This window comes from Marmota flaviventris, chromosome 1 (assembly GCF_047511675.1).
Source record: "Marmota flaviventris isolate mMarFla1 chromosome 1, mMarFla1.hap1, whole genome shotgun sequence".
In the NCBI taxonomy this organism is placed as follows: Eukaryota; Metazoa; Chordata; class Mammalia; order Rodentia; family Sciuridae; genus Marmota; species Marmota flaviventris.
In genome coordinates, this window is record NC_092498.1 from 204,998,020 (window position 1) to 205,137,342 (window position 139,323).

The following is a 139,323-nucleotide window of genomic DNA, read 5'->3' on the forward strand; positions in this document are numbered from 1 at the left end:
AGCTTTGAACTCAGTCTCCACTCGCTCCTGTGGGAAGAGGACCAGCGCAGCCCAGAGATGACCAGATTCCCTTTAAGGACAGGAGGGTTCTATGAGTAGGGAGTGCTGTTTTCCTGAGAGCTGCTGTAATCACCCCTCTGGCCTGGATCGTGAACTTGCTGGCAATCCTCCTGCCTCAGCCTCTTGAGTTGCTGAGATCACAGGCCACGGCACCCTGTCCAAACTGAAATTGTTGCTTTTCAAATGCAATGTGGCCACCTCTCAGGCCTTTCAGGCCACACCCAGATGTGTGACCCGGATCAGGCCACGGGGCTTTGGTGGTAGTGGATCTTGCAACTCCCTGCCCTGGGTTTATTTTGGTCCAGATAGCCGGCTTGGTCAGCACCTCTGGCCTGCCTTTGCCCAGGGCTGTGAAACCAGAGTCCTCTAAGCCTCATGTCCTTGGCCGACAGGTGTCCTGGGATACATCCAGGGCTGGGAACCTGGCCTCTAACCAACTGTCAAAGGTCAAGGTAAGTGGCTGAGGCCTGGCAGCCGGAAGCCCTCATTTTATGTCAGGAATTCCCCTTCTGAAAATCAAAGACCTCCCTGGCTCCCATCTCCCTCCAGGCCCCTGGGTGCTTGTATAATCAGGGTTCACCAGAGAAACAGAACAGATAGGATATGTGGATATTATATTATATATGTTTAGTGAGATTGATTTTAAGCAATTGCCTTATGCAATTGTGGGTCTGATAAGTCTAAAATCCACAGGGCACTTTGTGAGGCTGGTGACTGAAGGAAGGTTTCTTTGTTGTACCCTTAAGAATTCCTTCTTCCCCAAGAAGTTCTATTTTGGTCCCAAAAGGCTTCAGCTAATTAGATAAGGACCACCTGGGGTATCCAGGATAAATTCCTTTACTTCAGGTCACCTGAGAAGCCTTTTGTGATATGTCCCACCCTAAGTGAGAGAACACAGAGGCATATTGACCAGCTACATCTGGGCAGAGAGCACGGCATGTGCAAAGGCCCTGGAGCCAGATGAGGAGCATCAGGGCAGACGTGAGGAGTACCTGTGGGACAGCAGGGAAGATATCAGTAGGGATAAAAGATACAACACCAGCCACAGAATTCACCTTTGCACCAGAGTGATGGGGAGTGACAGCAGGTGTTAGGAGGGGAGAGGACAATAGTTAAGCTCACAAACTACTGCAAGACTTCTAATGGGGTGTTACATCCAGATGTAGGGCAGAGGGATTCAGTCCAAGCAGGAGATGGCAAGGCCTGGACTAAGGGCTGAAGGAAGGTAGGAAGATTTGAAAGGCTCTAGAGTGGGCCAGCCTGGGACGTCTGTCAATTCCTACTTCACGCACTGAGCCCTGAGCCCAGGAGATGCAGGACTCTGGTTTCTCCCAGGCGCTGCCCAGGGTCTGTGAGCTGACCCTGTGCATCTGAGGCCCATGTTCCCCCTGCTCTGTGTGACCACCTGGGAGCTGCTGAGGGACTGCTGCCCTGCTCCCTGCTCCTGGTGGAGACCCCACTCCCTGGTCTGGGCAGACAATTTGGTAGGGACCCTCGGGCTCCGTCTTTCCATTTCTCAAATGTGCCAAGCTCCTCCCCACCCTAACGCCTTTGCTCTGGTGGATCCCTCTGCCTGGAATGCCCTCCCTCCCTCCCTGCTCCTCCGACTCCCTGCTCAGTGGCCGGGCTTCCCCAAACAGCTCTCCCACCTTCCGTCGCAGCCCCTGCTTTACCTGCCATGATCTGCAATGGGTTTCTTTCCTTCTGCGTGTCTCTGGGGTGCGGGGGCCAGGACAGTGGGGTTTTCTTTGCCTCTGGGTAACTGCTGAGTGGTGAATAGGCAGCTGCCTTGCTGTCCCCTCTGGGTCTCGCCTTGAAGCCATGAGTCTGGATTCCTCCCCCGTCACCTGGAGTTTCCCTGCCCCCGCGGAGACACTGGGCCTCTTGCCTTCTTTGGCCTCCAAGTGGTCACCTGGACCATTGACCCTGTAGCCTCCACCTTCATCCCCTTCAGGACACCCCTCATAACAGCCTCCAGGGGTGTCTTTTAAACACCCGATTCTGGCCGCAGGCCTTCCCTGCTCTCACCAGAGTGATGGGGAGTGACAGCAGTGTTAGGATCTCCCTTGGGATCTATGGGTACTGGTATATTCTGTGGCCCATCTTCCCTTTGGACAGCCATTCAGCCTTCTGCCCACTGGGCCTTGTCTTACCTTTTTTCCAAATATTAAGTTCTTCCCTTGCCTGGATTGGCCTCCCACCACCTTTCTCTTTGATGAATTCCTACTCATCCTTCAAAACCCCATTCAAATGGCCCCTTCCTTCAGAAAGTCCTTCCTATCCACCAGAGATAGCTCTCACTCCCCTCTGGGGGTGTTTTTATCTAGTTTTGTCGCCTATGGCCTGGGTTGGGGCTCCTGGCCTTTCCTGAGAAGGACTGACCACGTTTTTATCATTTATTTAACAAAAATACCAGTGCCTGTCTTACCACTGCTGCTGGCAATTGTGCAGTCAGATATTTCCACGTTGGCTGTCGGTTCTGACTGTCAACCATGTGGACACGATATCAGGCCAGCAGCCCTGGAGAGCGGGGTAGGCGCCCTTTCCACCCCGCCGTGCAGGACAGTGTCTGTTTTCTCATATGACAGTTTTTGCATTTCAACCCATATTTGAGAATGTCTGTCGCCCCTTGGGACCCGCTGAGCACTGGTTCAAGGACCCCTGCGGTGCCCAAATCTGCAGATGTTCCAGTCTCCTTTAGAAAATAGCTCAGTATTTGCATAGAAACTGTGCGCTCCTCCAGTGGAATTAAATCATCTCTAGATGACTAATAACACCTGATACAATGTAAACACTGTGTGAATCGTTGTTACCCTGTATTGTTTATGGAATAATGAGAAGGAGAAAAATGTCTAGACATGTTCAAGTTGTTCTGAGGGTTTTTTTGTTTGTTTGTTTCTGCTTTTTTTTTTTCTTTTCTTTTTTTTTCCTTGTTTGGTTTTTATGGTGTTGGGGATGGAACCCAGGGCCTCCAGCATGCTAGGGGCAAGCACTTGACCTTGGAGCCACATCCCAGCCATTGAATATATTTTACCCACAGTGGTTGAATCTGTGGATACAGAATCAACCAGCTGGGCGCAGTGGCCCACAACTGTCATCCCAGCAGCTTAGGGGGCTGAGGCAGGAGGATCGTGAGCTCAAAGCCCTGAGCAACTCAGTGAGACCCTGTCTCTAAATAAAATACAAAATAGGGCTGGGGATGGGGCTCAATGGTCCAGTGCCCCTGAATTCAACCCCGGGTACCATCCCCCAATAAACAGAATCCACGGGTCTGGGGTCGACTTTCTATCTTCCACAGCTGCTGCACTTCCCAAGCGCGTCTCTGTCGTTTTGAGTTGGCTTTAGAGTCCTGCAGCACCCTCTGAAGGAGTCTCCCAATTCTCCTAGGACTTGTGATTCTGGGATTCGGCAACTCTCCCCTAGGGCATGCAAGAAAGCTTAAAGGCCGTCCTGGGTGGAGGACGAGATGTCCTGTTGGCTCCTCCTCCTCCCCTTGGGATGTTCCTTTGACGTCAGCTGCTCTGTTGGGAGAGTGGTGATGGCAGGCCTGGGGCTCTCGCAGGGGCTTGCACCTGAAAGGAGGATCTTGCCCGAGAAGTACCCGGGCACCGTGCTGAGGGCTTCCCAGATGCCCTCTGCATCTTACAGCAAGAGGTCCTTCCTTAAGGCGTCACAGCTGCCCCTTCCCCGAGGCCAGCGTTCACTCCCACACACTCCATCTTAGCGCTGAAGACCCAGGGAGACCCTCTCATGGGATCCCGGTGGCACAATGGTAAGACTGTGTGCTTCCAGGAGCACTAATTCAGCACCTAATGCATACCAGCCTCAAGCCAGCAGCAGACACAGAAATCGCAGGTTCAGGATTTGGGACTTGGTTCTTTAGCTGCAGGTGGGGTGGCTCTTTCTTGCTTCCGGACAGGCGGCCCTGCCCCTCTGGGACCACTTCCTTCTGTCCCCACTGCAGCCCGTGGGAAAGGGAGACTGGAGCATCTGGGAGGGTGGAAGCTGGATCCAGGACTCAGCGTGGGACCCTCGGAGGAAAGGCAGAGCGGTGGCTTCTCCACCTGCTCCAGGGCCTGGGGCCGCCACAGATGGCCCGGGACCCTGGGAAACTGTCCCATGGAAGCTCAGACTAGGTGAGATCTGAGACCCAACCTGTGGGTGAACCCAGGGGAACTGCTCCGCCCGGGTTTCACATTATCATTTTCCCCTAATTAGAAAACTATTGGGCAATTCCCTGATGGAGAATCGAAAAGGCAGAAAAGAAAACAAATGAAAACCACAGCCACGGCCAGCAGCGCCCTGCGCAATCTCCCCTGGCATCTCCAACCACTGCCCTCCGCCATCCCTTCGCCTACATGTCTTAAATATCGTTTTATTTTATTTTTGTTGTTAGCTTAGTAATGTGACTCTATGGGAGAAAAAAGAGTCAACAAGATAAGCAGGAAAAGGGAGTGACCTGTCACCCTCCACACAAGAACTGCTAATCTTTTAGAGAAAAAAAAAAAAAAGAAGAAGAGTTCTTTTTCTTGGTATGCACCTACTTCCAAGTATGGCGGTGCATGCCTGTTGTCCCAGCTATTTGGAAAACTGAGGCAGGAGGATCTCTTGAGCCCAGGACTCGGGGTCAGCACTTGCCTAGCACATTCGAGGCACTGGGTTTGATCCTAAGCACTGCATAAAAATAAATAAAACAAAATAATGGTATTGTATCCATCTACAATTTTTAAAAAATTTAAAAATGACAAAAAAACCTACCACAATTTAATATGTATACTTCTTTCCTCTGCTTACAAAAATATAATAAATATTCCCTTTTCACTTAAATGAAGCATTTTGTAGCTCCTCTTTGGTACAACCAAAGTGTCAGTATTGCTACTCTTGCACTTTGGGACTGTTATTTAGTAAAATAAGGGTTACTTGAATATAAGCACTGCAATACTTTGAGTGTACCTAATAACTGAGACAGCAACAAAGTGACTACTGGGGGAATAGCATATACTGTATGGATACACTGAATAAAGGAATGATTTATGTCCCATCCAGGATGGAGTAGGATGGCTTGAGATTTTATCACACTACTCAGAATGACTATTTGAAACATAAATTTTTTTCTTGGAATCTACTATTTAAAAATTTCAGACCACTGTTGACTGTGGAGAATGAAAACTTGGATAACTGGGGACTAGTATAATGTACTTACTGTGTCCAGGACAATTTTAAAATGTGACGTTGAGCCAGGAGTGTTAATGCACACCTGTAGTTCCAGCTGTTCAGAGGCTAAGTCAGGAGGCTCACTTGAACCCAGCAGTTCAAGACCACCCTGGACAACAGAGTTGAGAGCTTGTCTTTACACACACACACACACACACACCACAAAACCTAATGTTTATACTTCTTTGCTTACAAAAATATGACATGCCTCACACATACACACAGAGCAGCTGCTAATATAGGAGGAAAGGCTGGCAGTCCCACCCAGCAGAGTCCTGTCTGGGACAGTTTAGGATGGGAGACAAAGTTTAGCCTCAGCCTGGAGCCGTGAAGCATGAACAGCTCTGATCCGGTCCTGTCAGAGGTGGGGACTGGGCTAGTACAACCAGCCCTCCATATCCGTGGTTCCAAGCTCATGGATTCAACCAAACTCATATTGAAAATATTTGGGGCTGAGGCTGTAGCTCAGTGGAAAAGCGCTTGCCCCGCATGCATGAGGCACTGAGTTCGATCCTCAGCACCACGTAAAAATACATAAAGATGCTGTGTGTTCATCTACAACTAAAAATATATTTTTAAAAAATATTTATTTTTTAGTTGTAGTTGGACACCATACCCCTATTTCACTTATTTATTTTTATGTGGTGCTGAGGATCGAACCCAGTGTCTTGCACGTGGGAGGCAAGCGCTCTACCGCTGAGCCACAAACCCAGCCCCACTAAAAATATTTTTAAAAAACATTTGGAGGGAGGCTGGGGATGTGGCTCAAGCGGTAGCGCGCTTGCCTGGCATGCATGCGGCCCGGGTTCGATCCTCAGCACCACATACAAACAAAGATGTTGTGTCCGCCGAAAAACTAAATAAATAAATAAATAAATAAATATATTTAAAAAAAAAAAAAACATTTGGAGGGGCTGGGGATGTGGCTCAAACTGTAGCGCGCTCGCCTGGCATGTGCTGGGTTCGATCCTCAACACCACATAAAAATAAAAATAAAGATATTGTGTCCACCTAAAACTAAAAAAAAAAAAAAATTGTAAAAAATTGTGTTTGGGGCTGGGGATGTGGCTCAAGTGGTAGCGCGCTCGCCTGGCATGCGTGGGGCCCGGGTTCGATCCTCAGCACCACATACAAACAAAGATGTTGTGTCTGCCAAATGCTAAAAAATAAATATTATTAAAAAATTGTGTTTGTACAGAACACATAGCCTTTTTTCTTTTCCTTATTCCCTAATCTATATACCAACTGTTTTACATAGCATTAAGTCATTTAGAGATGATCCAAAGTCTATGAGAAAATGAGTTGTTATAAGAACAAACTCAACCCCTGAATGACTCTCTAGCGTTCTTGTTTGGTGATGTGATTTCTCTCCTTCTTTCTCCCTCCCTCTTGTACACTTCCACCATCTGCTGAGGTCCTCACTGGAGTTAAGCTGATGCCAGAACCATGCCGTTACATCTCTAGAGCTGGAAGCCAAACAAATTTATTTTCTTTATAATGTTAGACCAATTCAGGTTTTTCATTATAGTAATGAAAAATGGACTAATGAAAATCACAACAATAGAAGCTGTTTTCCAGGCATTGGGCAGGTTTTCTGGGACCGAATCCCACAAAGCTTTGAGAATTAAGGCTCAGAGTAAGAGCAGACTTTCTCCCCAGGATTGGATTTCTGTATATGGTGTGAGGTAAGGATCAAGTTGGTTTTATCCCATGTGGATATCCAGTTGTTCCAGAACTGAAAAAGCCTATCTTTGCTGGGCCTCACCCAGGTAACCAGAGACAGATCAGGGATTCCAACTCGTGTCCATCTGACCCAATCAGGAACAGTCTCCAGGTCTCCTGTGAGCTGTCCTTAGGGTCAGCTAAACAAGCTTTGCTCCATCAGCAAACTGGAGTACTTTTTAAGGTCACAAGCATTTACCAAAGGAAGCAGGGTGGAGAGATTCGGGCCAGCTCCCCTGTGCTTCCTTCCTACAGGGACAGTGAAGTGTCCCCTCCTGCCTTCTGCCCCCCCTGACCTCACCTTGTTGTATTTTTTCCTCTTCCTGCCCTCTTCCCAGAAGCCATGGGTACACTGCCCATGCAGAACACCTCCACTAAGGGGAAGTTCAGGATCGTGCTCAAGGCCAGCACCTTGACAACCGCCAGTCATTCCAAGCAGAACTGCCCCAACATGAGGTCCATGCTTCAATCCCTGCCTGCCACCAAGGGTCAGGATCGCAGGGTGTGGCCAGGCCCCCAGCCACCCTCAAACTCGCCCAGTTAACCCAAATCTCTGAAATGAGAGAGAGGCTCTGTGAAGCAGGAAATTCAGGAATCTCACTAGATTCCTCCCTAAACCTCCAGAACATTTTCTCACTTGACCAACTTCTCGTGCCCCAACCACCACGCAGACAGGCCATCTTTCCAGGAGGCTGTCCCAGGTCGTTCTTGGCCTCCCCGATACCACTCTCCCATAGTGCTTTCTCCCTATGGCAACCCCAGGGAGCATTCCAGAATTTAAAATTCCAGCTAAATTCAAAATGGGCCTGTGGCTCCCATCATCCTCTAAGATATTCTGACCCTATCTTCTTGCAGCCCTGAGGCCCCCTCATTCCCCTGTTGCATACCTACCACCTCTCCATTTTTTTCAAATACACACAGTTCCTTCCCACCTCAGGGCCTTGGTACATGCTGTTCCCTCTTCCTAGGATGTGCTTCCGCCAGATCTGTGTGTGCCTGCTCTTTTGGATCTCAGCTCAAGTATCCCCTCCCAGTGTCTCCACCCATCCCAGAGACAGTAGCCTCCCAGCCATGTCACTCAGGCCAACCCAGTTTCCTGTTTGATTTCCTTCTGCGTTCAAATTGCCCTTCACCTTCTGCTTGTTTATATGTACAGCTGGTCCTCTGGATTGTGGGCTCCATATCTGTGGATTCAGTCAACCGTGGTTCAAAAACCTGGGGAAAAAATTGTGTCTATACTGAAGGTGTACTAACTTTTTTTTTCTTTTCATTATTTCATAAACAATTGAAGAGAAGAAGGCAGTTTGGGCCTCAGGACCCTCTTTATTCCCATTAAAGGAGCACCCACCAGACCCTGAGCCTCACAGTGGCCTTAGATGGGGAAATTGAGGCAGAGAGAAGGGAGCTGAGGCTGGGGTCTCCAGAGCCATGCCCTGGTCTCAGGTGGACCTCCCTGGAATGGACAGAGGAGGTGCTGGGGAGGTGAGGCTCCAGGAGGTGGTTTTGCCACCGAGCAAGGAGGGGTCCCTCTGAGGCCAGGCAGGCCAGGCTGGCTCTGCACCCTACAGGACAACAGCAAAGGGGCCACTCGCTCCTCTTCTGAAAGCTTCCAAGCGCCAGGCACAGCTGGCCCGTTTTCTCATGCATCAACACACAGAACCAATCAATGTGCTTTCAGGGTCATGCCTTCTCCCTCCCTTGTTCACGGCCCCATCTTTGGTCAGAGGGCCTCTTAGGATCTGCTCTGGAGACCTTCACCATGACCTTATTTTCTGGTCCCACCAGATGCCTGCGGCTTGTCTGGCCTGTGTCCCGCTCGGTCTTGGGATTGGCTGTTTCTCCAGAATCCCTCGACCCTTTTGTGGGACACGGCACCTAGAGACCTTAGCTGGAGTTAGGGGTGCTCTCCAGGTCCTTTGTAGTTCTGGAGCTGGAGCCTGGAACCCAGGGCCTCATGCACAGTAGGCAAGTCTCCACCCAGAGCCTCCCTCCAGCCCCAGGCCTCCTCCCTGGACAGAGAGAGGATGTGCCTTTCCTTTCTGAGAGATGATACATTATATGTTAGACCAATATTGCCAATTTCCTTATTTAGGATCCCAGGATTTTATTTAACTGCATTGCCTTTATGCTTGGACTTCTTTCCTCTAACACTAAAATCTGGGTTCCTAACAACATTAACATTATTTTATTTTCTTTATGCAAAAATACATAGAATAATTTCAGACTGGTAATGCCAGCAATTATAGCTAACACTATGATTGTCAAAAACAGCTTAAGATTTGCAATTCTTATGCACAACCAGACGAATGAGAAGTTATACTCCATCTATGTATGATGTGTCAAAATGCATTCTATTGTCGTTTAAAACTAGAACAAATTTTTTAAAAATTAAAAAAAAAGATCTGCAATTCTTTTTTTGCCTTGGGGTATATCCTACCAGGGAATATGTGGATAGTGTGCTCAATATACTGTGCTTCAGCCAGGAGCAGTGGCACACACCTGTTATTCCAGCAACTGGGGAGGCTGAGGCAGGAGGATCACAAGTTCAAGGTCAGTCTGGGTACTTAGTGAGACCCTGTCTCAAAACATAAAAAGGGCTGGGGATGTAGCCCAGTGGGAGAGCACCCTTGGGTTCAGTCTCAGCACTGAAAAAAACCTACTGTGTTTTAAAGTCATTCAAAATAATTCCTATTTGTGTGGTTGAGCTGTCAACTCCAAATCACAACCGTCGGCTCATTTTCATTTCAAGTTTCTCTGGTTCTCTCTTTCTTTCCTTCTCCTCCTTTAATTTGGTTTTGGTTTCAGAGTCATGTTGACAAAAATAAGATAAACTCAAAGACATCCAGCCTCCATAAGCCTGTTCCTTTTATCCTGTTTCTTTTTTTTTTTTTTTCCTCTTAAATTTTGAAGTTCATTCTTCCATTTTAAATATAAGCAAGGAGGGACTGGGTGCAGCTCGGTGGTAGAGCACTTGCCAAGCATGCATAGAGCCCTGGGTTCCCATCGCTGCCCTGCTGGAAAAAAAACAAAGTGAGAAAGACACAAGCAGATAAAAATACATTCATATTCTCCCTTAGATGAGGGACAGCCTATACCATGCGCTTTTCTCTAACCTGAAGTTCACTCTGATGCTAACGTGCTTATTGGTTTTGGTTCTGGGGATTGCACCCAGGTGCGTTCTACCACTGAGCTCCATCCTCATCCCTTTTTATTGTTTAAAGTTTCCCAGGCTGGCCTCAAACGTGTGATCCTCCTGCCTCAGCCTCCTGAGTAGCAGAGATTACCCATGTGTGCCACCACACCCAGCGTGATGCTGAGGACTCTAAACATAGACTGGAATTTATCAACATGGTATTATTCTGTTTGGGCTAAGCAAGGAAAAAAAGAAAGAAAGAAACCCAGAAGGTAGTAGACCATTTTGCTAGTACCAGTTATTTCAGGGCATTGGTTTTATTTTTTAAATTTCATCCACTTGATAGATATTTATGGAGATATTTATGGTACACTCAGGGTGTACTCACTGTCACCCGGGGCAAGAACAGTATCTGAATTTAGTTTTCTGTGCCAATGTTTTTAAATTTACCAGTGAATACCAGGAGCAAATAAATAAGTAATAAAAATTCATTGAGGGAATGAAATGCTTCTGCCCGGGATCTGTTTAGATCATCTACATTATGCACGCCTGTGTTTCCTGAAACTGTTTTCATAGTGAACACTCATTACTCTGGCAACCAGGAATGGCTATAGCTGGGGCAGGGGCTCAGGGGTAGAGATCTTGCCTGGAACATGCGAGGCTCCAGGGCTGGGTTCCATCCTTGGCACCATGACGTCAGAGAAGAAAACTTGTAAAGCTGCGTCCATTAGAGAATGCATGCCCTGCACGTATGTCCATGCCCCTCCCCATGCCCCGTCAGCGCCATCTGCCTTCACACCTCCATTCTGGTTCCTCCAGCCCCAGCTCCCCTCAGCCTCTCCCCAGGCCTGGGACCCACAGAGCCCAGCTCAGGGGGCCTAGTGCAGGGCTGGGCTCCTGGTCAATGTGTATTAAGATGGGACGTATTGATTTCCAGGAGGGGAAACAGGCTCAGAGAGGTCAAGTGACCTGTCCAGTGTCACATAGCGACACACAGCTCTCTGCCCTTGCTGCCCCCTGGAGTGGACTCAGGCTAAGTCCAGATTCCTTTCCTGGGACCTTTTTGCTGGGCTTACAAGACACTGCATCCCCCCAATCCCGGAGACATATTCAATTCCTCCATGGGCCACACCAGAAATTACTCCACTTCCTGGCACCCAGCTCACACTGGTTCTGTTGGGCCTCCAAGCAGCCTAGACCTCAGGCCTGGTCCTCAAGGAGTCCCTAGTCTGGAGGCAGAGCCAGACTCCGTGTTTACTCTTACCACCATGGGTTCAGGCCTGGGCTGCACAGGAACTGCAAGAGCCTAGAGGGCTTCCTGGAGGAGGGGCCATGAGCTGGGCTTGAAGAATGAGTGGGAGGAGGCTGGACAGAGTGGAAAGGCAGCCGAGTGGACACGCAGATGTGGATGATGTGGGCTTGTGTGGGTGGATGGAGAGGAAGGAGAATGGTGGAGCAGCATGGAGGAATGGGAGCTGGGGGAGGGGAGGGGAGGAGATGGGTAGATGGTGGACAGAAGACACAGTGATGGTTGGGAGTGAGGGAAGGGCTGGTGGGGAGATGGCTGACTGGGTGGATAGATGGATGGGATGGATATATGGATGGATGGATAGGATGGATGGGTGGATAGGATGGATGGATGGGATGGATTAATGGATGGAGGATGGATTAATGGATGGATGGATGGATGGATAGGATGGATAAATGGATAGGATGGATGGATGGATGGATAGGATGGATGGATGGATGGATAGGATGGATGGATGGATAGGATGGATGGATGAATGGGATGGATGGATGGATGGATGGATGGATGGGATGGATGGATGGATGGATGGATGGATAGGATGGATGGATGGATGGATGGGATGGATGGATGGATAGGATGGAAGGATGGATGGATGGGATGGATGGATGGATGGATGGCTAGGATGGATGGATGGATGAATGGGATGGATGGATGGATGGATGGATAGGATGGATGGATGGATGGATGGATGGATGGATGGATAGATGGATGGATGGATAAGATGGATGGATGGATAAGATGGATGGATGGATGGATAGATGGATGGATGGATAAGATGGATGGATGGATGGATGGATAGGATGGATGGATGGATGGATGGATAGGATGGATGGATGGATGGGATGGATGGATGGATAGGATGGATGGATGGATGGATGGATGGATGGATAGGATGGATGGATGGATGGATGGATGGATAGGATGGATGGATGGATGGATGGATGGATAGATGGATGGATGGATAGGATGGATGGATGGATGATGGATAGGATGGATAGATGAATAGATGGATGAATGGATAGGATGGATGGATGGATGGATAGGATGGATGGATGGATGGATGGGATGGATGGATGGATAGATGGCTAGGATGGATGGATGGATAGGATGGATGGATGAATGGGATGGATGGATGGATAGATAGATAGGATGGATGGATGGATAGGATGGATGGATGGATGGATAGATGGATGGATGGATAAGATGGATGGATGGATAGGATGGATGGATAGATGGATGGATGGATAGATGGATGGATGGATAGGATGGATGGATGGATGGATGGATGGATGGATGGATGGATGGATAGGATGGATGGATGAATAGATGGATGAATGGACAGGATGGAGGGATGGATGGATAGGATGGATGGATGGATAGGATGGATGGATGGATAGGATGGATGGATAGGATGGATGGATGGATAGATGGATGGATGGATAGGATGGATGGATGGATGGATAGATGGATGGATGGATAGGATGGATAGATGGATGGATGGATAGGATGGATGGATAGATAGGATAGATGGATAGGATGGATGGATGGATGGATGGATGGATGGATGGATAGGATGGATGGATGGATAGATAGAAGGATGGATGGATAGGATGGATGGATGGATAGATAGATGGATGGATGGATAGGATGGATGGATGAATGGGATGGATAATGGATGGATAGATGGACAGATGGGGGATGTGTGAGTGAACAAACAAGAGGTGGATTGGAAGGGTGGGGCTTGGACTACCATGTTTTCTAAGCATGCTGGCTACCCCCAGAGAGCCCCGTATAGACAGCCTCCATGGTGGGGGCTCCAGCATCCCCGTGCATGGCAGCCCATCTCCAGCCTGCCCTCCACGGGGCTTTCCCAGGGCGCCTCCTCCTGCCAGACTCCAGACTCCTGCTCTTTATTCAGGGTCTGGTGCTGCTCCACACCATGGAGTCCCACGCCGGCAGGTACCACAGCTGCCAGGGGGCGGAGGTCTTCAGCAGGTATGACTTGGAAGTCACTGTGACCAGTTACACTGTGTGACATGGACTCCAGCATCACCATGGTGTCCCAGCTGCTCTCTGAAAGGTGCCCCCAATCCATACCACCCTGAATGTGCCCAATCTCATCTGAATGAGCCCCTACAGGTGTGGCCGCTCTCCTGGGTCGATACGCCTGCGTTTACCCACGCGTTCCTCACTCACACGTGCAGCCAGGTCCCCAGGAAGGCCCCACCTCCCTGCACCCCAAGGATGCTAACTGCTGACTCCTTAGCACTCGCCACCTGGATTTCCACTCTCCCTACTTCTGCGCATCACCTCCTTTGGCGTTGCCCCTAGAACAGCAGTGCCCCCAAGAGACCCCTGAGGGCTCAGCCTAGCACCAGCTCAGAAGAACCCCAAAACCTGAAGAACCACAGATACGATGGGATGGTGGAGCAGATGGCTAGGGGTACTGACGCCCCTTCCCTAACTCTGGCCTTTTGATTCCTATTTACTTTGGGATTTATTTATTTAACAGAGTTAAGGGATTTTGAGAAGTGGGGCCCAATTTTTTTTTTTTTTGGAGCTGCTGAGGATGGAGTCCAGGGCCCTCACACATGCTAGGCTAGTGCTCGCACTGAGCTACATCCCCAGCCCTTTTTATATGATTTTATTTTGAGGCGGGATCTCACTAAGTTGCTGAGGCCGGTCTTGAACTTGTGATCCTCCTGCCTCAACCTTCTAAGTGGCCAGGATTGCAGGTGTGGGCCACCATGCCCAGCTTACATGTAACCCTTCTGGTCCTTCCTGTAGGGGTCCTCCCTCCCCAGCCTGCGTCCCCTGTGAGGGGTGGAGGATCTCCCTGCTTCCGGAAGCAGATGTTTCCCTCCCATTGGTGCCTGGGATCTCAGTGATAAGACCCGGAGCCGGCTGTCAGGGCCTTGTGAGGGAGAGGAAGGCAGGACAGGACAGGAAGGGGTTATTGAGATGAGCTTCCTCCCCAAGGCCCTGGGAGGGATATGAGCTCTGAGCCTGTGGCCATCCCTAGAAAAATAATGAAAGTGATAATAACAATGCTGCGTGTTTCTCAGGCATGGTCCTGGGCTCGCCTCCCTATGCAGTAGCCGGTGAGAGCTGCGTTAGATTCACCAGCCTCCGTCTATCATTATGTGGCTGCCTGGTCAATCTTATCTAATGATGGAAAAGCCGATCATGCCCCTCTCCTGCTAAACAGCCTTCTGTGGCTCCCCAGTACTCTGACTCCAAAGCCCACATTCCTCACTGGGGCTCACAAGGCTCCTCATGCCCAAGCCTGAGAACCAATCTGCCCACGCACCTCTGACTCTCTCCCTCACTCTGCTCCAGCTACACCCACTCAAGGCTGCTCCAAGGGGCTTGAGCGCATTCTCCCTTAGGACCTTTCCCCTAAATCAGCTCCTCCTCAGGGTGGCCTTCAACAACCATTCTAGAATTGGTCTGTGGTTTTACCTGATTTTCCTCCTCACAAGATGCTGTCGGAAATTATCCTACGTAGCCAGACACAGTGACCCACGCCTGTCATCCCAGCAACTCAGGAGGCTGAGGCAGGAAGATTGCAAGTTCAAGGCCAGCCTCAGCAACTTAGTGAGATCCTGTGTCGAAAAATAAATAAATAAAAAGAGCTGGGGGTGTGGTTCGGGAAGAGTGAGGCCCTGGATTCCATCCCTAGAACCACACACACCCACACCCACACTCAGCAGAGGAGGTTAAAGCACAGGCCAAAAGGCAGATTACGGGGGCCCAGCCTTGGCCTTGAGCTGCCACAGTGATTGTCTTCCTTCCAGGTTTCCCTCTGAGCACCCCCACACTGGACAAAGGTGTGGCCCCTGAGAGGCCTGGCTTGGCCTGGCCTCCAAGAAGACTCCATTCTGGGGAAGAGGCAAAGTCAGGCTCAGACCCCTTGCCCCCCACCACCCCCTGCTTCCTGAGGTGCCAGAGCTGGTGGAGTTGGCAGGGGAGCTAGGAAGGCTTCCTGGAGGAGGGGGTCTCCGAGTTGGCGCTCTAGGCCATAGGTGGGGCCCGACCCACAGGCAGGAAGGAGGCTGAGCCTCCGTGAGGCTCATGGAAGGTGTTGGGGCAGGGGAAAGAGCAGTGTGGCTGGGGGGAGGCTTCCCTGGTGAGGGGGCTGTGCTGGCATCCCAGGGGACACAGCCAGGCTGCTGGCCACCAATCAGGACAGTGCCAAGGACCAGGAGCGGCCTCCTCTGGCACACCGAGAGAGGAGGCTGTGGTGTCTGAGTCACGCGCTGCTGGGAGAACATTCGGCGCCCAGAGGCCCCGCGTGGGCTGTCACCAAGCAGGAACACGGCCCCCGGAGCCCCTCCATGCCGCCTTCCCCGCGGCCTCCCGCTCTCTGTTCCCCAGCTGTTCCCTGAAGGCCACAGAAGGAGCGTGGGATGTGGGGGGGGCAAGTGGCGAGGAGGCTGGAGGCTGGAGGGAGGCTGCTCCACCAGCACCCGGGAGCTTCCAGGTCGGGGGGCCTCCCTGGCGAGGGCCCAGAGGATCCCGGGGTTACCTGCGTCTAAGGACTGTTCAGGATGGGGAAACCAGGGCTCAGAGAAAGCTGGGTCGGTCTCCGTTCTCCCCGGGTACAGACACCTCGTCGTAGTTCCCTTTTAAGAGCCGAATCCCTGCCCAGGCCTGGTGGTAGGAAGCCGAATGTGCTCCTCCCTCCCCGGCTCCAAACTCTCCCATGGCTCCCCAGCACCTTCAGAACTAAACCCAGACCTCACCACAAAGCCCTGCTGAGCTCCTGTGACCCCCACCGCGGGTCTCAGCAACCTCCCCACCCTTATTCCGCCCTGGTCACCCCAGCCTTCCCAGTGCTCTTCCAACAGGCCCAGTTTGTCCCCACCTCAGGGCCTTTGCAGATGCTTCTGTCCAGAGCACTCTTTGTGAATGATGACACAAAGAAGTGGCCAGTGGGAACGGGGACGGGAACCCAGGTCCACCTGAAGCCCCAGCCCCGCTCTTGCCAGCGGTGCTAAGTTCAAAAGAAACGTTTAGGCCAATGGGCTGTGGCGCTGACCGATTCTCAGCAAGTCCAGAGCCCACGGCCACTGGCCGGGTGCCAAAGACCCTCAGGCCTTCCACCCAAGCCCCTCTGCTCAGAGAGCACCGAGGCCACCACAACCCAAGGCCGTGGCGTCCCTGCTGATGTGTCCGCAATTTCTCCGCCCCACTTTCTGCCCTCCACGCGGGTGGATGTTGGAGCCTTCAAGGACAATGAATCCAAAAATAATCGGGCGACCTACCTCCCAAAAATGGGGCAGCCCCGCCCAGCCACCTGGCACCCAGGAGGTAATTAGTGCATGTGGCAAACTAGGGTAATTAGCTCTGCGGGAACTGAACCTGGGATCCAGCTTTAGGGGGCTTCAGCACCCACCGCCTCCTCACACCCCCAACCCACCTTGGTCCTGGGACATTAAGTCCACAACCCAGTTCCAGACCCCACCATCTAACCCCACCCTGGCTCCGTGCTTCCCGGAGCTGCTCATTGAATGAATTACGTTTGGTCTTGGGCAGAATTAAGTTCTGAATTGAAGGCAGGGTCTCCCCTAAGAAATGTGACATCACCAAATTCCCCTTCCCCAGGGCCCCCATGTGTCCACCCTGTATACCAAGGGACACTCAGGCTGGGGGAGTGAGAGGTGGACACAGAGACTGCCAACCATGGAGTTAGGCTGAGTTAGAAGGGAAAGGGACGGGAGAGGGTCTAGAGGAAGAGGAGGGAGGGCTTCCTGAGATGGGGGCATTGGTAGCAGGATTTTGAGGGATGAATAGGAGTTGGTCTGTAGACTGGCCCAACTAGCTATGGCTACGGGACTGGGGGTTGGTTGAAGGGGCACACAAGGGGATGGAAGCTATCAATTTCAAGGATGTAATGCAGGTTGGACCCATTTCTGTCCTACAGAACTCATGCCTTGTTGGGACCCTTCAACCCCTGAAAATGAAAATCTTAAGAATTTCATTCAGGGCTGGGCGTGGTGGCACACATCTGTAATCCCAGTGGCTTGGAAGGCTGATGCAGGAGGATCTCAAGTTCAAAGCCAGGAATTCAGCGAGGCACTAAGCAACTCAGTGAGACCCTGTCTGTAAATAAAATATAAAATAGGGCTGGGGATGTGGCTCAGTGGTCCAGTGCCCCTGAGTTTAATTCCCAGTACCAAAATAATAATAATAATAATAATAATAATAATAATAATAATAATAATAATAATTTGGTCCAGGATCAAAACCATATATCACCAATGTTTATAACAGCAAGCATTTATTAAGCACCTAAGGTCATGCTCTCTTTACATAAGAATTCATTGGATCTTTACTGTAAACCTCAGAATTGGGCACCACATATAATGCCCAATTTATAAGTGGGGAAACTGAGGCACACAGAGAGGAAAGTGACTTCAGAGTTGCACTGCTAGTAAGAGGCAAGGCTGGCTCGTGTGACTCTGGAGGCCATGGAGGTCCAAGGCTGGGGCCTAGGGATACCCACTTTCTGAAAGCACCTATGGACACTGCTGCCGGCTAGGCTTGCTCTAGGTGCTGGGACTGAACGTGTAAGAAGTGAAGTAATCAGGTCCGAGGTGGTGGCTGAGGCCCACACCAGGAGGCTGGACACACAGCTTTGGGGAAGAGTGACTGGACCTCTCCTACTCTATTGGGTAGGAACCCTCGGGAAAGGAGAGGCAATTTAGCTTTGGTCCAGCGACTGAGTCAGATTTAACCAGGCAGAGACAGAGCTGGCTAAGTAGCTGCCACTGCAGATGCAGCTTCACTAGTGCCGAGTGAGCTGTCCTGGTCCTTTCTTGGTCCCTCCTATAATACGAAGGTCATTCCCTGGCACCACTCCTGCGCCCCCAGCTGTCACATCTAGTCAGCTGCCTTCAGGTGGTGACCACTGCCTGCCCTTTAAGGACATTCCCATTCCTGGAAGAGAGGCCTCAAGTCCCAGGCAGAAGAGGGCTTAGTCTGAGCTCTGGGCAGCCCCCTACCTGTCTACACCCAGGGGACAGATACTGCCTGGACATTCCCTGCCCTTCCCCTCCACCTCCAGCCCTGCGACCATCAGCCCGTTCTTCAGGCTAGGAAGCTGAGGGCTACACTGAGGAAGCTACTCCCTCAGCTTGCACTTGGCTGAGACAGCTTCAGGTCGAGTTTGCTCCAGGCCAGCCCTGTCCTTACACCTCCCAGAGGCCTGAGAGGGGGGGTGTCCAGGGAAGCAACTCAACTCTGCACTCTCTCTCACATTCTTGTTTCTGCCCACATAAGGAGCAAAGTCTGCCTGGGCCCCTTGCCCAACCACCCCCCTAGAATAGCCACATGGCCCCAGCTCTGCAGCCAGCCCAGTCCTTGGCAAACTGTGAGCAGTTTCCAGACAACTTGGCCTTTCCAGCACCTATCCCAGATACTTATTTTTTTTTTTTAAATATTTTGTTGGTAATAAGAAAAAGTCACTCTCTGAACAGAACAGACGGTATTTTCTTTGTTCCCCACAATGTTCAGGCATTTCATGGCTTCAGGCCTGAGAACGAAGCCAAATCCTTTGCTTCCGCACATGCCTCATGGAGTCAGAAGCAGCTGAGGAAACTGAGGCACAGAGATGGACAGCTGCCCCTGTGCTCAGCGAAGCTGGGGACCAGGATGGGCAGCCCTAGAGAAGGACCCAGCCTGGTCCCGACCCGTATCATAAACAGGTAACAGACCTCGTGGCCTCAGAAAGGAAGGAAGACACAGGTCAAAATCCCTCCAAGCCCTGGGACTTCAGAGGCTTCCTGGAGAAGGCAGGAGCGGAGCTGGAAGGACAGAGGAACAGATGCTCGCAGAGAGGGCATTCTGGGTGGAAGGATCTGCAAAGGCCCGGAGGGAGGAGAACTCAGATCGTGGCTTGGGAGTAAGTCTCCAAAGACAAATGACCTGGAATTCACCTACAAGTAATTGGAAGGTAGCTACCAGCTCAGGGACGTGACTCACGCTGGGAGGAAATGGAAATAAAAGACGAGGGGAGAGAGGACAAGCGCAGAGGTCTCTTAGATGAAAAGCAACAACCTCTGAGGAAGTCAGGAAATTTAAGGGTGAGGCTCCGAGCTCTGGGGAACCGCAGACCTTGGTCCCAAAGGGCCAAAGGGAAGTTTCCAGAGAAAGAGCAGCAACAGGATTCACAAGTGGGGCCCTCTGGGGGGCTCAGGACTGAGGAGGCAGGTCTTGCTTAAGTTCTAGAAGGACAGTCTCCTGGCGAGTGTGGCAAGAGAGAGCTCCCTGTGCTAAACACAGCCTTAGGGGGTCCCCAGGATCCGGGAGCTGGACACCCCCAGCACTTGGCTTCTGGGAACCTCTAACAACATATAACCTTAATAATGATTCAACCATTCTTTTCTTTTTGGGGCTGGATGACAGGATTTCTGTTACTCAGACTGCCCTCCAACCTGGCTCAGCCTCTCCAGTAGCTGGAACTAACTACATTTTATTATTTATTTATTTATTTTTGCTGAGGAGGGATTCCAGGACCTCCCCTACTAGGCAAGGGCTCTACCACTGAGTCATACCCCCAGATCCTTTGATGGCATTTTTTGGGGAGAAGGATACAGGGGATGGAACTCAGGGGCACTCGACCACTGAGCCACACCCCCAGCCCTATTTTGCATTTTATTTAGAGACAGGGTCTCATTGAGTTGCCTAGCACCTCGCTTTTGCAGAGGCTGGCTTTGAACTCGCGATTTTCCTGCCTCAGCTTCCTGAGCGGCTGGGATTACAGCTGTGCGCCACCGCAACGGACCATCGCTGACATTTTTTACTGGTGTCTTGAGGAAGAAAGAGGGAGACGGATACCCCCAATCAGGGCTGGGAGGGAGGACAGATAGAACAGTTTCTCTCTTGGTCCTACTTCCAGCCATCTCCCGGCCTAGGTCTCCAGTTTCCTGGCAACACCCATTGAGCTCTATGGTATGCAGATCGTGGGAATGATTACTGCACCCCTCCATCCTCCCCAACTCCACTGGTGGGGGAAGGACCTGACCCCCATCACTGTTTGAAGGGGATGATACCGGGCAAGAGGGCAGAGGCAGCAAAAACCAGGACTGACCCTTAGAAGCCTGTAGGAGAGTGAGGTCACATCTCTGTCTGATCAACTCTGTCCACCTGCTTCCTGTGCCTCCTCCAGTCTGGGTCTCTGCCTCATCCCGGATGTCCGTCCCTCTGTCTCTGTGTCCCCAGCTCCTCCTCCTCCTCCCATCCCCTGGTCCTCCCCTCTTCGCTGCTGCTTTTCCTCGGTCCCGGGGGTCCCCTTGCCCTCCACACCCCGGCCCTCCCTCTCCCTCCTCCCTCTCCTGCCCGCCGCCGAGGGCCGGCAGGGGGCGCAGCGGGGCGGCCTCGGCGGCCCCGGGAGGCGGGGCGGGCCGCGTCCGCGTCGGGACCGGCCGCGATGGGACCGGAGGCGGCGCGGGCGGCGGCGGCGGCGGCGCAGACAAAGGCGCGGGCGGTGCCGAGGGCGGCGCGGAGGGCGCGGGCCGGGGAACCAGGGAGTGAGCGGGGCGCCCGGCAGCGCCGAGTCAGCGCCGCCACGGGGGCCGCACCCGACGCGCGCCCGGACACTGGCGGGCGCCGACCCAGCAGGGTGAGCCCGGCCGGCCATCCTGCGCCGGGAGCGCAGGGGCCGCCAAGCCCCAGGGCCGGGGAGAGGGTGCGGGGGACCCCGAAGTTCTGGGCTCGGGGCCCGGGGGTGGCACGAGGAGCTCTGAAGTTCCAGGGCTGGGGGAATCACCGGGGTCCCGAAGTTCCGGAGTCGGAGTCGGGGAGGGGACAGAGCGAGCGGTTCCAAAATTTCTGGCCCCGGCATTGAAGAAATCAGCCAACGGGTCCCCGAAGTCCCGGACCTGGGCTGGGAGAGCGGCGCAGAGGGGGTTCTCGAAGTTCCAGTCCAGGGACTGGAGGGTTGGCAGGGTCCCCTGGAGTTCTGGAGTCGAGATCAGTGCCAGTGTCTCCAAAGTTCCGGACCCTGGGTTGCCGGAGGTAGCGCGGGGCGAGGGAGGGAGGACCCCAAAGTTTCGGACCTGGGTTGGAGGAGGCAGAAGTGATGTCCCCAAAGTTCTGGAACCGGAGTCAAGGCAGCGTTGCGTGGATCGGGGAAGTTCCAGGGTCTGGGCGGCGCATTACGAAGTTGGGGCGCATACGGGGTGCCCTCCTGACGCGGGTGGGACTGGATTCTGAATGAATATCAGGCCTCTGGATTGGGGCGCTTGGGATGAGGTCTCGCCCCCAGCCCGATTGGGGGTTCTTGGGCTCTGCGAGGTGTTGGACCCCCCTTGGGGAACCCCGCGGCCGGCGGCGTCCTAGGCGCATGACTAGTTGGTGAGTAACTTTTCCCAAACGCTGCGAGTCACGGCAGGAGCCGCCGGGCCGGAAGGGCCTGGTGTTCCGGGGACCCCTTCAATCCTCAGCCCCTGTCAGTCTCAGGACCCGCCCCCAACCCAGGCCTTAGCTGCCGCTCCTCCCCCACCTAGGGGCTCCGGTTTCAGACCCTGTGACCGGGATAGCAGCTGCCCAGGACAGGATGGGGGGGCATTCCCCCCCTCTGACCTCGGAGGCGCCGGGCTGGGGGCCGCCCCTCCCCCTCCTGGAGTCCTACTTCTCCAACCCCCTATTGGATCCCCTGCAGATCCCTGGGATGTAGGTTTGGGGATGCCTGAGGACCAGGAAGTCTCCTCCCATCAGCATTGCTGGCTTCCTGGGACAGTGGCTATTGGAACCAACTGGGAGGCTGTGGAGCCCCCTTCTCCCAATCTTGAATGTGCTGGAAAGTACTGAGCAGAGTTATCCTTGGCCTTGCCACCCAGCCCGAGGGTGGAGAGGCTTCAATGGGGAGCCCAGTAACCAGAATGATGAGAAGTTTATATTACATGTTAGGGGCCCACCTGTCTTCTCCGGAGCTGCCTCCTGCCCAGAATGTTGTGGGGCTTTCCCCAAATGGAGAATGATGGGGTCCTTTCTCTCTGGTACCTCCTGATTGTCATGCCTTTTTGATTAAAGTTCTATAAATGGTACACCTGGTGGTGTCCTGAGATTGGACCTGTTGGCCTTCTCAGCCTGACCTGAGAAGACACTCACAGGACCCCTCTGTCCCCAGGGGCCAAGCCAGCCACTCTTGCCACCCCTCTGGCTGCTCCTTAGAGCCCACCCAGCCCAGCCTGACCAATGTCCACAGCCAGGTAAGCTCCCACCTACCTTACCCAGCCCTGAGCTCCTTGGAGGTGCTTGTCCCCCACTGAGTCCCCTCTCCCCATTTAGGGAGCAGCCAATCTTCAGTACACGGGCACACGTGTTCCAGATTGACCCGGCCACCAAGAGGAACTGGATCCCTGCGGGCAAGCATGCACTTACTGTCTCCTATTTCTACGATGCCACTCGCAATGTCTACCGCATCATCAGCATTGGGGGCGCTAAGGTCGGCAGGGTCTGGGTGGGGTATAGGCACTAGAGCCCCAGGAGATAGGCCTGGGTCTGGTCACTGCCTTGCTGGGTGCTCTGGGAAACAAGAAACCCTGGCCCTTTCTCGGCTCCCATCTCTTCCTCCTGAAATGGCTCAGAGCAGTGACTTCTGAAGCCCTAAGACAAAATGGTGCTCATTCATCCAGGAATTCATGTGCATTGTCATCAGGCCCTTCAACCTTGATCTCTGAATCCCCACAGGCCATCATCAACAGTACTGTTACCCCCAACATGACCTTCACCAAAACCTCCCAGAAGTTTGGGCAGTGGGCAGACAGTCGTGCCAACACAGTCTACGGCCTTGGCTTTGCCTCTGAACAGCATCTGACTCAGGTAGGTGGCATGGGGGGAACAGAGGGGAGAGATGGGCCTGGGCCTAAGTCTTCACCTGGTCTCACTAGGGGACAGTGCACAGGACCTGGCCTCTGTCTACTCAGTGGCAGAATGGGTACACAGAGCCAGGCACAGTGTTGCACACCTGTAATCCCAGCAGCTCAGGAGACTGAGACAGGGGGATTGCAAGTTCAAAGCTAGCCTCAGCAACTTAGCAAGGCCCTGTCGCAAAATAAAATATAAAAAGGGGCTGGAGATGTGGCTCAGTGGTTAAGCGCCTCTAGGTTCAATCCTGGAAACAACAACAACAAAAAAGAATGGGCACACAGAATTAGACAGGCAGGTGGCACATGCCAGTAATCCTGGTTACTGGGGAGGCTGAGGCAGCAGGATCACAAATTTGAGGCCAGCGTCAGCAACTTGGTGTGAGCCTGTCTCAAAACTTAAAAAAAAAAATAAAGAAGGCTGGGGATGTAGCTTAGTGGTGGGGCACCCTGGGTTCATTCCCTAGTTCTGGGGGGGAAGACGAGCAATAAGCCCCTTCTAGTTCCCTGGTTTGAATCCCGGTTCTGCTGGCCACTTGCTTCAATTTTAGGTACACCCTTGCCCTCAGGTCATCGCCCTGGTGCCTGGACTAGGGGTCCTTCCCCAATTTCCCAGCAGTACTCAGCTGTTACCTCCCTTTTTCAGGATATTTTCTGTATCCATTGTTCTTTTTTTTTCTTTTTTCTTTTTATGATTAATACTTCCTGTACCCTGAAGATTTTCTCTGTTTTATTCTAGAAGTATTATAATGTTCTTTTCAAGGTTAGGTCTTGAGTTAATTTCTGTGGGTGATGCAAGGTAGGGCCTGAGGTTCATTTTATCCCCACATGAATATTGAGTTATTTTTAGGCATTTTGTTGTTGTTGTTGTTATTGTTTGTGCTAGGGGATGGAACCCAGGGAGCTGCTTTTTTGTTTGTTGGTTGGTTGGTACCGGGATTGCTTAAGCACTGAAACACACCCCAAGCTCTTTTTATATTTTATTTAGAGACTGGGTCTTGCTAAGTTGCTTAGGGCTAAATTGCTGAGGTTGGCTTTGAACTTTCAATCCTCCTGCCTCAGCCTCCCAAGCCTCTGGGATTATAGGCATGCACCAACTTGCCCTGCTCAGGGGTCTGTTTTTGAAAAGATAATTTTCCCCCAGTGAATTACACTGAATACCTTTGCACGAATCTAGTGGTGTGACTGTAAATAATTTTTTTAAAAAGTTTTTGTTTGGAGGTATTGGGGATTGAACCCAGGGACTTGCTCATGCTAAGCAGGTGCTCTACCACTGAGCCACACCCAGACCCTAAACATTTTTATTGATTGATTGATTGAGATGGGGGTCTGCCTGTGTTGCCCAGGCTGGCCTCAAACTCCTGGCCTCAAACTCTTGTCTCAGCCTCCCAGGAAGCTAGGAATACAGGGCATGCCACCACACCTGGCTTAAAAAAAAAAAAAAAAAAAGGTTTAAACAAAGGGAACTTATTTTAAAATTAAAACAAAACAAACAAAAACACTTTCTTTTTTTTTTTTTAAGAGAGTGAGAGAGAGAGAATTTTTTAATATTTATTTTTTAGTTTTCAGCAGACACAACATCTTTGTTTGTATGTGGTACTGAGGATCGAACCTGGGCCGCACGCATGCCAGGCGAGCGCGCTACCGCTTGAGCCACATCCCCAGCCCCACAAAAACACTTTCTATCTTAACTGGAGAACCAGTATTAATTGCCAGAGCTAGGTGGTAAATGTAAACGCTTGGCTTAATGAAAACTGGAAGCAGGTAATTACTCTTTGACTGTCGATGCCTCTCAGGGGCTCCAAGTGCAAGACCTCCTCTCTCTGTTATAAAGGAATGTTAACAGGTGTTAAAGAAAGGTCAGCACCAGCCAGAGGCTCTCCTTGTTGAGATAAGCCTGACAGAGAGGAAAAAGGAATCCCTTTCTTAATGTCTCTCAGTGTACTTACTGCCACCTCCGGGAACATCCCTCCCACCAGGGTACCCATTCTGCTCAAGGGGACATCATTTTCCAACCTGCCCCTTTTGGTTTGTGAGATAAGGGGGTATGCACAGTTCCTAAGTTCCCTTCCAAGGTAACAATGCTGGCAGTGGGTGGGAGTGACCTGGTGGGAGGCTGGAGAGGGGCTAGAGAGTTTGTTCACCTCTGCTTTCCACCCCCCAGTTTGCTGAGAAGTTCCAGGAAGTGAAGGAAGCAGCAAGGTTGGCTCGGGAGAAATCTCAGGATGGAGGGGAGCTTACCAGCCCCGCCCTGGGGCTTGCCTCCCACCAGGTGAGCATTCCCTGCCCCTCCTCCTAGCATCTCTGCATCAGCCATGCACTGTGTGGTACCTAGGAGAAAATGCTCACAGATGACCTAACAGTAGACCTGAGGCATGGACCGTGGAGGCAGGACTTGGGCCATGGAGCACATCCTAGGAGGTTTAGCTTGGCTTGGGCTCAAAATCAGCTCAGATGACAGAATTAATTGAAGACTGGAAGTTTAAAAAGCTAAGGGGGGTGCGCAGAACAGCGATCTGTCTGTGGGCACTACCCCCATTCATTTATTTTCAGTGTAATTTATTGAGCACCTGCCGTGTGCCAGACCCGGGGCTGGGTACAGGGGTGACAGAAATGAGAAAGTTGCTGTCTCTGACCTCAAGGCTGCAGGCTCAGGCAGTGAGATTGCTCCCAAGATGCAAATTCCGCCTGGGGAGGGCTTCCTGCGCCTTTCTTAACAGTGTGTTGAAATTCTGTCCCAGGGAAGAGCAGTGCTCAAGGGAACAGCTTGGAGCAATTAGATTCTGGGCAGCGTTTAGCTTTGCAGATTGTGTATCAGGTTTTCAGGGGTTGGGGAAAGCCCAGCCGAGCAAGGTGGGAGGCTCGGAAGTCCAGTCCAGGGGTCATGGGGAGCCGTAGAGGGTGGGTGAGGACGGGAGGGATGCGCCTGGATGCCAGTACTGGGAAGGACCTACCGGGGTCCGCAGGTCAATTCAGATTCTCTGACCCCAGTCATGACCACAGGGACTTCCGCCCTGACATCAACTATGACTTTCTAAGCCGTTCTTGACTGAAGCCACCACTCACCGTCACCCCGCTTTCATCCTCACCCGCAGGTGCCCCCCAGCCCCCTCGTCAGCGCCAATGGCCCAGGCGAAGAGAAACTGTTCCGCAGCCAGAGCGCGGACGCCCCGGGCCCCACCGAGCGGGAGCGGCTCAAGAAGATGCTGTCGGAGGGGTGAGGGGCGGGGCCTAGGGAGAGGGCGGGGCGAGGTGGGCGGGGCAGGGAGGAGGCGCTCGGGCTGTGGATCCGAGATCCGGGAGGGGGAGGAGGCTGACCCAGATCCCACCCGATCCGGAGCCGGACCACGCCTCCCTAGGGCTGGCTCCACCCCCCTCTCATCCGTTCTGGAGTCCTTCCTCCCTCATTCACGCCTCCTTACCCCGTTCTGGCCACGCCCCAGTGGGATGCTTCAAGTCTCCCATTCAGAGGACGTCCTGGGACTAATGTCACGTGTCTGTTTTGACCCGGTCAGGGACAGAACTAAGCCTGCCCCGCGCTGCCCAATTCCCTAGCTCGGCGCTATTTGGGCCCCGCCCCGCTCCAGCCTAGCCCCGCCCCCAGCCTGAGGCTTATCTACCCCTCGTGCTGACCCCGGTTTCTCCACAGCTCGGTGGGCGAGGTGCAGTGGGAGGCCGAGTTCTTTGCGCTGCAGGACAGCAACAATAAACTGGCAGGCGCCCTGCGAGAGGCAAACGCCGCTGCAGCGCAGTGGAGGCAGCAGCTGGAGGCCCAGCGTGCAGAGGCCGAGCGGCTGCGGCAGCGGGTGAGGGCACTCTTCCCTCCCAGAGACACTGTCTGGCTCTGGCAACAGCAGAGGGGTTCCCAGGATGGCCGAATGACTTCAGCAGATCATTCCGGAGCTCAATTTCTTGCTCTGTAAAATGGGTCTTGAGACTGAAAGCCTCAGAGGGTCGGTCATGCTCTAAAGTCCAAACTACCCGGAGGAGGGGTGGTACCACCTACCAAGAATGAGTAGGAGGCAGATTCTCCAGGGGCCTGGGGAGCAATGGGACAGCACACGCTGGGGTGTTGTGCTGAGCTTCCTGTGGGTGTAGGTGGCTGAGTTGGAGGCCCAGGCAGCTGCAGAGACAGCTCCTGTCGTGGAGAAGGAGGTGCCCAGTCAGTCACTGGAGCAGCTGGAAGCCCTGGTGCAAACAAAGGACCAGGTGAGCACCAAGTGTGGTCCCTGAGCCCTGCCTTCCATCAGCTTCCCCTGTGGATCCAGGACCCCCAGAACAGACCCTGGGAACCCTTCTCCCCTAGGAGATCCAGACGCTGAAGAATCAGACTGGTGGTCCTCGAGAGACCCCGGATGCCACAGAGCGGGAGGAGACCCAACAGAAGGTGCAGGTGTGTGGGGGTGCCAGGGTGTGGGGTGACGGAGAATGGGTATCCAACCCCTGGATAGGACAGGCTTGGGGTCTATGTCCCTGGGCCTTAATTTCGTCATTTGTAAGTGGATCAGGACCATATCCACCTAACGTCATGAAGAATTAGGAAGACTAGACCCACAGAATTCCTGACACTTAGTAGGTGCTTTATAAACAACAGTAATTAGTAGTTTCATATCTGTCCTTCACTCAAAGAGCACTTTCTCAGTCCTTGCTAATTCCATTGCTTAACCCCATCAAATCTTCAAAATGTTCTGGCCTGAGAACACAGAGACTGCATTTGAACCCAGGTCTGGCAGGCTTAGCTTTCACTGGAGTCTTCGAGAAATGTTCATGGGGTACTTCCTATGTGCCCAATACATGGAGATATTAAAGGGGCTGGTGCCTCCCAAAGATTCCTGGAGAGAAAAGTTGGGGAAGTGATCCCTATCATCTTCTGGGCACACGGCATGTGCAAAGGCCCTGAGGTGTGAAGAAAGCCAGAGTGTTTAAAGAACTGCAAGGCTCGAGAGGCTGAGTGGGAATGAGCAAGGAAAGGAGAGCCCCAGCACACCCCTAGGGATGTGCATTTATTTCCAGTGTCGTGAGAGTCATAGGAGGGCTTTAAGTGGAGGAGAACCACAACTGGTTCTATGATGCTCAAGATGGCTGGGGACAGGGAGTGCTGGGCAGAGCAGATGTACCGAGAGGCGGCTGTGAGACAAACAGGTCCCAGCCCAGCGCCCTCAGATGCTGGGTACCCAGTCAGGGCTGATGACCCTTGAGACTTGTTGAGGTCCCCAACTCTGCTACCCTGTCCCCACAGGACCTGGAGACACGCAACGCAGAGCTGGAGCACCAACTGCGGGCCACGGAGCGCAGCCTGGAAGAGGCCCGGGCCGAGCGGGAGCGGGCGCGGGCTGAGGTGGGCCGGGCCGCACAGCTGCTGGACGTCAGGCTGTTTGAGCTGAGCGAACTCAGAGAAGGCCTGGCCCGCCTGGCGGAGGCTGCGCCCTGAGCAGAGCTGGGTCTCAGGGGCTGGTTCTACCTAAAGGATCCCCGCGTGGGGTGAGGCTGGGGCTCAGGCGGCACAGGCGGGCCTGTTTGCCCTGGCAGGGACCAGGGAGCCTGACTCGGCCTGGCCACGGCCACTCACAGCATGGGGCCCGTTTTTGAGCTTTTCATCGTGTAGAATTTCTAGAACCCAGGGGCATGTGCTGGTGCCCAGATTACATTTCTAAGTGTGACTGTGCATGTGTGGTGTGTAGGCACCAGACCCGTCGCGCCGCCCCCCCCCCCTTTACCTGCCTCCTCCAGGATGGATCCTGGCTGCCCTGCATCCCTGTGGTGATCCCAAAGCCCTCTTGCAGGTGGGAGGCATGTCCAGGTCACATGTCCTGGAGCCTGCTCTGCCTGGCACCTCTGCCTGAGTCCCCTTGGGCTTAGCCATATTGTTTGGCCAACTGGTGTCTATATAGGGGATTGAACCCAGTGGGGCTTTACCACCGAGCTACATCCCCAGTCCTTTTTAAAGTTTTTTACTTTATGACTGGGTCTTACTAAGATGCTGAGGCTAGCTTCAAGCTTGCGATCCTCCTGCCTCAGCCTCTTCCTCCTGCCTCAGCCTCTTGAGTTGCTGAGATTATAGGTGTGCACCAACTTAGGCCTTAGGTGGCCCCTGGTTAAATCTCCCTCACTCTGGCCACAACCCCCAGATGTGGGCAGTCAGGGAAAATCCTAGAATACAGCTGTGCTCACTAGGCACAAGGTGATCACACCAAAATCTCCTGGCTAGATTTGAAATGGTGCAGTTGCTAAGCCCATGTGCTCAGTTAGCAAACTGAGGACCAAAGAAGGGGCTTCACAGACCCAAGGTCAAGTGTCTGGAATGGCTGGGCCTGCCGGAGGGGTTGAAGAACTGGGGTAGGTGCAACAAGTTTTGAGAGAGGCAGGCAGAAGCATCCCATCTGTCCTGCCCTCATTTCTAAGTCAGGCTGAGAAAAGCTGAAAGACCCATTTATTGAGTGCCACCTATCCACAGAATGCTGTGCCCGGGGGCACCTGTGCCACAGTGCGGAGTTTGTGGAGCAGGGTTCCGCCTCAGTCAGTGTTCCTTCCTCCTCTGCAGCCTGACTCCTGGCCAGGGCCCTGGGAAAGGGCCAGCTGGGGCTTCCGGACAAAGGAGTGGGGACTGCATGATGTAGGTGTCCATGGCTTCCACTGAGGGGCACTGGAAAGGCTTGAGGGGAGTCCCTCAGACCCTCAGCTCAATATGCAGTCCCAGACTGGACAGGAGGGGCCATGGTGAACTCAGGCCGGGCCCTGGGTCGGTGCTGGGGCTGTGTGGGACCCAGGCTGGGCCCGGGGTGGACGTCCCCTGCGGCCAGCCCTGCTGGCCTTCTGTTGCTGGAGTGTGTGTTCCACCTTCTCCTTGAAGCGCCGGTTCTTCTGCTTGATCTTGGCCAGCTCCGCCTTGCGCTTCGCCTCCAGGTCAGGGTCCTGGCATGGGGAGGACCAGCAAGTGGCTGAGCTGGATGTCCCCCACCTGGGGACCCTCGTCACCACCTGCCAGCCTGGCACTCACCTTCCCCTCCAGGATCAGTTGCTTCCGCTTGTTGATCTCCTTCTTTTCATCAAAGTGGGCCGCCTCCAGTTTCTAGTGGGGGGGGGAGAGATGGTCACAGCTTCCGTCTTGAAGGGGACAGCCAGGCCTGAAGTGCAGGCAGCCCCACCCGACACTCACGATCTCACACTCCCTCCGCACGACGTTGACCTGTGTGAGGATCTGCAGCACCTTGGCCTCCTCCACCGACAGTTCCTCCAGCTGCTTCTCTGTGGGGACAGCGGACAGGGAGGTAGTGAGTTCCCTGGGAGAAGGGGCACACAAGCTACCCAGGGTTGTGTCAGGTACAGACACAACAGATACTGGTGTCAGCAACACTATGACCTGGAATACAGTGGCCCTCTGTATGTCACATTCTGCATCTGCAGATCCAACCAGTTGTGGGTGGAAAATATTCAGAAAAAAGAAAACTGCACAGACAACTTCTTTCTGTGGTGCTGGTGATGAAGCCCAGGGCCGTGCACATGCTCAGCAAGCGCTCTACCACTGGGCTACACCCCCAGCCCAGACTATTCCTTGTCTTTAGTCCCTAAATAATACAGGCCAACAACCACTTCCACAGCAACCGCATTGCACTAAGTACTCCAGGTCACCTAGTGACAACATGAAGTCTGCGGGAGTAAGGGTGGTGACCCCTAGGGCAGGCTAGGACAACTGAACTGCGTGTACCAGGTGGGGAGGGTCTAGCAAACACTGCACCACTTTCTAGACGGGACTGGAGCATCTGTGCATTCTGGTATCCATGGGGGTCCAGGAACTAAACCTCTCCCACAGAAACCAAGGGACAATTGGATTCATTTCTTGGACACAATGTCCTTTCAAGTCAAAGATGGGTGTGACAGTAGACATCTACAGGATCGCTGAGATCTAGTAGTTCATGGCTGGTCTGGGCAACATGGGATCTCACAGGGAGCTCAGGCTGTATGTCAGATATTAGCCCTGATGTTCCTCAGCCTGGATCTCTACACTCTGGGCAACATGGGATCTCACTACAAATTAAAAAAAAAAAAAAAAAAAAAAAGTGAAGGCTTCTGACTTTGAGGACGGTGTGCACAGCACCTGGAGACGCTGCAGCCAGTGGTTCTGCTCAGGCCACGGTAAACCACAGCGAGGGGCTCAGCAGGCCCAGGCCTGCCACAGTGGGTGGTCCCTGGTCTCAGGGACCATCTCCACACTCCGCTCTGAGAAACTAAAGTCCACTCCCACTAGACATGGTGTCAGCAGACAACGGTCCTGTGGGGAGCTTCTTTTGACAATGGCAAAAGCAACATGTGGGCTGCTCACAGGGGGACGCACAGGTGACCTGCTCTGGAAGCAGCCTGCAGGGGTAGATGGGGCAGACAGTGCCACCCAAAGGTGCCCGAGTCCCTGCCCCACTCACTGATTTGTTCCTCAATGGCGTGTACCAGGTGGATGTCATATTGTGTCACCAGCGTGATGGCCTGTCCCTGCCGCCCTGTGGGGACATACCTCGGTTATAGGACGAGGAACCAACAAAGGCAGGTCCTGACGGCCAGACACCTCTGGGCTCCCCTTGCAAGGTGCAGAATAAGGGCTCCGTGGGGAAAGGACCAGCTCAGAGCACGGGGGCTCGCCCTGTGCTGGGCCTGTGTAGAGGGTGGGACTGTCCTAGGGGAGCCTCCAGACACCGGAGAGAGGTGGTTCTCCTGCCAGCCTGGCCTTACATGAGGGCAGGTGACATGGCTGCCAGGGAACTCAGGCTGTTATGTCAGATATTAGCCCTGAGGAGCCTCAGCCTGGATCTCTACACTCCAGTTTCTGCTTCCAGTATCTAGGATGGTGACTAGAGCTGAACTGGTGGCTGGTAAGGTCCATCACCCTCACAACAGCCTGAAACAGGCACCACCGTTCTCGTTACCCACCATCTGATGAGACAGTGGGACCCAAGCAGTGGATGCAACCTGCTCCAGGCCACAGGTCACCCCAGGAATCCTACCCCAGCTCCAGGAGTGAGAATCTCATGAACACGGTGCCCCTCCAGGACAGGGCTGGGAGGCAGACACTGGGTGTCTCCTTGGCCCTTCAGCCAGGGTCACTCGGGAGGGCTGACCTTAGAGACCAGACCTTGAGGGCAGCGTCCTACCTGCCAGGGCTCTCCATCTACTTGCTACTGGGTCCCAAACGGTAGCCCTGACATGAAAGGGCCCTTGAGTGAGGCCACACAAATGGCAGGGACTAAGGCAGTATGTACCTTTGCTGGTGCCTTTTTTTTTTTTTTTTTTGTGGTGGTGGGTTAGAATCCAGACCTCACGTCTGCAAGGCAAGAGCTCTACCACCAAGTCACGCCCAGAACCTGCCTTTGCTTTTGAAGATGGCTCTAACCTACTGCCTCTGACCCGTGGGCTCTAGCTCACCTACATCCCACTAGCATACGATTTTGGCTCCTCGGCATCTGGGGCGGCTAGGGGGACGGTGTCCATAGGCTGCCCACCTTGTCTGCTAACCCTGCCCACCTGCTCACCTGCACGGGCTGTCCGTCCGACTCGGTGGATGTAGATCTTGGGAAGTCCAGGGGTGTTGTGGTTGATGACCACCTGCACTGTGGGGATGTCCAGGCCCCTGTAGGCACAGGCCAGTCACACCCACCGTCCCAAGTGGGGAAACTGAGGCTTAAACCCCTGACAGGGTTACTCATGACCAAGACTAGGCTCCCTGTCCCTCCTTGGGGCCTTGGCTGCCACTGGAGAGGAAATACCCTGGGCAGGGGGTGAAGCATGGACCTGGGTGCTACTCACCGAGAAGCCACATCTGTGGCAATCAGGATCCGGTATATGCTGGATTTGAACTTCGCCAGAGCAGCAAAACGTTCTTTCTACACAGTGTTGGGGAGAAATTTGTGAGTGGGTTGGGGAGGGCTTGTATGTGAGGACCAGCGACAGGGTAGAAACCAGGTCAGCTCCTACCCTCAGGGGGCTCACAGCCAGTAAGGGTGGTGACCCCTACTGAACAATGGGAGAGACATGAGGCCAGGGAAAGAAGGCAGCAGGAAGTGGGTTCTGGGCAGAGAGCATGGGCAAAGGCTGGAGGCTGGAGGTGTCCTGGGGCTGGGCAGGGAGGTGCAGCCACTGAGTCCCGCACCTGTTTCATCATGGAGTGTAGAGCCACTGTGGGGAAGCTGAACTTTCGCAGCATCATACACAGGATTTGGCAGGTCCTGGTGGGAAAGATGTGACTGTCAGCTCCTCCTGCTCTGGGTCCTGGGACGGTGATCCCGCCCCAACCCACCCAGAGACACCAAGCAAGGTAACCCTGTGCCACTCAGAAATGAGAAAAAATACAGGGGCCTAGAGATCCCGCCTGCCTGCCAGACTCTCTGCTGACCCTTCCCTGGGCCTGAAGTGATAACTGGCCTGGAGAGTTAGGGGTGCGGCTCACGGCAGAGTCCATACCTCGGACTGCACACACGCACACACACACTGTGCCCTGGGACTGCTGCTCATTTCTGAACAAGCGGACTCCTGTTCTTTCGGTAAGGACCACAAGGGCTGGGAAACTAGAAACTGAGCCACTGTCACAGAAGGGCATAGACTCCCCAAGGGGAGCTGATAGAGGGTAACAGCTAAAAGATGGATGGAAAGAAACCACTGGTGTCTGGGCTGGTGTAGCTCAGAGGTGGTGCCCATGCTTATCCACGGGGGCCTGAGCTCAGTCTCTAGCACTTGCCGACCTCACAGAAAGTGATCTCATCCCGTGAGCTGCTGGGTACTGCTGTGCCCAACGGTCACTCTGTATCCAAACTTTTCTCTTGGGAGCCAGTTCATCTGGACTGTTCTGAGTCCTGTTCTTCTAGCCCACGCTGGAATAGCCCACAGCCTCTTGATCATGCTCCAAATAGCTCAAAGGAGGAGCCAGTGTGAAGTGCCCATAAGAGACTATGCCGGCACATTAGGTAGGCCTCAGTTAACTGTCACAGCTTCCCATCAGAGGGTCTGGAAGCCTAGTGACACTCTCGGCCATAACAACTAGGCTGCTGAGATAGCTCTGCAGGGTTTCCTGAGCCTTCCATCCAAGATGGGGCTGAGCCCCTCTCCCAAAAAACCTCCGGTCTGAGCTAAGGCAGGGAGAGACCAGCCTGGCTGTGTGCCCCAAGCCTGTGACTCTGGGCCACCTCTAAGGAAGGGCTGTGGCAGGGAGGCAGGCCTCGCCCCGACACTCACTTGCATGTGTTGGTGAAGATGATGATGGACCAGTCCTCATGCTCGTCCTGGAAGGTCTGGATCAGGTGCACCAGGTATGCATCCTTGACCTTCTCAGGCACCAGCAGGTAGCGCTGGTCTAGCTGCTCCACAGTGCGCACCCTGGGGACAGAGGCCACCAGTTTCCCCTTCTGTCCAATGGGGCTGCTGCCCGCCTGCCTCCAACCTCGCCTGCCCAACAGTGGCCACGGACTCACGGGGCCTGTGCCTCCCAGAAGAAGGGCTGGTTGGTGGCGAGGCCTTGCAACTCCTTGAGCGTGTCTGTCAGCGTGGCGCTGAAGAGCAGAGTCTGCCTGCGGGCGGGTACGGCTGCCAGGATGGTTTCCAGGTCCACCGTGAAGTCGGTGCAGCCCTGCTCCAACAGCCGGTCTGCCTCGTCCATCACCTGCAGTGTCCGTGGGGCAGGAGGTGGAAATGGGGTCCAGGTGCTGGCTGTGGCCCCAGGCCTGTCCTTCCTGTCCTTCCCCAGCCTGCCTCTCCCGAGGTGTGGACACAAGCTCTGAGGCTCTCTCCTCTAGGCCTCAGCACGAGGGCACCTCCTCAGTCAGATCTTGCCCTCCTCATCCTCACTAGTACTGGCTTCTCTCTTTTTGGTCCCTGAGTGGCCTTGTCACTATTTCTAGCACTTTACTAAACGATCCATGTGACCCTCGTTTCCCAGATAGATGGAACAGTGCTCCTGACTCCATCCCATGCCCAGAGGATCCAAAATCAGTGAGCACAGCTGGGGCAGCTCACCAAGAAGCGAATTTTCTTTATGTGGAAGGTGTTAGAGCTGCGGAGGTGGTCAGCCAGGCGTCCTGGAGTGGCAATGACCACATGTGGTTTCCGAGAGAGTTCCAGTGCCTGGGTCACCATGTCTGGGGGTGGAGGGTGATAGGTGAGGCTGGGCAGAAGATCTGTAGCTGTGGGGCTCCCATGCCCAGAACCCACCAGCCCCAGTACCCATGCCACCGACGATGATGCAGTCTTTCAGACCCAGGGGCTTCCCCAGCACCCGGAACTGCTCTGCAATCTGGTAGGCCAGCTCCCTGTGGGCAGGAAGGGGCCAGACTGGGTCAGGCAGTTCTGTGCCTCTCATTCCCAACACCGTCCCCAGAATTCCTCCCTGAGCCCCTGGCTTCCTGTCTCTCCCTCTACTGTTTATACACAAAGGCTCTGAGGCTGAGTACTAGAGCCTGTTGTGGGCTCATCCCAGAACATCCCATGATGATCCCCCTGCCAGTCCAACCTAAAATGGCTTTGGCATCTCCCCCTCCGCAAAACTTACACCTTCTCCTGTGTCCTTTTCTCAGTAATGTTGGCCAACACTACTCAGTTGCCCAGTCAGAGACCCAACCAGTAGCCTCCTCTCCTCTGGGCCAGTCAGTCTTCAGGGCCTATGTCTGCCAGCCCTTGCTCTGCTCAGGCCTTTTCCTGAGCAGAAAAGGCCACTTCCTGGCCTCTTTCCTTGCTCATTCCTGTTTACACACCCTCAGAATCAATTCTAACCCCCTGCTTAACATTTAAGGCTTTCTCAAGCTGGTTCTAACACGCCCAGCTCCTAGAACCCTTTGTGCTCCCTGTTTCTCTCATACTTCTGCATGCAGGGCCCTCTGCCTAGGATGCTTTTCTATTCATTTAGCTGTATTGATTGCGGGCAGCTCCCATTTGGCCAGTACTTGCCCTGGTCAAGCTCTATGCTGAGAACTTTTCATAAACTCCTGGTTTATAAAACCTGTTCTGTTGAATTCTGTAGCACTCATAATTTTTGTCCCATGGGCAAAGTGCAGCTCAGAGAAGTAAAGGCACTTGTCCAAGAGAACACAGGTGGTTAACTCACATGCAAGGGGCTTGTTGGGAGGCTCACCTGGTGGGTGTCAGGACAAGGCAGAAAATGCCATAAGGATCCTCAGACAGCTTCTGCAAGATGGGCAAGACAAATGCTGCCGTCTTGCCACTTCCTGTCTTGGCACAACCTAAGCAGTCCCGACCTGCACAGAGGGCAAAGCAATATAAACACACTCCAGGTGAACACAGCTAGTCCCTTGGGCACATCTGGCATAGTCCAGAAGGGCTAATGTATGTTTGGTCATTTATTTAACAGGGCTAGGGATTGAACCCAGGGCCTTGTGCATGCCAATCAAGTGCTCTACCACTGAGTCCCCCCAACAATGGCTAACACTTAATGATCAGTCTCTCTGCACCCACTATGCCTTTTCCACTAGGCAACTGACAAATCTTAGCGAAGAGAGACTGCTATTGTCGCTATCTAATAGAAGAGGAAACTGAATCTCAGAGCCTTACCCAGGACATACAACTGGTAAGTAGCAGGCTTAACCGGAACCTATATCCCACTGGCCCAAGATGGTGAAGATGTTGCTGACCACCACATAACTGACTCTTTTCTGAAGTATCCGAGGTTGAGAAGCCCAGAATTCCCCTCCTTGAACTGCATCCTATATTCCCCATTGATTCATTTATATTTGTTTACTTAATCTCTCAATTTGTCACATCTTAGGTTTCCTGTGACCTCTCCTTTTTTTTTTTTAAATATTTATTAATATTTATTTTTTTTTAGTTCTCGGCGGACACAACATCCTTGTTTGTATGTGGTGCTGAGGATCGAACCCGGGCCGCACGCATGCCAGGCAAGCGCGCTACCGCTTGAGCCACATCCCCAGCCCCCTCTCCTTTTTTAAAACAAGTTATCTTTAAAAAATATTTTTAGTTGTAGATGGACACAATACTTTATTTTTTATGTGGTGCTTAGGATTTAACACAGTGCCTCACATGTGCTAGGCAAGTGCTCTACCACTGAGCTACAATCCCAGCCCCCTCCTTTTTTGAGATGGGGGTCTATGGTCCCCTGGCTGGCACTGAATTTGCAATCCTCTTGATTTGGACTCTACAGTTATTGGGACTGGGTTTATAGACATATGACACTGTGAACAGCAGCCTGTGAATATCACTTTAATGGAAAAACTAAGTTGGCGGTAGCGCACGCCTGTAATCCCAGAGGCTCAGAAGGCTGAGGCAGGAGAATCACGAGTTCAAAGCCAGCCTCAGCAACTTAGCGAGGCCCTAAGAAACTCAGAGAGACCCTGTCTCAAAAAAAAAAAAAAAAAAAAAAAAAAAAAAGTTAGGTCACAGGGCTGGGGTTGTGGAATAGCGCCCGCCTAGCATGTGCAATGCGCTGGGTGCCATCCTCAGCACCACATAAAAATAAATAAATAAAATGAAGGTACTGTATCCAACTACAACTAAAGAAAAAAAAAAATTTGAGTCAGAAGATCGAGAAGAGTAGTCACAGGACCAGGGAGTTTCACTTGCAAAGTGAAAATAGTGCCACCTCTGCCACATTTTCATAGTATTACAATCAGTTGTTCATCAGCCTTTCCCGTGCTAGGTTAAGAAAGTTTCAGAAGCGACATCACTTGTGTGCGTACACAGCGAGTCGGTGGAGCACGCTAAACGTCAACACTGCCCAGCATGCCTCTGGAATCAGATTCATCCTAACACCTCGCTTCGTGCGACCTGCCTGGGCAAAGAAGAGAAAGGTGGAGAAAAGAGAGGAGACGACTTCGAGGGAAGCTACCGGGCCACTTACCCTCCAGAATGGCGGGAATACAACCGAGCTGCACGGGAGTGGGCTGCTTCAAACCTAGCTGCCGACATTGTTCCACGAGCCACGATGACAACCCAAGCTCCGCGAAGCCGGCCATCCCAGTTGCCAGCCTTATGGCCTGTGTGATCCGCACTTCCGGCGGGCGTATATGACGTCAAGAATATCCCTTCCCATTATTGGTTCTGCTTCCTTCATGGTTCCACCCTCCTATTAACTAGGCCAATCCCAGCCTCGACCGCATCTTAATCAGGTTTCCCGGAATCCCAGACTCTCTCAGAATCAAACGAAACTACAACTCCCGAGATGCCTGGCGAGAAGCGCTTGCGTCCCCCGCCCCCTTACTTCCGTTTAAGAGCCTTATATTGGCTCATTCAACTGACACATTTCCCATGGTGCCCCATTGCGGGGCCCTGCTTCCGGCCGACGTGTCTCTCCGGAAGTGAGGCGGGTGAGAGGACCCCGATATGGCACCTCCGGTCCCCGGCCCGGCCTCAGGCGGCTCTGGAGAAGTGGACGAGTTGTTCGACGTGAAGAACGCCTTCTATATCGGCAGCTACCAGCAGTGTATCAACGAGGCACAGCGGGTGAAGGTGCGGATGTGCCGGGACGGGGGGACGCTAGAGGTGGAGGCGGCTTCCTGGTGGCCTGGAGCAGTTTTGCCAACAAAACCCAAAGCAGTAACTTTGCGTGTTATTGCTCACTCCTAGAGCGCTCTCTTCGCCTTGAAGGCACCTGAGTAAGGGGGAGTTAACAGTCCTTCTGATTTGTCGAGCTATACCCTCACTACCCGTGAAGGAGCGAGTTTTGCTTATCTCACACTTGACGACACCAAATTCTCAGAGTGGGAAATGACTTTCCCGATGTTACTCTACCCGTCCAGCCTGGTTATTTCTCCCAAAGCTCTCTCAATTTTCATTCATTCCTCCTTGAGCATTTGCATGGATCAGGCACTGTATTCCTACTGGATTCAGAGGGAGGCAAAAAAGACAAAATTCCCAGCTCGATTGGAACGTAAGCCTAGCAATAGCAACAGAGACAGTGAACGATGGAATGGTTATGGAGAATGTTGGCAATGAGCTTGGGTGTTTGATGGCAAACCCAGCCAGAAAGGATTGTAACAAGAGAATGAGCAGCAGGGAATGTTTCTTGCAGGATCTTTTAAAGAGGGATGTGGATGTTACTGTCACTTTGAAGGTGAACTGTTGGAGAATGTGTAACTGCAGTGAACATAACATCACAGCCTAATGTTTTGACTGTAGTATGTCTGGTTGTATAGTTCAGTGGTAGAGTGCTTGTCTAGCATGTATGAGGCTCTGGGTTTCATCCCCAGCACAGAAAAAAAAAAAAAATGGGGCTCTCGGGGGTATCTCAGTGCATGATTGCTATGTGTGAGGCCTTGAACTCAACCTCCAACATAAAAAATAAAAAAGATATAAGCCAGTGTAGCAGAAATGGAATGAATGAGGGGGAAGACAGAGAATGGGGTGGACAGGGCCTTCAGGGCCCTGTAGGGGTTTGGATTCTGAGAGGTAAATGTCTTTACTAGTACATGCAAAAGGTTGGGAGGAGTTTGACGCTGAAGTAGAGAAGACTGGATTTCTGTGTTCCATGCCTCTGGCAATGTATCCAATTACCCTGAACATTGTCTGTATGATTGGGGATAAAACCTGGAAAAGGCCAAGCACAGTGGTACACACCTATAGCGCCATTCACTTGGGAGGCTGGGGCAGAAGGATTACTTGAGCCTAGGAGTTTCAGATCAGCCTGGGCAACACGTGAGACTCTGTCTCAAAAACAAAACAAACAAAAAACTTCACACTGACTTCAGGAAGCTGTTAGGGTTTGTTGAAGCAACATTTGCATGGTTGTATTTTATTTTGCCATAGTGACAAATTATAATCATCCCTCAGTATCCACAGGGAATTGTGGATTCAGGACACCTAGCCTCCACAGACACCAAAATTTTAGAATGCTCAAGTTCCTTTTATAAAATGGTGTAGTGCTTCCATAGAATCTATGCATATTCTCCTCTGACTTTCAATCATCTCTAGATGACCTACAATTGAAATTACATTGTAAATGCTATGGAAATAGTTGTTGTATTACTTAGGGAGTAATGAAAAGGGAAAAAAGTCTGTACATGGTTCATACAGGTGCAGTTTTTAAAAAATATTTTTGGTCTGCAGTTGGATAGCAGAAGTGACTGTGCCACAAATGCTGTTGAAGATAGAACATATTTATTAATCTCACAGTTTGTGGGGGTCAGAAGACAACTAGGCTCTGACCAGGCTAAAATCAGGTTGTTGCCAGGGCTGTCTCCTTCCTGGAGATTCTGGGAAAGAATCCACTTCCAATTCAAGCAGACGACCGCCTGTTGGCTAGGGGCCACCCTAAGCTCCTAGAAGCCTCTCTTCAGTCCTCAGCTTCTCATATGGCCCCTCCATCACAGCCATTCATGGGGCATTGAATCCTTTTAACTCAATCTCTTGGATTTCCCCTCCTGTTGTTCCTCCTCTGTTTTCTGTTATAGGATTGTGTGACTAGACTGGGCCCACCCAGATAACCTAGCATAGTCTCCTCATTTTAGGGTCTTTAACCTTAATCACATCTGCGAAGTCCCTTTTCCATATAATAGAAGCTATTCTTAGACTCAGGGACAGTGGGAGACTTCCTCCAATCACCCACAACTTGTGTGTGCCTCCCTTCTGGGTACTACCAACTAAGAAGAGCCAGCCAGACCTAGGCTCAAGATTTCAACTCCAGGCACTGCAGCTCTCTGAGCCTCAGTTTCCCCTTCTGTCAAGTAGGAATGATGACACCTAGCTCAGTAGGGTTGTTGTGAGAGTGAGCATTATGCTCACATTTTGCCTTCCAACTTCTGCCAGAATTCTGTTCTGTTTGAATTTTCTTGTGTCAGAACACTGAAATTTTTTTAAATATATTTTTGTTGTAAATGGACACAATACCTTTATTTATGTACTTATGTATTTATTTATTTATTTACGTGGTGTTGAGAATTGAACCCAGGGCCTCACACATGCTAGGTAGGTTCTCTATCACCGAGCCACAACTCCAGCTCAGAACCCTGAAACTTCTGAGAACCAGTGTGATCTGCTTTATGTAGACAGTGACTGTAGATGTAGACAGATACCAGACTGATGGACACTCTGGCTGAACCCAAGACCTATGCCCTCTCCTTAGCAGTGTGGTCACCAAACAGATATTCTCCCTGATCCATCCAGATGAATGGGAGTATTCTCCCCTTCAAGCCATTTGATGTGATTTCATTCTGGTCCACAAGCCACCTCAACTCTGTCAGATGTGTCCTGAGTTGAACCATGTTCCCCCAAAGATATGTCTACCTGCAACACATAAATGTGGCTTATTTGAAAAAAGGGTCCTTGAGGATGTAATTACTTGAAGGGATCCCTAGGTGAGATCCTCCAGGATTTAGGATGGAACCTAATTCCAATACCAAGTGGCCTCCTATAAGAAAAAAGGGAAATTAGAGACAGAAAAGACTGAGACAGAGATTGGCGCAACACAGCCACAAGCCAAGGACTGTCACAAGCCACCAGAAGTAAGGTGGGGGGGAGGGGGGCGGGAGAGCAAAGGATTTTCCTCTAGAGCGCCACCTTGTGACTACTTGGTTTTAGACTTCTAGCCTCCAGAACTGTAAGAGAATAAATTGTTATTGTTTTAAGCCACCCAGACACCAGACAATGGCCCCAGCAATCTCAAGTAGGCCAGTAGGCCACTTAAGGTGACCCCAGGTAGAATACCTGTTAAGTCTTTGCCCTCTTGTTGATTGTAGCACTTATCACCTTTCATGATATTTCCCCATCTGTCAGTCATTTATCAAGTGTCCACAAGATGGCAGGCACCACCTAGGTACACACAAACCAACCTTGGAGTTCCTGGTCTACTGTGTTCAGGTGACTCAGGGCCACACAGACAGTGAAAAGGGACACCATCCCTTGAGATTTCTGGCTGCAGAGCCCCCACCCTATCACAAGCCTCCCCACATAGCACCCTGATCCCTCAACCCTGGCTGCACCTCTGAGCCATATGGGAGGGGCCAAGGTGAGCCACCCCAGGGGCAGAGTTGTCCTTGGTGGACAGGGACCTCCTGACTTTGTAGGTTTCTAAGCTCCCAGCTGACTAATGAGAAGTTGGGGTTGATGATCAGAGGGCTGACCTGATGGGATGCCTCAGAGTCCCCGGTGCTCCTGAGCCAGGCTGTCTGAGCCCTCCCGGGGGGTCTCAGTCAGTGGGTGAGAATGGGCCTGAGACTGCTCTTCTGTCTCACTCCTGGTCCTGCTGCTGCCAAGTACAGGGACTGGACTAAGACCCTCCTGTGCCCCCTCAGGCAAGCCTCCTGACAACTCAGCCTCAGGTGTTAGCACTCCAGTTTACTGGGAGGGCCTGCCTCAAGGGGGGACTGCAGCCTCAGGGTGTCATGGTTGCTCAGCTTGGGTTTCAGGCAAGCCCCCAGCGCAGGTTCACCAGTTCCTAGAACATTTCTACCTGACAGGCCTTGGGGCAGGGGGTTTGTCTGACCACATCACTCACCCTGTGCCTTTGCAGGAAGAGCACTAGGTCTGCAGTCTGTTTTTAGCAGAGCCTCTCTAGTTCACACCCCAAACCGAAGGTTCCCAGAGGTAGCTTCAGACAGAGCAGATGCTTGCAGGTGACAGTCTGCTGGGTGGCAGACTGCCAGGTATGGTGGTGAGCCTGGACTGCCTTGGGTTGGTAGCTAGGACTGTGCTTGTATGACTGGCCATTTCCCTCAGGTGCAGGGGTGAGTGGCACCATGGACCTGCCCCTGTAAAGCATAAGCCCTGGCTCACTGGTAGCCCCAGGTGAGAGGTACCCAAGAAGCACTTGTTCAGAAAGGCCATCCTGTTTCCATGTATCTTGGGATCTCCTTGACGATTTGCAACATGGTCTCTGCCCAAGTTCCAATGACTGGCTTTCCTTTCCTTGCTCTGGCTGGCCCGGCCCCGCCCATTGGTTTGGATCCCCCAGGTAACGGGCAGGTGAATGAATCTCTTACAGGGAACAGGCCAGAGTTGGCTCCCGCTCCTCTGCAGCAAATGATCGTGTCTGTGCCTGTCCATCTGCCACATTCCTTTTACCTGATGTATCATATTTCCACAATAGGGACTCATTGGGATTTATTTAATTATACCTCTTATTTGCAGGGCATTTAGGTCACGTCAGGCTTCATGCTGGGGTGGGCGTGTCAGCAAACATCTTGCCCTGACCTCACTTCATTCAAAGCTGACTCCTTTCTGCTCTCACTTTCCCACCTCAGAGAGATGCAGGCTTCACCTCCAGTTTCCATGGGATCAGTGAAACATGAATGTTGAGGAAGATTATGAAGGTTCCAGAACTACCGCAATCCTTTGGTTCTAGAAGCTTGATCACTCATGGTCCTGAGTCTGCATATCTCTTCCTATTCCCACACTAATGACTGTGAGGTCTTCTTGGGAGCCTTCATGGTTCTGCAGGGCTGGTGGCACACTACCTGTTTTGCACATGGGGAAGCTGAGGCCAAAGGATGGCCTCTGATCTTGGATTATCCCATCTCATAGTGTCACACCATGTCTTCATGTCGAAGCTACTAAGAGCTGATGTTTATCTCTTTGTTTCTTACTGAAGTTGGTTTGTCCCCAGGCTGGTTGTCCTTGGTAGTGTCCGCTTCTGAGGGTCATTTGAGAGCTACTTATTTAGTAGACTCCACATTCTAAATTATGGTTAGTTGTCTAGCCTGGCCACTAGGGCCTCAGCAGAAGTTGCTAGGATTCTCGGTGACACCGACCCGAGTCTGACCGGGTCAGGGTTCCACTGTCCTGCAATAAGGACACAGTTGCTGTCCACATGCCTCCCTCAGGCAGGGGAGAAGGAATAGGGCCAGGGAGCTTAGAATCTGTGGTTCTTGGGTTCTTGGCTTCAGGAGGACAGAGCAGTCCTGGCATTCCCCCACCGATGGGGTGCCAGGTCCTTGTCCCTGTGTTCTGACAGCTGACAGACCAGCTCACAGTGTAGTTCCCAGGCCCCCTGGTTTGCAGGCTGTTTGTAGGCTTGGTAACTTCAGGACCAAGATCTGCTTTCACTGCACTTACTTCTCCCAGCCCCCAGGTGGCCTGTGCCAGTGTCCCCAAGTCATGGGCTGAGCTGCACTATGCCCTCCTGCTCCAGGCACTACAGGGCTTTCCAGGAAATCAGCCAGCACTCAGAAGCCCCATCCACAATTATTCTCTTGAAAAAGGATCCCCTGCCTCCCTGCCTGACCGGGCTCATGGGGCTTCCTCATGGTCCTGAAATGCATGTTGCCAGAGTCACCTCACACCCTGTTCCTGACTGCATGCCGTGGCTGAGCTGAGGCACGTGGTCTGTGCTCCCCAGGGTCTTGCTGGCCAGTGGAGGCAGATCCCTGCACTGGGCATCCAAGCCAAGCCCTCTTAGAAAAATCTTCTCACTGGGGACAGGGTAGGTCATCTAAGTGTAGCAGATATGTTTATTGTTTTTAAGAAATGTCTTCAAATAAAGTAGAACAGGAACAAGGCAGTAAGAGGTCAGAAGTATGGTCTCTGCCTTGGTTCCCTGTTGTGTGTTTAGAATAGGGACTGCTCTTGTGTTCAACAAGGGTGACAGTCAAGCCTCCTTTCTAAGGTGGTATTGAGATGGAACAAGATCAAGCACTCTCCACCCTGCATGCCCTCAGCACCCTGCATGACACTGTAGGTCACAGGCAACTGAGGTCTAAGGCTGGGACTCAAACCTTGGACCCTTCTGTGGCGGCTGCCCACTCCTTCCTCAAGGGCCCATCAGTCCTGTGACCCTGTGCAGGCTGTTCTGTGCCTTGACCTCTTTGTCTTGACCTGCCTCTGTTCCTACAGCTGACAAATCCAGAGAGGGATGTGGAAAGGGATGTCTTCCTGTACAGAGCATACCTTGCTCAGGTGAGTATGGGCCCAGGACTGGGACATGAGCTTTGGGACAGGATAGTAACCCACAGAGTGCCAGGGCAGGGGTTTGGGCAGGAAGGTGCCCTAGGTGGTAGGACGGGTAGGCATAGCAGAGATGCAGCCTGCAGGGCCCCCCAGCCAGTCATTGTGCCTCCATTATACACCTGTGTAACCGAGGCCCTAGACAGGCAGGTCAGGGCACCTATGTCGCCATTAATAGACATTTTCCTCCAAAATATAATTAATAGGTTCTATTTTTTTTATTACAGTTTTAGGTTTATAAAATAACTGAGCAAATTGTAGTTATATAGTTCTATATGTTCCTTCTCCTTCTCTCTCTCTCTCTCTCTCTCTATCTCTCTCTCTCTCTCTCTCTCTTCCTTTTCCTTGGAAGTACTAGGGATTGCTATCCCAGCCCCCCCCTTTTTTTTCCATTTTGAGATGGGGCTCTCACTAAGTTGCTGAGGCTGGCCTTGAACTTTAGAGGCAGGCTCCTACCTCAGCCTCCTGAATATGGGTATTATAGGCATGGGCTGGTCACATTTTTTTTTTTTTTTTTTAATTTTATTTCTTACAGTGCTGGGAATTGAGCCCAAGATCTCATGCATGCTAGGCAAGTGCTCAACCACTGAGCCACACTCCTAGCCCTGTGGGTGTGTTTGTTGGTACACTAATTTGGCACATTATTAATTGGAGTTATTACCCAGAGTCCACAGTTGACACCAGGCACTAGGCTTTTTAAATGCAGGGTACCCTGATAATACAATAGCCATGTATTCTTATGTTCAGAAAATAATCCTAGCTGGGCATGGTGGCAGCAACAACTCAGGAGCCTGAAGCAGGAGGGTCACTTTACCCCAGGAGTTTAGGGCTAGACTGGGCCACATAGTGAGACCCTGTCTTAAAGAGAAAAAATAAATAAATAGCAGCTGGATACAGGGACATACCCTGTAATCCTAGCTACTCAGGAGACCAAGGCAAGAGGATTACGAGTTCAAGGCCAGCCTGGGCAATTTAGCAAGATCATGTCTCAAAATGAAAAATAGAAAGGGCTGGAGGTGTAACTCATCTTAGAGTACGCTGGGTTCAATCGCCAGTACTAGGGGGGAAAAAAGTAGCACATGGGTGTATAAAATGGAAATCATCTGGAAGGGAACGCAGTGAGGGGCAGGTCTTCTGACTCCATGAGTGACCACCAGCATCCGTCGGTGTCAGCAGGAAGACCTGCCTGAGGTGGGCTTGGTGGGATGCATTGCTTTATAGAAGCACATGCCCAGGCCTAGTCCCTCCCTGGTGCTGCCTTGCCCCAGGTGACATGCCCACTTCCATATGTCTTCTCATCAATAGGGGTGGACAGCTGGGAAGGGAAAGTGGCCTTTCAGAGTCTCCAGCTAGAACAGTGGGCAGCATGGGTAACAGATGAGGGCATATCTAACTGCCCACTGCCTGTGACAGGTGACACCTTACTGGCTTCTGTAGTGCACTCTGGGGAGAGTGGCAAAGGGCGGGCAGGGTAAAGGCTTCCTGTCTGGAGGCACCACCAGGACAACGCTTGGAGCTGGGCTGAGGACATAGGAATCCTTAATGGTGGGCAGGTAGAGCTGACACAACTGACCGATTGTTTTAACTACAGAGGAAGTATGGCGTGGTCCTGGATGAGATCAAGCCCTCCTCAGCCCCTGAGCTCCAGGCCGTGCGCATGTTTGCTGAATACCTTGCCAGTGAGAGCAGCAGGTGAGGCCCAAACACGCTGGGGGCCCTGGGCCTTGGGATCTCTCCAAGAGATCCCTCTGGTGTCCCTCTAACAGGGTATCCCTCCTTCTCGCCCCCTCACCTCCTGATGCCTCAGTTTCTCTCACTTGCATGATAAGGGGGTAGCAAGGGACACTGCTGCAAAGGACCTTTGGCGGGGGCTAGGGATGTCACTCAGTGTAAAGCACGTGCTTAGTATGCACGACGCCCTGGGTTCCATCCCCAGCATCATAAAAGGCGGGGCTGGGAGTTGGAGATTGCAGAAATCATATGTGTGTCTCAGGGCTGTGAGGCACTCTCTGAACCCACAGCTAAAAATGACAGTTAATGGCCAGGCATGGTGGTGCACACCTGTAAACCCACCAACGCAGGAGGCTGAGGCTGGAGGATTGTGAGTTCCAAGCCAGTCTCAGCAAAAGGGAGGCACTAAGCAACTCAGTGAGACCCTGCCTCTAAATTTTTTTAAAAAATATTTATTTATTTATGTATCTTTAGCTTTAGGTGGATACATTAGTTTGTTTTTATGTGGTGCCGAGAATTGAACCCAGTGCCTCATGGGTGCTAGGCGAGCACTCTACCACTGAGCCACTACCCCAGCCCCTGCCTCTAAATTAAAAAGTGCAAAATAGGCTGGAGATTTGTCTCAGTGGTCTAGTGCCCCTCAGTTCAATCCTTGGTACCAAAAAAAAAAACAGTTATTGTCTAGCCCTTGGCATTGCCAAGAGCACCTGCCCTGAGACCACAGGGGCAGTAGGGAATTGGGAGCTTCTGTCTTGTCTTCTGATCTGGCTGTCTTCCAAAGCACAGGAAGAGGGCACCCACCTGCCCAGCCAGAGACCAGACCCGCCTGTTCAGCACAGCCTAGCAGGTCTCAGGCAGTTCCTGAGCCCAGGGTGGCGGGGACATCACAACTCCTAGCACTGAGGACCAGGGGAACTTGGGAGCCTGACGGTTCCTTCTGCTACTTTCTGGGCAGAGCTGGACTGTCCCTCTCCCATTCCACAGCCTCCCCGCACTAGTCCCACTGCTTACAGCCTCAGTTTCCCATCTGTCTGAAGGTCGAGAAGTGCTTTATGGGAAGATAACAAGGTTGGCGCACAGGTGTCAAGTGCCTGTGCCCACTGGGGCATGTCGGGGCTGCTTGGTGCTCTAGAGACAGCTGGGGCCATTCTGCCACCTGCTGCTGTGCACCTCTAGGGGCCTGGCTCACCTTTCCTGGGCCTGTCTGTACCTGTTAAATGGCAGCACTCAGGGTCATGCCAGGTGTGAAGGTACTGCTTGCCTAGCCTTGGGCCCTGAGCAGCCTTGTCTTGCAGGGACTCTATTGTGGCTGAGCTGGACCGGGAGATGAGCAGGAGTGTGGACGTGACCAATACCACCTTCCTGCTGATGGCTGCCTCAGTGTACTTCCATGACCAGAACCCAGATGCAGCCCTGCGCACCCTGCACCAGGGGGACAGCCTGGAATGGTGAGCTGCTGCTGTGCCCCAGGGGACTTTTGTCTTTTTCTTTCTTCCTTTGTGGGTTTGTTTCTCTGTCTCTCTCTCTCTTTCTTTTTTTGAGGCAATGTCTTCCTGTGTTGCCTGGGCTGGCCTTGAACTCCTAGGTTCAAAAGTACCACCTCAGCCTCCCAAGTAGCTGGGACTCTAGCTGTGCGCCATCATGCTCAGCCAAGGGGACCAAGTCTGTTTTCTGCTGCTGTAACAGAACACCACAGACCTGGGAATTTATGGAGAGTGGAGTCATATTTGGCTGACGGTTCCAGAGGCTAGGAAGTCTAAGAGTATGACTTGAGCATCTGGCAAAGGCCTTTGTGCTGTGACATAATGTGGTGGAAGGGGAAGGTGAGAGAGGATGGTGGGTAACATCCAATTGTTAAGACACAGCAGCGATAGTTCACCCACTACTGTGATCAGCCATTCTTCAGGGCCGAGCTATTGACACCTAATCGCTTCTTAAGGGTTCCACCTCTCAAGACTGTCACAGTGGCAAATAAGTTTTGGCATGAGCTTGAGAGGGGACATTCAAGCCATAGCAGGATGGCACAGGGGCACTGAGTGACCCTCTACAACTCCAGGCGGCATAGGGCCCCACTGGCTACTGTTGTGGGAAAAGTGACTGGGGCGGCTCAGCACAGCAGTCCCTGGCCTCCCGTCAGCCTGCAGCTCCCATTCTCGGGCCAGGAGACATTTTCATCTGCATGGCTGGCCTGGCACTCCAAGGACACAGCGCTGGAGGCTGAAAACCCTCTGTTCCCAAGGGCAGAGCAGAAAGCACCTTTGTCTCTCCTCTCGGCTTCTGTCCCTCCACCCCCATGCAGCCTTCGACTCTGTCCTGGGCCCTGATCCAGGTCTCTTATGCCATTCTGGCCCCACAGACTGGCCAGCCAGCCTTCCTTCAGCACGCTGTGGGCTGGGGCCACTCTCTGCCCCAGGGGGCCTTTCTGGGCCTGCATTGTATCCAGGTCATGGTCATCCCTCCCAATGAGAAGAGCTGTCTTATCTCTTCACAGCACCTTGCTTCCCTCCGTTGATCAGTCGTGGCTGGCTGTGTCTACTCACGTCACATCACTGTCCAGCAAGGGGCTGGGGGTATGGGTACAGCTCAGTGGTAGGGCACTTGCCAAGCATGCGCAGAGCCCTGGGTTCCATCCCGGCACCAAAAAGGAAAGGAAAAAAGAAAGAAATAGGGCTAGGGATAGTGGCAACTTGGGAGGCTAAGGCAGGAAGACAGCAAGTTCAAGGCCAGCCTGGCCTCTTCAGTAAGATTTGTCTTGAAGTAAAGAATAAAAAGGGTTGAGATAGAGCTCTCAGAGGTAGAGCAACCTGGGGTTCAACCCTCAGTACTGGGGGAAATGAAAGAAGGAAATAGAAAGGAAAGAAGGGAAGAAACAGGAATGGAACGGGGGACTGATGAGTGACCTGTCATCTGCTGGTCTGGTGCTGGCTCCTGTCAGGTGGGAAAACACAGGGACAGGCAGCCACATGAGTAACTGGTGGTCTAAGCTGGCGGGGGTGGGGCTGAGAGGGAAACTGGGCAGAGGGGAACAGAGGGCTTAAGGGGTGTGTGGGGTGTGGGGTTCAGATGCCTCCTTAGAAACAGGAGTGGGCATGTGTCCCTCCGCTGCGGGGCCTCATCCTGGGCCACAGTGCTGGGTGGTGTCAGGAAGCCTGGAGCAGGTGTTCCACCCATGGGCCTGAACAGTGCAGCTCCATCTACAGGGGGACAGCAAGAGGGCCATGCGCCTGGAGCTTCTCCCTGCAGACCTTGTGGGACATCCTGGCCTGAGCAAGCTTGGCAGTGAAGTGGAAGAGCCAGGGTGTCCCCCTTTGCAAGATGGGGCTGGTGGACCAAGATCTTTTAGAGGAAATAGGAATGTTCTAGAAGGTGGTGCCACATGGAGTGAGCCCCTGGTGGGGGTCTGCAGTGCTTCTGGGGCTGTCTGCTGACCTCACCTGCCCTGTCCACAGCATGGCCATGACAGTACAGATTCTGCTGAAGCTGGACCGCCTGGACCTTGCCCGGTGAGTCCCCTACCTGTTTGACTGGTCTCATGGCCACAGCTCAGCCATGTACCAGAGCCTCTGTTACTCAATTGTTTCTAGTTGTTTTTTCCGTTGCACTGAAGCAACCTGCCATCCTTTATCCAACACTTCCCTGCAGTCATTGCCAGAAACACGAGCATTACTTACTGCCCATGTCTGTTTCCCTCTGGGCGGTTGGTGGTGGGGCCTGACCTTCAGGGTAGGGGTGGGCTTTGTGGAGAGAGTAGAGGAGGCTGAGCCACGGTGCCCGCTTGCATAGCCCCTCTGGGTCCTCTCCTCACTCAGATCCTGGAAGCAGCAGAGTCAGAGGCTGTGGGGAGCGTTTAGGGCCCCCCCCCCTTGCTACATTTTGCAAGGCTCTTGCTTAAGAATTGTCCTCAGGGGCTATAGCTCGATGGCAGAGCGTTTGCCTTGCATGCATGAGGCACTGGGTTCGATCCTCAGCACCACATAAAAATAAAGGCATTCTGTCCATCTACAACTACAAAAAAATTTTTTAAAAAAGTTTTCAGGTTTCAGGCGTGGCTCAGTGGGAGAGCACTTGCCTGGCATGTGCATGGTCTGGATTTCATCCCCAGCACTAAAAGAGAAAAGGAAAGAAAACTTGTTGTCACTCTGCCTCTGTCACCGCTTCCTGAGCTCTGTCCCCCAGGGAGAGGGAGTGCATCTCCTGAGCCCTTCCTCCTGCGGGCACTCTTAAGGGGCAGCAGGCAGGGCCTAGCCTGCCCTTCTGGGCATGTCGTGAGGCAGGAACTGTTGAGGGACAGTGGGCTGTTGAGTGGGCTGGTGCTCAGGCTCTGGGGACCCGTGAACAGGAATAAGGGGGAGCACCAGGTGGGCCTCTTGGCACTCAGTGCCCTCTGTCCTCCCCCTGCCCCTAGGAAGGAGCTGAAGAGAATGCAGGACCTGGATGAGGATGCCACCCTCACCCAGCTGGCTACTGCCTGGGTCAACCTGGCTGTGGTGAGCCTCTTGACCTTGCAGAGTCTCGGGGGGGGGGGGGTGGAGATTGACGCCCTGCTTCCGCCTGCTGCCACGGGGACCTCACTCCTATGGACTCATCCGCTCCTGGCTCATGTCCTATCTTGACCCCATCTCAGGTCTCCTGAATCCAAGCCATGGGGACAGAGCCAGAATGAATAGAGGGTCTGGGGGTCCAGAACCACAGGCAGCTTCACAACTGTCCTCTTCCCAGGTCCCCTTAGGGTTTGTGGGGCTCACTCAGCTTTGTTTGTCAGACTCCTGGAACCGGGCTGGACAGGGTCTTAGTGAGGCAGTGTTCCCACCAAAGCTATGGAGGTGTCCTCAGCCCGGAGCTACCCGCTGCCCCACCCTCCTGGCAACAGCACCTTTTCTGGAACTTGGCTTCCTTTCTGAGTCACTCTTTTGTCTGGGCCTTCCGAGTGTACCCGCTGCCTCTGCTTCTCTGGGGACCAAAGCTCCATGCCCAGGGACTTCTAATGTCCATCCAGTTGAGTGGTACAAACTCCAACACAGCTTTCTGATAGTTTTGTTTATTTTGAATTTTTTATTATCTTTTGACATGGGCTTTCACTGTATTGCCCAGGCTGACCTTGAACTCCTGGGCTCCAGAGATGCTTCTGCCTCAGCCTCCGGGTAGCTGGCACTGCAAGCACCATTGCCATGCTCAGCTTAGATGTGCATTCTTTTCACAGCTCACGTTGGTCTCAGGCCCTCCTTGCACGTGTCACACTGTATTGTTAGCAAGGGGACAGGTCAAGGCTGCTGGCCATAAAGCAGATATTACCTCTGATGAGCCCTGACCTAGTGGTCCCAGCACAGTCCCAGGTGCTGCCTCCCCATGCACTGAATCCCCTGGAAGCCTCATTCCCCCCTCTGTAAACTGAGTGCTCAGGGAGCCAGGTGTCACGTGAGGCATGGTGTGACCAGTGCCCCAGATCTTGTCAGCAGGCTCCTGGCCACACAGGGTCTCTGCCAGGAGGGGATGGCAGGGCCATGAGCCAACCTTGCCACATTTGTCTCTGCAAAATGCCACAGTCTGGGCTATGTGGGGAGTAGATAGGGGCCAGGTTGGGCAGCAGGGTGACAGGCAGTGATGTCATTGTACCCTCAGGGTGGCGAGAAGCTACAGGATGCCTACTACATCTTCCAGGAACTAGCAGACAAGTGCTCGTCCACCCTGCTTCTGCTCAATGGACAGGCGGCCTGCCACATGGCCCAGGGCCGGTGGGAGGCTGCCGAGGGCGTACTGCAGGAGGCACTGGACAAGGTAGGCACTCTTCCAGGAGGAACTGAATTGGGCATGGCAGTGACCTTCACTTGTGGCCCCACGAGTATTCTGATGCCCATCAGCTGCCTAAGACCTAAATCAGGGGATTGCAAATGAAAATCCCAGTTCAGGCTTCTCTTGAAAATAGGAGGATCCAGGCAGCTTGGGCCGTAGTTGGCCTGAGCTGAGCAGACACATGCTGTCCTCGGTGTCACCTCAGCTCCCTGATTTGGAGCTTTCAGGTGCGACTCCTCATCTGATTCTGACCTGGAATTGAGGAGCTGCCCACCAGCAGTGATCCGGAGAAGAGTGGGCAGGTGGGAGGTGTCCCTGGGTCTGCCCTTGTCTGAAAGGAGGGAGTGCTGCCTGCCCCGTGGCTGCAGAGTCTCCTGGAGGCCTTCTGTTGTTATAGTCAGCAAGGGCGTCGGGTGGGTTTGTTACTGGGGAGCATCTTCAGCTAATGGAGACAAACACTGATAGGAGCCTTGCTCCCCATTCTGTTCTGTGAGGGGCTGTTTTCATCATTTGCAGAGTGGAAACAGGCTGTGGGGCCTGGCCTTGGTGACTTTGAGATTGGTGTGGTTAATGTGCCCCTCTGGACAATCAGGGCCACTATGTCCCAGGCTGGCCTCCACATGAGAAAACTGAAGTCTGGAGAAGACCTAGCTGGCATGGGGTGTCAGGAAGGCATAGGCCACCAGCCCCTGGCACTGTGTCATCCCTGAGGTCCCACCTTATAGAATGATGGGAGGGGGACTTTGGACTAGCAACTGGCCCCACCTTTTAGGAATAAACTTGTGTGGGTCAGTGCCCACTCCTGAGCAGTGGAGGGCATTATCCCACCTGAGATAGGGGGCAAGTAGACAAGCTCAGGGTGTCCTGGAGTTGCTGACCTTTCCTACCCCACATCTGTTTTTCCAGGACAGTGGCCATCCAGAGACACTGGTCAACCTCATTGTCCTGTCACAACACCTGGGCAAGCCCCCTGAGGTAGGCCCCCCTTCACCTCCTCACCAGCCCAGCCCACAGCCAGGTGCAGGGGTCCCAATCCCTGCAGAGCTGATCCAGGGTGTGGTTAGGGGCTCAAGTCAGCCTGAGGTTAGGGCAGAAACCCGCTGTCCACCAAAAGGCCCCAGGATCAGTGGTGTGTGTGTCCTCTGGGCAAGATGGTGGGCCAGTGGGTCCTTAGGGTCCACTAGATGGGTGGACTCAGGGCTGCCGGAGTGGGGCTGACTGGACTGGGACCCCAGCTGGTGCCCCTTCAGGGTGAGTGGGCACAGGACAGAGAAGACCCAGGAGGGTGACTATTGAGCCCACCTCACTTGAGGCGAAAAGTGAGGCCATGCGATGATCATTCACTGGTGCCTGAGAAAGGCTCCTCAGGCAGGAGCAGGGCATAGGTGGTGTGGGGAGAGAGAGTCCCGAGATGCTCTGGAACCCAGTCTCAGGGAGACAAGGACACTCCCCAGCCCCGGGCAGTTGGGTGGAGGCTGGGCTGAGGCTGAGAGCAGGCTCTGCTTGAGGTCCAGGTTCTAGTCCCCAGGCCTCGGGTGAGCCTTGGTACAAAGTATGCCCAGAGCAAGTTCACCCCCCCCTCAGATGGCCATCTCCCTCATGTCTCTGTCCCATCCCTCCTGGCCATGGCCTGGCCACTGTCCTCCTAGGGCCTTTTCTGGCCCGCTGCCCTGAACCCTGTGGTGCAACCAACCCCGTGCAGAGTGGCTCCGTGCCAGGCACTGTTCCAGGGTGTTCTCTACTCCCTGCCTGAGGCTCCTCCGTCATCAGCCCAATCCAGGATGGGGTGAGGAGCCCCCAGGGGGACGGAGGAACACGGGGCAGGAGCAGCCCACTCCTTTCTGGGGTGGGGGGGACCCCACCCCACCCTCTCTACCCTTAGGTCCAAGCTGCCTTGGGATCCCCATTTTTGGCTAATCTGGCCCCACTTCCCCCTCAGGTGACCAATCGCTACCTGTCACAGCTGAAGGATGCCCACAGGTCTCACCCCTTCATCAGGGAGTATCAGGCCAAGGTGAGCAGAGGCCTGTCCTAGGCTCCCAGCCTAGCTGGGCCGGCTGGCCTCATGTGTGCCTGCGTGGGCTCTCGCAGGTTCCCTCCCCGCCATTCCCTCCCCCTCCTCCCCTTCCTCCCCTTCCTCCCCCTCCTCCCCCTCCTCCCCCTCCTCCCCCTCCTCCCCCTCCTCCCCTTCCTCCCCCTCCTCTCTCCCCTCCCCCTCCTTCCCCTCTCCCCCTCCTCCCTCTCCTCCTTCTCCTCCTCCTCCTCTCCTCCTCTCCACCCTCCCTCTCCTCCCACCTTGATGCAGCTCCTTCTTTCCTTCCTGTTGAAGGAGAATGACTTTGACCGCCTGGTGCTGCAATACGCTCCCAGTGCCTGAGTACAGTCCCAGACTCAAGTCCTGGACATGGAGACAGCAATACCAGGGACCCTACTGCCCGCCGGCTGGCACCTGCTCCCCACTCATCCCATCCTTGGGCTGGAGGTCTGGCCCCTGCATCCCTTATCTGCCAATAAATGTCTTTACTCTGGGGTGTCCCCACCCAGTGCAGTGCTCTGGTCACTTTGGTGGGAGAGGGTAGGAACCAAGGCTCGGAAGGTAGGGTCCCGGGCCTCTGTCAACCGCTCTGCAAATGGAAGTGTCTGTCTGCGTGGAGTCCATCGCCCCACTGCTTACATGCCACAGGTCCCGCACTCCTGAGCTGCAGCTTGTGGAGCCCAGTCCCTCCCTGTGGCCCTCATGCCACAGCCTCAGTTGGTATTCAGGGGAACAGACACAGGTCCATCATGCAGTTGTCATGGAGGGTGTTGAGATTCAAACCCAGGATCGTCTGTCGGTCCGGAGGTGCGGGCAGGAGCAAGCCCAAAGCACCCAGGCCTCTGCCCAGCAAAGCAGGGAGGATCCCAGGCCTCTGTTCCTCACCATTGCCCTGTGCTGAATTGAGACTTGGCAGTGGTCGGGGCCCTTGGGCCCTGGGACACCATAGTGGGCAGGTACCAAGATTCCGCCCCTCCCAGACAGAAATCTGTAGAGAGCCAGACACTAAAGGGGAGGTGGGTGGCAGGGCTGGGGGTGGGAGAGAGGAATGGCTGGAAGAGCCACTCAGGTGAGGTCGCCAATGAGCTGTGCCCATCCAAATAAGCAGCTTCCAGGCCAGGTTCTGGGACATGAGCATCCATGGCCCAGACACACCTGTGTGGGAGCCCAGAGTCCTCTCCGGATTGTCATGGTGAGCTGGATGGGACAATGTGCCCTTGGCCACTGGCCAGTGTCTGGCTTTGGCCTCAGCTTATCTCCTGTGGAGGAGATACGACACTTGGGTCCAGGCCTTGGGGGTGGCCACCTGAAAGAACCCAGTCCTTGGTTGCCAGAATATGACAACAGATGACACCCATCCCCCAGCTCCTTCCTGCCCAGCTGGGGAGGGAGGTGGCAGAAAGGCCTTCCCTGGGCAGTGGCATCAGGATCCTGTTCCCAGTATGCCTTCTGAGGGAGGAGGCCTGTCCTCTTGAGGCAGAGAAGGGACACCGGTGTCATGAATGACCCTCAGCGGCCCTTGTTCTCTGCTGTCGGTGCCAGGAGCCACTTTCCATCCCTGCCTGCACCCACCCGTGGGTGGCCTCCTGACTGGACACACCCAAAAGAAACCTGAGGCTGAGCTGGGGCTGGTGGGCAGGCAGCACTTCTCCCATTACTGATGGGTACCATAGTGACCAGATAGTGCTCAGTGGGAGGTGGATAGAGGAAGAGGGGAAGGTCCAGGGCTGCCCCACAGGCCAGGTCAGACCTGGGGAGCACACCCAGCCAGGCCTGAGCCCCCTTCCCCACCTCAGAGGCTTCCATGTTAGTGACCTTTCAGGCCTCTGCTGGCCCTGAATTGACCAGGCCAGGCCTCCTGCCACCCACTACGCATAACACCTGCTGGGCTTGTCACCTCCCCTACCCACATTCATGAGTAGGATGGGGCTGAAGTTGTGGTTCAGTAGCACAGCACTTGCTCACACGGGTGAGGCACTGGGTTCAACCCTCAGCATTACATAAAAACAAGTAATAAATTCTGTTTGTTTGTTTGTTTTCTGAGATGGAATCTCACACATGTAATCCCAGTGGTTGTGGAGGCAGAGACAGGAGGATCGTGAGTTCAAAGCCAGCCTCAGCAAAAGCAAGGCACTAAGCAACTCAGTGAGACCCTGTTTCTAAATAAAATAGTAAATAGGGCTGGGAATGGGGCCCGGTGGTCAAGTGCCCCTGAGTTCAATTCCTGGTACCCCCCGAAATTATTTTTAAATATCCTCTTTAAAAAAAAAAAAGGATGAGTAAGATGAACAATGGGGTAGTGACAAGAAGACTGAGGAGAGGTGCACTGAGTAGGTGACATCTGAGTAAAGCCAGAAGGAGGTAAGGGAGACCCCTGCAGCTACTAGGAACGGTGTTGCAGGACAGGGAAGAAGTTCGAGGGCCCTAAGGCAGCACTTGGTGTTGTAGGAACAGCCGGAGGCCACATGGCCTGAGGATGCAGCAAGCGGGGGAAGGAAGATGGGGGGTGGTGGGCTGAGTTGGTGGAGAGCTGTTTTTTTCTGAGATTGGAACCCAGGAGGGCTGTGAGCTTGGCAGGAAAGCGCCCTCGTGTTGGAAGGTCCTTTGGCCTCTGTGTGGGGTAAGGAGTTAGGGCAGGACAGCAGACAGGAGGCCCAAGGTGGTCCCAGGCAGCACAAGGACCAGGAGGTGCAGTGCAGAGAAGTGGCCAGATAAGGAACCTCTGAAGCTAGGGCTATGGGTGCTGCCGGACTGGATGTGGGGGGAGAGGCAGAAGGCTCCCGTGACCCCACCTCCGGAGTCTTCACCTGCACGTCAAGGTCAGGATAGACTGGTGATTGTGGTAGCAGCTAGGAGGTGGGGCAGCAGTGTCAGGTGAGGCGTTTCCAACAAAGGTGACCAGTACCCTCATTGATAGTTTTTGGGGAATTTGGGCCAGGGGTTGTTCAATGGTTGATGGAGAGTGGTCCCCAGGGTGGTCTCAAATTATGATCTTAATCCAGCTTCTCTGAGTCTTCCCACAATGACACCCATCCCCTTGGCCTCCCGCAAGGCCTGTGTTGACCTGATGCTGGGGAGGCCTGCTGGTCCCCAGTCTCTTAGAGCAGCAGCAGATGACCCTCAGACTGACCCAGCTCTCTCTCTCCTCCAGGGAGGCCCCTAATGTCAGCAGCCCCAACCTCACTATCTGCCTCTGAGTCCCTAACCACCTACCACTGGCCCGAGGAGCAAAAGCTAGGAAGTGTCACAGGTCCCCAGCCCAATGATGCTCTGCCTGCTAGGAGCCTCGTGGGAAAACAGGGTGAATCTCCACGAGGGGAGTTTTCCTTATGTCTCGCGTGGGCTCTGTCTTTTTGGGGAATGAGAAGTTTCATGTACCCTACCCTTCTGAATGTGGGAAGGCCACAGGATGGTCCCTGAAGCTGTATTTGAATGCCTCAAATCCACCAGGTGGGAGGGCTCTAGAAAACGGTAAAGGTAGGGGGGACGGTATTGGCGCAGGAGAGACAGGCTGGAGGGCCCGGAAGAGAGGGTGTTGCCGGCCGAGGACACTGCCTGCTGATGCCCGCAGTGCCCCAAGCCGCGGACATTATGTGGTGGGTACTGAAGCACGGGGTGAGGACACGGGTAGCGACAAGGGGTCGCACGGAGCCTGCTGGGGATCTAGGTCCACCCGCCCGCCATCCCGCCTCGGTGTCCGCGCAAGAATAGCGGTGAGAGCTAGGGCCGGCCTACAGGACGCCCCGCAACTCCTCTGCCGCCCCTCTCCGCGCCCCTGCTGGGGCGGAGCTTGCGTTGACCCCGCCCCTCCGTCCTCTGCGCTCCAGCCGGCGCGCCCCCGGCCCAACTGCGGCGCGTGACGCGGGGTGCGCGGCTCCGGCGGCCACCGCGGGCTGGCGCAGGCAGCAGGGGACAGCCAGAGAGCCGGCTGCATGGCGGCGGCAGGGACCGCAGCAGGGCCGGCGGGGCCCGAGCCCATGCCGAGCTACGCGCAGCTGGTGCAACGGAGCTGGGGCAGCGCGCTAGCGGCAGCGCGGGGCTGTGCGGACTGCGGCTGGGGACTGGCGCGCCGCGGCCTGGCCGAGCACGCGCACCTGGCGCCGCCCGAGCTGCTGCTGCTGGCGCTCTGCGCGCTTGGCTGGACCGCGCTGCGCTCCGCGGCCACCGCGCGCCTCTTTCGGGTCAGTGAGAAGCGGGGCCGGGACATGGGGACCCTGGGTTGCAGGGAAGGGGGCCCTGGACGAGGGATTCAGGGCAGCCACGCGTCCCTTTCTGTCAATGCTAGCCAAGGGGGGATGTTATTGGAATGTGGTGGTCCATGGTTTAGAAGGACCCGGGACATTGGGGCCTCCAGACAAGAGACCCTGGGCCGCTGCGCGCCCCTTTCGATCAGTACCAGGTGGGAAGGTGGGGGTGGATGCGGGGGTGTGGCCGGGCTGGGGTGATCCCAGGATGTAAGGCGCCCGGTGCTGGTTAGGTGTTCCGGACATGGGAGAACCAAAGCACGATCCTTCCTGGTCCGTTTGGGACAAGGGGCCCCGCATGGTGGGGGGACTCGGGCCTCTGCACGGTCTCTCAGGCAGGGCCGAGCTGGGACCAAGAAGTCCAGGACGTGGACCAAGAGGCCTCGGCTTACGGAAGTCGCCGGCTCCTTGCGTCTGCATGGCCTTGCGGAGCGCGCTGGAGGACCGCTGCTCAGCCTCCCCGGGGTTCGTGCAGCGGCGGGGCCCGCTGCCCACTGCTACCGGCCAGAGGCCGGAGCCTCCAGATCGCTGCCTCGCGCCTGTCTGGGGTCAGCGCCACCCTCCGATCAGAGGTGGCAAATGCCTGGGCGTCGTGGCCACGTTTGTGGTCTCTGCCTTGGGGGTGACATGGCCTGGGTCTTTGGGGATGGACTATGCTGCCTCCAAGAGGCGATGACTGAATCACCGAGTTTCTGGAAAACCTGAGGAGGCCACCTCCCAGGTCAGAGAGTGACAGGTGGTGACATTGACTCTGACCCCTCTCCCTTTCCTGGGAAGTCATGTTTGTGGCAGGAGCTGGTGGAAAGGCATCTGGGCCTCTAGCTTGGCTGCAACTCCCCCGGGACTGGCTGGGGGTCACCCCACCCCAGTCTGACTGGAGGTGGTGTAAAGGGTGCGGGGGGACAGAGAGCCCAGTGCCAACAAAGAGGCCTTTCTCTGCTGGCTGGGAAGAAGCTGGCCCTTGTTAGGTCAAGATAGGGTGTTGTCTGCTGCCACTGTGCCCACCCTGTCTCCATGTCACCCACAGGAGGGAGAGATCCCCTCCCCCACCTTGCTCTAGGGAGGGGGAGGCAGGTGTGGGGAGGGCTGCTCCACAGGTTAACCCTGTTCTTCAATTGCCTCCATCCGCCTCCCCCAATTTTCAGCTTCCCAGGCTCTTGAGGGTGAAAGCTGGCAGGGTGATATGGCCCTTTTTGGCCACCAGGGCAAATAGGTGCTTCCTCCCAACCTTCCTGAGTGACCTGCGTAGGGCACAGCAGGACCATGTACATCCGCACTTTTGGAATCCTGAAGCGCCCTCCCCAGCCTGGGTGGGGTGTTCTCCCCAATCCCAGCCTCGCCCTTCCCCAGAAATGGGCGGAGGGGCTGCCTGGTTCTCCAAAGCTCATCTTCTTGGCAGGAGCCTGGTTGCCAGGGGTTACCAGAGCTGGCTGTGGCTGTCTCCATGACAACTGCTCTGGGCTCCTGCGGCCCCCTCAGCCCAGGGGAGCAGGCGGGGCTTGGCCTGTAGCTCTGGAACCCCACCCCTAAAGAGCGGGAGCCTCCTCCCCTTCTTGTCCCTGAGCTTTCTAATTCCTGGTGGCTCCCCTTGCATGGCCACACTTCTGTGTTCTCCCTGATGTCCCCCGAAGCCCCCCGTCCACCTCTGACACCTCCTCCATCTAAGCCCTTTCTCCCCCAGCCCCATCTTTTGCTCTTTCCGCCTCCCCAGGTCCCTGTCCTCCACACCTACCCCGTCCTCCCTGGCCTTCGGTTCTTCTCTGGTTCCTCAAATGCCCCCTCCCAAGCACCTTTTCCCCTCGCCTTCTCCCTCTCCCCTCATGTCTCCCCAGGGGATCCCTTGGGTTTTCCAGCCTCCCGTGGCCCCCAGATGCCTCCAGATCTCCTTTATGGTGCCCCCATCCATCTTCATGCCTTCTAATTCCTCCTCCTCCTGATTGTACCCCAAGCTCGCCCTGTGACCCGAGCCGGGTTGCCCCAGGCTGACCCCGTGGGTCTCTGTCACTTAAGCCCAGTGTCTCCCTGCTGGCCCTCCCGTCCTCTCTAGCCTTTTCGCAGTCTCCCCCTCTCTTCCCTCCCTAGTGCTGGGGCCTCCTGGGCTGGACAGCTGGGCGCTAAGTTTAGCCCTTGGCAGACACACCTGGGCTCTGGTTGCTCCAGGCAGTTATGGGCATGGGGGCCGGGCCCTCCCCAGCCTTGCCCTTCCTGGGGAGCTCCGGGGCCCGTTTCCCCAGCTGATGGAGTAGCTCCTGGTCCTGGGGCCAACTACCACCCACTTTCTCACCCACAGCCCCTGGCCAAGCGATGCCGCCTTCAGCCCAGAGATGCTGCCAAGATGCCTGAGAGCGCCTGGAAGTTTCTGTTCTACTTGGGCTGCTGGAGCTACAGTGCCTACCTGCTCTTTGGCACTGACTACCCCTTCTTTCATGACCCACCCTCTGTCTTCTACGGTAGGGACCCTTTAGGGGTGGGTGGGGTGGGCTCTGCTTAAAACACACAAAAAAACAGGGCCCTTGGTGCTGCTGGGGGTCAGAGGAGCCCCCTGGAGGAGGTGATCCCTGCACGGACCAAGGTGAACATTTCAGGAGTCAGTACCAGCATATGCAAAGGCTCTGGGGCACTTACGAGGTTGTTACTTGAGAACTAAAAGAGTGGCTGCTGCAGCTCTTGACAGGAGATGGAGTTTCATTCTAAAGGGAGAGGTTTAAGAAAGGGATGGAGAGTGGCATTTGTGGGTGATAAAATGTTTCCTCTGCAGCTGGGTGGAAACGAGAGTCTCCCCAGTGTCTTGACCCATCTTGGCAAGGATATAAAGATGATGAGAGGTGGCTTCCCCCAGTTGGTTGATTTGATGTGGGCATCACAGAGGTTGGGCAGGAAGGTGGCTACAGAGGCGCTGGGTGGCCTGTCCCAGCCAAGGAGGCAGGGCAGGGCTAGCATTGGCCACGTGGCACAGAAGAGTCCATCTGCAGTGGGGTTCCGGCTCCTCTGCTCTGTGCTGAGCACCTGGGCTGAGTTTCTGAGTCACATGTCAACAGCGTTTCCTGCCATTTGACAGGAACAGACTGGGGGGGCTTCCACGGGCACCAAGCCACAGTGGGGGGCCGTGGCCTGGGAGCACACACCACGCAGGTTTTCCGCCTCCTGAGTCCTTGGAGGGACCAGTCTGGCTGAAGTGTAACTGATCTCCCTTAGGGTTCGGGGCATGGAGTTGCCTTTGGCTTCTTATCAATTATGCTTTCAAGTGAGCTGTTTCAATGTGCATTGATTGAGCACCTACTGTGTCCCACTTGCTGTGTAGACACAGCCAGGAGCGGGTAGAGAAAGCACGTTGTCCATGCAGTGCTGACTGTGGCGCGGACAAAGTGAGGGATGCCATCTGCTGATGGCAGGAAGTGCCCCCGGAGAGTCTGGGCAGCAGACGGTAATGGGGTGCTGGGGACGGGGGCCAGGGGCAGTTTTCAAGAGGGATAGGGATGGCCTGTCACTGAAGGGGACTTTGAATGAGGGCCAGGAGAAGAGCAGGACAGGCAAGAACGCAGTGGCCAGGGTAGTGGGGATGGCGGGAGAGGGCCAGTGGGCACCTAAGGCCTCGGAGACCATGGTGAGGGTTTGGGACAAACCTGAGGGCTATGAACAGAGGCGGGAAGTGACAGACCCTGCCATTGGCTGCCATTGGCTGGCATTGGCTCTCTGTCACCAAGGCTGCAGAGGGGACTGAGGACGGAGTTTAGGAGGCACTCACCAGGACACACGGGACCCCGGGGACAGGAGTGGCCGACTGGAGAAATGCTCAAGAAGTAGAGCCCAGAGGCTCAGCAGCCCAGCGGAAGTGGGTGTGTGAGGAAGGCGGGTCCCTGGGTGAGGTCTGGGATGGGGGGTTGATGCCGAGTCAGGAAGTGAGGAGGGGACAAGGTGGGAGGACACTGGGTGTCCAGGTCAGCAAGTAGACGCAGGTGACGAGGGGCCGGAAAGTAGTTGTGAGGCCCCTGGGTGAGCCCATCCGGTTGGGGGTTCTGGTCGGGGGACACCAGGGAGCCCCTTGTTGGAAGGTTGGCTGAGGTGGGGCCAGAGCTAGCGATCCTGGTGGCCAGAGGCAGATTTCTAGAGTCAGGCTGGAGAGGAACCAGGAGCTGGGGTGCAGAGGGCAGGGAACTGGGGTGCAGAGCCTTCTCTTGAGTTTTGTCCAGTTCCTGGGAGGTCGAGCAAGGGCTGTGGGCCCAGGGAGGAGGAGGACAAGCAGGTGGTCCTCTTGCATCAGGTGTCTGGTGAGGTGACTGTGGTCCAAGATGTCCTAAGGGTGTCAGGGAAGGCTGGAGTGGACAGTCATGCTCAGAAGTGGCCCAGGCTGGACAGTAAAGCACATGTCCCCTGCCTGTGCCCCAGATCTGTGGCCTGAGCCTGGAGGAGGACGCTTTGTAGTAGTGGCAGGACACAGAACCTGGGGGCCGGCGGGCAGGAGCTCCAGGTTTGTGAGTGCATTTCCCCGGGGGCTGCCAGTGCACCAGCCCTGATGGTCCTCAGCACAAATGGCTGTCCTCGGTCCCCAGCCCGCTCCCGCCCTCCTCTCTGGAGCTCCTACCACAGGCTGGCCGGACACAGCTCTCTCCAGAGAGGTAGCCAGAGGTGGCCACCCTGTAGAAGAGGCTCCGATGGGTCAGGATCCCAGAGGGACAGATCCAGGACCCACATGGGAGCAGTAGGAGGCCCCCTGGGGTTCCAGTGGGCATGGCTTGGATGTCAACTTCAAAGTTAAGGGTGGAAGAGGGACGAAGCCACCCAGCTAGTGTGCAGGTGGGGCGAAGGGCTAGAAGCTCGGGACCTTGAGGGGCTGCAGCGTTCCCAGGCAGCCAAGGACAGAGCATCAGGTGGCCAAGGTCGGAGCATGAGGTGAGAGTCTAGCCAGGAGCGTCGTTTTTGCTTTGGGGAGCCCCTGGGTGGGTTCAGTGGGGCGGAGCTGGGGGAATGGGATCCGATTCATGAGATTTTTTTTGGGGGGAGGGGAGTACCAGAGATCGAACTCAGGGGCACACGACCACTGAGCCACCTCCCCAGCCCTATTCTCTATTTTATTTAGAGACAGCATCTCACTGAGTGCCTAGCACCTTGCTTTTGCTGAGGCTGGCTTTGAACTCACAACCCTCCTGCCTCAGCCTCCTGAGCCACTGGGATTACAGGCCTGTGCCACCGCCCCTGGCCATGAGATGTTTTTTTTTTTTTTTTTACATTTTTTAAATTTATGTGAAATTATCATTACATGAAAACCATTTAGCCAGTCACAAAAAAGGATAAATGCTGTGTGATTCCCCTTCTGGGAGACCCCTTAGTTGTCACATAGACAAAAGGTAGAATGGTGGGTGCCAAGGGCTGGGGGAGGGGAGCGGGGTATGGGTTTAATGGGGACAAAGTTTAAGTTTTGCAAGAGTCCTGAGCAATTTGAATATACTTAATGCCCCTGAACTCACAGATGACCAGGATGGTATCAGGGTTCCTTATCAGAGTTCCTTAATTTGTTTGTTTGTTTATTCATAAGACAGGGGGCTCACTGTTACCCAGGCTGTCCCTGAACTCCTTAGTTCAAGTGATCCTCCTGCTTCAGCCTCCCAAGTAGTTGGGACTACAGGTGCCGCCACCACACCTCGTGAAAATTAACCAGCGGTTTAAGCCAAGTGCAGTGAACAGAACCCAGCTCTTTCAGAGACTGACGTGGGAGGATCATTTGAGCCCAGGAGTTCGAGGCCAGTCTGGGCAACAGAGGGATATACCCCATCTCAAAATAAATAAACAGCTGGGCACAGTGACACACACCTGTCATCCCAGCAACTCGGGAGGCTGAGGCAGGAGGATGGCGAGTTCAAGGCCGGTCTCAGCAAGTTTTCGAGGCCCTAAGCAACTCAGTGAGTCCCCATCTCAAAAGAAAAGAAAAGGGCTGGGGATGGGGCTCAGTGGTGAAGCACCCCCGGTGCCAAAAATTAAATAAATAAATAAAGTGAACAATTGAGAGGCACATTCACAGCACTGTGTAAGCACCAGCTCTATCTAGTTCTACAGCATTTCTATCACCCCCAGAAGAAACCCTGTCCCCATCAGGAGTCCCCCTCCGTTCCTCTCCCCCGCCCCTGACACCTGCTTATCTGCTTCTTGTCTCTGCGGATTTGCCTGTTCTGGGTATCTCTCTCCTTTTCAAATGTTTTATCTTATTTTGTGTTAAAGGCTTAAACCATCCACATCAGTGGGGTGCGGTGTGGTACCTCACCAGGTGCACAGGGCGCGCGCTGACTCGCCCAGGCCCCTCATCCACGCTCCCTTTTCCCATCCACCCTCTTGCTATAATTGCTCTTGTACTCTTAGGTCGGCTTGTTTTCCTTTTTCGTTTTAGTGTCCACCAGGAGAGCCAGCTGCAGTGTTTGCCTTCTGTGCCTGGCTTGGTTCACTTAACACCATGTGCTCCAGTTCTATCCAACTGGCTGCAAATGGTAGGGTCTTGTTTTCCTTTAGGACTGAATAATATTTCACCGTGGATCTGTCCATCTGGTGATGGTCACTAGGCTGATTCCACATCCGAGCCACTGTGAATAGTGCTGCGATCCACACGGGTATGCGGGGGTCTCTTGGGCACTCTCACTTTAGGTGCATTCTTGAGCGGGGTTGCAGGATCACATGGAACTTCTATTTTTTAGTTTTTGGAGGAATCTCCCCACTTTTCTCCACAGTGGGTGTACTAATTCACATTCCCATCAACAGTGTATCAGAGTTCCTTATTGGCCACATCTTCACGAGCATTTTTAATTTTTTGTTCTTTTTGTTTTTCTATAATAACTATTTTAACTGAGATTAGGTCATATCTCATTGTAGGGGTTTTGTTTGTTTTATTTTGTTCTTGATACGGGAGATTGAACCCAGGGGTGCTTATCACTGAGCTGCATCCCCAGCCCTTTCTATTTATTTATTTATTTATTTGTTTTTGAGACAGGGCTAAGTTACTGAGGATGGCCTTGAACTTGTGATCCTCCTGCTTCAGCCTCCCATCACTGTAGCTTTGATTTGCACTTCGAAGCTATTCTGGAGGCTGGAGCAAGAGGATTACAAGTTCAAGGCCAGCCTCAGCAATTTAGTGTCATCCTGTCTCAAAATAATAAAAAGGGCTGGCATGTAGCTCAGTTATGGAGCGCACCTGCATTCAATCCCAGTACCCCCCGCCCCCAACACACACACACATGGTTTGGCTGCTCAGAGTCCTTTGGGCTTCTGTATTAACTTTAGGATTGTTTTTTCTATTTCAGTGAAGAATATCATTGGTATTTTGATGGGAATTGCATTGAACCTGTAGACTGTTTTGGGTCTCCATAGGGACATTTTAACCATATTAATGCTTCCAATCCATGAACATGGGATATCTTCCCTCTACACCACGTTGAAGGTTCCTTAAGCTGCTTTGGCTGTAATTAATGACTTTGAACACAGTGCATACAGAGGCACAGTCAAAGAGACCCACTGTCTCTGGGAGCCACAAAGGGATGGGGACACTCTAGAGGCTCAGGAAGGGGTGGTGCAGACAGCAGTGGGTGTGTGAGGCTCACTGTGTGGCCACTCCTGCAGAGGGAATGGGGTCCCCTGTCAGGTGTTGCACTGAGGAGACAGAGCTATGCTCTTGAAAGGCCCTCTGACTCTGGCAGGTAGCACTGGTAAGGGGCCTGAAGCACTGACCTCCAGCCAGACAGTGCTGTGTGCTCAGACACTGCACAGGGGGAGAGGACCCCTGGAACTGTGGCTGTCACACCTTCCCTGACTGCAGCACTCGCCCAGATATGGCCCAGGGGTGGGGTGGCAGTGGGAACCCAGTACGCAGGGGTAGGGTGGCCACTGGAGCTGTGGCCCTCCTCCCACCCCTGTAGCAGTGCACTCCCAGGCATGGCCTGTGGCGGGAGGTGGGGGCAGCAGTGACCCCAGGGGCACTTGGCATGGCTGTTGTATCCTGACCCCAGGGGGCAAGCTCCTAGTGTTCTGGACGTCACTGTGCCGTGCCAGCCATCCCCTGCAGTGAAGGGTGCCGAGTGGGCTTCGGGGCTGGGGCCACAGTTTCCCTCTGGGTCCCTGAGGCTGCAGCCCCTACCCAGTGCAGGGCAATGTCCATGGTGTCCCAGAGATAAGGATCTGCAGGACTCTCTGATGCTAGAACAGCCCGGACTCAGACCAAATCTCCCTCCTCAAATGGACACCCTGCTGCAGCAGCCTGGGAGACCATGTGCATCCCTCCACAAGCAAAGCTCATGGGCACCGCCTGGGTCACTCCCTAACTGGGCTGCAAGCCTGTGAAGGCTGTGGAACTTTCCAGTAGCCAGGATTACCTGCTTCCATGCTGATAGTTTGTGGGACACCACCATTTCCCCCTGCGAGGGGGGGGGTCCTTTCTCCCCTGGATGGTGCTACTGAGCACTTTGTGCCTCTTTTGGTTGCAGTAGCCCGGGGGCTTCTGAGTCTCAGAAGGTTCTGTTCTCTCTGCAGCCAGTTCCCATGTTTTGTCACGGTCCGGTCACCTCCAAATCAATAAACTGCTACCTGGTTCTTCTTGGTGAAGGAGGAAGCAAGGGCTGAGAACCTCTATCCCACGTCATCCTGAAACCCCTCTGTTCTGGATATTTCTATACATAGAATCTTGCCAGGTGGCCTTTGTTTCCCTCCACATCAGGGGTTCGGGGCTCGTCCACGGCCCTACGCAGGTGCTGCTGTTCCTCCACTCCTCCACTGGGGGGCGCTTGGGTCCTTTCGGCCTCTTGGCAGCAGGGACAGCGCCGCGGGGAGCGGCTGTGCAGGGGCTTGTATGAGACCTGGGCACATCTCTAGGAGCGGAATTTCTGGGTCACTGTGATATGGCCACCGAGGAGGGAGGGAGCGGACTCACTGGGTGGGAGGCACCACTGCCCGGACCAGGTTGCGGACCAGGTGGAAAGGGGAACGAGCAGGGGCGTGATGGAATTGTTCGTGGAGGACTGTCACTGACGTGGGGACGTGGGTGCATCTGGATTCCCAGGGAACATAAGAGTCTAGCTTCAGGTCACTGGGGCCAGAAGCAGGAACCCCCCCGATGGAGCCCCGAGAAGTTTCTTTTTCAGGGGTGGGAGGGTGTCTGGGCAGGGGAGGCGTGGCCAGAGGGAGGGACAGCACAGGCGGCTCCAGGCTGATGCGAGCACGGCAGCGGTGGTCCTTGGCCTCGGTAGCTGATGGCCCCTGTGACTGGCTGAGCCGAGAAGGAGACATGGTGGTGGAGGGCAGGGAGGGGCTCCTGCCTTGGCCTGAGGGTGCAAGTCCCCCAGGACGGTGGACAGATCTCCAAGAGGCTGTGAGCTGGCCAGAGAAGATGGGAAGGGAAGCCGCGCACAGAAATCCTGCTGGGGAGGAATTTCAGGATCAGGAGCATCTTGGAATGCACTAGAGAGTAGCAAGGAATTGTTTAATAAAAATGTCTCTGGGCCAGGAGCGGTGGCATCTGTGATCCCAGCTTCTCAGGAGTCTAAAGCAGGAGGATTGCAAGTTCAAGACGAGCAACGTGGACCCTGTCTTGAAAACTTTATGCCATCTGCTGGGCGTGGTGACTATGGCTGTAATGCCAGCGGCTGGGAGGCTGAGGCAGGAGGATCACAAGGTTGAGGCAGGTCTCAGCAACTTAGTGAAACCCTCAGTAGTTTAACGAGATACTATCAATAAATAAAATATTTTTAAAGGGCTGTGGGGTGCTGGGGTTGTGGCTCAGTGGAAGAGTGCTTGCCTAGCACATGTGAGGCACTGGGTTCAATCCTCAGCACTTCATAAAAATGATTAAATAAAAGTATTGTGTCCAAATACAACTAAAAATATTTAAAACAAAAAGTTCTGGGGATGTGGCTCTGTGGTTAAGCGCCCCTGGGTTCAATGCCTGATACAAAAACAACAAAAAACCTTTCTATACCATCAACTCACAATTTCTAGGAATCTAAACTAAACTGCTCTATCAAAATAACACCTATTAATAAAAAACGATTGGTAGAGAACCAGGAGAGAGAGCCAGCAGTCAGAGAGTCCCCTGCAGGGACTCATGGTCACTCTGGCACTCAGAGGACACGTGCCCAACATGAGGGGTGTCACGGGGCCACAGGGGTGAAGGTTCCTGACCACAAGTCTGGCTGTTCCCAGACTGGACGCCAGGCATGGCGGTGCCGCGGGACATTGCAGCCGCCTATCTGCTGCAGGGGAGTTTCTACGGCCACTCCATCTACGCCACGCTGTACATGGACACCTGGCGCAAGGACTCGGTGGTCATGCTTATCCACCACGTGGTCACCTTGGTCCTCATCGTCTCCTCGTATGCCTTCCGGTGAGTACAGGGTGGACAGGCTGGCAGAGGGGACAAGAGGGGGCAGAGCTGGGAGCCAGCTCAGACCAAGGTGCAGAGGCTGATGCCACCATGGGGGACCTGTAGGAAGGCCTTGGAGGAAGGACAGGTCAGAGGTGGGGGCAAACTGTCAGGAGTATGCCCAGAGAGACTGAGATTCTGGAAGGATGGGGTGAAACTGGCCCAGAGAGCCACCTTGTCACACAACCAGTGTCCCTGGATCTCTACCGGGATGGTACCCTTGGCTGAGTCACAGCAAGGGTTTCTTGGAGGCACGTCTGTGATCACAGTAGACACATCCTGACATTCTAGAATCCAACAACTGTGGCAGCTGGGCACAGTGGCCCACACCTGTGATCCCTGGGTCTAGGGAGGGAGGCTAAGGCAGGAGGATTTGCAAGTTCAAGGCCAGCATTAGCAACTTACCAAGGCCCTAAGAAGCTTAATGAGATTCTGTCTCAAAAAATAAAAAGGGCTGGGGATGTGGCTCAGTGGTTAAGCACCCCGGGTTCAGTCCCCAGGACCAGAAAGAAAAAAGCTTCACATACAAAAAGGAATGTGAGAAATATCTGTCCATCTTTTTAAATTTTTTTTTTTGCAGTTGTAGATGGACAGCATGCCTTTATTTTATTTGTTTATTTTTATGTGGTGCTAAGGGTCGAACCCAGTCCCTCACACATGCAAGGCAAGCGCTCTGCCACTGAGCCCCAGCCCCAGCCCTATCTGTCCGTCTTTTTGTTATCTTGGATTACATATTGAGATGCTTTGGATATACTGAATCAGTCCCCCCCCATATACACACACATACATACACACATACATATATATGTGCAATTTATATGTAAATTTCATATATATATAATTTGTGTGTGTGAGAGGTATGGTACTGGGGATGGAACCCATGCTAGTCACCTTTCAAGTACTCAATGCCAAATGTGCCTGGTGGCTGTCCTATCAGACAGTGCAACATTAGAACATTCCTGTGGTTCTGGAAAGTTCTACAAGATAGCACATCACTAGAGTGTAGAATAAGATGATGAAAGAAAGAAAGAGCATGCAGGCAGCCATCTCCCCCTACCTTTAATGAAAGGAAAGATTCAACAGTTTATTTGAAGGTTGTAAGAACCATGGGGGAAAATTAAGTAGGCGCTAAGGCTGGGAGGTGTCGAGGTTTCAGTGGGTGGTTGACTGACAGGTGAGGAAAGTGTCCTGAACACCTGGGAAGGGCATGTTGGGTGATGGGAATAGCATGTGTAAAGGGCCTGTGGCAGTAATCAGTGAGCTCAGGTAATTAAATGCCCCAGTACAGAGAGAGAGAGAGAGAGAGACAACCCAATGACCTCAAGCCACCGAGCCCAGTGAAAATTGCCTTGTTGGACCCCCCTTGTCTCGTCAACCCAGATACCACAACGTGGGCATCCTTGTGCTCTTTCTGCACGACTTCAGCGATGTGCAGCTGGAGTTCACCAAGCTCAACATTTACTTCAAGGCCCGAGGCGGCTCCTACCATCGGCTACACGCAGTGGTGGCAGACCTGGGCTGCCTCAGTTTCTGCTTCAGTTGGTGAGTGGGTGGGGTACAGGGTGGGGACTAGCAGGGCAGGGGTGGGCCTGGTGGGGTGGGCGGGGACTAGCAGGGCAGGGGTGGGCCTGGTGAGGTGGGCGGGGACTAGCAGGGCAGGGGTGGGCCTGGTGAGGTGGGCGGGGACTAGCAGGGCAGGGGTGGGGCTGTGCAGGAGGGGCCAGGCCAGGCTCCTGGAAGCTGCTAGGCAGGAGAGAGGAAGGGGTGAGGGGTGAGGGGGTGGGTGGGAAAGGGAGGGCAGGCAAGGAGGAGGAGCCGGGTTTTGAGGAAGGGGCGGGGACTAGTGCGGTGGGTGGGGTCTGGCAGGACAGGGGTGGTTCCGAGTGGGGGGAAGGGTGGGACTGAGGGGGGAAAGCGCAGGAATAGAGGTGAAATGGGAGTCCGCAGGGGTGGGGCGGGGAGCACTGGAGGGTGGGGTTATGTAGGGACAGGTGGATGGCACTGGACAGGGCCTGGGTGGGTCCACTGTCCCCTGTTCCCCAGCAGCTTTCCTGACCCACTCTCTGCTCGCAGGTTCTGGTTCCGCCTCTACTGGTTCCCGCTTAAAGTCCTGTATGCCACGTTCCACTCCAGCCTGCTCGCGGTGCCCAACATCCCCTTCTATTTCTTCTTCAATGCGCTCCTGCTGTTGCTGACCGTCATGAACCTCTACTGGTTCCTGGTGAGTCGGCTCACCCACTCTGCCGGCTGTCCCATTCTTGTCCCTATCGCCAGGTGGCAGTCCAGTGGCAGGTCCTTCTCAGGCAGGCAGGGGGAGGGGCATGTTGGGCAACAGTAACAGCACATGCAAGGGGCCTGTGGCAGCAGCGCACCTTGGTCAGAGGGCTGCACAGCAGAGAAAGGGGTTTCCGTCTCACCAGTGCCTTCCCCTCCCCCAGTACATCGTGGCCTTCGCTGCCAAGGTGCTGACTGGCCAGATGCGCGAGTTGAAGGACCTGCGGGAGTACGACATGGCAGAAGCCCAGAGCCCCAAGCCCAGCAAAGCTGAGTGAGTGTGGAGGGGCGGCCGCCCCGAGGTCGTTCCTTTAGTGGCACCGTCTAGGCGGGCTCTGTGGGCAGGCCTCGGAGTTGCGGCGGATGCCGCGATGCCACTGCAGCGATCCCACCGCTCCCCGAGCCTCCGTCCAAAACAGACTGCAGCAAAGGCCTGGATGACGTAGCTACAGACTTAACCGCTGTGATGGACGGAGCAGCAAGGAGGGGCAGAGAGAGGTTTGGGAGGGGCAGAGAGGAGAGGGGCAGGGTCTCCGCAGTGGGAGCAGAGGGTCAGACCAGCATCTGGCCAGAGCTGGAAGCCAAGGCCCCGGGTCATGAGGAGCAGCTGTTGACCAGGCCAGACCCACCTCCAACTCACTCCTAACCAAAGCCCGGGGCAGCAGAGCGACCCCGCTTTGTCCCTGCCATGACTTCCTGGCCTCAGAGTCCGGCAGGCCAAGGCTGGGGCTGGGGACTTGGACCCAGTCCAGCCGGGGAGGGAGTCCTAGGGAAGAACTAGTGAACCCCTTGGATAGAGAGACCAGGAGCCTCACCAGCCCTCAGTGAAAGTCAGACGCATCTCAAGGCCCAGTGTAGGGCAGGGTCCGGGACTCACTCATGTGAAGGGTCACAAGAGGGGCAGGAGGCATTCCAGGTGTGCAGCTCCCCTCTGCCATGTGAGGAGTGAGGAGAGTTTGAGCTGGAGCAAGGACAGGAGGCTGCGGAAGGTTCCAGAGGTGCTGACCAGCCAGGTCCTCTGCTTTGGTCGAGGGGTCATGGTTTCAGGGAAGCAGTGGGCTCAGACCTGAGGAGGTCGGTCTGAATGGGAGTTTTGTAAAAGAGTGAGCAATGAAGAGATTTAAGAATCTTCTCGAAGGACGTGACAAGGGTAACCAAGACCCGGGAGAGGGAGAGCAGTGTGTGGAGACAGCCCCGGCCACTCAAGTAAATGGGCATATTGTTGTACCCGCCAAGCACGGGGCCTGCCAACGGGATGTGCCAGGGCCAGGGAGTTAGCACCTGGAGGTGGAGAGGGCAGGAAGGTGCGTGGGAACAGGTCACTCACAGACAAGGCTGGGCCACCCCTGAAATTGAGGTTGGGGTGCTATGTGACCACGGGGAGGCTGTCACCATCATCCAGGCACACGGGCAGCGGGTTGTAGCCCCGAGGTGGAGTGTGGTCAGGTGGCAACTCTGAGAGAACCAATCAGATTTACTTTGGATGCAGGTGAAATAGAAATAAAAGAATCAAAGATGACGTAAGACTTTGGGCTCAAACTGCTGTCTACAAGAAGGGATTTGAGACAGCGTATGTGCACCTGCAGATGGGGGCTTTGAGGGTCTCGTCTGGGATATGTGGCATTCTGGCTATCCATTGAATGTACGTCAAGGGCTCAGTCAGGTGTAACTGAGGAATCTTCCAGAAGATTCCAAAGGCTTCCAGTAGCTTCCAGGGGAAGGGGCGACTAAAGAGAATAGGGTAGGGGGAACCTCCTTGGCCAAATCCCCAAACCAGAAAGGGTTTCTTGTAGACAGTGAACTCACGGTGGAGATGCCCTGTAAGTTAAGGCCTGAGTCAAGCAGAAGCCAGACCTCGTGGCCCCACCAGTGCCCACTCTTTTCCCCCGAGAATGTCAAGCCAGAATGTGGGGTGATGGCCAGCAGCCTGCAGCTTCACGGGAGAGCATCTCCATTAGAACAGCAAAACACGAGCTGTGTCCATGAACTGTGCCCAGCAGTAGAGTGCCAGGGAACACACTGTCGTGACAGACCCCATGGCACCTCCACAGAATCGGATTCTCCAACTAAGGCTAGAGTTAGCACAGCTGGGTATAAAAAGGGTAAAACCAAGGGTGGCTCGTAAAAGAGCTGGTTAGGGCGCCTCCACTGACAGCATTGGAGGCTGGTGGGTGTTGCTCAGGAGTAGAGCACTTGCCTGGCATGCACGAGGCCCTGGTTCTGTCCCCAGCAGACAATCAATCAATCAGCCAATCAATAAAGGCACCCTGTCGAGATCATGAGAAACTAGGATATGAGGAGATTAAGGACATGTGACAACTAAATGCAGTGTGAGTTACTGGGCCAGGAAAAGATATTATTGAAAATTTGGTGAAATTCAAATAATACATTGGGTTTGGTTAATAACAATGTAGCAATAATGATGGCTTCTTAGTTGTCTTAGTTGATACTCTGTATCACGGGAATTTAAGGTGGAACATTCTGGAAGCTGGAGAAAGGTATATGGGAGCTGTTTCTGCAACATTTCTGCAAATTTAAAATTACTCTAAAAAACTTATTTTAAAAAAGCTTGAGAGGTCATTAAAAGTGGCATTGGGTGTTATTACTTTCCTAGGGCTACTGTAACAAAATGTCACAAGTGATTGGCTTAAAATACTCAGCTGGGCTCCGTGGTACAGGCCTGTAATCCTAGGGACTCAGAAGGCACAAGAATGTGAATTTCAAGTTCAAGGCCAGCCTCAGCAACTTAGCAAGACCCTGTCTCAAAACAAAACAAAATAGAATTGGGAATGTGGTTCAATGGTTAAGATCCCTCCTGCCTCTTCCAGCTTCTGAGGGTTCCAGGTGTTCCTTGGCTTTTGGCTGTGTCCCTTCCTCTGTCTCCATATGGTCACCTCCTGTTTTTTTGATCTTGTCTTTTCTTTCTTTCTTTCTTTTTTTTTTTTTTGGTGTGGAGAGGGTATGGGGGATTGAACTCAGGGGCATTCGACCACTGAGCCACATCCCCAGTCCTATTTTGTATTTTATTTAGAGACAGGGTCTCACTGAGTTGCCACCTGACCACACTCCACTTTTGCTGGAGCTGGCTTTGAACTGGCGATCCTCCTGCTTCAGACTCCAGAACCACTGGGATTCAGGCGTGTGCCACCGTGCCCAGCCGTCTCTTCTCTTTTATGTGGACAGTTGTCAGCCTAAATCTAGGATGATGTCATCCTGAAATTCTTCACTTAGTTGCATCTGCAAAGACCCTTTTTTCAAATAAGGGCATACATACAGATTCTAGAGATTGGGATGTGGACATATCTGTGGGGGGCACCATTCAACTCACTGCCATCATTAAATCTCCATTAGATATAGCTGAAGAGACAATCAGTAAATTGAACACTGAAGAAGAATATCCAGAACACAGCATAAGTAGATGGAAAACAGGAAAGCCAGGATTATAAGAATCATAATCTAGGAGTTCTAATAAGAGACAGGGAGAGGAGAAACAATATGAGAAGATGTAATGCTGAGAACTTTCCAGAAGTGACAAGACATAAATCATAAGCAGAATAAATTTAAAAAGCATGTCCGCGACCCATCAAAGCGAGAATGGAAATCAGCCATGAGGAAAAAGAGACGGGACCTGAAAACCGTCTCAGACAACTGCAGCAGGCAAACCAGCAGATGAGGAGGGAGAGTCGCTTCAAGGGTGGACAGATGACAACCAACTCAGAATTGTGTACACAATTTAAAAGCAATGACTCAAGAGAGAGGACACCCACAGGAAAAAACAAAACAAAACCAAGAAAGTACTGCCAGTAGATCTAGTCCCAGCCACTTGGGAGTCTGAGGCAGGAGGATCCCTTGAGCCCACAAGTTCCAGACCCTATCTCAAAAACGAGAACCAAACAAACACATTTTAAAGCCCCAATTTGAGAAATTTTATTTTTACTTTTGGGTTAAGTGTTTCTGACCTTCCTCCCTCCCTCCCTCTCCCTCTTTCATTTTTGTTATTGTTGTTACTGAGGATTTAACCCGGGCGCCCCAACCACTGAGCCACACCCCCAGCCTGTTTTTATTTTTTGAGACAGGGTCTCACTAAGTTGCTGAGGCTGGCCTCAAACTTGTGATCTTCCTGCCTCAGACTCCCAAGTCATTGGGATTACAGGAGTGTGCCACCTCACCTGGCACAACATGGAATAATAATAATTATCATTATTATTTTTGTTTTTTAGAGAAAGAATTTTTTTTAATACTTATTTTTTAGTTTTCGGCGGACACAACATCTTTGTGTGTGATGCTGAGGATCGAACCCGGGCCGCACGCATGCCAGGCGAGCGCGCTACCACTTGAGCCACATCCCCAGCCCAATAATAATAATAGTAATAATTATTATTATTTTGAAACTGGACATTTGACCCAGGGACACTTAACCACTTAACCACATCCCCAGCCCTTTTAATTTTCTTAGATTTTAGGACAGGGTCTCACTGAGTTGCTTAAGGCCTTGTTAATTTGCTGAGGGTGCTTTGAACTCTCGAGCCTGCTGTCTCAGCCTCCAGAACTGCTGGGATTACAAGCAATGGAATTCTTTTTATTCTTTTTTTTTTTTTTTAAACTTGTTTTTAAAGCTGTGAATAGACCTTGTTTTAAAAAAATTTATTTTATATGTGTGCATGAGAATCAAACCCAGTGCCTCACACTCAAGCGCTCTACCACGAGCCACGACCCCAGTCCCACAAGTTGATGTAGAATATTCCAAATGATGTGGCCTTAGAGCACCAAGGCTATATGACAAGTGACAGTGCTCCAGAGAGGTGGCAGATGCACCATGCTCCTCATTCAAGCAGATCAGAACCAGAGTGACCGTATGTTCTTAAGGATATTGGTAGAAAGTGACCTGACTGAGGCCTAGGGGAACTGGGCTGCTGCCGACGCCAGGATTACAGACTGCATGAAGGAAGTCAACCAGGTTTGAAAACGGAGGCAGCAATGACTAGGAATCACTGTTCAGTAGATCATTCAAGTGTTACGACAAATCCTATGGCAATTAAGTAGTGCCGATCCCGTCCTCACTCCATATTGCTCGGCCCATGTCACTTCCTGGGTGGTCTGAGTTGCTGGTAGACTGCTCTCCTTCACTGACAACCACCCGTCACCTGGGGTCACCATGCCTTCATGGTGCACCTTGCTCTGAGGCCCTCATCTCCCTCTTGAGGCTACTGGGATTGTCCCTCCATCAAGGGACCATTAGCTCATTCCAGCTCTGCTGACCTGGGAGATGGTACCCATGCTTTGTACGTTCAGTTTCTTGCTTCTGCTGTATCTGCCACCATTTCTGTGACCTACACACTGGCCCAACTTGGAAGAATCATTGTCATAACTGTCCCTTCTGACAATGATCTGGCCTCCACATCCTAGAGAGGCCGGGGGCTGTTCACTTGCATGCTGCCTGCCCACGGCAGCTCCTCTCCAGAGCTGGTCTCAGCCTTCAGATGTGCATCCTCCCACTCGCTCAGAGACAAGGTGACCATGGAGACAAACCTCGTCTCTGCCCTTCGCCACCAGCCATCTATTCCAGGAGACCTGCTTGCTCTGGGCTCTTCCTCTGCCATCCCAGAGATCACTCCTGTCTGACCGTCCCAGTGGCTTTGATGCTAAACCTGGGGGTCACCTCTCCCTCTTTCCCCCCATTATTTATTTATTTATTTATTTAGTGCCAGAGATTGAACCCAGGGTCTCTTTGAGTTGCTTAGGGCCTCACTAAGTTGTTGAGGCTGGCTTTGAACTTGTGATCCTTCTATCTCAGCCTCCTGAGCCTCTGGGATTATAAGCACACATACAACTTTTAAAAATAGTGTAATGGTTAATTTGAATTGTCAACTTGATTGCATTAAGAGATGCCAAAGATTAAGGGAAAGATGGGTGTGTCCATGAGGGTGTGTCTAGGAATGATTGGCATGTGGGATAGCCAATTGAAATGGGGACCCCCCTAAGTGTGGGCAGCACCAACCAATAGGATGCTGGCATGGATGGAATGAAGGTTGGAAGCACAAGGAAGCAACAGCAGATGCAAGCTTGATTCTTCTTGAATTGGATCGCTGCTGTGATCCTCTGAGGATATCCCATTCTTGCTTCTTCCTTCTTCTTAAGTGGAGACTCTGTCAATGATTCTCCAGGGAGTTTCCAGAAGCCTTCAGATGAGGAGAGCTCTATTGATCAGACTAGGATAGCTCTATTGATCCCTCTTGTTCCAGGTTTCAGCCTCTTGGACTGGGCAGTACTGGTCCTTCCAGCTCTCCAGCCTGCAGATGGCCATTGTGGACTATCCAGCTTCTGGTCGCAGAACCAACCTAAAAAGTCCCCCTCTTATAATTATACTTCCTGTTGATTCTGTTCCTCTAGAGGACCCTAATACAAATAGGCTTTATTGAGACATAAATTAAGTATCATACAATTTACCCAGTTACAGTGTAGAAGCCAGTGGTTTTTAGTACATTCTCAGGTTTGGGCAGCCATCACTATTGTCAAGTTCCAGAATATTCTCTTCATCCCACAGATCCATCCTCATCGGGCTGTTCCTCAGCCCATGGCAGCTGCCACCCTGCTTCCTGCACCATACTTCTTGAGCCCCCTTCTCCCTTTTGTGTCCCCCTTTCTCCCTATTCCCTGGTAAGTTCTTGCTTGGCCTCTCTGGCCACCTAGCTGCCCACCTGCATTCCCAGGGCCCTTTTCTGCCCGCATTTAGTCTGCACTGACTTCCACGCCTCTCTTCTCACACTGCTCCTCCAAGCCCTGTCCTCCATCCCCAGCTGCTGCTTGACCTTCCTAACTTTAAAAATAATATCCCAAATCAACCCATTCCCACCTCAGACTACCTCTCCAGAACAGTTTCCCGTCGCAATTGATGGCAATTCATAAAAGTCTTGCAAAGCCCCAGGGAGTCCCCTCTCTCCTCCTCCTTCATGAAAAAAAAAATATATACCCACATGCCACCCAAGTTGTCCACTGTCACCTCTTTCTCTTGTTACCACAGTGGTGGGCTGGAGCTGCAAGGTACCGATCTTATATGGAAGAGAGGTCACCTCCCTCACACTGGGTGCATCCCACTCCCCAAAAGGAAAATGCTGGTAGCTGACTCCAATGTGTGTGTGTGGCGGGGGGGGGCGGCACTTTGAGGTTTGTGCGGGGGGACAAGCAAGAATCAGCAGGAACTCTTGGTAAAATGCTGTGGGGCAGGGATGCCGGTCCTCAAAGTGACCTAACTTGCTGTAAAAGCATAGGAATCAAGGACCAGGCACAGTCTTAGCTATTCAGGGAGCGGAGGCAAAGGATTCCCGGAGCCCAGGAGTTCAAGAGCATCCCGGGCAATGCAGGAAGACTCTATCTCAAAAAAAGGAAGAAAGGAGGAAAAAGAAAAGGGAAAGAAGGAAGGAAGGGAGAGAAAAGGAGACACCCCTGTTCAAGAACAGAGCTGAGAAATAGGCCTGAGTCCGTGAAAACTTTAGCAACTAATAAGGACCAGAGAGGGCAGGAAGCCTGTCACAGAGGTGGTGGGTCATGTGGAGGAGCAACTGCAGAAAAGAGTGAGATTGGGTCTCTACCTCTTTTCAGTTCCCAATTTCAAACTCCCCCTACCCCGGTTTTAGTCAGCTTTTGTGTTGCTGTGACCAAACTAGAGGAAGAAAAGTTTATTTTGGCTTGTGATTGCCAGGCCCCCCTGTGCGAGCAGGGTGCCCCCATGGTCTCTTCTCAAAGAAGTCTTGAATTTTACACCCTTGAGCCTGAGATGGGTTTAGTTTTGCCCATCTCTGAGGTGCCCTCACCTCAAGCCATCGGTCCTATTATCTCCGAGCGACATACTTAGCATCTCTTTGGTGACTGTGATGTCTTTAACAACCACGACTTGCTTAGCCCCTGTTTTATTTGCACTTTTCTCACTTATGGCCAAACTGCAAGTTTTCCGAATATTTTTTTTTTTTTTTTGCCTTCTGCTCTTGATCATCACAGTAAACTTCACTACTTCACTAAAAGGTGCCAGGAATATTCATAACACCACTTGAATTTTGTGCTGCCAGATTAGTTCATACCTTACCTTTAAATTCAGCCTCACAAAAAGTCTCAGGACCCGGGGTTGGGGCTGGGGCTCAGCGGTAGAGGGCTCCCCTAGCACGTGCAGGGCCCTGGGTTCCATCCTCAGCACCCCGTAAAAATAAACAAATAAAATAAAGGTACTGTGTCCAACTACAACTAAAATGTAGACAGCTTCTTTGCTGGAACATAACATAAATGGCCTCAACTGCCCGGGAAGCTCCGATTACAATGTTCTAAGGCGTCTCCAGGCTGCACTTCTAACTCTTCAAAATCCCTCCCTTTGCAAACCAGTTCCAGGGGTTTCTGAGCCATGTGGTCAGGTTAGTCACAACAGCAACCCTGCTTCTCAGGACCAATTTCTGGTTTAGTCAGCTTTGGCATTACTGTGACCAGAAGACCTGCAAGAACAACACAGAGGAGGAAAAGTAGTTCGTTTTGGTTTACAGTTTCAGAGATTCAGTCCACGATTGGCCGACTCCAGAGCTGTGAGTCCAAGATGAGACAGACATCATGGCGCAAGGCAAGGTTGAAGAAGGCCACTCAGGACATGTCAGCCAGCAAGCAGAGAGGGTCCATTCACCCAAGACAAAATAAAAACCCCCAAGGCAAGCCTTCAGTGACCTAATGCCTCCACCCGCACTCTACAGTCAGTGCCCAGTCAATCCATCAGCGTATCAATTCATTGATGGGTTCAGGCTCTCATTATTTAATCATTTCACCTCTGAAAATTCTTGCATTGTCTCACATATGAGCTTTTGGGGGACATTTCATATCTAAAACATAGCACCCCATGTATCAAAGATGTCAACATAACATAAAAAACTTTGAAATCAGCCCTGAACTCAGATGGGAGAATGTGTCATCAAGGAATGGAGAAACTCACTTCACTGTGGGAGACTTGAGAAACCACAGCAGGTGGGTGAATTTGACCCTCAAGGCCTAAAGGGTCACTGGCAAAGTTAAAGACAGAGGGGGGTCTGAGCAGGGCTCATTCCCCCACCCCCACTCCCAAATAAAAAAAGACCAGCAAGACAGGATGGTGTGCTGCAGGAGGGGACATCCAGTTGGCTCTGAAACACATACAGAGGCTGAGTTTTAGTCCAAGGGGAATGAATTAATGTGACCAAGCCAGGTGTGATGGCAGACACCCAGAGTTCCAGCTTCTCAGAGAGCTGAGGCAGGACGATTGCTTGAGCCCAGAAATTTAGGATCAGCCTGGCAACATAGTGAAACCCTGTCTCAAAAATAAATAAAACAGGGACTGGGGCTGGGGCTAAGTGATAGAGCGCTTGCCTAGCACGTGTGAGGCCCTGGGTTCGATCCTCAGCACTACATAAAAATAAATAAAATAAAGCTATTGTATCCATCTACAACTAATATATATTAAAATAAACAAAGTGACCAAGACCTTTTCCCTCAGGACCACCCTTATTTTTCTCATGGAAGGTTCTCTGTGATGGAGTGCTCCACAAAGCTAAAGTGCAGAGTTGACCACAAGCACATGTGTGTTTGTATTGTGACAACACCCAAGTGCAAGACACAAAGATTGGCTTGCAAATGTGGCTCCAGAGACCTGTGACCTTTCTTCTCTTTCTGATGTCAAGACTATTAGATGGTTGGCTGTGTCCCCTCTTGACCATGCAAGCCAAGTCTATGAAGCAAACAAACAAACAAAAAATAAGCGTGAAGACATGAGCAGTGCCCACAGACCAAAACAACAATGGCCAATGACCTTGACCATGGGGTCAAGAACCCGCAGTGAGAGGCCAAATCAATTCAACAAGGTGCCACTAGGAGGCAAGGGCAGAAATTTGGGCATTCCTCCCTCTTGAGTGAGGACCTCAGAGTCCTACCACGAACTCCCACAGGGAAAAGAGAATTTCTGGAGGGTGGCAGCAGGCACCAGGAGGAATCTCCGATTAGTATTGGGTTTTGGGGAAAACTGCGTGATTTTGCACAGAGAAGACGTTTTCTCTCTCTCTCTCTTTTTTTTTTTTTTTTTTGCAAGAGAAAACGTTTTTACAAACCATACCTCTTGTTTACCGGTTAAGTGTCCTTCCCTGGGCTACCGGTTAGGTGTCCTTCCCTTGAACCTCATGTTGGTTCAAGTTTTGCAAAGTAACAAAACTGGGGCTGGGGATGTGGCTCAGTGGTAACGACCTTGCATAGCATGCGTGAGGTCCTGTGTTCCATCCTCTGTAGCGCAAAACAAAACTTCGCCAAGCTTGTTTTCAGAACATAGAAAGTATGGGGCGGGGCTGAGGTGCATGGAGGGCGTGGATGCAGAGGCTCGAGGCCCACAGGGGGAGGGGGCTGTGGCCAGTTTTACCACCCTGGGAGGGCGGTAGGATCAAGTGCCTGGTCTGTGAAGGCGGAGGCGGTGGTGTCAGGCGGGGAATAGGGGAAGAGAAGGGTTTAATTGGGAGGGGGAGAGTAGGGAGAGTAGTGGGAGAGTAGGAGCGGGGTCATGCCCATAGGAGGTCTTATGGCCCTGTGGGCAGGGACGAGGCGGGTCCGAGGCGGGGGAAGGGACGGAAAAGTAGTGCGGCAGCAGCCAGGCGGGGCCTGGGCCGGGCCTGGTCAAGGGACGTCGGGGCTAGACAGTGGGGTCCTCGGAAGATCAGGAGAGAGTGGGAGGAGCCTGGGGTTACCAAGCTAACTGCACTGGTTCTGGCCTCCAGGAAACCGCTGAGGAACGGACTGGTGAAGGACAAGCGCTTCTGAACCCCTGGACCCCCTTCCCCACCTCCCAGATCCGGCCCCGCCCCCAGGACACCCACCGAGCCCCTGGAGACACGGGTCCGCCCCCTGACGAGCCCTGTCTCTGGAGGCCCGGGTCCGCCCCCAGGACCCTCCATACCACACTTCCCGGGACCTTGGCCCCATCCAGCTCCGCCCCTCCAGGGCCCGGGGCTCTCGCGGCCACCAGTCCTGGGACCCCCGCCCCGCCCCCTCAGATCCCGCCTTAGGGATCTGTCCCAAGTGGACACGCCCCCAGGACCTGGGTCCCTCAAGGCACTCCAGCCCCGCCTTCAGACCATAGGTCCAGGGCTACGGCGGACCCTGCCACTCTGGTCATCGCCTGGGAACAAAATGCAGCCACCACGCCGCCGTTTCGGCCACCACCACCTCCTCCTCCTGGTTCTGCTGCTGCCCTCGCCGCCCCTGACCCGCGCCCCAGCGCCCCCGGGCCCTGCTGCCGCCCTACTCCAGGCTCTTGGGCTGCGCGATGGACCCAGGGGAGCCCCCACGCTCCGGCCGGTTCCTCCGGTCATGTGGCGCCTGTTCCGCCACCGCGACCCCCAGGAGACCAGGGCGGGCTGGCGACGGACGCCCTCGGGGGCTACCCTGCGACCGTGCCACGTGGAGGAGCTGGGGGTCGCTGGAAACATCGTGCGCCACATCCCGGATCGTGGTGAGTGGGGCCTGCGTGGGAAGCATGGGTCCGGGAGGCCGAGACTTCCTCCAGCGAGCCTTGAGCGCGGCAGAGCGAGACCAGAGTGACCGCGAGGGCCCCCACGCACCCAGTCCAGCCCACTACAGCCTGGGTCTCCGCACCCCATCCCTCCTAGTCCTCTGCGCGCCTGAGACACCCGCTCTGGCTTCGCGAGGGAGGGCCCCCTTGCCTTGGGCAGCCCCTGGCTTGCAGCCGAAGCCCTGCCCCCACTCCACTTCACACCGTTTGATGCCTTCTTGCAGGTGCCCCCCGCCATGTCCCAGCATCCCTTCCCCAGGGGCCTCAGGCGCTTGCTCATCTCTCTTTGCCTGTGTCCCCAAGTGTAGGGCAGCCTGCCTGCACCCTGCAGGGCCTCTTCCTTGTAGCTAGTGCCCTGCCCCCACTCTGTCACTCCCACCCCGCCGCGTCACACCTTGTGAAGCCTTCCAACAGATGGTGCGCCCCCAGCCCCAAGCTCTCACCTTCTTCCCTGTCCCCAACTGAGATCCTTTGTGTGGCAGGCCGGGCACCAGGCGGGGACGCTGCCTAAACCAAGCTTTCTCATCTCTCCAGGTGCACCCACCCGGATCCCAGAGCCGGTCTCGGCCTTAGGGCTGTGCCCTGAGTGGACCGTCGTCTTCGACCTGTCGGCAGTGGAACCCGCCGAGCGCCCAACGCTCGCCCGCCTGGAGCTGCGCTTCGCGGAGGTGGGGACAGAGGCGGCAGCCCCCTCGGGCCGCTGGGAGCTGAGCGTGGCGCTGGCGGGCGAGGAGGCTGGCGCAGGCCCCGGGCCGGTCCTGCTCCACCAGGAGGTGCCCGCCCTAGAGCTGCCAGTGCGCGCCGAGCTGCTGGGCATCGCCTGGGCTCCCAACGCCTCGGCGCCGCGCAGCCTCCGCCTGGCGCTGGCGCTGCGCCCCCCGGCGCCAGCCACCTGCGCGCGCCTGGCAGAGGCCTCCCTGCTGCTGGTGACTCTTGACCCGCGCCTGTGCCACCCTCTGGCCCGGCCGCGGCGCGAGGCCGAACCCACGTCGGGTGATGGCCTGGGGGGCGTGTGCCGCGCGCGGCGGCTCTACGTCAGCTTCCGAGAGGTGGGCTGGCACCGCTGGGTCATCGCGCCGCGTGGCTTCCTGGCCAACTACTGTCAGGGCCAGTGCACTCTACCCGCCGCACTGCCGGGACCCGGCGGGCCACCCGCATTGAACCATGCGGTGCTGCGCGCGCTCATGCACGCGGCCGCCCCGGGCGCCGCTGGCCTGCCCTGCTGCGTGCCTGCACGCCTGTCGCCCATCTCTGTGCTCTTCTTCGACAACAGTGACAACGTGGTTCTACGGCACTATGAAGACATGGTGGTGGACGAGTGTGGATGTCGCTGACCAGGGGCGGGCAGGGAAGTTGTGGCATGGACCCAACAATAAAAACCTGGTGGTCTGCTCTGTTGGTCCTTGTCACCTTAGTGGGGAGGAATGGGCCTTTGCTATCTACACGCACCTGGCCACTGGGTGGCGCCACCATCCCAGTCCTCTCTACTGCCCCCAATCTCCAGGGGGGCCACAGGCCCAGATGCTGTGCCAGAGAGGCAAGGGCAGTGGTCTCCCGGAGAACCCTCTGCAGACAGCTGAGCCCTCTTCAAAGCCCTCCCAACCAGCCAGGTCCCCAGTCCAACCAGTGCCCTCCCAACACACCCCTGCAGTTCACTTGGCCCCATGTGAAAGCAAAAACTGTTTATTAATATTTTATTGGTGACAAAAGAGCTTAAAACAAATTGACCAAAAATCAAGTTACATCGCCTTGGTACAGATGCTCTTCAGTTTGTAAAACTCAAATGCTGCTAGGAAGGTGGAGGACAAAGCAAAGGGCACACAGCAGAGGCAAAGCATTCCAGCCAGAGGCAGGCGGGTTGCAGCTGCCCAGGGCAGCGCAGGGTCATGGCGGGAACCTACCCGAATCTATGCCTCTATGCAGCCTACCAAAAGAAGGGGGACCAAAAGCCCTACAGCAATGGGAATAAATAAGTCCTTGCCAGAAGGAAGGTGGCCTGTGCACTCCTGCCGGTCCCACATCAGCCAGAATCTGGAGGCTTTGGGATAAGGGCCTTGGACACCTCGTTGGGAGGGGAAGGCTGGGTGGGGTCACCAGGGCCTGGGCAGGCAGGACATGGTCTTCAGTGAAGTGGTCACCAGGCAGATAGCCACCCCAACCCACGTGGGCAAGGAGCTGGGTGGGGGCAGTTTTCCCAACAACTTCTGGCATTGTAAAACCTGAACCCAGACAGATGCCCCTCCACCAACTGAGGTGACGTGCTCCTCCAAGCCCCTTTAGCACACAGCCAGCTTCTCAGAAACTTCGTTTTTTCCGCAAAAGCAGAAACGGCCCCACGTCAGTGAGCTGTGCCAGCAGGTAGAGGGGCTCCAAATCAGGGTGGGTACTCGGCATGTTTACCAGCACGGGGACTGTGTGTGCCTCCCCAGTGACAGGGACAGACCTGCTTGGCTGTTGCCTTCCACTGCATCCTTGGGAAGGACCCTGGGGAAGCAGCCGCTGGACCAGAAACAGCCACCCTTCTGGCCCCTGGCCTTATGGCCAGTCCTGGCTGAGGTCCCATGGTGGGGCCACGAGCACCTTCCTCACGGAGCAGCTACAGCCCTACGCCAAGTCCACCGCGCAGGGAGCAGCTGTGCTTCTCAAGAGTCCAGTGGAGCAGGCGGGGCCTCCAGGCCAGGCGAGGCCACTGCTGCACCAACCTGCCACCTGCAGCGAGAAGCCTCTGGAAGCTAAAACTTAAAACAAAAATCCTCCTCGAAACCATGGCACAGGTGTTGATCCCAGTCTCCAGTTGCGCTGGCTTGTATAAACTTCGTTTCTGGAAGCTTCTTGCATCTCCTAGGTCCACCACTAAGATCTTAGAGACAAACTTAGGACAGTGTATTTTTCAGTACTCCTTCGAAAGAATCTTTAAAAAAACAAACAGAAAAACCCAAAACCATATTTTCTTTAAATGAAACCCCTCTTAAAACACAGGCCGCGTGACCTGGGCGGTCTGGGAGCCGATGTGGGCAGAACCCACACTCCTACGGCCCTGCGTGGCCGGCAGCCACCCACAAGGAGCCTGCTCAGGCACAGAAACGCCAAGTTTTTTCCTGCTAAAACGTAGTCCCCTTTCAATAAAAGAAAAAAGAAAGAAAAAAGAACAGAGGAAAGGGCTACTCTGAGATGAGGGTCTTCCTCCCTCCGCCCTGGTCGCAGACCCAGGTGTGGACGCAGCGAGCTGGGCCTCCTCGGCAGCGGGGCTGGACAGGGACTGGCCAGGCGGCTCCTGCGCGGCCGGCCCACCTCCCGCTCTCCCTTCTCCTTCTCCTCGCCGCCGCCGCGTGCCAGCAGGGGGCGCTCGCTCTGTCTCGGCTCCTCTCTCCCTCGGTTGCTCCTCTCCCTCTCCTGTTGCTCACACAGTGGTGCTTCAGTTTTAGCAGTGGAAAACAGGTATCCATTTATTTTTATTTTTTATTACCCAGAATAAGATGCTGATGGACTAAGCCACGTAGCTTAGCTCTTCCGCCGCCACCTGTGGGAGAAGGACAGGGCGAGAGACCCTTAGGGGCAGCATGGGAAGCCAGGATCTTGAGCTGCTGCCCAGATACTTAGGCACCTGGATGATACATGGGTGCCCAGGGACAGGGACTTACAAGGAGTGAGCAAAGTCGAGCGCTAAGGCCAGCAAACCCCGAGCTTTGGCAGCACCCCACTTGTCCAGCACACACAAGCTGGGGCAAGGGGACCCGGAGCCCACACTCACCCCACTCTGGTCCTATGTTATAGATGAGGAAACTAAAGCCCAGGTATAGGGATGCTCAGCAGAGCCTGGCAGGCGCTCAGAAGGCCCTCTTCAGGCAGCAAGCTGCCATCAGGGTCAGGGCCCACTGTCTTCCCGGCCCAGGCAACTGTGGGCCCCATATCCCTTTCCCTCAGGGGTTCTGGAATTAATTCTCAATGGGGGGACACACGTAGTGCCACTCTGACCCACAGTGGCAGTCACAGGACAAATTGGTCCCTTGGGGGCCAGCATGCATTTCCAGAATTTCCTCAAGAGTCCACAGCCCCAGTGAAAACCCCCGTACTGGCTCCAGACCCTTTTTCAGGGGAAGGGGCAGGGCTAAGGTCTGCTCAGGGTGACTTGCCTTCTAGTACTGGGACAGCCCCGTCACCCCGCCATGCTGGTACGCCCGTTCTCCCTGGTATGTGGAGTCTTGAGATAGCGCCACATCAATCTGTGATTTAAACTCATCACCAAGGTAACTGTCCTGAAAGACAAGGTCAGGGAATCAGGGAAGTGAGCAAGGTTGGGGAAGCCAAAGGGCATTCACATTTCTGTCCTCAAGGCCAAGTGGCAGGATGACCCACCCAATTATTGCAGCACAGCAACAGGTAACCCAGATGGGGACTGCCAGGCCTGTTGCTTGGGACTCTTCAGGAGAACAGTGTCTGAATGAAATGTTCTAGACTTATGGCCCCATGCTAAGTGCCTCATGTCACGAAGGCGCCATCATTGTTCTTAGAAGGTGCTCAGTCCTAGGGACAGGCATCACAAACTCACCTGGGACAGCTCGGGCTGGGAGAGACCGGGTTGGCTCATTTGGGAGGGCTGGCTCATGGAGATGTAGCCCTGCGTCAGGGCTCCCTGGGAGAAAGGCTGGGAGGCCACATCCTGGCTGGCCTGGCTGTTGGGGAGGTTAGTCTGGCTGGGTCCAGGAAGCCCGAAGCGATTCTTCTGGCGTCCCCCACGACCAGTCTTGCTTTTGGGGGCACCCCGGCCTGAAAGACAAAGTTCAGGTGACCTGAAGGAGGATTAAGCCTCAGAGACAAGTGTAACTCAGTAAAGGCCAGCCTGAGGTTTGGCACTGCTCAATCCTGATGCCAACATGCTCTCCCCAGCACACGGCTGCCAGGTGCTCACCTGCCGCTGGCCCATTAGCTTGTCCAAAGTAGCCTGGTGGCGGCATGGGTGGCATAACCAGATTGAAGGGAATAGGAATGTTCATGGCAGCCACGTGGCTGGGGCCAGCGCTGATCATGCCGATCTGGTCGTGGGTCTGAAAGTACATGTTCGAGGGCCGACCTGCAATACAAAGCAGACAGCACATGTCACTCCCAAGTCAATGTCCCCAACAGGCTAGTCTGACCCAGACAGAGTGAGAACCTTTGTCCTGTGGTTTCCTTGCCTGCCCTGGCCTTGCAAGGGTGAGAAATGAAGCCCTCCACCCCCAATTGTGCCTGCCCCCCTGGGGGATCCTGGGAAGTCACCTAGTGAGACTCTAAAAATGGCTGGGCTCAGAGGAAGAGTGCTTGTCCAGCATGTGCAAGGCCCTAGGTTTCATCTTAGTGTCAGAAAAAATAATCCTTTTAATAGCAAATTTCACATTCTTTCTCTATGTTAAAAGCAAGAAAACACCTTCGTCGGGGGGAAACTCTTGAGTCCTGCTTGCTCTGGCTAAAGGCCCTGGTGCACCTCAGGGGCTGGGGAGGCCACAGGGAGGAGGTCTCGCCCTCCAGAGAAAGGGATACAACTGCACGGGGCTGACTCTAAGGCTCAGCACTAATTCAGAGTGAAAACTTTTGAACTCTGTGACACCTGGACATCCTCAGCTATTCGGTGACTTTCCCAGTAAGGGCAATATGGTTTTTTGTCTTTGTTTATTTTGTGGTGCTGGGGATTGAACCCAAGGCCTTGTGAATGTGAGGCAAACACTCTACCAACTGAGCTATATCCCCAGCCCCAGTTAAATGGTTTGTGTTGTTAAAGAACACAATTCATAGTTTGAGCCTCATGGCTAAGAGAATATCAGGCAAGGGAAGGGGCTGGCCACTTTCAAGGACATCTGAGGTTGGTGAGTAGTCACCTCAGGGCCCATCTCTACAGCATAGATGAGGGCAAAGCCAGATGTCTGAAGGCCCCAGCCTCAATTTATAGTGCAAATTAGCACAGGGGAGGAGCCGAAGGAGGCAGTGTCTGGGGCAGTTAGGACTGTTCTCAAGCAGCAGGGGCAGGCCTGACCTTACTATATGCAGAGATTCTGCTTAGGAAGCAAGGACACCAAAGAGGCCAGCCAGCTTCCCCCAAAACAGAGCACAGATGTCTCAGGAAGGCAGCAGACCTCAATTAACTACAGGCCATCAAAGGGAGCTGTGGTTACGACCTGCTGGTGAAGGGTGAGCAAAGGGCAGGAGGCAAAGGTCAGAGCTGGCCGAGGGTCAGCAAGGCTGAAACCTAAGGAAGCAAAGCTGAGGGCAGAGCTGCCATGTCTGAAGAAACATCTTGCTTTTAGAAGCCAACAAGGAACAACTATTCAATTTCCGACCAGGGACACTGAAAAAATGCCCCTCATTGACAGGACCGAGGCTTGTGAAGACCACCCAAGAAGCAAGAGTCAAAGCGGAGACTTGGGAATGTCAACATCCTGGCATGGGGACATGGGCTGGATTGGTCCCTGTAGGAGACTCACCCTGGCTGCTCCGGTCATAGACTGATCCTGGGATGATGGCCTCACGGGCATCGTACATGGCTGTTGTCATGAAGCGGGCCCCCTGCAAAGTGGTGGACAGATGAGGAATTTGTCATGTCAACAGAATGCAGAATTCTCCACAGATCTGGTGGCTTGGAAGTGGCAGGTGCTTGAGCTCTTGAGGTTTGCTGACTTCGGTGCCCCAGCTCAGTTTCCTAACTGCAGTGCTCAATGTCCTTGCCTGCTACAGGCCAAATGTGACTCCCAGAGACCACCCAGGACTTAGCAGCCCATGAATCCCAGAGCCAAGCATGCCCCAGAGGGCTCAGGAGACTCCATGTGGGAGCTCAAGCTGGTGCTCCACCTCTCCCCCAGGAGGCCCTCTGGGCGACACACACTGCTCACTGACCTGAGGCACAGCCTCAGCTTACACCTGCCTGATGCCACATCTGCCACCATTCACAGCTACCTTCCCAGGACAGAAGCCAGGAGAAGGAACCCCAGACCAGTATCTGCCCTCACCCTGCCCTGAGACCCTCTATGCCTGGTGATATGGCCCAGAGAGCTGGGCTCACATGCCCAGAAGAGGTGAGGCCAGGGGTCCCTAATTCCCAACTCGTGGGTTTTGTGTCCTTTGTTCCTCGACAGAGTTCTGGTGCCACTAAAACAAGAGATGGGCCAAGTAGACATGTGAACAAGGTGAGAAGCTGGCCCTTCTCCCCAGCCTGCTCTGCCTCTGGATGCTTACCGGGTTGATGGTATTGACAAGCTTCCGGGGCTTGCTAAACTGCATGAGGCTCTCCCGGAGGTTGTTTAGCGGCCCCTCCACCAGCACCTTCTGCTCCTTGTAGTAGTTGAGCAGGTGGTTCCACAGTGGCTGCTTTGACAGGGCCTTTGGGTTGCCCACGATGATGACGCCGTACCTGCAACAAGAATGTGGTGCTGAGGACCTGAGTGGCAGGGCACAACAAGGGCACCCACAAACAAGCCCGAGCTCTGCTGGGTTTGAACCTCAGCCTTGAAGCCCCAAAATATAATTCTGGCTGCACTGAGAAACATAGGCCCCAGACAACCACTAGGACACAGAAACAAAGAAAACTCTTGGTGAGACACGGAGCCCTCTGACCTCTAGCACTAGCCAAGTCCTGTCAGGCAACCTAAGCTGGGCCTGAGCTGCGAGGTAGAGCATACCTTGCTCTGGTCAGAGCCACATTAAGACGTCTGGGGTCGTTTAAAAACCCAATTCCTTGGTGCTCATTTGCCCGCACGCAGGAGAGGATGATGAAGTCCTTCTCACGTCCCTGGAAGGCATCCACACTAGCGATCTCCACCTCCTGAAAGGGGCAGCATTGTCCCATTAGTCAGCAGGCTGCCCCCAGGGACCCCCAAAACCACATGGAACATGTCAAGATACACCATCAAATGCCACTGGTAAGCTAAGGACCAGGCACTGCTCACTGTGCCCCTCTCACATCACTCTCTTGACTTTTTTTTTTTTTTTTTTTTGGGGGGGGGGTCAGGGTTTCTTGGAACTGAACCCAGGGGTGCTGAGTAACATCACCATTTTTTTTTTTTTTTGAGACAAGAGACAAGGTCTAAATCGCCAAAGCCAGCCTCAAACTTCAGGATCCATGCGCCTCAGCCTCCCAAGTCCCTGGGATTACAGGCATGCACCACCACACCCAGCTCTTCTGGCCTTTCCTACTTTTTCTTTTCTTTCTTTTTTTGGTGTGGTGCTGGGGACTGAACTCAGAGCAGTGCACATGCCAGGAAAGCCCTCCACTGTTGAACTACACCCTCGTCCTTTTTATTTTGTTCCCCAATAATAAAAGCATGTGTGTGCTCCTGGAAAACCCAAGGAACAGGGGCTGGGGATGTGGCTCAAGCGGTAGCACGCCCGCCCGGCATGCGTGCAGCCCAGGTTCGATCCTCAGCACCACATACAAACAAAGATGTTGTGTCTGCCGAAAAAAACTAAAATAAATAAATAAATATTTAAAAAAAAAAGAAAACCCAAGGAACAGAACAGAAACCACTCGCAATGTCATCCCCCAGATTTTGCATTTGGGGTTACTTCCACATGGAGTTCTACCTGGATGTTAATAAAGGAGCAAATTCTGTGTCCACTACACAGTGGCACCCATTGTTTCCCACTGTTCCCATCTTGGAGTAGTTTCTCAGTTTACTCTGAAAAATGCCCCAAGAAATACACTTTCATGCACACATGGTTCTGACCTTGGAACATACTCCCCATGGCCTAGTGCCTGACCATACAGAACTCCAGCAAGGACACTGGAAATGTTCTATCGGGTGCCCTTCCTGAAAGGCTGGACTGACTCGTGTTTCTGGGCATGTTCTGAACTCTGCTTGTGACAGGCGCCCCTGATGTGGGCAAACTTGGAAGGACAAAAGTCAACATTTACTGTGTGACCCAGAAGGTCAGGCCTGAAACAAACCTCCACTGAGTGTGTGGCCCGTGGCAGAGCGTCCTTCAGTGTGACGTACCTGGTAGAGCTTCGTGTGCAGGGAGCCACTGAACTGCATGTACTGCACCAGGTAGGAGCGCTGGCCCTCATAGGGTGTGATAATGCCAATCTGGTCGGGCTTGGCTCCCGCCTTCAGCAGCTTTGTGGTGATTTTCTCTACGTTGGCAGCTTCCGTCCTGCAAAAATCAGGCTTTCAGTGACAGAGCTCTCCTGTGAGAGCCCCAATCCCAGGTGGAGGCTGTGAGGAGACGGTGCAGCTACACCTCCAGTGTAACGTGAACCTATAGCAACCCAGGGGGCAATGGGTACCACTCTGACAGCTAAGAAAGAGCGTGACACTGAAGGCCCAGCTGGTATCACCTGCCCCAAACCCAGCATGACCTTAGCTGGGCTCCCTCATCTTTACTAAGAAGTCAGAAGAAGTGGAAAAGACTCACACCGCAGGCTTAGAACATGCCCAATAAAAAACAAATATGGCCGTGAACAGTGATGCACGGCTGTAACCCAGCAATTTAGGAGGCTTAAGTAGGAAGATGCTAAGTTCAAGGCCAGCCTGGGCAACTTAGTGAAATCCTTGTATCAGGAAGTAAAAAGGTAGGGCTGGGGTTGTGGCTCAGTGGGAGTGTTCGCCTGGCAGGTGTGAGGCACTGGGCTTGATCCACCACATAAAAATAAATAAAATAAAGGTACTGTGTCCATCTATAACTAAAAAAAAAAAAAAAAAGAGTAAAAAGGGTTGGGGACAGAGCTCAGTGGTTAGAGCACCCATGAGGGTTCCATCCCCAGGACGGCAACAAACAAACAAACAAGCAAATACATTGGAAAGAAGATGGAAATAAAATCTATTGGTAGAGTCTACACAGATGGGGGAAAGGAGAAAAAGTATCAATATCACTCCGCAGGTGGCTTCAAAGCCTATGGATGCAGGTATGTCCTGCTTACCTGTTCAGGTAGGATGTGCCTGAGCTGGCGATCTCCTCCTGGCCCTGAGTCACGTAGAAGAACATGGGTTTGTCAGGCTGGGGCCACTGAAAGTCAAACCCCTTTTTCACACGGTCCGCTGACATAAAAAGGAAAGAAAAGAGACATGTCATGTCAGAGAAGAAAAGTCACAGCTGTCTCAAATAAGCCCAGAGAGCAATGGGGACACTGCTCCAGGGTAAAGAACCCAGGTTTGGGGTGCCCTGGCCAGGGTATTTGAGCCAGTCTCCTACCAGGACTGAGCAAGGCCATCAGGCAGAGCTGGCTAGCTGTGCATGTCCTCATTGTCGGTGCTTTCTTGAAGTCCATTCAAGACATGCACCTACACCAGGATATCACAGATATCTGTTTCCTTCCAGAGGTTTTGCTGTCATCTCACAAGACCCATAAATCCATGATTGACTTCTATGTGACTGTTGAGCTTCACTGTCACTGATCTGGGCCTCTGGACAGGCACCTCTGCCTCTGGACCCCTTCCTGAGTCTGATATTGCCCTGGTGCCTACAGCGGCAGTACTCCAATACCTCACAGTGGGCACTCTCACTGTCCTTGAGTTCTTCAAGATGGCATGACTGTCCCTGGCCCTGTGCATTTCCTTATACTTTTAAGGTCAGCCAGCCAACTTGCATGTTCTAACTCCCTGGAACCATCACCAGTGTGAGAAAAGCAGTGTTGCTACACAGCTAGACTAACAGTGACCAAGGCAGATGGCCACTGAGGACATACTGTATAAGACCTTTTATGTCGAGGTGAAAATAAAGTATACTCCTTCTATCTAGTCAAAGTGAGGAGAGGGGCCAGCTGGGTGAAACTTGGGGGCCCAGGAGCCCAGGGACTACTGGCAAACGCTTAGCCGCACATATCCACAGCCAGGAGCTTGCACATGTAATCACAGACCTCAGCAGCTGGTGTGGACTGGCTCCAGTCCTGCCTTGGATAGTGGCCACTCTCAGGGATGAAGGCAGCTTCTGGGAGCTGGTGAGGTTCTGTCTCAGGGTTTGGCTACTGGTTATGCAGGTGTGTTCACTTAATGAACCTCACTGAGCTGGGCACTCATGAGATAGGCACAATAAGTTTACTAATAAGTTCAATAAGTTTAATAAAAGTAACTCACTGGGTACAAACTAAGTGTAGGGAGGAAGCAACAAATAGTGTCCTCCCAAGTTGCTAATGTCCTGGGGATAGCCAAGGAGGCAAGAGTGGGGCTGGTAAGGGTCTACGCTAGCACAGAGGCACTCAACTCAGACACCTCAGAGGGCCACAGGTGAGGTCTTCCTGGCCTCATGTTTGCTAGCCTGGCCATGTAATGGCACAGCACCATTCCAAGAGTCATGGTGACAGTGGCAACAATTGCCAGGACATATACCATCCATTTGGGAGCAGTGTGGCGTAAACTCTGAGCTTGTGTCCTCATGTCTAAGTGGAGCTAAACACAGACATGACAGGTTGTGAGGCTCTCAAATGCTGCTTTTAACAGGACCCCTTAGAGTTCTTAAAAAGTCGAGAGGCTTTTGTTTATGTGGGTCACTATATTTTAAAACAAACATGTATTAATCCCTTTTAAAAGAAACCCATTATGTGTCACCAAAAAAAATTTTTATGAAAATATACATTTCAAAATGAGTTGAGTGAGAATGGTCTTGTTTTCAAATTTGTAAGTCACTGTACTGTGGCTTAATGGAAGACAGCTGGGCCCCAGACCTGCTTTTGCGCCAGACTCTTGTGATATGCTCAAGAATGCAAGGAAAGCCAGGCTTAGAGTCACATGAGTTAAAAGCAGGGAAAGTTTTTATGATCATTCTGGATAACCATGGCTCTCCATCCCTGATACCACATCAAAGCTGCAAGAGCCAGTTCCCCTGCAAGCCAGTTATGCCCATCCCTGGCTATCCTCACACTATGGGGTCTTTGGCCTCTGCATGACCTTTTGGTTATTTGGGAAATATGTCTTCAGTCCATGCTGGTTATTTGGGAAATAACTATTCCCTGAGTCATGAAGAGTTCCAAAATTCACATATTTCATGGACAAGATAAGGGCACTCCATTTGTCACCACCACAGATCTCATCAGAAAAGTTGTACACTAGGCACTGGCACAACCCCAAGCCCAATGACAAGTTTTCCAAAATTCTACTTTCACTTGAATCCTCAGATTTTTATCACCGGTGACAAGCACTGCTAGTTGTTTTCCTTGAAACCCTAACAAGTTTGCTTGGACCATTTTCAGGAAAATATCTATCCAGTGCCCCAGTGTGAACAATCGGCATGTATCTACAAGTGCCTCCCTGTCAGTACCTCCCACACCTACCAGGTCTCACAAGCACTTCCATTCTGTCACACTGAAGATATAAGGCAGCACACTCACTCAAGGCATTCTTTACTGACACTGTGTGGCAGTGACACCGAGGGTCTGGCATAATTGGGCAGTCACATCCCAGTCAATCACCATGAGTGTGAGTGTTGGGACAGTGGAAAGGGCAGATATTGTCTCTGCTAGTATCAGAGTAATTGTGACGTCAGGAAGCCTGCAGGTCTCTGGACTCCACAGCCTGGGGCCGTTTTGGGGTTCTGGGCTTTGAGAACCATGCACTCTGGCTCTGATAATTTTCATAAAGCACTTAACATGCCTCCCAGCATAAAGCAAGGTTAGCACCCAAATTCTTGTCCCTACTGCTGAATATGAAGCTGCGTAAGCCCTGGTCTGAATTCCCAGGAAGTAACTCTGAATTCCCAAGCCCACACCCTGGGGAGCCCCACACTCCAGAGCAGTTGTTCAGTCCCTCTGACCACCACACTGCCCACATGAGGAGCCCTGCCAAGACCTCACACAAAGTACCCTGTTGACAGAGGTGGCTATGCAAAGCCCCGTAGGGAGAAACTGAAAGGCAGGTTCCCTCTCCTCAAGCCACCACATTCCCTTGTATCCACTTCTCTCCCAAAGCCCCTGCCCCAGGCAGAGCCTACTACCTGCAGTGACGCCGTTTTGGAGAGAGCCCTCATAAAAGATGTTGGATGGGAAGGCACTAAGTGCGGGGTGCATCCGGTATTGGACTTGCAGGCGGATGGGACGGATTCCCAGCACCACCAGGCGCTCAAAGAGTGACTGTGACAGCCCGGCTTTGGCCGCTTTCTTGCACATCACCACTGGGCCCAGCTGGCAGTGGTCACCCACGAGGATCAGCTGTAGTGAGAGAGGCCACACAAATTGAAATCTCAACCATGAAATGGTCTAAACGCCACTAGCAGAGGTCTAAGGGGCTCCAGGTCCATGTACCATCACCCAGCCTTTCAAATTCAAAAGGAAAAACATTTGGTAGGAAAACTGCTCAGCACATTCTGTGACACCCAGAGCACAAGATTACAACACTCAGGTCCTGGTGCACAGGGCCTCTGAGCACGGTGGGCACAGGCAACAGCCCCATGGGTCTACACCTTAAACACTCTCAAAGGGCCTCTATGTACTTATTTCTTCTTCAGTGCTCTACCCAGCATCATGTTTTTAGAAAACAAATCTTGGGTTTCAAATAAGACTGCAGTGGAGGCGAGGTACCCCACCTGCTTGGCTCCAAGGACCACGGGCACCATGCACTCTGGCTCAGTGGCTTGGGTGCTCTCGTCGATTAAGATGGAGCGGAACTGCATCTTCGCAAGCCTCGGGTCACCAGCACCCACACAGGTGCAGCAGATGACATCCGCATTCTGAGAAAGGGGTACAGAGGCAACAGGAAAACTACATGGTCAATACTACAGCCCTGGGAAAGGAGGCAGGCAGGATGGGTACAAAATATGTTCTGTTCCAAGCCCTCTCTGATAATTACTTAAATAAGCTGCCCCTCCTTCCCACATTATATCTCCTATCCAGGTTTCCATGACTAGCAAAATGATCAAAACAGTTGTACTCTGTTGGAGGAGACCTTTCCAAGTAGACACAGCTCCATGTCTCATGACAGCCTCTAAGGGGCAGTGCTGAGCTGGTAAAACCCCAGACTAGGACTGACACTACTTTTGGTAGGTTCATTTGTTGTAAGAATATGTTCCAGGGGCTGGGGTTGTGGCTCAGCAGTATAGCACTTGCCTTGCACATTCAGGGCCCTGGGTTTGCTCTTCAGTACCAATTAAAATAAATAAATAAAATAACCACCCCACAGGTGCCATCATAGGCTTCACAGATTGGTCTTTTGGCCCAAAAGAACAAAACAGAAGCCCACTTTCACAGACTGTTCCCAGCCAGCAGCACCCAGCCAGGAGCTCACCATGAGCAGCTCTCTCTCAGCCGTGCGTTTCAGGGCCCGGTACCGCTTCTCGTCCGCAGAAGAGAGTTCCCCTGTCTCATCCTTCAGCTGCTGTAGCTTCTGCAGCTCTGGCATGCTGCAATCACACTCCAGGTTAGCGGGCACGCAGGAGATCTGTATGTGCCAGCAGTATGTGCGAGGGCCCAGTGAGGGGCCCACAGAGCTAGCCTGACACCCACCTGTCCATGTTCCTGATTTGGTTGTGCAGCGCCAAGAAGGACACTGGGGAGTCAATGGCCTCGCGACTCTTGGCACAGAGGCGCACAACTTTCAGCCCTGTCTGGTGGATCTTCTCCGTCAGTTGATCCACAGCTATGTTACTCGGAGCACAGACAAGTACAGGCCTGGAACAAGATGTGAACATCTCAGTTTTTGCCCAGAGGAAATTCAGTGAATGTTAATGAGCCAAGACCATTGCTTTTAACAGGCAGTGCAGCCAGCTCTGGATCTATGGCTCCAAGCTGGAACGACACATACGGAAGGAGTTACAACCCCAGCAGTAAGAGCTACTTGCTTCCCACCCAGCTTTCAGAGTTCTAACTCATGAGAAGTAACACTCGTGACTAAATTCTGCATCCTCATCCTCCTGTCCATATATATTCTCTGGAACCTTCAGAGTTCTCAGAAGCACAAAGGCACAACAAAGCCCATGACACACTGACCAACACTGTGTTTACGATGGCAGCGGGCCTTGTTATTCAAAAATAATTGTACAGGTCAGATCGAGTACAACTCATAGCAAGTGCAGAATGCCAAGCTGCACAGGGTCACCTCATAATCTGGGCCTGAGGACACAACTGCATCCAAAGTTCTCAGCACACAAAACTCCCCATTCCTACCACCCAAACCCTCCATGTCTCACCCACAGGCTGTGCAGAGAGCCTACCCATTGCCTTGCCGAGCCAGGTGGTAAACAATAGTGGCTGATGTCACCGTCTTCCCTGTACCTGGAGGGCCCTGGATCAGACTCAGCGGTCTCTGCAATACAGTCTTCACGGCATAAACCTTCAAGTACAGGCACCAGCAGTTAGGAGCAGCAGTCACCCAGCAACCCTCCCAACAGGCCATGCAGGGTGGCCCTGCGTGTCCCCATGGACCTGCAAGAACCTGAGAGTGGTTGAGGTCAGGGAGCCCTTGTGCTGTGAAGCGCTTCGGCAGCTGGCACTTGATGATCACATCCTCCACCTCATGGCCGAGCAACTTGTGGTAGATGTAGCCCGACACGGAGGTCTCATCCACAGCAAATGTTTTTAGCGCACTCTGCATCCTGTAGGGAAAGCACAGGGTCAACCAAATGCAGCTGTGAACCACATCCCTGGCCATGGTGACAAAGACAATTTACAGAGATACTGAAGGTGGCAGGTGGGTGTTTGCAAATCAGACAGCAGCAGCAACCTGCAGGAGGGTGGACGTACCTATCAAATGAGGTTGACTTCCACACAAAATCCACCTGGAAATTATGAGTCACCTCCACGGGTGCTCCCACACTGCTACGGAGTTCAATGGCGATCTCATCGCCATAATCTGGGTGCTGAGTTAAGTTTGCTTTCTTGTCCAAAGTCTAGTTTCCCCTTCCTAGGAGACCTCAGTTGTTGGTCTTTTTCTTTTTTAAATATTAATTTTTTTTAGTTATAGTTGGACACAATACCTTTATTCCATTCATTTATTTTTATGTGGTGCTGAGGATTGAACCCAGGGCCCTGGGTATGCTAGGCGAGTGCTCTACCGCTGAGCCACAATCCCAGTCCAGCTGTTGGGTCTTTAAATATTACTCACTTGGTTACTTAGGAGAGCCCTCCTCTGCACCGAATGCTGAAAACATGCAGAACCAACACACAATCAGAGAGATCAGAGTTCTCATTTACAGCCTTTGCCTTTGAGAGCCCATGTTCACCTGCTGGTGCAGGCTGTGCACACACTGTGTGTTCTCTCTCTCTCTCTCTCTCACACACACACACACACACGAACAGGTGGGGAGGGGCCGGCTTCTGGCCAAGGCATAGGTGCCACAACTGTGGATGCCCTATTTGAGTGGAGGGGAAATAACCATCCACCTTACCCAGCCAAGGTTAAGAGATTATGGTTTTCCTAAGGGCAACAAAGAGTTATACCAACCAGCACCTACCACTCTGCACAGCTGTGCCCATCAAACCCATGACCCCACAACCATCTTTTCCCAGCCTGGTTGGCCCAGCCCCCAGTACATAAAGGATACTATCAGGGACCTTGATGACGTGGCCGATCCCTTTCCAAAGGGGTGCAAGGTCCCCTTTGTACCGCAGACATATCTCATCCCCCTGCATGAGTCGCATGTCTTGTGGTGAAAGAGAGAGCAAGAGAGTTAGTGTTTTTAACATATGTCGTGGCTTCCACCATGAAGAGTTCAAATCAAGGGACACTTTACAAGGGTGAAACTAGGAATTTTATGCTACTTATGGTCACAAATATTTTAAAACTTAAAATCACCTCTTAACCAAATTATGACTAAATCCTCATTACCAGAGTCAGTCTTGGGCAAAGTGAAGTAGGCGATTCTCTTCTTGTTAAGGCCCAGGTCCCACCTGACCGTGATGTTATCTTGAGTCTGAACACATGGAAAATAAAAGCCCGGTTAGCCTGCACACAGACATGGGCCTGGACACCACGTGTCTGGCTTGCCCTGAGGCTCTAAACCTCCACAAAGGCCATGCCAGTGGCTGCACACTGTGACTCCTGGGTGCAGAATGACACCCACAGGCCTGAAACTCCATCAAGGGCACATCTGGGAGAGAAGCAATCAGGAACCCCCAGAACCCATAGAAGGTGACCCGTCAGCAGACTCTGCAGCAAACAACAGGAGGGCCCAACACAATGTTCACTCCAGAGGAGGCTTCTTCCTGGCCGTGGGCTGTGAGAACTGGCTACAGGAGGGAGAGAAGAGAGGCCGACTGCCATGCAGGAGGGTTCCCGTTTCGTGGTCACGTTCTTTGTAGTGACCTGGCACAAGGCCTAACTCTCGTCGCTGTAAGCAAAGCTGTAAACCAGACTGCAAGGTATTTTGTGGGTTTTAAAACAAAACACTCAGGCGGGTGTTTACTCCGATGACTGGGCACTGGCTCCTCATCGCTCGAATGTGGCCTCGGATCTGCGTTTCTGTCCAGCTCTGCAGCCTAGAGAGGAAAGCACCCTCCCCACCTTAGGAGAGATGCTTTGTTAAAGGAGAACCAGAGCACCGCGAGCCCTGCACACACCACATCACCTGCGACTCTTTCAGTTTCTTATCATAGTCAGCCTCCAGCTTGACCAGGGGGCCAAAGATGTTCTGGTACTGGTAGGCATCTTCGTACCGCAGGAGGACATGCTGCGGCTCCTCATCCACTCCCGGCTTCTCCAGGTCCTCCAAGGTGGCTGAGGGGTTTTCCTACAAGATGAGAAAAGCAAGTGCTTGGCCCATTTCCACCCACAAGCAAATAAGCATGAGTTCAGAGGGCACCCAAGGGACAGAGCACAAGTCCTACACCTCAGTATGGGTCCATTTTAGGTAGAGAGGTGACTGATGTTTTCTTTAGGTAGTGAGTGGTCTCCATCCCACAAGGAGCGCCCTGGTAACAGGAACTCCATGCTGCTATGCCCTGCCAGCCTAGGACGTGCCTGTGCCTCAGCTGCTACTCCTAACCCACAGAGTGCTCCCAAGTGAATCTGCCTACAGAGCCCCAGGTGCACAGCCTGACATACAGATCTATAACATAGAGGTTTTGGACCTGGCTGTCTTCTCCAAGAATGCCCAGCAGCAAAGAACAGTAAGGCCTCTTCCTGCCTGTGTGAAGCCCATTGGCTTCGGTCTGTGGTCACAGCAGAAGAGGCCCATCTCATATGTCCTGCTACCTCTGAGCTGAACCAATGTGGTTCTGCAGCTCTTCCCCTGGTGTTCTTAGGGAGCTCTGCACTGACAGACAGAATGGTACCTGGGAACAGTGAAGTACTTTGACAATCTGAAAACTGAAACTGAAAGGTGCTAAGCTAGACAATGCCTGAAAAAACAGGATCCTACTGCTGGGCAAACTAGGGAAGCCAAGGCATAAGAATGGCCAGCTTAAGGCCAATCTTGGTAATTCAGCACAACCTCTCAAAAAAACTAAAAAGGGCCGGGGATATAGCTTGGAGGTAAAGCACTTGCCTAGCCTGTGCAAGGCCCTGGGTACCTCAATAAAAAGATCCTTTTTAAGATTTCTGGTTGAATGGGTGCTAAATTAAAATTTCTAACTCAGTTAGAACTAACTTTATCACAAAGTCCTAAAGAGCCAGAGCAAGAGAAGGGTTTCCTTGGAGAAACAGGTGGGTATAGGGGGTGTTTTACCATGAGTCTGCAGTCAGAGCAAGAACCCCATTATCTGGCTTCTCTCCTTCACATCTACCTGTACTGACCTTCTTATAAGACAGACAGCTGCTCCCCTGGTTTTAAATGGCATCCACAGTCTTCCCTATTGCTCAGTCTGGGCCCTCCAAGTAAGTATGCCAAAGCTGGTCCCCAAACTTTTCCCTCCTATCCCCCACCAAAACTTTGCCTAAATGGTGGCCTGTGCTGCACTCTGTTTCACATCAAGCCAGCCATACACAGGGACTCACTGGCCTTAACCACACCCAGCAAGAATACAGTTTCCAGCCAGGAGTGGTGGCGCACGTCTGTAATCCCAGCAGCTTAGGAGGCTGAGGCAGGAGGATCACGAGTTCAAAGCCAGCCTCAGCAGAGGTTAGGTGCTAAGCAACTCAATGAGACCCTGTCTCTAAATTAAATACAAAATTTGGCTGGGGATGTGGTTCAGTGGTTGAGTGTCCCTGAGTTTGATCCCTGGTACTCCCCCACCACCAAAAACAAAACAAAACAAAACAAAAAAACCCAGATTTCAACAGTCAGAACTTCCCTTCCCAGAGCTAGGTCTCCTGGGTCAGGAAAGTCAGGATAAGCTGCTGATGATAGATGGCCCTAAACATCGTGAGTTGCCCACCAGGAACGTACAGGTGCTATAGGAACCCCTCTGGCTTGCAGGTGCCCCCACGCCACTGTAGATCATGCTTCCATTCCTTCCAGAATCTCAGGTGGTCTCATTTGGTCAGCTGTTTCTGAAGACACTCCATCTACTCCTGTGCAGCCAGAAGCTGGCACTGCAGGTCAGAGGGTTAGCTTTACATTGAGACACTCACCTTCCAGAGCTCCTCTAGCTTGTTGATCTGCTGGGCCGTGATCTGCCGGGCCCGAAGCTGTTCCTGCTCAGAGGGGATCTTGACCAGCCAGGAAAGGAAGCATCGGTCCTGGATCAGGGGCTGCCACTGCGAGCTGTCCCAGTTGATGTCCTTGAGGCTGCTCTGGCTTGCACACGGTTGCCTGCAAAATCCCCGAGGGGGGGAGGTGTAGAAGAGCCCACCTTTAGGACCAACCCCACCCACTCCAGGGATGACCTGACACCCAAAAAGGGATTTCCCTGTTTACTATGTGATCACATTACCTTTAAATTGTTAGTAATAAATTGCATCTCCCTGCACACTTGAGCTCTGAACTCTTAAAACTCAGAACAGACTTTGTTTTCACAGAATTGTTTTTATGATTTAACCAGAACACACCCCAAAAGAGTTACTCAACATTCCCAATTCTCTAACCAGCCCCAGCCCCCCAAAGTTCTCATACCCTGCCAGTCAGCAAAAAACATTTTTAAAGCACAGTACCATTGGGTCAGAGCCCTGGCTATGGCGGAGGGCCAACTACAGTGGCCCCTCACCTGCACAGCAGCACGACAACTGAGTCGGCCTTGGCGGGAATGAAGCCGAGAAGGAAGACATTGCGACAGCCACAGTTGTAACACTCCAGGACCGTCTCCCCCAGGGGCCCGTCCTTGTGCAGAGTCACCTCTTTGCATTTTGCCCTCACGAGGTGATTTACAATGTGGCTGAAACCAGGAAATGATAAATAGTTAACACCCAAACTTTAGCTTTTCACCACTTCCAATTTTCAGGCCCCTGTTAAAAGTTCCGGTACCGTTCATGGTCCATTAGCAGAGGCGGTCACACCTCATCCATCTGGTGTCTCCTGGGAGCAGCCCTCCCCTGATCTGGCTCCCACTGAGCACAAAAATCATCCCTAACTTCAACCACTTTTAAAGAAAACTTCCTTAACACATTTCACGTAGTTCCTGCATTTTTTCCTCCCCAATTCCTGCTTTCTTAAACCCAACGCATCAGCATCAGGCCTATCACTGGGGTAGAGGCTACTGTTAGGACAGTGGATGGGCCTGTAGGAGACCCCACTGCTCTAGCCTCACTTCTGTCTTCTACTGAAAGTCACTTCTCAGAGCCCCTGTTCCTACTTCCTGGAGCAATGGCCCCTAAATTTGTTGCAGATCAGGAAATATGATAACTGAACATATTAGAAACCAGACAGTTTAAACAAAACAAAAAAACACCAAAAACCCCCAAAACCTGAGTGGGGCTCAGGATAGCCCTCCTAGCTCACCTAAACAGTGGCCTGCACTTCACTCGGCCCCTGCTAAGTCACCACATACAGACACACAATGGCCTCATCTAGTTGCAGGAGGCCCCCCAGTGCGCCTGTACACTGTTCTGATTCAGGTTCTCCCAGCGTTTCCACTGCTCTGAGCCTTCCTCCTGACTGCTGCAGGCAGGTCATAAGAGCTGAGCATGCAGCCAGCCTCCAGGTCTTCCTTGCTATGCTTCCTCTCTCCAGAACGCTCCCCTACTTTCTCCATTCCACCAGAAGCTTTAACTCAAATGCCAACCTTCTTACCCTCTCTAGGTGCCACCAAACTCTTCAGGTTATCTAACCAACTCCAGTCACTCTGGCATCCCAGAAGCTCCCAAATCTTCCCTGGAGCAGCCACCACTAGACAATTAACCAGAAACAGTGATGTCCTGTAGCCTTTCCTGGGCCTTCTTCATCCTATGGCATTCAAAGCTCTCTGAAGATAAATGACTACCCCATCATTTCTGGCCAGGACTCGCACAGAACACGCAATGGTGGTTGGCTTCTTTTTTTCTTGGAGGCCCTATGCTTGCTTCCCTGTTCTTGGCTGTGCTGGCTGGAAGCAGGGGTTGCCAGCTAAGAAAAGTTTTATTTAATTGCTTTTCCTGCATGAGAGGAACTCATGCCAACAGAGTAACACTCGAATTATTCACAATACTCTGAAAAAGGGACATGAATGTCTTAGATAATCTGAAGACCATTCCTTGCCATGCTCAGAACACCACACAGTGAGTCACTAACTCAGAGATAACATGAGATCTGATCTTTCTGTCCACATCCCTGTTGCTGATATGGGAAGTGTCAGGTCTCTGTGAAAATAAGCTTGCCTACAAGCTTTGGTCACTGTCTCCAAAATGTGATTCTCAGAAAAAGATCCCACTGCCTAGCTGGCACTGGGAGCACTGCCTCACCAGACTTTGCTCCATTTCTTGGCAGCAGTGGAGTGAGCCCTGGGCTATCCCCACCAGCATGGAGACCCAGAACATGGGCAAGATCTTAGACTCTCCTGAAACTCAGCGCCGGGAGGATGCTCATCCTATCCCAAACACAAAACAAGGGACCCAGTCACAGCTGCTGCTGATCAACAGCAGGAAGGGAAGCCCAGCGCTGACGGTCAAGTGAACTTAATTTAATCCGATGATTCAGGATCTGGCCCGAATTAGCCTCAGGACTGCTCAGATGAGCCAGGGCCAGAGTGAGCCTTCTCAGGAACCAGCTCCTCTGGTTGCCCGTGACCGCCCTGGGAACAGCCTCCCAGTAAGGAAGACCAACAGGCGTGCCAGCGGCTCATCTTGCAGAAACAGAGAAATAAAAACTGGGAATGAGAATTAAGCCAACCCTACTTGCATAATAAAAAGAACCACAGAGAATAAATCAAGGGTAAATACATTAAGGCATTCACACACTACCATCTGTTTCAAGTTAAACCAGTCACAGAGGAGGAAAAAAACCAGGTTTGTTAGCGTGATTTTATATTGCGCTTCGCTTCAACATTTCCATAATTTACACACAAATCTGAGCACACCACTGATTAAAGACACATGCACGGTTTGATTATCTACCTGCCAGAAGTATTTCCACGGCCGTTACAGAACCACTTCTTGCTGGTATTACAGTAAACCACGCAAGCAGGATCGTGTATTCCGCAGTAACTAAAAGAGTCCAAACATCAACAGTTAAAGCTGGAAGGGTGTTCTCTGGTTTTAATTTGGCAGGATGTAAAATTCCTTCCTCTTACAACATTTTTAAGTTTTTCATTAAGCACACACTCAAACCCAGCCTAGCAAGAAAGTCACTCAGGTTAAATGCAGGCTTCACAAACCTGAGATCACATGGAAGAGCCAGGTGAGCTTGGCCACTCTGGGATTGGGGGCCGGGGGCACCCAGACCAGCTGTAGAGCCACTTCCAGGTGAGAAGTGCTTGCTTCTAGATCCTCCCTTTTGTCCTAAAGTTTCAGGAATCCCAACTAGTGCAACGCTGTGGGCAGTGAGCTGCAGGCTCCGGCAGAGGGCAGTGTGCTCCCAGGGAACTGGGCACAGACCCTGAGGTGGAGGGCCTTTCTGAGCCTGGCAGCAGATGGAAGCTCACGCAAGGAGCACTTAAAAGGACCCCGTTCTCTACCCCACTCCTGGTCTAGGTTTTCTGAAAAATCAACACATCCAAAACACTGGCTCTTGCTGGATATGGTAACACATGCCTGGAATCCTAGTGATGTGGGAGGCTGAGGAAGGAGGATTGCAAGTTCAAGGACCATCTCAAAACTTAGCAAGACCCTGTCTCAAAAAAATAAGGGGCTGGAGATGTGGCTCAGTGATTAAGTGGTTTCAACCCACAGATCCTCAATACCCAAAACAACAACAACAAAATAAAGAAAAACAAAACAAAATGAAACAAAAAATCCCCAGCTCTCCACAGAGTTCTGCTAATATACAGAGTTAAAAGTCAATTTCAAACTACAATGCACTTAAGGCTAGGAAGCCTCCCCTTATCCTCACCTCCCCCACTATTATAATGGGAGGGGAAAAACACCCATCGCCCATCTCACACCATGGAGAGAGCAGGAAGGACAAAGGACCATGCAGCTTACTCCCCTGCAACTTGCAAGACGATTTTCCAGCATCACTACACACAGCAGTACACTACTGTGTTCATAAAAGTTTATAAATTATACAGAGCCAAAATAAAGTGTCAGCCACTATGTGGGAACAAGATACACCCTCTGCCCAAGAAAGCTGACCTGCATGCAGCCAAAAGGGCTGCAGCAGAGGGCACAGATCACTGATGGGCAGTGTGCCCCAGGGCCAGGCAGGATGAACTTGGCCCAGGCCCACATGTGAACTGACTGGCCAGGTGCCCTGCACCAAATTATCTTCTCTCTTAGGGTCTCAATTCCTTCATGTTTATGTGTAAGAAACAAAAAGCAAGATAAATCCAAATATAAAGGATGGCCCTGCCAGAGATGAGAATTCCAAATTTGGTCAACATACAGGTCTATCGCTCCCAATTTTCCTGGAATCATGAGCTTCAGGGAGGCAGATCTTTTAAAAACTCCTGCAGTAAAATCGCTTTGTAACAGAGTCTTACTACTCTGCCTACCCTTCAGTCCAAAGCTCACCCACTGTGACAAGATCCTCCTGATAAGCAAGTGGGCAGGGACCAGAGGGATCTCAGGTCCTAGAAGGCATACAGGGCTAAGACTAAAGGAAGGGTAACCCTCAACAGCTGGGTGAATTCAGGGTGTCAGAGGATGCTGGTCCACCCTCCTGCCCAGTAATAGGGACTTATGAGCAACTTCCTTACTCCTAATGACAACATTAACAGTGCTGCAGGCCACAATCACAGCACAAGGGCTCCCATGCCTGGGAGGTGAGCGTCCCAGCCCCAAGTGCCCACCTGCAGGCATGGATGGGAAGGTCCTTTGTGTAATAGGTATCTTCTTCATCTTCTTCGAAGTTCAACTCTGCCAAGAGCTGGCTGGTCTTAGCCACACTGTCGTCCACAGCCCCATTCTGCAGGATGCCCTCAGGTCCAACCTATAGCAGAATGGCAGTGTTAACTAAGGGAGGCCACAGATGCCAGGACTTGGCCCAGGCCCATGGCCTCTCCCAAAATAAGCAGTCATAGCGACTCTCCAGGGAGGCCCTGGTTTGCTCTTTGCTGAGACAGTTTGTGCTGAACGGGTTTTTCACATGTTATTCTTCCTTATCAAACCTACCCAATAAAAAATGACTCTGGTGCATCCACCTAACTCACTTCCCTGCACAAGCAGTGTGTGATCCCTGCCTGGCCACAGAGCCATGTCTATGACCCCAAACCAGGATGCTGACACTTGGTTCCCATGACTGAAGGTCATAGAAGCAAGATAACTTTTACAAACTCATTTTGGCCCACCCTGGGAACAGGTGCACTATGTGAGACCAGAAGGTCTGGAGTCACAGCAAAGGCTCTTTGAGCAAGAGAAATGCTGGCTGTCATTCCAGGAGATACAGAACAACTACACCACTGGCCCCTCCCCTTTCCCACAAGGAAGCCTTGACTGTGAAGCATGAAGGGAATGTTAATGGAATCCTTTTCATCCACGACATAACTTTAATTTTATTCATTATAGCAGCAAAAAACAAAGAGGTTGATTTTAAATATCTAATCCTTGAACTGCACAGGACATGGGCACTGAGGTCACAACATTAGAGAATACACTGACTCAGTTGGCAGAAAGCAGCAAGAGCTCCTAATGCCACTCCCAGGAACTACCACCACAAACCACAGGTCAACAATCTCTGCCATCAACCCTTCCAGGCCACTTAACCCCACGGGTGGCTGGGTCAGACAGCAGGAATCTCACAGTGAAAATGGAACACAGTGATGGTACAAAATTCAGGGTTAGGGAAGACTGACTGGAACCTCCAGGGAAGGTGTCAGGTTTCTGATCTCTAAGATGGGAGCAGACACCTCACATCCCTGGAAGCCTCCATCAGGGGAACAAGACAACTGAGTGAAGGAGGAGCCTCATTCAGCACCTCCCCAAATCCCATCCCTCAGCCACACCCCTTCCCCCAGTGTTACCGCCTCAGGAATGTGTGACATCTATCAGAACCCAAACCCAGGGGCTGGGGTTGTGGCTCAGTGGTAGAGTGCTCGCCTAGCAGACATGAGGCACTGGGTTGGATCCTCAGCACCACATAAAAGTAAAATAAACATATTGTGTCCACCTAAAACTAAAAAATAAATAAAGATTAAAAAAAGAGAGAGAGATAAGCAGAACTCAAACCCAATTCTATAGTGGCATAGGCCATGCAGGACCCAAATAGATACCTAGCCTGTCCACTACTACTCACCAATCATTTATTTATAAGAAATAAGAACAGGGGTTCTCATGGGGTGGGGGGTGGGGGGGACAACAAGAAATCCCCTAGGGACATTCTGAATGTTGCCAAGGTGTATCTTTTTACTTGTCTGTAAAGTACTGTGCAGAAACTGAAAAACCATCTCACTATCTGCCATCACTTTAATATTCTTTTTGGCAATCACTGGATAAATTGCATATTTTGGTATGTTTATTAGAAAAATATTTTGTATAATCCAGCAATTCCATTCCACATATTTTGAATTATTCTTTTGAACACATTCTTAGAGTGAATGGCTGGATCACACAGTAATTCCAGGTTCAATTTTTAGAGGAACTATTATACTATTTTCTACAACATCTGCACCAATCTACATTCTCACCAACAGCGCACAAGGTGAAGTGCACATCCATTTCTTCACATCCTCACCAATAACTGTTTTTTCTTATAAGCATCCAAATGGGTGTGAGATGGTATCTCATTGTTCTGACTTGCACTTCCCTCATAGTTAGTGATGCTCAGCATCTGTTCATGTGCTTGCTGGCCATTTTTATCTATTTCAGAGAGAAATGTTGATTTAAGTCCTTCCCCAACTCCCCTGCCCCTCTTCCCCCATTTTTTGGTAGTCCTGGGGGTTGAACCCAGGTGTGCTCTACCATTGAGCTATATCCCGTTTTTTTGTTTTTTTTTTTTTTTTGAGACAGGGCCTTTGCCAAATTGCCTAGGCTGGCCTTGAATTTGCCATCCTCCTGCCTCGGTCTCTCATTGCTGGGATCACAGGCATGCGCCATCATGCTCGGTTCCTTCACCCATTTTTTAAATTGCATTGTTTGCTTTTTTCAGTGTTGTATTTTGTTCAAAATTTTGATAGCTGGTCATACCTTCTCCATGTAATGATGCTCCTGCCACTTAGCAGGGTCAGAAGGGTCTATCAGTGTGTGCCTGGGCACCCATAGGCCTGCCTTCTGAAGAATGGCTGGCCAGTGCTGGAGTGAGGCCTTGCCTCAGGGCAGGGAAGGAGGCATTATGAAACATGCCACAGGGAGAAGGTTGAAAGCATAGTCTAGAATGGGCACCAGCCTGTGGCTGCCTGGCCACAAAACTTCAGTGTAGTATTTATATTTTCAAATGGTTGAGTTACCAATTTTGCTTCTTGTCTCCAAAGCCTAAACTATTTACTATTTAGTCCTTTAAAAAAATGTTCACAAGCTACATGCAATGGCACACACCTATAATCCCAGCTCCTTGGAAAGTTAAGGCAGGATGATTGCAAATTTGATGTTAGCCTGGGCAACCTAGGGAGACCCTGTTTCCAAATAAAAGAAAAGGGTTGGGGATATAGCTCAGTAGTAGAGAACCTGGGTAGTGTGTGTGAGGCCCTAGGTTCCATCCTCAGTACAAAAAAAAAAGAGAGAGAGAGAGAGAGAGAAAAGAAAGAGAGGGAGGGAGGAAAGGAGGGGGGAAAAAAGTCCACTAACCTTTAGTCTAGAAGAGCTCCTAAAATCCCTGACCAGGTTCTGTAAGTGATTCATTGTTTACAGTACTGGAGATGGAACCCAGGACCTCACACATGCTAGGCAAATGCCCTCCCTCTGAGTTACACCTTTAGCCCGAGGTTTCAAAAATTTTTACATATGAAAATCTTTAGTAACCTTTGGATCTGTATTTTCCTGTGGAGTGATACAGAAAACAGCACCTGGGAACCCTTGCCCTGCCAGTTCCTGCAGCATCAAACATTTCCCTCCCCTCTGCAGGAGCACACACAAGAGACTTGAGCCTGAGCAGAGGCCCCAACAGTGTTAGCTAAATGAATGTGTCTTCTTCAAAACATAAAGGCTGAGACTAAAGCGATTCATCATCTATTCTTCTAACTCAGGGTTTAAATGAAAATATATCGGAAGTCACCAACCTCCTCATTGTGGCTGGCTGCAGAGAATCCCCGAACTTTCCCCAGCTTTTTTTTTTCTCCTCCCTGAAAAATTCCAAGCCTACAGAAAAATAGCCACATCCTGGTTGTCTGAATGCACGCTATACCATGTTCCACATGCATGAACCCTCCTTCTTACTACCCACTCTTAGATTTATCTTCACAAGAACCAGGGCTTTCTACATCTACATACGCATACCTTGCTTAGGAACTTGGTGTGGTTCTGACATTGTGGTCTTGCTATACATAGTTGCATATATACATAGACAACCCCAATGTTCTAATCATGTCTTTTTATCATTTTTTAAATCCAAGACCCAGTTAAAGGAGACTATAAAGGAGACAAATCAACCAGTTTGAACCACATAAATACACTGGGATTTGGCCATTTTTGACCTACAAAGAGGGTGACTTTACATAGTCCTGCCCAACAGAGCGATGGTCCCTGGGTCCCTCTTTCTATGTTCCCTCTTGACTGAAAAAAAAAAAAAAAAAAAAAAAGCCCCTCCCTCCTCTCTCTTAGCACTGGGCATCTAAAAGGTCCAAGGACCCTTGCTCTACACAGGGTTCTGGAGTCTACCCTAGAGTCAAAGAACCCTCCACCAGGCCAACAGAGACTAAGATCCCCCAGATCACCTTGAGTTTAATCCTGCCTGCCTAGCACTAGGATGAATCCCTAGCCACTCTGAGATGAATCCCACCTCACCCATGTGGAGGAGCTAGGGTGTGATGAGGGGACCCAATAGAGAAGTGGACACCTCACAAAATCACTCAGATTGGACCCGAGTTCACTAGCATGAAAAGAAGGTAGAGGGGATGCTCTGGAGAGTGGAACCTAGGGACAGAGATCATCTCCAGACCCAACCTCCACAGAAACCAAGGGGAAAAGTGGATAGTGGAGAAAGGGAAGCCCCACATCAAATGATACTGACAAACACACCACTAATGCTGTTTGTCTGACAACAGCAATGTAGCTATAAAGATGCCCTATTCTACTTCCAGAAATACGTCTTGTACATTATAGATCAAAAGGGTTGAGTATCAGCTGGGTGCGGTGGAGCTGGAAATCCCAGTGGCTCAGGAGGCTGAGGCAGGAGGATTGCAAATTCAAAGCCAGCCTTAGCAAAGGCAAGGCACTAAGCAACTCAGTGATACCCTGTCTCTACAAATAAAAATAATAGGGCCGGGGATGTGGCTCAGTGGTCAGGTGCTCTTTTGAATTCAATTCTCATTTACCCCCCACCAAAAAGGGTTGAGTATCACAATTCATATGGCTTGACCTTAGAAGTAAGGGTACAATAACACTTGGGGGGGGCGGGGAGGAGAAAAAAAAAAGGGGAGAGGATTGGGCTGGGGTTGCAGCTCAGTGGTAGAGCGCCTGCCTAGCATGTGTGTAGCACTGAGTTCGATTCTCAGCACCACATATAAATAAATTAATAAATAAAGATCCATCAACAATTTAAAAAACATTTTTTAAAAAAAGGGAGAGGAAAATCTTCCCAACTGTAATATGGAAAAAGGTAGATAGGCTGGATTTGCATTCTCTCTCCTGTTAGAAAATTTGAATTCAATGTTTCTATATAGAGGATAAGGCAGTAGGCTCTGCAGATCCAGTGCTCAAAAGGAGGCAACAATTGTCAGAAGGTTCAGTATAGCTATAACTCAATGCCCTGGCCTCTACCCAGGACCAGAGCCACCTCCCTGGGCTGCTGTGGCCCATCTACTATGCTCTATAAGCTGCTGATGCTTGAGAGAGTTGCCTCCCCTGGTTGGGGCAAGGGCCACCCACAGCCCAACAGGCAACCCAAATCACCTGAATGTTGATGTGCTGGCCTGGCAACAAAGGGATCCTCAGAAGCCCGGCTCAGACATTCAGTTCCCAAGCTACTATTTGACCAACGCATACACAAAGACACAAAGAACTGTTTTCAACCTGGGATCCTAGGACCCAGTAGCTCCCTACATATGGAAGGAAGTCAAATTCTGCTCTCAGAGGAAAGCTTTCTGCCCAAGAAGAGTTCAAGGTTACCAGGAGCAATGGTATACTTCTGTAATCCCAGGGACTCAGGAGGCTGAGGTAGGAAGATTGCAAGTTCAAAGCCAGCCTCAGCAATTTAGCAAAGCCCTAAGCAACTTAAGAGAAACCTGTCTCAAAATAAAAAATAATAATAACAATAAACAAACAAATAAAAAGGGCTGCAGATATAGCTCAGTGGTAAACACCCTTGGGTTCAATCCCCAGTTACTACCACCACCACCCCCACCTGCAAAAAAAAAGTTCAAGGCTGTGAACATATGAGAGCAAAGCTGCAGACAGCACTGGGAACTGGCCCAGAGTCATCACCCTGGTTCCCTGGCCAGATTGGCCTCTTGGCTCTGGGTTCCACAGAGCACAGCCAGACATCATGTCCCTTTTCTGCCAGGCTAGACCATCCCAATAAAATGAGAGCACCCCACCAAGGTAACAACCACAAACTTCCCCTGGCTTGAACCTCTGATCTGAATATGGCCCCTACAACTTACTACTCACTGACCTGGGGAGCCCTCCCTTCTCTCAAGGCCTCTCAGGGAAGCATCTCCCTGCCAAAAGGGAGACCTGTCTCAACACAGGGGCAGGAGGCAGGCAGACCCAGAGGAAGCCATGAACAGCTCAGGTCTGCTCTAGTCTGTAGCACCTCATGGAGAAAACCCCAATGCTGAGCACATGCGCCTAGAAGGGACACTTGGTACCGCGGCAACCCCCCCCCACACACTCATGTGTACTTGTAACTTGTGCACACAGTCCTGACTGACCAGCCTCTTCTGTCTCAGCTCCCCTTCCAACTCCTCCATGTTTGTGAGGCTGTCCAGTGACCTCTTTGCCACAGTGCTTTCCCAGGCCCCCAAAGTCTAAGGGCTCTTCCTCTCAATTACATTTGTGGCTCCCTCAGCAGTTTGAGGCTCAGGATACCACCTGAACCCCTCAGCCCAGCACACCAGCCTTGCAGCCCTGCTAGCCCCACACCAATCTAGGTAGGACTACCACACACGAAGACCTGCCCTGAGAGCAAACCACTTTCCTGTTCTAGGACCCTCTTAGTTTCAAAGCTCACTCCTGAGGATTGCACCTGAGCAGGGAAGCACATGCAGTTTTCTTGGTTTTTTGTTTTTGTTTTTTCCCCCCAGTGCTGGGGATTGAACCCAGGGCCTTGTACACATGAGGCAAGCACTCTACCAACTGAGCTATATCCCCAGCCTGCACATGCAGTTTTCTAACAAAGAAATAGCAGTTGGCCAAGACCTTATTCTATATCAGCTGGTGTCACTGCCCTTAGCGCTCCAAGAACAGCAGGCCAGGAAAAGGTAACCTGCAGGGTGCTGGAGTCCAGGGTCAAAAGGGAGAGGTTGGCCTGGCAGCTGGATGGAGGGTATGAAGGTAAACATGAACAGATGCGCAACGGCTGAGAGGCAGGTACCCACCCCCCAGGTGGGCATATCTCCCGTGTGACCACTGACCAATGAGCATAGATCTGTCAAGGCAGTCAGACCATGAAACCATGCACAGACACTGGAGCTGTGGAAGAGTGGCTATACAGACAGGCAGGACAAAACAGAGAGGAGGGAAGGAAAGGAGGAGTGAAGAGAAATCAAATGGTAAGCAATGACGTGATGGCTGCACAACTCCATAAATTTACTTAAAAAGCGTTGACTTATACACCTTAAAACAAGGATTTCATGGCAAGTGGTCAGACTTCAAAGAGAAAAATATATATTTTATTTTTTTGCTTGTGGTGGCTGGACTGAGAAGAAACTTTGGTTTTTGTGAATAACGATGAAGTGTTAACTTCTCCCCTAATCATTCTAAATGTGGGTAAAGAAATTAATTAGAAGGAAAAAGGAATTGTTCCATACATTCGCCCTAAGTGTACTGTTGGCTCAGCCTCTTGGAAAAGTCCTAAATATCTGGAAATGAACATGGCAAGTCAAGTAAGGGTGAAAAGTGCTGACTAAGCACCTGCCAAGCCTTTCCAGGTAAGCAGCACCTTGTCTCCCATGCTCTCATGGCCCACTGAAATCACAGCTATACCCGAGAGTTTGTAAAGCCAAAAGGGACAAAGTTACCTGTGTACTTTACAACTCACAACCCTTAAGAAACCAGGAACTATGGGAAACGACCATCAGCTACAAGATCAGCAGGCAGAGGGTCTATTCATGGACCTTGGGACAAATCCACACAGCCATCCATCAAAAGGAAGTCAGCACCACAGTTTTGAACATGAGGCAGCAACTTTTAACCTAAGTATTCTGCCATGTGAAGAGGAAAAGAAAACCCTATTTTATGTGCTCAATACTAGAACTACAGAGAAACTGCATGTGAAGAGCTTAGCAGGTGAAAAGGGAAGCCAGTTTCACTGGACAACAGGCCAGCTGGGAGCTTTTGCTAGATGGTGTCCCTCATGCAATGGAGAAAAGATGGTGTATTTTTTTATATATATATTAGCAGCTCCTGCACTTACAAGTAAAATCTTGAATGTGGGCTGATGGTTGAAGCTGTGAGTAAAGAGGGAGCACTTGGCACAGGCCTAATCTAAAGATGAGGGAACAAGGTTCCCAGGTCTCAAGCAGCACCTTCAGGGTTACCTGGAGCATCTGCTCCAAAACACTGAGTTCCTATCTGAAAGGAATATACCTTCCCACAAATCTTACTATTTTCAGGAGATATGAGCTAAAGAAAAGCCAGCCAAGCCAACAGGCAGGCTTGTCCCCGATTGAATGTACGTACATACTTTATCCCTTCACCTGTTGATGGCCATTTGGGGCTTTCTCCACTTAGGACTCTTCCATGAACAAAGCTGCTGTGAAATTCCAACCACCCTATGTGGACAGACACCTCATTTCTCTGCTGGGTCACAGGAAGGTGAGCGTAGAACTGTTCCACTCATAAAAAAGTGTAAGAGAGTCTCAGCACTTTCAGCCTGGGGGCGGTCACTGGAACACTGAAATGGGCACAGACAGCTATCTCTATGGGATTTTTCTTTTAACAGTCCCTCTGAGGTAAAACTGACATGCGATAAATGGCATATATTGAAAGTATATAATTTTAGAAACTGACACACATCAACATATATAAACACACAACTGTCACTACATTCAACATAATAAACACAGCCATCACCCTCAAGTCTCCTAGTGCCCTTTATCATTCCCTGTTCCTACCCTACCCTCTTTCCATCCTCCCTATCACTGATATGCTCTCTATTACTGTAGATTAGATGGTACTTTCTAGAATTTTGTGAGTGAAATCGCTCGTCTGAATGCTTCTTCCACTCAGAGGAATTATTCTGAGATGCATCATGTTGCTATGTGCAGCAGTAGTTCCTTCCTCTTTATTACTGAGCGGTGTTTCCATCTCTTACATTTTCACCATAATTCCATTGTTTGGAGGAAACCTGATATCACCAACAGTTGAGAGGAAATACTTGAAGTGCACAGACCAAAAAGTTTGTTACCCTAGCTATCATGCAAACAACTTCTGAAATTACCTTTCAGAAGTGGGGGAAGGGCCCAGGAAGGGGTCAAATACTCAAAGGAAAACTGTTCCTTTATCTTCTGGACATTTGGCAGAATGTGTGAGCACTCTTCATCCCTGGATCTCAGGAGCCTTGATAACCTTCAAAATGAGTGTTGAACAAGCTCCCAATTCAACAGGAGTCACCCCTGCTGCCACTCTCCACCCTGAATGGGATGCATATTCCCATAACCCACTGTGCAAAACTGGCACAAGCAGAACAGACATCAAGAGTGGCAGCACATTGGGGCTGGGGATGTGGCTCAAGCAGTAGAGCGCTCACCTGGCATGCGTGGGGCACTGGGTTCGATCCTCAGCACCACAGAAAAATAAAATAAAGATGTATATCCACTGAAAACTAAAAAATATTAAAAATTTCAAAAAAAAAAAAAAAAAAGAGTAGCAGCACACTGGCAAGCAGTGTGACTCCTCAAAGGGTTAGATGCAGAGGTACCATAGGGCCAGTGATCTCACCAAAAATGCATCCACACAGAAACTTGTAGCAATCCTGGAGAATCACAGCAGAACCATCCATAAGAGCCAAAGATAGAGACAGCCTCAATGGTCATCAAAAGACAAATGGATAGACAAAATGTGGTCTATCCATACAATGGAATATTATTCAATCATAACATAGAATAAATAAATGAAGCATTGATTTATGAAATAATGTGAATGAAGCCAGATACAAGGCAGGGGCTGTAACTCAGTAGTAGGGCACTTGCCTTAGTATGCTGGAGGCTAGGGTTCCATTCTCAACAACAGGCAGGAAGAAAAAACATGAAGTCAGATCTAAAACACCACACACTTTATGATCCCATTACTGTGAAATTTCCAGAAAAAGGCAAATCTACAGGGACAGAAAGTTAAAGATAAATGATTGCCTGGGATTAGGGGAGGAAAGATTGTGCGACTAAGGGATGAGAAACAAATTTCTTTCTGGGGTGATAAAACATTCTAAAATTGATTTGGGTGATGGATGCACAACTCTGAACATGCTAAAATTCACTGAAATGTTAATGTACAACAGGTGAATTGTACCGTATGTGAATTCTATTCCAATATAGCTATGCCACAAAAATGTCTGCCCTTGACAGTTGACAGACACTCATCCAGTAGGAAAAAAATCAAAAGGCAGAATAGAAGCTCAAGTCTTCCTGGTGGCCCCTGGTGAATGGCTGGTTACACAGTCACTTCATGAGGACAAATAAGAAAATCTTCCCAAATGTTTTAAGCAGCTGATGCCACCAAGCTGGCACAGGGGACAGTCAACTTTCTCTTACTTTCCAATTATATTCAGACTTTCCTGCCCCAAAATTCGGGTCCTCTAGTGATACAAACAGATTTCAAGTATTCCCCTTCATCAAATATGAATCCAAAGTTAGGCTACAGGTGGGTGGGTCATCAAGTTTAATTAAAAGTAAGGAAAGACACACCCTTTGACGTCTTCAGAACTCCAATGAGCTCAACAGCAATGTTTACCTCTGATGATGCATTTTAATGGTCTGATTTTATATAGTTCAGTGTTCGGGTGCAGGAAAGTGAATCAATCATTTCAAATCAAAGAGGACACATCCCATGACTGACTGCCAACAGACAGCAGCAGAACTCAAAGCTGTTGCAGGTTTGTTGTCTTATACTAGCTACAGTTATAAGATGATTATCTTTCACCCCTTTCTGCACTCCTCAGCTGCCCCACCACTGTTTGCTGCCAGACCATGAGATCTTTACCCCAAGCCTTCTTGACACATGGACTCAATTTACAGACACAACTGTCTGGACAATTTACACATGGATCCAGATTGCCCTTATAAGTAAAAGGAATAAAAATATAACTGTCACCTCCAGTTTTTATAGCTGGAGAAGCAGAGATCCACAAAGCAGGGAAACTAAAAGGAGGTGAGGCTTTACCCAGCTCAGCTCACTTCTCCATGCAAACTCTCCCCTCTCCCTACCTCCCTTCACCAAATGTAAACAAAACTGAAAAAGGGGAAAAAAAAAAAAAAAAACTATACATGCACACCTGTTCTTCTGATGCCCCAAGCCAGCAGGCTTTCTATTTTAAGGAATCTGGGGTTAAAATGAGTCAAATGTTTTTGCCTCCTATCAGGGGACTAAAAGAATGCCCAAGTGGGTGGTCTACCCACAGGGGTGATTCAGTCATTAGCACAGATTCCCCCCACGCCCAATAACAGTGTCTGAGCTTACTCTGGCTGAGGATGGGGTGGTTCCCCCAGCCCTGGAGCACAAGGATGTGCCCAGGGACACCTGTGACAAGCTGAGCCCTGTAGCTCCTCCCTAGTGGAGGACTCAGGAAAATAAACCTGAGGGAGGTGCCAGGCACAAAAACAAGCAGTGGGTGAAGGCAATCTGAGATCCAGAAGGTGGTAACCATATTCTCCAGGACCCCAGCTCAAGACACCAACCACCCCACCCTACCCACCATCCCCCCGCATTCCAACCAGGTACTAAGACCCAGGAAGTGCACACTTGATATTCTCACAATCTCAACCCCAATTTAAAACACCTAAGCAGTCTTCGCTAAACATTCACATCATTAAAAATTAGTTTCCGACGTGGCACACTCCTTTATATAAAACCCACTATCACTGCTATTGGAGAAACAAAACTCAAACACAACTTTTCCAAGGCAGGGCTGTGGAGTTATGTAACAGGTCAGTTTCAGCAACAAGCAGTGCAAGGAGGAAAAACAAAACGTAACCGACCTCTTGAATAATCTCAAGAGTCAGCGAGTGTGTGGTTCTTGCACGCGAGTCACACATTCTGTCTCTGTTCAGGGAGCCTAGACCCTCCGCTTCCAGGGTCCCTGAACCCCGGGAAATTTAAACTCGCACAACTTAGCGCGCCTGAATGGCGGAGCGGGGAATGTGGTGGGGGCCAGGGGGCGGTCTAGCCAGACCACTGCGACCACAGACACTGGGACAGGGCGGTTGGACCTACCAGAAGGAGACCCGCGCAGAACCCCCCGGACCTGGCTCGAGCAGGCCACGGTCCCAGCGTGAGAAACTTGGGTTATGCCAGGGGCAGACCTAGGACAGGTCATCCTAGACACACCCGGAAGGGGACTAAGGGCAGGTCACCTAAGATCTGGCCCGAGCAAGAACCAGACTTAGCCGTATCGGGGGACTGAAGCAGATCGCGGAAGAGGCGGGTGAGGGACCCACGGCAGGTCAGCCCTGGTCTGGCTGCAGTGGAGAAACGGGGCAAGTCAGCTGGAATGCAGCCGAAGTGGGGGACCGGAACAGGTTACTCCAGGCTTGGCGGGTATGAGAGACACCGGGCAGATCAGGCCGGGCCCGGCCAGAGTTGGGGACCTGGGACCGGTCAGGTCAGGCCCGGCCGGAGTGGGGGAGCTGAGGCAGGTCCGGGACGCCGACGCCCGACCCGGGCTTCCGGCGCCGCCATGTGCCGCTCACCTGCGCGTCGAGCTGTCCGGCCGCAGCGCCCGCGCCCGCGCCCCCCGGGCCTCCCGCGCCGCCTCCTCCGGGGCCGCCAGGGCCACCGGGGGGCGTCTGGGTCTGGCTAGGGAGGGTGAAGTCGGTGAACTCGAACTCGGAGCCCTGTGTGTCGGCGCCGAGCAGCTCAGCCTCCTCGGTGTCCAGGAAGGTGAGCGTCTGCGAGCTGGGCCCGTACGCCTCCACGCTCATGGTGCCGCCGGGTAGGGCCCTCAGGCCGGCTGCGCGGAGTACTTGAGCCCGCAGCCGCGCTGAGGCCTAGGCCGCAGGCTTCGGGTTGCCGCCGCCGCCGCCGCCCCCGCGCGCCCGGTTCGGACCGAACCGCCCGCCTTGAAGCAAGCTGGGCAGAGAGCCACGAGCGCCAAGCCGCTGCCGCCGCCGACTCCCTCAGAGCCTCCGTTCCCCTCAAAGCTGCCCGCCGCTCTGAGCCCCCGGCAGGAACCGCCGCCGCCGCCGCCACTGCCGTGCGCGTGCGCGAGCTCGACGCCGGCGCAGGTGCGCGTGCGCGAGCCCGACGCCAGCGCAAGCGCGCGCGCTCCTCTCGGACGCCGCCAACCGCGCCCCGACGCGGGAGCCCAGCGGGACGACGGGACGCGCAACGCGCACGCGCAAAAGGGAGGAGCTCCCAACCGCCGCGGCTGGGCTGCTCGAGGACATGGCCCCGCCCCAACCGGTGCTTAGTGACGCTCCGGCGGCGGGCGGTGCGGATGTGGTGGTGTTGGGAGCAAGCACAGGATCGGGTTAGTTGAGCGCTGAGTGCCCTCCTCCATAGGTGGCCTTGGAACACCCAGCTGGGGAGGTTGGGGGAGGCCGTGCGCCCCATCCCTCGAAGAGGCTTCTTTTTAAAATTTTAAAAATTTGTTCTTTAACATACACATGACAGTAGAGTGTGTTGACTTATCATCGTACAGGGGTGTAACTTCCCTTCTCCTCGTGGTTGTACACCATGTGAAGGGACACTGGTCGTGTGTTCACATCGGAGCACAGGACAGTCACCTCCCTTCCTTCTGCCGTCTTTCCCGCTCCTATCCCCACTTTCCCTTCGCCCCGCTTCGTCGGATCCAGTGAACTTCTACTCTCCGCTCCCCGCGTACTGTGGGTCGGCGTCCGCAGATCGGAGAGAAGATTCGGCCTTTGGTTTTTTTGGGATTGGCTTAGCATGATAGTCTGGGAGAAGCTTCTTTTTAAAAAATTTACATATTATATATATGTATGTATGTATATATATATATATATATATATATATATATATAAAATATATATATTTTAAAGTTGTTGATGGACCTTTATTTTATTTATTTATATGCAGTGCTGAGAATCCAACCCAGTGCCTCACACATGCTAGGTAAGTGTGCTACCACTGAGCCACAACTGCAGCCTCAGTTTCTGCACCTGAAAAAAAGGAGATTACATGGCACATAGTAGATGCTCAGTATGCATTTGTTGAATAGATGAGTGGGGAGTGGGACAGTCTTAGCACTGACCCTGGAATGCCAAGATGGTGGTTGGCCCTATGCCTGAGGACCCTGAGACTTATTACTCTTTTTTATTATTGTTGCTCTAATGATTGTTCAGAAGCAGTATATAGTAAAGTGATTGGGCACATATGCCTGGGATGAAATCCCTGTACACAAGACGTGATTCGCTCTTTGAACCTAGAGTTTCCTTGGTTGAGATTGGGAAATAATGACCATGTGGTGGATAAGGAACAAATAAGCCAGTATTCACTCCTTAATTATTACTTATTTTATTATTTATTTTAAAAGATTCATTAAGGCCAGGGTTTTACCTTCTTCATACAGGTCTTTCCAATAGGGAGAATAATGCTACACAAAATAGGCACTTGGGCTGAGGTTGTGGCTCAGTGGTAGAGCACTTGCCTGGCATGTGTGAGGCACTGAATTAATTTAATTCAATCTTCAGCACCACATAAAAATAATTAATACAATGAAGATATTGTGTCCATCTACAACTAAAAAAAATAAAAATAAATAGGTGCTCAGTTAAAGGTTCAGAGATAATTTAAATCCAGGGTCAGCTACTGGTTTATGGGTCTTTATCTTGCAACTCCAGAATTCAGATTCCTCTTTGGGAAACTGACTTTGGAGAACATACGTACTTCCCTTTCTTTCCCAAGATTCTGGAACTTTCTGAATACTTGGAGCTAGCCCACGGGACTCCTGGCATACACAACTGAGTTAAAAGTTCCCAATCTTACCACAGTTCCTCATTTTTCAAGTTTTCCTATTTATCATGACAGGAAAAGAGGCTTCATTTTCCTTCACATTTTAAAAAATATTTTATTGGTTGTAAATGGACACAATACCTTTATTTATTTATTTTTATGTGATGCTAAGGATTGAACCCAGTGCCTCATATGTGCTAGGAAAGTCCTCTACCAATGAGTTCCAAACCCAGCCCTTCCTTCACATTTTGAGGGGTTTCAACTGTGCCCTACCTAAACTGTGGGAATATGGAATATGAACTTAGATCCCCTTCCTCAGAAAAACACAGTTTAAGCAGAACTCCTGACAAACCAGCAGATGGTATCGATGAAATGTAAAGCCCTCTTAGGAAAAAAAGTAGTAGGAGAATTAAAGATCATTCTGGTGTTAGCTTTTAGGGTTCTAATTGCACACACTTCTCCCACTTTGACCAGCAACTCCACTTCTAAGGATATCCATTTTTTTTTCTATGTATATTCTCATTTACAAAATGATATTATGAAGGCACACTAGAATATATATATGTACATATTTAAAACGAAGGAAGTAATGGAAGAATTGAACAAAAAAGACTAGATGCCTAGAAAAATAAGAACAACATAAATAAATCCTCATCAGTAATTATATTAGATGAAAATGGATTAAACTCGACACTTAATATGCAGAGATCATTAGAATGAGTTTTAAAACAATAATCCACCTGTATGCTATGTAAAAGAGTCTCACTTTAGCTTCAAAAAGTAGGTTAAAAGTAGATGGATAGGGCTGGGGATATAGCTCAGTTTGTAGAGTGCTCTCCTCATGCACAAGGCCCTGGGTTCAATCCCCAGCACCAAAAAAAAAAAAGAAAAAGAAAACAAAGTAAATGGATAGAAAAAGATGTTCTATGCAAATACTGATACCAGACAAAATAGATTTAAAAACTATATAATGACATGAGTTTCAATCTATCAGGAAGATATTATAAACATATCTGCACCTAACAGAGCCCCAGGATATATGAAGCAGAAAGTAATAATTGGGACTGGGATTGTGGCTCAGCAGTAGAATGCTCGCCTAGCATGGGCGGGACCCAGGTTGGATCCTCAGCACCACATAAAAATAAACACATTGTGTTGTGTCCATCTACACCTAAAAAAGAAATATTTAAAAAAGAAAGTAATAATTGAAAGGAGGCATAAACAATAATTGTAAGAAACTTTAGCACTTATCTTTCTTTTTCTTTTTCTTCTCCTTCCCACCCCCTCTGTACTGGGGATTGAACCCAGGGATGCTCTACCACTGAGCCACACTCCCCCACACATCCTTTTTAATTTTTATTCTGAGAAAGGGTCTTTCCAAGCTGCTCAGACTGGCCTCAAACTTGTGATCCTTCTGTCTAAGCCTTCTAAGTTGCTGAGATTACAGGCACGTATCGCCACACCCAGCTTCAGTAAATTTTAAAAGCTTGAAATCATAAAATTTGAACACAAAGGCATGAAATTAGAAATCAATAACAGAAACAGGTTTAGAAAATCCATTTATTGGACTGGGGTTGTGGCTCAGCGGTAGAGCACTCGCCTAGCACATGCAAGGCCCTGGGTTTGATCTTCAGCACCACATAAAAATAAATAAATAAAGGTATGTGTTCAACTAAAAAATATATTAAAAAAAGAAAATCCATGTGCTCACTTCAGCAGCACATATACTAAAAAGAAAATCCACATCAATATGCTCCTAAATGTCCAAAGGATTTAAGAAAAAAAAATTGCAAAGGAAATTAGAAAGTGCTTTGAAAACAACAGCAAACCATTCCAAAATTTATGGTATGCAGCAAAAGAAGAGTTTAGAGGGAAATCTGTAGTTATAAATGTCTACATTAAAACAGAAAAGCTGAATTCATTGGCGCATGCCTGTAATCCTAGAACTACAAGTTTGAGGCCAGCATGGGCAACTTAGCAAGACCTTGTCTCAGAATAAAAAAATAAATAAAAAGGGCTGGGGACATAGCTCAGGGGGGAAGCACCTCCGAGTTTAATTCCGAGTACTAAAAAACAAGACAACAACAACAACATACACAGAACATCTCACACGAACAATTTAAGCTTCATTAACAAAGTGGAAGAAGAAATAAAACCCAGAGCAAGAAGAGATATGGAAATAAGAAAGATTAGAGCAGAGAGAAATGAAATGAGGAGGAGAAAAACAACACAGAAAAGTCAACAAAACTAAAAGTTGTTTCTTAGAAAAAGTCAAGAAAATTGACCAACCTTTTGTTAGACTGACAAGAAAAAGAAGTTTCAAATTAAAATCAGAAATGAAAGAGAGGACAACGGTACTGACTCTACAGAAATACGAGCGATTATAAGGAAATGGTGTGAGCAATGGACGCAGGAAAGTAGATGATTACCTGAAACTGACAGATTTCTGGAAACACATAAACTGCTAAAACAGATTAAAGAAGAAATAAAACAAAACAAAACAAAAACACCTGACAAGGGCCTAATGTGGTGGTGCACTTCTGTATTCCCAAAAATTCAGGTGGCTGAGGCAGAAGGACTGCAAGTTCCAGGCCAACCTCAGCAACTTAGCAAGACCCTGACTCAGATGTATAAAAAGGGCTGGGGATGTAGCTTAGTGACAGAGCACCCCTGGGTTCAATCCCCTGTACTGAAAAAGAAGAGCCAGGCACTGTGGTGCACACCTGTAATCCCAATGGCTTGGGAGGCTGAGGCAGGAGGATCGTGAGTTCGAAGCCAGCCTCAGTAACTTAGAGAGGCTCTAAGCAACTCAGCGGGAACTTGTCTCTAAATAAAATATAAAAAAGGGTTGGAGGGTGCTGTGGCTGTGGCTGTGGCTCAGCAGTAGAGCGCTACCTAGCACGTGCTAGGCGCTGGGTTAGATCCTTAGCACCACATAAATGGGTTGGGGTTGTGGCTCAGTGGTACAGTGCTTGCCTAGCATGCATGAGGCACTAGGTTCGATCCTCAGCACCACATACAAATAAATAAAGATATTGTGTCCACCTAAAACTAAAAAATCAATACCAAACATTTTTTAAAAAATAAAAGAAAGGCATTGTGTCCAACTACAACTAAAAAAATTAAAAAACAAAGGGTTGGGGATGTGGCTCAGTGATTAAATACCCCTGGATTCAATCCCCATTGCCAAAATACATAAATAAATAAAAACTTAATAGTCAATAATCAAAAAATTTTAAAATTCCAACAAAGGGAAGTCCAGGGGCTAATGGTTTCACCCATTTATTCTACCACCATTTAAAGAATTAACACCAATTCACACACTCTCCAAACAAGCAAATGAATAGTGAAGAGAAAAGACCACTTACTAACTCTTCCTATGAGTATAGTATCATCCAAAGCCAGTCAAATGCATCACAAGGAAAGAAAACTCCAGACTAGTAGTCTTGATAAACACAGCTGAAAAAACTCCCAGAAAAATACTGTAAAATAAAATTCAACATCATATAATAATATTACAATATGACCAATTGGGATTTATCCCAGGAATGTCAAGTTGATTCAAAATATAAAAATCAAGCAATATAACGAATCATGTTAATAAAATAAAGGGCGAAAATGATTGTCCCAATAGCCCTAGAAAAAGAAAAAGTCTTAATATCCTTTTGTGATAAAAACAGTAAATGAGGAATAAATAAAAAGGAACTTCTCAGCCTGATAAGAGGCATGTATGAAAATCCCACAGCTGGGCTGGGGTGTGGCTGAATGGCAGAGTATCCTCCTAGCATGTGTGAAGCCCTGGGTTCCATCCCCAATAGAAAAACAAGCTGGGATGTGGCTCAAGTGGTAGCGCGCTCATCTGGCATGCGTGCGGCCCGGGTTCGATCCTCAGCACCACATTCCAACAAAAGATGTTGTATCTGCCGATAACTTAAAAAAATAAATAAATATTAAAAAAAAAAAGAAGAGCCGGCAACCCCCCCCCAAAAAAAAAAGCAAAAACAAGCAAACAAATCAACCAACCCATGGCTAATGCCATACTTAATGGTTGAAGACTGAAAACCATCAAGAACAAATTGAGGGGCCAGGGTTGTGGCTCAGTGGTAGAGCCCTTGCCTAGCATGCGTGAGGCACTGGGGTTCGATCCCTGGCACCACACAGAAATAAACAAAATAAAGGTATTGTGTCCATCAACAACTAAAAATATATTTTTAAAAAAGAACAAATTATAATCATAATGTGAGTGGGCCTCGTTCAATCAATTAAAGCTTTAATATGAAGACACTGACCTCTCCAAACATTCTTGCCATTTCTATTCAACAATGTGTTAGTGGTTCTAGAAAGATCATTCAGACAAAAGTAAAGAAAAGAGAAAAGAAGGAAGAAAGAAACGGAAAGGAAAGGAAAGGAAAGGCAGAAGGAAGGTCATTTACATTGGTTGAGAAGTGAAACAACTCGATTTACAGATGACATAATCATATATGCATATATATACCTAAGGGGTACACACAGACAAAAAAAAATAGAGCTAATAAGGAGTTCAGCAAAGTTGTAGGATGCAAGATCAGTATACAAAAGTCAGTGATATTTCTATACATTGCAATGAAAATCTTAAAATGAAATTAAAAAGTGATTCCATTTAAAATAACATCAACAAGAATAGGAATAAGTTTAAAAATATATGATTAGTACATTGAAAATTATAAAATATTTTTAAGCAAATTAAATAAGACTTAAATAAATGGAAAGACCTCTAGTATTCCTGGATTGGAGAACATAATCTTGTGAAAATAGCAGTACTATTCCCAATTTGATCCACAGATTCATTTCAAACCTTATCCATAATTCCAACTAGAATTTTTTATGTGTGTCAGAAAAGGTCAACCTGATCCTAAAATTCACATGGAAATGCAAAAGACCCTGAATACTCACGTTATTTACTTATTTATTTGGTACTGGAGATTGAACCTAGCATGCATGTGGCACTGGGTTCAATCCTCAGTACCAAATAAAAATAAAAAATAAAAATATTGTGTCCACCTAAAACTAAAAAATAAATATTAAAAAAAGATACTATTGACTGTTCTTCCAGTAATTAAAAAAAAAAAAAAAAAGCACTGATAGTCTATGGCCTGATGTGGCAATAGAAACATGCAGATATCACCATTCATACTCCTAATCAAATTCCTATAAGGGACAGGGTTACAGGTAACCAGGTATATGATACTTTCAAGTATTTCTGTCCAACTAACAAGATAATGAGGTTGTCTGGTTGCTCCTAATGTTGCTGGACAAAGTAGAAAATGATAAAAATGAGCTCAGGGATTCCAATTCCCAGCTCAATCACTACCTAGATAACCTGATATTTCTGGTTGAAAAATACCCTTATTTCTTTTAGCTGCAGAGCTGAGATTGCTGAAAATCAAACCTAGAATCTCATTCTGCTAGTGACTGTCATTACAATGCAAACTGACCTCCAAAGTTTATGAGGTGTCTGCTGTGAGGGCCTCAATTGGGAAGAAATGGGATCCTTAAAATTGGAAGTTGGACGTATAGAAAGACTGATGAAACTGGATGCATTGAGTCCCTAAATTCCACCATTCCTTTTTTTCTCAGTTCCAGGGATTGAACTCAGGGGCACTTAATAACTGAGCCACATCCCCAGCCCTATGTTTTGTATTTTATTTAGAGACAGGGTCTCACTGAGTTGCTTAGGGCCTCACTTTTGCTGAGGCTGGCTTTGAACTTGCCATCCTCCTGCCTCAGCCTCCTGAGATGCTGGGAATTACAGGCATGTGCCACTGCACCTGGCTTTATACTTTATTTTGATCAGGGTCACACTAAATTGCTCAGGGCCTCACCAAGTTACTGGGTCTGGCTTTGAACTTGCAATCCTCCAGCCTCAGCCTCCAGAGTTGCTGGGATTATAAGCCTGTGCCACCACCTGGCAAGAGTCCCTAAATTCTGATGGGTCTCTTTGCCAGCAATAGCAAGCTCTCCACCCACACCTGAGGAGTTAGCCTTACATTGCCTAATGAACCATAATGACGTCCTCAGAGACAGTTGTCTTCCAAGGTTCCTCAGAACCCACCTCCTCCACCTCACTTGTCTTCTGGACCTATCACTAGACATTGGTCCCAGGAAGTGCCTAACGGTTCAACCCAAAGAATAACCCAGGAGGAGCTTTGCTACACTCCAAAAGGACTACTTGATTTTTTCTAATATATAAAAATAAACATCTCAGGAATACGTGTGAGAATGGATATGAAGAGCGTGGGATGATGGTGGGAAGGACACAGAGTTGGCTCAGGCAGAATGGGTTGACACAGGCCACAAGCAGAGATTCTACCTTTCATGTTGTGTCACGACACACAACTAAACTGGTCAGGGTCACTCCAAGTGAATTTGGGGACTAAATAAAGACACAGACACGGAAAGTACCTTTTCTTTGGGTTCAGTGACTACTCCTCAGCCACATCTCTCACAAGGTGGGCAAGGCAGGCAAGAGGAGAGCACAGAGCAGCTGCTGAACCCTTTTATTGAGGAGAAGCCTCTCAAATGAGGCAAGGAGTCAGGTTTCAGGGGTGGAGTCTAGCTTCCTGATGTCTGCTGTCAGCAGATTGACATCTTGGAAGGCCACGCCCATCTCAGGAGCTGTGTGGGGAATCACAGGCAGATCGAGTGAAAAGGACACATTTGTCGCCAGCCCAAACAGAGAGGCAACGTCAGTCCAGTTTATTTAGTTGGTTGGATGAAACATTGACAAAAGGTGGCCCACCAGGTGCCAATTGCAAATGCTAGCCTTGCCACACGGGGAAGGACCAGAAGACACACTTCTCACCAATATGTGAGAAATAAATGTGCAAGGGAAGCCCGGTTTCCTTGAAGAAGAGCTCTGCAGTTGCTCTGTGTCTGGCAGCAGTGTGGAAACTGAAAATTAAAGGCAATGGGGGTAGTTGGGTCCCAACTGGCATTGCAGGGGCCAGGTGGCAGCACTCAGCCACCAAGGGCAAGGTGATTGTAGTCACCATATTGGACGGCAGAGTCAAAGCAGCAATTGAGCAGGGGATGTAGCTCAGGAGTGGAGCACTGGCTTACCATACGCAAAGCCCTGTGTTGGATTCCCCAGTACCAAAAAGAAAAAGCAGCAATCAAAATAGTCTGGTTCACTCAGACCTGTGGAGTTCCTAAAAGTGAAATAGATAGGAAGTCCACTAAATTCTTATTTGATCTGTAGAAACAGAAATGTGTCTAGGTCAAGGGAACAAGAGTCTATCCTGAATTGTAAGAATGAAGACCCACGGCCCCTCAACAAGCTCCCAGACCTGAGGTGATTTACAGACCCAGAACCCCTTGAAGAAAGTGGAGGCTGGGTCCCCTTGAGGAAGGGCCTGGGACACTGCCAAACATTTATACTATCAATCTTCCTCTCAGACTTCTTTACCAGGGTTAACTGTGCATTGAGGAAAAGGAAATAATGAGACCACTTGGGGACTGCTGGGCACTGGCTCTGAACTGACATTGATTCCAGGAGACCCCAACATCACTGAGGTCTCCCAGTAAGAGTAGGAGCTTATAGAAGTCAGGTGAGCAATGAATTTTAGCTCGGGTCTGTTTCACAGTGGGCTCAGTATGTCCAGAATCCCATCCTGTGGTTATTTCCCAGTTCCAGAATGCAGAGTTGGAATGGATAGACGACAGATATGTACAACCCCTGAGTGTGGACTGAGGGCTGTTATGGTAGGAAAGGTCAAGTCAAAGCCACAAAACTGTCTCTACCCAGGAAAATTGCAAACCAAAAGCATTACCACATTGCCGGAGGGACTGTAAAGAGGAGTGCCACGTCACCAACTTAAAAGGTGCAGGGATGGTGATTTCCATCTTGTCTCCATTCAGCTCTCCTGTGCAGAGGACAGATAAAGAACAGTGGTTCAGGGTGAGCTTAACCATTGCAGCGGCTCTGCCAGGTGCGGTTTCATTGCTTGAGCAAAGTAGCATCTCCCTGGATACCTGATTCGCCACTATTGATCTGACAAATGCCATTTTTCCTCCATCCCTGTTAGTAAGGACCACCAGGAGCAGTTTGCTTTAATCTGACAAAGCCAGCAATACACCTCCGCTGTCCTAGCTCAGCGGAGCGCCAGCTCTCCAGCCCCATGTCATCCTTTAGCCCACAGGGAGCTCCTCTCCTTTCCCTCCCACAAGGTACCTCTCTGCTCCATTACGTGGTGCATTATATCGAGTGGACTGAGTCATCATCGACAAGTAGAGACTCCGCTTGACTCGTTGGTAAGGCAGGTCAGAGGATGGGAAATAAATTTGACAAAACTTCAGAGGGCCCCACCTCAGTGAAATTTCTGTGGCTCCTGCAGGATGGGGTCAAGATATCCCTTCTGAGGGGCTGGGGATGTGGCTCAAGCGGTAGCGCGCTCGCCTGGCATACGTGCTGCCCGGGTTCGATCCTCAGCACCACATACAACAAAGATGTTGTGTCCGCCGAGAACTAAAAAATAAATATTAAAAAAAAAAATTCTCTCTCTCTCTCTCTCCCACTCTCTCTTTAAAAAAAAAAAAAAAAGATATCCCTTCTGAGATACAGAAACAAGTGTTGCCTCTGACCCCTCCTACAACCCAGATAAGGGGGCAGTGCCTAGTGGACCTCTTTGGGTTTTGGAGATAATATATTCCTTAATTGGGCGTGTTACTCTGACCTATTTACCAAGTCACCAAAAAAGCAACTAGTTTTCTGCCGGGCACCGTGGCATACGCCTGTAATCCAGCATCTCAGGAGGTTGAGGCAGGAGGATTGAGAGTTCAAAGCCAGCCTTAGCAGAGGTGAGGTGCTAACCAACTCAGTGAGACCCTGTCTCTAAATAAAATACAAAATAGGGCTGGGGTGTGGCTCAGTGGCTGAGTGCCCCTGAGTTCAATCCCTGGTACCAAAAAAAAAACCTAGTTTCTTTGAGTGGGATCTGAAATTAGAGAAGGGCCCGTCCCAGGTCTGGGCTGCCCTGTGAGCTGCCCTGCCAGCCGGGCCAGCCAGGCCATAAGATCTAGCAAATCCAACAGAGCTTGAAGTACATGTGGCAATAAAGGGTGCTGTTTGGAGACTTTTCAGACCCTTTAAGTGAGTCACACTGCAGGCCCACGGGAATTTGTCACAAAGCCCTGCTGTCCCCTATGGATAACTACTCTCCTTTAGGGAAATGGCTCCTGTCCTGCTACTAGACTTTAATTGAGACTGAATGCTTACTCATGGGACACCAATTCACCATGCAACCTGAACTGCCCATCATGAACTGAGTGTTTTATGACTCACTAACCCATAAAGCTGGGCACGCACAACAGCGCTCTATCATGGATGAATGTGGCACATACGCTTGGCTCTCTGTATCTGCCAGTTCTGCATCTGCAGATTAAACCCACCATGAATCAGAATTTTTTTTTTTTTGTACTGAAGATTTAACTCAGGGGCACTCAGTCACTAAGCCACATCCCCAGCCTTATTTTTTTTTAATTATTTTTTAGTTGTAGTTGGACACAATACCTTTATTTTATTTATTCTTATGTGGTGCTGAGGATTGAACCCAGTGCCTCACACATGCTAGGCGAGTGCTCTACCACTGAGCCACAACCCCAGCCCTGGATATAACAACTATTAACACAGCATTTACATTGTATTTGTATTGAGAATTATAAATTATTTAGAAATGATTTAAAGTCTGTGGGAGGATGAATATAGGTTCAATGCAAATACTATGTAATCTATGTAATTTTATGTAAGAAACTTGAGCATTCACAGATATTGGTATCTTATGGGGGGGTGGTCCTGGAATCCTGTGGATACTAAGGGGTGAGTATACCTGATTGTCCCAAGTAAACCTGAAGACACAAGTAACTTACATGAAGTGACCCAATGGCCTGCTGGGAGTTCCATATGATCAGTTGACAGAGGAACAGAGGACTTGGCCTAGTTTGCAGATGGTTCTGCATGATCTGCAGGCACCACCCAAAAGCGGACAGCTGCAGAGTACAGCCCCTTGCTGGGATCTCCCTAAAGGACAGTGGTGAAGGGAAATCCTCCCGGTGGGAAGGCCTTCGGGCAGTGCACCTGGTTCTGACTTTGTTTAGATGGAGAAAAGGCCAGATATGTAACTAAATACTGATTCATGGACCATAGCCATTGGTTTGGCTGAAGCATCAGGGATGTGGAAAGAACAGGACTGGAAAATTGGTAACCAGAACTTCTGGAGATGAGAAACGCAGATAGATCTCTCTGAAGGAGGGAAACATGAAGATATTGGTGTCCCATGAGAATGCCAACCAAAAGTGACTTCTGCAGAGGAGGATTTTAATAATCAAGTGACTAAGCTGACTTGTTCTGTGGACAGCCAGCCTCTTCCCTAGCCACCCCTGTCATTGCCCCTGGGGCACATGAACAGAGGGGCCATGGTGGAAGGGCTGGGGGTTAAGCCTGGGCTCAGCAACATTGACTCCCGTTCACTAAGGCTGGCCTGGCTATGGCCACTGCCAAGTGCCCAATCTGCCAGCAGAGGAACCCACCTTCATTCCTGAAGGTGATCAGCCGGTGACCTGGTGGTGGGCTAATTAAGTTGGATCACTTCTGTCATGGGAACAATAGTGCTTTATCTGTACTAGAATAGATGCCTATTCTAGGTATGGATTTGCCTTCCCTGCACAGAATGCTTCTGCCAGTACTACCATCCCTTGTCCACTGTATGGTCCCCCGCAGAGCATTGAGTTATGGAATACTGTGTTAGTCAGCTCTCTGTTACTATAACAAAATGCCCAAGATAATCACCGTCTTAAAAAGAAAAGTCTTGGGCTGGGGTTGTGGCTCAGAGGTAGAGTGCTTGCCTAGCATGCATGAGGTACTGGGTTCAATCCTTAGTACCACATAAAAAAATAAAATAAAGATATTGTGTCCACCTATAACTAAAAAATAAGTAATTTTTAAAAAAGGAAAATCTTCTTTAGGCCCACAGTTTTGGTCAGTTGGCCTGTGATGAGGCAGCCCAGCATGGGGGAGAGCATATGGCAGAAGGAACTCATTCAACTCAGAGTTGGAACATGAAAGAAAGAAAAGACTAGGGTCCCCAAATTTTCTTTAAGGGCACATCCTCAGTGACTTAAAACCTCCCACTAGGCCCCACCTCCCAGTAGTGCCATGGGCTGGAGTCCAAACCTGCCACACGTGGGCGCTTTGGAAACTTTTATCCAAGAAGACTAAACATCACCTAAGAACTCTAGCTCCTCTTCCGGGGAAAGTGTTGGTGCATTTTTGGTACTATGCAGGACAGCTGTATCATTTTGGATGGAAGTATGACATTGTTATTGGCTTTATTTGGGGAATTTTTAAGAATGGTATAAGAATATATGTATAAGTGAGGATTGTTAATTTTATTAGTCAGCTTGGCTAGACCATGGTACCCAGAGATATGGAATTTGATCAAACATGCTAGATGTTTCTGTGAAGGGTTTTTATTTATTTTTTCTTATTTTGGTACCAAAAAAACCAGAGGACTGAACCCAATGGCACTTTACCACTTTACTACATCACCAGCCCTTTTTATTTTTTATTTTGAGGCAGAGTCTCACTAAGTTGCCAAGACTTGCCTTGAACTTGTGATTCTCCTACCTCAGCTTCCCAAGTCCCTGGATTACAGGCGTGGCCACCATGCCCAATATCCCTCCCTCCTGCAGTGCTGGGGACTGAACACAGGGCCTGTGCATGCCAGGTGCCTGCTCTACTGCTCAGCTGTATCCCCGCCCTGTGAAGATGTTTTTCACATGAGATTAATATTTAAATCACCATATTTTGAGTTAAGCAGATTACCTCTATAAAGTGGTGGACCTTGTCCAATCAATTGAGGGCCTGAGTAGAAGGACACCAACTTCACCTAGTAAGAAGTAATCTGCTATCAGAATACCTTTGAACTTGAACTGCAGCTCTTTCCTGAGTTTCCAGCCTTCCAGCCTACCCTGAAGTTTTTGGACTTGCCAAACCTCTACAATCATGTGAGAAAATCCTATAAAATAAGTCTCTCTGTCTTACTGTATTTTTACACACACACACACACACACACACACACACAGTGCCGGTTCTGTTTCTCTGAAGAATCCTAACATACTATTAATTAAAAATAAATAAATAAATAAAAATTGTTCCTTTGACAAATGGTCCAGGGCATCTGGATAAGCAAAAGAATGAATCTGGAGACACCACAGGTGCACAGAGAAAAGAGACCACATGTGGATATGGAGGGGAGGTGGCCATCTAAGCCAAGGAGAGAGGCCTCAGAATGTAACCACACCTGTGGGCACCTTGATCTTGGACTTCTAGTCCCTAGAACTGTGAGAACATAAATCTGTTCTTTAAGGCCCTCCACCTTAAAAAAAAAAAAAAAAGAAAGAAAGAAAAAAGAATTTGGACTCCTTCCTCACACCATATACAAAAATTAGCTCAAAATGAATCAAATATCTGAATATATGAATTAAAATCATAAAACCCTAAAAAGAAAACATGGAGGTTAATCCTCATGACCTTGGATTAGGCAGTAGTTTCATAGATATAACCCAAGCACAAGCAGTTATAGAGAAAATAGATTTATTAGACTTGACCAAAATTTAAAGCTTGTATGTCAAGGGGCACCATCAAAAAAAAAAAAAAGAGGAGAAAAGAAAAGACAAACTCACAGGATGGGGGAAATGGTATGCAAACTGCATATCTCCTAAAGGGACTGATATCCATAATATAAAAAGAACCCTTGGGCTGGGGCTGGGACTCAATGGTAGAGCACATGTCTAGCATGTGTTAGGAAACTGGCTCAATTCTCAGTACCACTTAAAGAAATAAAATAGAGAGAGAGAGAGAGAGAGAGATTGAGATTATATATATATATTACACACATACATGTATAAGACATACCAAAATTTAAAAAAAGAACTCTTAATTAAAGCTCAATAATAATAAAAAGAGAAATAATTAAAGCATAAAAGGATGAAGGATTTGAATATATACTCTTCCCCAAAAGTCATTCAAATGGCTCACACATACATGAGAAGATGCTGACCGTCACTAGCTATTAGGAAAAAGCAAATCAAACTCACAATGAGGTGGAGAATGGTGCGCGTGCCTGTAATCTCTGTGAGTCGGGAGGCTGAGGCAGGAGAACAAGGAAGGAGTTTTCATCTCAATGTGGCCAAACTCTACAGGTTGAAGGGACAGCTAGAAGGACAGTCGCATGTTGTCAAAGGCACCTGTGGCACAGTTTTCTTTTTGCAAAATTAAGATCATCTACATCTTAATTTGGGCCTATGGGGACTGTATCAGGCTCCTCGAGGGAGACAGACAGAGCGGCCTGTATGTGAAGAACTAGCTCTAGGGCTGGGGTGGAGCTCAGGGCACTGTCCTGCGTGGGTGAGGCTCTGGGTCCCGTCCCCCAGCACTAAACATCAACAAATCAAAGATCTAGAGCCAGGAGGAGATTCTACGGTACTGCCTCACGTGACCGTGAAGGCTGAGAAGTCCCAGTGTGCCGGCTGCAGGCTGGAGAACCAGGAAAGCCCGTGGTGACGTTAAAGGCCTGAGGGCCACGGAAGGCTCTGTGTCTGTGGGTTCCAAACCTGTGCATTCAACCAGGAAAGATCAAAACTATTTTTAAAAATTGGTGTCAGTACTGAACACATAGACCCTTTCCCCGCTTGGCACAAGTCCCTAAACAACACAGTGTAACAAGTGTTTACAGAGCACTTACACTGCCTCAGGTATCATACACAATTTAGAGGGTTAAAAGTCGGCAGGGGAGCCGGGCGTGGTGGCGCACACCTGTCACCCCAGTGCCTGTAATCCCCAGGAGCTCCGTGGCTCCACATGCAGAGAAGCAGCACATCACAGTGGGAGCAGGTCAGCCTCTCACCTTGAAGTGACAGGAAGGGGCCAGGCCCACGGTGCTCTCTTGGGGGCACAGCCCCAGGACCTAACTTCCTTCCACTAGGCTCCGCCCCTTGCATGTTTTGCCACCTCCCAAGAACACAACAGACTGGTGACCACGCCTTGGCACATGAACCTTTGGAGGACATTTGAGATCCAATCTGTAACAAGCACACTGCCACTGAGCTACCCCGCCTGCCCTCAGGTGCCTTTTTAAATACAAGTAAAATTTGAGACATAGGGTTGCTTAAAAAAATAGTGTATATCTGAAATTATCAAATTCAGATGGGCGTCCTGCACTCACACTGGCTGAATCCAGCAACTCTATACTGGCATCTAGTGGGTAGAGGCCAGGGAAGCCGCAGGTCATTGTGCAGTCATGGCCCAGTCCTGACTGAAACACGGGTCGCCTGCCTCTGGGCAAACGGAGGAGTCGGTGGTTGATATTGAAAATGCTCAATAATAATAAATATACTCAGGAAAACATTTCCTCTGTTCTGAACATGGACAGGCTTTTTGTCCTCCCTCAACAATACAGGATAGCAGTGATTTGTACAGCATTTACTTTGTGTTGGCTATTATATGTTGTCCAGAGAGTCTTTAAAGTATATGGGAGGAACATCACACTAAGTGCAGAAAGCCAACCCCCAAAACCAAAGGCTGCAGGTTTTCTCTGATAAGCAGAAGCTGACCCATGGTGGGGGGTGGGGCGTAGGGAAGGATGAAGGGACTTTGGACCGTGCAGAGGGCAGTGGGGGGGGGGAGGGCTGTGAGGAGGGGAAGGAGGTAGGAGGAGACAGACTTTACCACCCCACACCTGTGCGATTACATGACCCATGTGACTCTTCCCTTCTGGGAAGGAGAAGTTGTGCTCCATTTGTGTACAATGTGTCAAAATGCATTCTACTGTCATGTGTAACTAATTAGAACAAATTTTAAAACTTAAAAAAAAATAAATTACTAAATAAAATCTACTTGAAATACAAAAAAAAGTATATTGGAGGATGTGCATAAGTTCTCTGCAAATTCTCTGCACAATTTTATAGACAAGACGTAAGCTTCTATAAATTTAGATGAGGTTTTTTTTTGTGTGTGTGTGTGGGGGGGAATGGGGTGCTGAGGATTGAACCCAGGGCTTCACACCTGCTAGGCAAGCGCTGTACCACTGACCTACACCCCAGCCCTGTCTCTGTGGATTTTAGAATGTGAGAAGGGTCCTGGAACCTGGAACCCAAGGGCGGCTCTATTTTTATGACACTTCTGTGAGTTACTAGAAGTACATGTGCATATTTATTATTAAAAGGACATTATGTTGGGCTGCGGATGTGGCTCAAGCGGTAACGCGCTCACCTGGCATGCTCAGGGTGCTGGGTTCAATCCTCAGCACCACATAAAATAAAATAAAGGATGTTGTGTCTGCCGAAAAATAAATATTAAAAAATTCTCTCTCTCTCAAAAAAAAAAAAAAAAGGACATTATGTTGGGGCTGGGGTTGGGGCTCAGTGGTAGAGCACTTTCCTGGCATGTGTGAGGCACTGGGTTCTATTCTCAGCACCACATGTAAATAAATGAATAAAATAAAGGTCCATTAACATCTAAAAGAAAAAGAAAATATATATATTTTTAAAGGACATTATGTGCTGGGTGCAGTGGCCCACACCTGTAATCCCAGCAGTTTGGGAGGCTAAGGCAGGAGGATCGGGAGTTCAAAGCCAGCCTCAGCAACACAGAGGTGCTAAGCAACTCAGTGAGGCCCTGTCTCTAAATAAAATACAAAATAGGTCTGGGGATGTGCCTCAGTGGCTGACTGCCCTGAGTTCAATCCCCAGTACCCGTCCCCACCCAAAAAAGGGCATTATGCTATTTGTAGTCTTGGGGATCTGCTATGTTTGGATGTGATTCCCAAGGGGTCAGGTATTAGAAACTTGATCCTTATTGTGGCGATATGGAGGTGGGGCCTGGTGGGAGGAGGTTAGGCCAGAACGGGGTTCTTCCTTTGGAAAGGATTAAGTAGTTCTTGTGCAAACTGGATTCATTCTTGTAAGAGTGGATTGTTATAAAAAAGAATGTCTGGGCTCTCCCCCAGTCTCTGCCTTTCTGCCTGGCCATATGATTCTCTTTCTCTATTGGGTTCCGACCCTGATGCCATCTGCCATTAGAACCTCACCAGAGAGGCCAAACAGATGAGGCCTGATCTTGGACTTTCAACCTCCAAAATTGTGAGCTAAATAAACCACTTTTCTTCATAAATTACCTGGCCTCAGGCATTTTGTTACAGCAGTGGAAAAGGGATGCAGACAAAGCTTCACTCTTTTTCATGTGATTCATTTTTTAAACTATGATCATATGACTGCTCATTCCTCTAGCGTTTTTTTTTTTTTTTTCCCAGTAGTAGGAACTGAACCCAGGGGTGCTGTACCATTGAACTACAGCCCCAACCCTTTTTATTTTTTTTTATTTTGAGACAGTATTTCACTAAGTTGCTGAGGCTGGCCTCAAACTTGTGATCCTCCTCCCTCAGCCTCCAGAGTAGCAAGGATTACAGGCATGCATCACCCAGATGACCAGTGATTTATTCAATTGTGTCTGTGTAATGAAGCCTCCATAAAAGTCAAAAGGACAGGATTCAGAGAGCCTGGGTAGCTGGAGGCTTCTGGAAGGGGAACAAGAACAGGTGGTATGCTGGGAGGTTGACACACTCTGACTCCACAGGGACAGAAGCTCCTGTGCTTGGGACCCTTTTAGGCCTCGCTCTGTTTATTTCTTCACTTTGCTGTCTATTTGTGCCCTCTGTTTCCCTGAGTTGTGAGAGCAGCTTTAGCAAAACTAACGGAAGAGAGGGACGGGGTCCTGGGAACCCTAGTGCGGCCGTCAGTCAGAAGCAAGGGAAAACCACCTGGGGGTGGCGATGGGCCTCAGGAGGGAGGGACGGTCTTAGGACTGAGCCTCAACATGTGGGATCTGATGCTGCTCCGGCAGAGAGTGTGGGAGTTGAATCAGAGGACACCCAGCTGGTGTCCATTGCTGGTGGGGAGAAGGCCTGACACCTTTTGGGGTCACAGACATCTTTTATTGGTTGTTCTGGGAGAGAGCAGAGGAAAAAAAAAAACAGAAATGGGGGGGGGGTGTTGTTGTAGTTGTTTTCCTATCCCAGAAAGTGAAAACTGTCCTCTACCAACAGGAAACGATCAAAGTTGTCCAGGGAGGAGGAAGCAGGCAGGAGAAAGGGAGAGAGGCAGGAGGAAATGTTGGGGGCTATGGATGTGTCCCTTCTCTTGATTGTGCTGATGGCTTCATGGATGTAGATGTGTCAAATGTATCTGATCGAATGCTTTAAATATCCCCGTTCATAGCACAGTTGTCCACCGTGGTCCACAAGGAACACATTCCAGACCCCCAGTGGATGCCCCAACCCCAGCAGTACCAGATCCTAGGCCCACTGTGTTCAAGATTCAGTCT

General features: G+C 51.2%; 6 protein-coding genes and 1 long non-coding RNA gene across 11 annotated transcripts; 4 read left to right on the top strand and 3 right to left on the bottom strand.

Moving 5' to 3' along the window:
- Nucleotides 1-9,098: 9,098 nt before the first annotated feature.
- LOC114090241 (uncharacterized) lies at nt 9,099-21,574 on the bottom strand. The gene is made up of 3 exons (XR_003582311.2): nt 21,500-21,574; nt 14,901-15,043; nt 9,099-10,007 (listed from the first exon to the last, which is right to left on the bottom strand). It is a non-coding gene; the product is annotated as an uncharacterized lncRNA (long non-coding RNA).
- Nucleotides 20,889-28,971, top strand: Homer3 (homer scaffold protein 3). 2 transcript variants are annotated; one of them, XM_027932348.2, is made up of 10 exons: nt 20,889-21,063; nt 22,573-22,654; nt 22,734-22,890; nt 23,136-23,267; nt 25,476-25,583; nt 26,407-26,528; nt 26,961-27,117; nt 27,410-27,520; nt 27,618-27,704; nt 28,551-28,971. In XM_027932348.2, exons 2-10 carry the CDS (start codon nt 22,641-22,643, stop codon nt 28,740-28,742), a joined length of 1,080 nt encoding a protein of 359 aa, XP_027788149.1. In that variant the 5' UTR covers nt 20,889-21,063; nt 22,573-22,640; the 3' UTR covers nt 28,743-28,971. The 2 variants fall into 2 exon arrangements, with proteins under 2 accessions (XP_027788149.1, XP_027788150.1); XM_027932349.3 differs by lacking the exon at nt 20,889-21,063 and adding an exon at nt 21,729-21,797.
- A 753-nt stretch (nt 28,972-29,724) lies between these two features.
- Nucleotides 29,725-38,347, bottom strand: Ddx49 (DEAD-box helicase 49). Its single transcript, XM_027932508.2, has 13 exons — nt 38,154-38,347; nt 36,414-36,537; nt 35,510-35,595; nt 35,303-35,424; nt 34,762-34,949; nt 34,526-34,666; nt 33,447-33,522; nt 33,104-33,180; nt 32,830-32,927; nt 31,729-31,803; nt 30,468-30,556; nt 30,309-30,380; nt 29,725-30,223 (listed from the first exon to the last, which is right to left on the bottom strand). Exons 1-13 carry the CDS (start codon nt 38,266-38,268, stop codon nt 30,035-30,037), a joined length of 1,452 nt encoding a protein of 483 aa, XP_027788309.2. The 5' UTR covers nt 38,269-38,347; the 3' UTR covers nt 29,725-30,034.
- Nucleotides 38,348-38,581: 234 nt separating this feature from the next.
- On the top strand, nt 38,582-55,251 carry Cope (COPI coat complex subunit epsilon). 2 transcript variants are annotated; one of them, XM_071600890.1, is made up of 10 exons: nt 38,582-38,761; nt 45,077-45,139; nt 46,779-46,879; nt 48,214-48,366; nt 50,368-50,421; nt 51,324-51,405; nt 52,577-52,693; nt 53,615-53,683; nt 54,648-54,722; nt 55,038-55,251. In XM_071600890.1, the coding sequence occupies exons 1-10, from the start codon at nt 38,636-38,638 to the stop codon at nt 55,083-55,085; spliced, it is 888 nt and encodes a 295-aa protein (XP_071456991.1). In that variant the 5' UTR covers nt 38,582-38,635; the 3' UTR covers nt 55,086-55,251. The 2 variants fall into 2 exon arrangements, with proteins under 2 accessions (XP_071456991.1, XP_071456988.1); XM_071600887.1 differs by having other exon boundaries at nt 38,584-38,761; nt 52,538-52,693.
- A 3,332-nt stretch (nt 55,252-58,583) lies between these two features.
- On the top strand, nt 58,584-82,778 carry Cers1 (ceramide synthase 1). Of its 2 annotated transcripts, XM_071600878.1 has the most exons (7): nt 58,584-58,924; nt 61,278-61,437; nt 69,158-69,338; nt 70,758-70,919; nt 71,451-71,598; nt 71,816-71,925; nt 82,412-82,778. In XM_071600878.1, exons 1-7 carry the CDS (start codon nt 58,676-58,678, stop codon nt 82,452-82,454), a joined length of 1,053 nt encoding a protein of 350 aa, XP_071456979.1. In that variant the 5' UTR covers nt 58,584-58,675; the 3' UTR covers nt 82,455-82,778. The 2 variants fall into 2 exon arrangements, with proteins under 2 accessions (XP_071456979.1, XP_071456982.1); XM_071600881.1 differs by lacking the exon at nt 82,412-82,778 and having other exon boundaries at nt 71,816-71,929.
- Nucleotides 82,779-82,823: 45 nt separating this feature from the next.
- Nucleotides 82,824-84,597, top strand: Gdf1 (growth differentiation factor 1). Its single transcript, XM_027932011.3, has 2 exons — nt 82,824-83,145; nt 83,740-84,597. Exons 1-2 carry the CDS (start codon nt 82,824-82,826, stop codon nt 84,537-84,539), a joined length of 1,122 nt encoding a protein of 373 aa, XP_027787812.1. The 3' UTR covers nt 84,540-84,597.
- A 275-nt stretch (nt 84,598-84,872) lies between these two features.
- On the bottom strand, nt 84,873-120,186 carry Upf1 (UPF1 RNA helicase and ATPase). Of its 2 annotated transcripts, none has more exons than XM_027932059.2 (24): nt 119,687-120,186; nt 107,324-107,463; nt 105,492-105,581; nt 103,172-103,339; nt 102,600-102,780; nt 100,657-100,818; nt 99,885-100,002; nt 99,634-99,732; nt 98,834-98,942; nt 98,526-98,685; nt 98,305-98,423; nt 97,598-97,762; nt 97,380-97,494; nt 96,682-96,825; nt 96,094-96,307; nt 93,089-93,206; nt 92,166-92,322; nt 90,852-90,994; nt 90,409-90,583; nt 89,661-89,742; nt 88,115-88,276; nt 87,755-87,972; nt 87,339-87,461; nt 84,873-86,725 (listed from the first exon to the last, which is right to left on the bottom strand). In XM_027932059.2, exons 1-23 carry the CDS (start codon nt 119,915-119,917, stop codon nt 87,342-87,344), a joined length of 3,390 nt encoding a protein of 1,129 aa, XP_027787860.1. In that variant the 5' UTR covers nt 119,918-120,186; the 3' UTR covers nt 84,873-86,725; nt 87,339-87,341. The 2 variants fall into 2 exon arrangements, with proteins under 2 accessions (XP_027787860.1, XP_027787861.1); XM_027932060.2 differs by having other exon boundaries at nt 99,918-100,002; nt 119,687-120,185.
- Nucleotides 120,187-139,323: the final 19,137 nt, after the last annotated feature.

Bases quoted from the DNA above. Each gene is read 5' to 3' on its own strand.
- Homer3 (XM_027932348.2), top strand. The intron at 22,891-23,135 runs GTCGGCAGGGTC...GAATCCCCACAG, and splicing joins TCAGCATTGGGGGCGCTAAG to GCCATCATCAACAGTACTGT. The intron at 26,529-26,960 runs GTGAGGGGCGGG...GTTTCTCCACAG, and splicing joins AAGAAGATGCTGTCGGAGGG to CTCGGTGGGCGAGGTGCAGT.
- Ddx49 (XM_027932508.2), bottom strand. From the start codon at position 38,268: ATGGCCGGCTTCGCGGAGCTTGGGTTGTCATCGTGGCTCGTGGAACAA. The intron at 36,538-38,153 runs GTAAGTGGCCCG...CCCTCTGTGCAG, and splicing joins TATTCCCGCCATTCTGGAGG to GTCGGGACTGCTTAGGTTGT. The intron at 32,928-33,103 runs GTGAGTAGCACC...CTGTGCCTACAG, and splicing joins GCCACAGATGTGGCTTCTCG to GGGCCTGGACATCCCCACAG.
- Cope (XM_071600887.1), top strand. From the start codon at position 38,636: ATGGCACCTCCGGTCCCCGGCCCGGCCTCAGGCGGCTCTGGAGAAGTG. The intron at 45,140-46,778 runs GTGAGTATGGGC...TTTTAACTACAG, and splicing joins ACAGAGCATACCTTGCTCAG to AGGAAGTATGGCGTGGTCCT. The intron at 50,422-51,323 runs GTGAGTCCCCTA...CCCTGCCCCTAG, and splicing joins GACCGCCTGGACCTTGCCCG to GAAGGAGCTGAAGAGAATGC.
- Cers1 (XM_071600878.1), top strand. From the start codon at position 58,676: ATGGCGGCGGCAGGGACCGCAGCAGGGCCGGCGGGGCCCGAGCCCATG. The intron at 70,920-71,450 runs GTGAGTGGGTGG...CTCTGCTCGCAG, and splicing joins CTCAGTTTCTGCTTCAGTTG to GTTCTGGTTCCGCCTCTACT. The intron at 71,599-71,815 runs GTGAGTCGGCTC...CCCCTCCCCCAG, and splicing joins TGAACCTCTACTGGTTCCTG to TACATCGTGGCCTTCGCTGC.
- Gdf1 (XM_027932011.3), top strand. From the start codon at position 82,824: ATGCAGCCACCACGCCGCCGTTTCGGCCACCACCACCTCCTCCTCCTG. The intron at 83,146-83,739 runs GTGAGTGGGGCC...TCATCTCTCCAG, and splicing joins GCGCCACATCCCGGATCGTG to GTGCACCCACCCGGATCCCA.
- Upf1 (XM_027932059.2), bottom strand. From the start codon at position 119,917: ATGAGCGTGGAGGCGTACGGGCCCAGCTCGCAGACGCTCACCTTCCTG. The intron at 107,464-119,686 runs GTGAGCGGCACA...ATTCTGCTATAG, and splicing joins CCGGACAGCTCGACGCGCAG to GTTGGACCTGAGGGCATCCT. The intron at 92,323-93,088 runs GTAAGCAGGACA...TGATTTTTGCAG, and splicing joins GGCACATCCTACCTGAACAG to GACGGAAGCTGCCAACGTAG.